Source organism: Phasianus colchicus, chromosome 3 (genome assembly GCF_987193195.1).
Source record: "Phasianus colchicus chromosome 3, bPhaCol1.hap1.1, whole genome shotgun sequence".
In the NCBI taxonomy this organism is placed as follows: Eukaryota; Metazoa; Chordata; class Aves; order Galliformes; family Phasianidae; genus Phasianus; species Phasianus colchicus.
The window spans coordinates 39,009,945-39,154,123 of NC_143438.1; the positions used below are offsets into that span (position 1 = coordinate 39,009,945).

At 36.1% G+C, this 144,179-nt stretch overlaps 1 protein-coding gene and 2 long non-coding RNA genes across 5 annotated transcripts; all 3 read left to right on the forward strand.

The window, feature by feature from the left end:
• Positions 1–4,600: 4,600 nt before the first annotated feature.
• On the forward strand, positions 4,601–5,993 carry LOC149918524 (uncharacterized). Of its 3 annotated transcripts, XR_016465544.1 has the most exons (4): positions 4,626–4,652; positions 4,791–4,969; positions 5,114–5,200; positions 5,891–5,993. It is a non-coding gene; the product is annotated as an uncharacterized LOC149918524 (long non-coding RNA). The 3 variants fall into 3 exon arrangements; XR_016465542.1 differs by having other exon boundaries at positions 4,601–4,969; XR_016465543.1 differs by having other exon boundaries at positions 4,601–4,870.
• An 84-nt stretch (positions 5,994–6,077) lies between these two features.
• On the forward strand, positions 6,078–10,620 carry CBLN2 (cerebellin 2 precursor). The gene is made up of 3 exons (XM_031589440.2): positions 6,078–6,431; positions 8,333–8,452; positions 8,727–10,620. Exons 1-3 carry the CDS (start codon positions 6,111–6,113, stop codon positions 8,922–8,924), a joined length of 639 nt encoding a protein of 212 aa, XP_031445300.1. The 5' UTR covers positions 6,078–6,110; the 3' UTR covers positions 8,925–10,620.
• An 18,310-nt stretch (positions 10,621–28,930) lies between these two features.
• On the forward strand, positions 28,931–83,437 carry LOC149918525 (uncharacterized). The gene is made up of 4 exons (XR_016465545.1): positions 28,931–28,981; positions 78,583–78,640; positions 81,153–81,232; positions 83,301–83,437. It is a non-coding gene; the product is annotated as an uncharacterized LOC149918525 (long non-coding RNA).
• The last annotated feature ends 60,742 nt before the right edge of the window (positions 83,438–144,179 follow it).

The window sequence follows — 144,179 nt, forward strand, 5'->3', positions numbered from 1 at the left end:
AAGCTGTACCTCTTTCAAGCAGAATCAAAAACTGAAGCAACAAAAAATGAGGTAAACAAATGTATAAACAAGAGTTAGAGATTTCCTTCCATTTCTTCTACAGCATTGCTTTTCAAATCTGATTTTGTATTCTGAGAGGCTAAGCTCAGAACTAAATGAAAGAATTAATATTGCAGTCTTCTGTCTATGCCATATATTCTTCCTTCAGTGGATTGTTTTCAGAAACGTCTTAGTCTTCTCTGCTAATACAATTTATCATGCAGTAGTAAAAACAGGCAATTTGCTATAGCCTTTTGCAAAAAAGAACAGGAAGACTCACTTTGGAATTGTGCTGAATGAACTAGAGAAGCCATTTGAAGGCTGTGGCATCTCTTTGCTATATTTCAAAGTCCAATTTTAAGATCCTCTATTCCAAAAATTCATATCTCAGCTTTAAAATTAGCATTGATGTGACACTGTATAGTCTCACCTGTGGCAAGCAGGTAAATACAAACACACACACACACAAAAACCAACGACAATAAAAACCCACAAATTTTTCATTATTCTCATATGGAACTAGCACATAGTATCTATAATTACCTAACATAGGCACACGGGCAGTGCTGAGTGTTACATATAAAATAAGTAAGAATTTATATTGGCCAAATATCAAAGACAAGTGGTCTTTTTTTTTTTTTTTTTTTTTTTTTTTTTTTTTTTTTACCAAAAAGAGAGGAAAATCTCCATCCTTGGAAGGCATGCTGAGTTTGAGTTGTCTTCAGTTCCTTCCTTGGAAGATGGGCTGTGTTGCTGTCTTATCAAGGTAAGAAAATGTTATTTTGGTAAGAAAATGTTATTTTGGAAAGAAAGAACTCAGATAATAGCAGAAATCTGTTCAGTTTCATTTGTAAATGTACTTAAGCATTGAATGCACCACCCATATAGGAGGCTGCATATACATTGTCTGAATGTTTCTGATTTGTCTATGCTTAGAAAAAAAACAAGCTCTCTGCAGCAATTTTTCTAATGATATGACTTCTGAATTTCTAAGCTCCCTCAAACAAACCTGACTGGCCTGAAAATTTGTTTGTCAAGGAGGCTGGTGATAGAGTCAGAACACCACATTAGGAAAAAAAAAAAAAATAGTATTACAGAATAGCTTTCATCTTAAAAACTATTTATCTCCTCTCCTTCTGGAGCTGAAATTCCATGAAATGAGAGATAAAATAGAGTACAGTGACATATTGCTAAGTGCTAGCCACCTCACTGCAGGGGCTATTTGTTGAATGTCTGGTACAGTATGTAAGGTAGCAGCATTACAAACTTGTCTTAGAAGAGTGCATTTTAATATCATAGCACAACCATGTGTAAGAACTCTGGTACCACCACAGAGTTATGTGGCATTTCATGTCTATTTCATCTCTATAGGGTGTACAAGACTGCATTTAACAATACTTTAATAAAAGAGTTGCAGCACAAAAAAAGTTGAAGAAAAGCTTTGATAATGTTTCAGTAAGTTTGCACATCTGAAGAAGTAGTAGTATTATCCAAGTAATTGTGAATGCTATAATACAAAGACAGAGAGAGAACCAATCTGATATTTAATAGTATCAAGTCTGAGCTCTATGATTAATTACATCTGCAATTAAAGTTTATTCCAATGCTTTATTCTTTTTTAATATGTCGCACTTCCATTAATTATTCAACAAACCACTGGAAATCAGCATTACATTATGGAGGAAAAGAAAGTTACATGTTCCAAAACAGACTGCTGTCTAGCATTTTTTTTTATATTTTTACAAGAAAAAAATGCAGAGGAATTACACATATTTCTCTCAGTGTGTAAGATGGTATGCATATATATCTGAAATTACAGTCTACATTATATTCTATATGAAGATGTGTGATGCAAAAGTTTCCCTCTGTAGTCCTGACCTTCTTCTGAGGAGAGTACCTCTGCAGATCAGAAATGACACCTCAGAAATACTCATGGTAAGTCTTCCTCTGCAGGAGAAAATATAGCCTTAGTTGATGTTTGAGGCCCTAAGGCTCAGGAGAAAAGAAGTCTAAGCTTCACTCTGTGAATGAACTCTAGTTTATTATGTATTTTTTTCTGGGTTGTGTATACTTGAAAATCTTGCACATGTTATCACCAGAAAGTTACATAATCTTTGCCATAGCTGGTAGTTGTAAAATAATCTGCCCTGGTGCCCTGATAGACAGACAAAGAATGAATTAATTTGGATGTACAAAATGTTACTTTAGTCGTATTAATTGTTGAATGTAACAGAGAACTGACTTACCTGGGGAATGGGATGATGGGAGTGTCACATCAATTGATTTAACCACAAACTGTTGTTAACACTTTTTCTACTTTTCAGTAGTATGCTTGTAAAGAAAAAAGAATTGCATTTATCAAATTCCATTTTTTAATGTCTTACGGTAGAATGTTTGAAGGATACATAATCCATGGAAACAACATTTGGTAAGCTAAAGGGCAGTCTGATTAATAAATGAGGACTCGGTCTTCTGTATCCTGGATCATCATAAAAATCATTTTTGTGTCCCTGCTGTAAACTTATTCTCATACTATGGGAAGACAAAAATGTGTTTCATATTAAAAGAACATCTTCTCTTTTTCTGTATTCTATTCATCTGCTTGCATATATAATGTATAGATAAAACATGCAAATATCTGTGAACTAATTTCAGAAACATTTAAGCATGTATTTTCTTTTGGGAAGAAGTGTCTCATTTTGCTAGGCATTAATGTAAATAATATATGGGAAACAGTTGGGAGCTACTGATCAAAATACCTTTCTGTTGATGACTTGATTTAGTAGATGAGACAAAAAGCTTTTCCCCTTGAAGCTTTTGGCTTAAATGAGTTCAAGGTGAATGTTAGCTTAAGGAATGTCCCAGTGAAGTGAGCATTTCCATTTCTTGTTGAATTCCCACACCACCAGGTATAACGTGTCCCTGGTATAAACATTTGAACTGCCAGCTTGAAAAACAGCACAAGCTTGATAATACAGTTCTTTCCCAACATAAGCAACTCTGAGCACAAGGAAGAGGACTATAAACACTTTGTCTATTTTCTTTCAAAGTTAAACCTTCTGAAGTCATTCCATAACTGAGCGAACTGCAACTAGTAATTGCAAATATATTTCCAGCCTGGCCATTCACAGAAGAAAGGAAAATATAAAAATAATTCTGGCAATCATGTCGCTCCATGAAGGTTGTGGATCGATCCCTTAAGGAGAGTATTTAATTAGAAATAATAAGTGGAGCTTTTTTTAAACTGACATTCTAAAGGTCATACACTTATAGATTTGTTTAGAAGTAAATATTCTGTTATCTTCCATTTGCATTCATACTGACAGTTCTTTTGGAAGTTAGCTGCCAAAAGAGAAAGGGGATTCATAAGTGTGGGATTCATCCTTCGTGTTAGAAGAAAGGCAAGATTTCATCTGTTTTCCTGTGGATGCATGGTAGATTTAAGAGCTTTCCAGCTGCCTTTAGTTTTCATTCTCATCTTTCTTAAGAGCAACAGAGAGAAGTGATGACGCGCCATCTCTCTTTCACCACTGGGCTCTGTAAGTCACATAAAACAATGAGCAAATCTTTGAGCTCTGCTTTGATCCCTCGTTTATACAGCAAAGTAATAATCAATGATAGCCTGATCTAAAGACTCCCCAGTGTACCAGAGCTATGTGAGATTGAGAATTGATATCTTCGGATGAATTTCCATGGTCCTTCTCACCGTCTTGCAGAATGGGTGCTGCCTCGCAGCCTGGTTCCTGCTTTGATTTTCTGATACTTATTAGTGCACTATGCATATCAGCTTTCTACTCTCATCCTCAAGCACAAGCAAGAAAAAAAAAAAAAAAGAAAAAAAAAAAAAAAAAGACCATCAAATGCAAGTATTTCAGGCTTACTATAAAATTCTCATTTAAAATAAGGAGCTATAGGTTAGGTATTCCCTGCACACTGCTTAGCCGCGATTTCAGGGCATGATTAATTTCTCAGTGCAAATCATCAGGCAGACACCCGCAGGGGTTCCTTACTGGTGGTTAAAGCAGAAGATTGAAACAGGAGTACTCATTCATAGACGAGATCGTAATTTTACTACAGAGCTACACCTGCAAATTTTTCTCCGGCTCGGGAACGTTACAGCCACCATTTGGATTTATGTGTGATTCGCTAGCACACTTTCAGATGCTGAAGTCTGCATATCAGGATCTCCAGGAAAACACCATATGCATCCAGAAAAACCATTTGTAAATGAGAAGAGTGCATAGAAATGCAATGCTTTTCTCTCAAAACTTCACCGCCAGCGCTTCGCCGTCCCCTCCCTCCCAGCAGCAGCTTCACGCTGAGACACACGAAACACTTGCAGCGGTGCTAACTGATAAACCTTGGCGTTCATAGGCACCATCACTCTGTAAGACCGGAGGGACAGAGGGCGGGGGTGGCCGCCCCAGCCCTTCGCTGGCGCCCGGCCCTCGGGGGTTTTCCCTCTCGCTCTCGGGTCGCGACCCGCTCCCGGCCCGCGCTGCGCCCGCCGCCGCCAGGTGGCGCCACACGCCCGCTTATGGCGCTGCTCCGAGGGCGGTGCGGGCGCAGGGCTGGGAGCGGGACCGCCCCAGGGCAGCGGTGCTGTCCTAATGGTGAGCTGAGCGCTGGGCTCTGTTCAGCGCAGGGGCGGGCGGGGAGCTCTGGCCTTCGAGGTACGGTGCTCCCGACAGCGTGTCCATTTTAGTGTTTTGTATTGTTGTTATCTGTATTAAACCCTGAATTCCAAGCAGCTTCCAGCTCGCGATGCTGCGCGGCTGTCCGTAGGCGCTTTACTCCCCGCCGGCACGTTCGTTCAGCCCGACGGGTGCAGGTATAGATACCGAGGGGTCTGTCCGACCTCTGGTTGCAGCCGGCGGCGAGAGGAGCCCCGCGGTGCTGCGGGGGGTGTCGGAGCCTGAATTCCAGCCGGGTGCGTGTGTGTGTGTGTGAGAAAGGAGGGGAGGAGGGAGAACGTCGGGTGGTGGTGGCGGCCGGAGGGGGGGGGGTCGGGGGGGATTATTGGCAATGGGCGGGAGAGAAAGAGGCGACTCCTGTTTCCTTTTCTTTCTGCCAGCGCAATCTCGGCTCATTTTCTCTAAGCAGTACCAGGTCCCGGACGAGCTCCTCCGCCAACCCTCCTCTCCCGCCATGGACCTCCCAGGTAAGAGGCCGCTCCCTTCCCCGCCGGTCGCTCCCTTTGCAAAACACCACTTTAAATATTAGGGACGCGGAGTGAGGCGAGCGGCAGAGATGCCCGGGGGGGGGGGGGGATCTGAGACCTCAGTGATTTCTCCGCTAAGCGGAGAAAACTGAGCGGCAACTTCCCGGGGAGGCGCCTGCTGAGGAGGTTTCGCCTCTTGAGGTGCGTTCTGTATGCCGAGGTTGGGAGCGGGGTGCCCGAACCTCCCGCCGCCTTCCCGAGAGTTTTGGAAGCCACCGGGGTCCGTGGTAACGGGGACAGCCCGGGATGGGGACGAAGGGTCGGGAAGTACATGGAGTGCCTGAGGGCAGGAGGAGGGCGGTGGCTCCCAAAGCGCGGCCGGGCAGCACTACGAGCCCTGCGGGATGGAGGGCAGAGAGGGAGCACTGGGAGCCCGAGGGGACATAGCGCAGTGTTGAGAGGTTCCTCCCGGTGTGCCCCGACGGGTGCGGCTCTGCCCCCGCCTCCAGGTAGATACGGACCTGCTGGGGGACGGGGAAAGGGAGAAGAGGCGGCGGCGCGGTCTCCCCGGGACCTGTTGTGCTTCTGCCGGCTGTAGGGCGGGGCGGGGGTACTGCCGGGCTGCACGGTGCGGGGCTGCGCGGTGCCCGGCTCCCGGCTGCCGCCTCACCGCCGCCCTTACCCCACCAGGCTGCGCGCCGCCCGCCCTCTGAGGAAGCTCCTTCACCCCGCGCGGAGGAGCAGGAGGAGGAGGAGAAGGGAGGAAGGCGCGGCCCCGCCGCCGCCCAGCCGCCGTCCCGCCGAGCGCTGGCCGCGGGGCGCCGCGGCGGCAGCAGTCGCGCAGCCCCCTCCGCCTCCCCGCGCCCGCCCGGCGGCGGAGAGCCCGAGAGGCGGCGGTCCGGCGCGGGGCATGGGGCGGCGGCGGCGGGGGGCGCTGCCCGAAGCGGCGGGCGGCTGCTGCTGCTGCCTGGCGGCGGCGCTGCCGCTGCTGCTGCTGCTGCTGCCCGCCGGGTGCCCGGTGCGGGCGCAGAACGACACGGAGCCCATCGTCCTGGAGGGGAAGTGCCTGGTGGTGTGCGACTCCAGCCCTTCGGCCGACGGCGCCATCACCTCCTCCCTGGGGATTTCCGTGCGCTCGGGCAGCGCCAAGGTGGCCTTCTCGGCCACCCGCAGCACCAACCACGAGCCCTCCGAGATGAGCAACCGCACCATGACCATCTACTTCGACCAGGTCAGCCGCCGCCTGCTCCGTCCTTGCTGCCCCCGCGCTGGCATCCCCTCGCCCCGCGCTTACGTCTTGCATATTCCCTCTCGCTCCCTCCCCGCCATCCGCTAATAACCACCCCACGGCTCAACTCCCCGGAAAGAGTTCGGGACGTCCTTTGGGGTGGCTGCGGGGCTTTCTGGGTTGGTGGCGGTCCCGTGGCTGACGGAGTACTCTAATGTGCCACCTGGTGCTTCGACACCCCCGAGGATCATCCACGGGCAGGCGGGACGAGAGCGCGTCCTTCGCGGGAGATGGCCATCTGCAGGGCGGAGGGAGGACGGAGATTTACGGGCGGGGAGTCGCCGCATCTGCCGGTGCCGAGCGCGTATGGCAGCGTTACGGTACCTCTGGGAGGAGGGCGGGCTGAAGGGGTTCCCCGCGCTACCGAGCCGTGTCCCTTCGGGCGGGGAGCGGGGCTGCCCCATACGGCGCACGCCAGATTCTTCATGCGGCATCCCGAGCTGCCGCCCTGTCCTGCCCTGCCCCGCCGTTCCACTTGGATTTTGCCATTAAATTCAGTTATTACATTTTTTTAAAAAAAACTTTTTTTTTAATTATTATTATTTCTCCTGTCTTCTGAAGCAGTGTTGTGGAGTCATCCAAAATGCACGCATGCACTGTTTTCCCTATTTTTTAACCTTTTTATCTGCTTGTCTTTCACCTGTGCACCTGTTTCTCCTTGATGAGTTCACAGCGTTATTTCTTGTGTGCAAAATTTCTAAAAGTCGGATCGGCAGAGAGGAAAAAAAGAGCTTTCTCTGTGTATTTAGCTCATTGTAGATACTTCACCCCGCAGTGCTTAGCTGGGGGTTTGAAAGCGTTCCTCCTTCTATTCTCGCAGTAACGGATTGATGTCCCCCCTCCCGCTGCTTGGAAACAATAGGGTTTGGCTCCTCGCGGGGCTATGCGGGGCTATTTTTTTTTTTTTTTTTTTAATTATTATTATTTTTCCTTTATATTTTTCTCCCTCAAAGCTGAGTGCAGCCATGCAGGAAACGGTGACGGCGGTGGGGCCGGGCGGGAGCGGAGTGAGACTGAGCTGCCGTCACGGGCTCACCCCACGGGAGTGTGGTTTTTTTTTTGTTTTTATTTATTTATTTATTTATTTATTCATTTATTTATTTTTTCTATTCCAACGTCTGCCTGAGGGCTCAGCTTTTTTTCTTTTCTTTTCTTTTCTTTTCTTTTTTTTTTTTAATTTTAATTTTTTGTTTTGTTTTTGGTTAAAAGTCATTGAAAAAAAGAAAAAAAAAAAAAAAGGAAATTCAGATTGCTGCTGAGGAAGACGAAAGGACTCACCCCAGTATCCAGGGTGATTGCAGAGGTGATGGAAAGGCGCAAGAGGCTGATGGATGTTCAGACAGATGTTCCCGTGCTGAGGGGCCTCTCTCCTCCTCTCCTCCTGAGCAATATCACAGTCTGATTTCTGTTGTATATGCTTTTAAATACGAGGGCAGGTCTGGTTTCCGAGCATAGGCTAAAAGATCTATATTTGCTTCGTGAACTGCTAAGTTCCAGTTGCATTCATTTCTCCTCGCCTCTCTGCCACCGCCACCTCCTGCCACCTTTGCCTCATTGGCAGCGTGGTGTGGATGTTTGCACTTCATCTTATGGGCTTTGGAGCTCATCACCGTGTAACTAAATCATTTATGAGCCGCATCGCTGTTTTAATGCCTCTGTAACTTGACTCCTTTCCCCTGCAGTGCACTTTTAATTGTGCCGCAAATGCCATTCCAAGTAGGCTTTGTATTGCTCATGGAGCTCACATCGTACTATCACTTGCACTTTGCTAAGACAAGGTCTGATTTCTTTCTCTCTTCTTTCTCTGTCTCTTTCCTTTTCTTTTTCCTTTGTTTACTTTCCAGGTATTAGTTAATATTGGCAACCATTTTGATCTTGCTTCCAGTATATTTGTAGCGCCAAGGAAAGGGATATATAGTTTCAGTTTCCACGTGGTCAAGGTCTATAACAGACAAACCATCCAGGTGGGTTGTGATCTAGCTGTCTTGCTGCTTTTTCAAATAGTCATCTCTACTTTCCCCCCACTTCCCACCCCCCATTTATAAACCCAGCAGATAAAAAATAAGGCAGTGGATTATTTTAGATAAAAGGTTCTGCATGCATGACAAAAATCGTGCATTGCCTTTGCTTAGCTCATCTCTATCTCTAACCTGTGCCAAAGTTTAATGAAGTGCACAGGGCAAGGAAGTCACTGAGGCTATTGACAAAACTCAGATTCTCTTTCTTTGCACTTTCTAGGTAAGTTTAATGCAAAACGGCTACCCAGTGATTTCAGCTTTTGCAGGGGATCAGGACGTCACCAGAGAAGCAGCCAGCAACGGGGTCTTGCTCCTCATGGAAAGAGAAGACAAAGTGCATCTCAAACTGGAAAGGGGTAACCTCATGGGAGGGTGGAAATATTCAACCTTTTCTGGCTTCTTAGTCTTTCCACTATAAAAGAAGGCCAAATAGGAGACAGATTGATGAGCTGGAGCAAGAATTCAGTTAACAACACCCTGAACTTGGCAGCACATGATAATATTTCCAGTCACCCCGTCAGACTGTCACAGTAGAAGAATGATGACCTTCTAAACTCCAACATTTGCTTTGAATATTGACAATTCCTCGGGAACCTGCGCCTCTAATTAGTTTTAGACGACAGTGATCTTTAGGAGAAATGAAATTATCGACCTGAGCAATTTGTACCTGTGATTGTAAAGTCAATTTCGGATTTTATTGTTGGGATCATTGACTTTCTTCTTTTTTATTATTTTTTTTTCCTCTTGTTCATTTTTTCCCCTCTTCTTTCTCTTCTCGTTCCAATGAGACAAATTACTCGGACCACGCAATTGCTTTGTCAAAGGCTCACTCCAGAGCCAGAAGAATGAAGTGTTGAGCCCAATGAGGTGTTCTTTCCATGCTTTATTTCTTTGTGTTGTATAGCCTTAAGGGAAAAAAAAAAGAAAAAAAAAGAAAAAAAAAAGAATGGCTTCAGTCTCAATCCTGTATTTTTCTGGGGGAGGGGTATTCTGGACATTACTGTGTCAAGAAGTGCTTTATCCAGTGAAGCAAAATTTGCACGATTGGAATCTTATTTGTTTTGTGTTGTTTGTGTTTTTCATCGACTTTTTTTTTCCTGATTTTTATTTGTATGCGCTAAAAATGTAAGCTAGTTTGATCAATAAGGCAAAACAAAGCACATATATATATATATATATGCCCTGTAGCTCTAAGTAAAAGCTAACCAGTGAACAATTGTTGTCTACACTTTCCAGCTGATCTTTATAGACCTATTAAAGAGAGAGGAAAAAAAGAGAGAGCTACATGATCCTTCAGTTACAATCTGGAAACTAGCAAAGGAACTGACATTTCTGAATGGCCCTGACATTTCTAGAAGCAACAGTGGAGACTCTGAATATCGTAACTGACCATACCCTAAAATATGTCCTTTCTTTGCATTACCAAACATGATTTGGGTGCTTTTAGCTGACATTTATTTCAAGTATTTTTTCACCAATGCCTGAGTACATATTGTGAAAGCTCGGAGAGATGGTGGAACAAACTCTTCCTCTTCCACATTAAATAAAACCACCTTCACTTGCCTGTCCATGGCAACTATCTGAGCATCTGCCACTAGCATCTTTGACAGCATGTGGGAGTGGGGCCTCAGAGGATCAGCGAACACATCAGAAATTGTGCAGGTGCCAAGTATTTATCAGTCACATGTGTTCTGACCAACACAAATGGCCTCTGAGTTGTGGGGTTGCAATGCAATCAGTACTAGAGGTGAGGAAAAGTTATTACTCCAGTTGACAAGAGAAAAAATACCAGGCCAGCATCAAATACATACTTTTGCTTCATTTTCATCAAATCTTATGTCTTCACTTTATGACAGTATGCTGAGGACATACTTGCATGAGGAGATCCAGGAGGGATGTTTATATTCTTTGATATAATTTTAACTTCATTTATTTAAATATTTCATCTTGTTATTAAGCTCACAAGAATTGATATGTATAAGAATTTATTTTTTATCAGATTTATTCTTCTGCCACAAACAAATATAATGCAAAGGCATTTGCAGCAAACTGGTGGTAGCTATGTTGTATTTCAAAATTATGGTGGACATGTCATTTTCATTGTAAATTTATCATTAAAGGGACAAAGTCAATTAAAATCATATATTCTTTAAAAAAATCTTATCTGTGTTGCTTATGATACCTCAAATGGCTAAAACCTAAGCCAATTTTATATTTAATATTTTTGTATGTTTTTTGTGATTGGTGTTTGCTTTGGCGTTTTGCTAAGCTGTTCGTTGAATGAATGAGTTTCAGGTTTTGTTTTTTACTGAGTTGTGTTTTCTAGTTTCTCCTTGTGCATTGGCATGATTGTAATGTTTATAGTTGCAAAATATAACAGGGCTATGTTTAAATACAAGAAATAAAACCTGAGTCAGCAACAACCTTTTTCTATTGAAACACAGAAATAATTATGAAAGCTGTTCATAGGTACTGTAAAACTATTTTTAAATCTAGGTTTTTGTGTTTAAAACTTAAACACCTTTCTGAAGGAAATATGCACTGATTTTGGTTCAGAATTCCATGTTTTCAGTTTCTGTTACATTCCCCATTCCCAGAGTGTTATTTTGAAATTATGCCTACCATAACCACTTTTATTTTTCCCATATAACTTGGTTTGTCTTCCTTGAGTGAGGCAATGTTGTTTTAGTTCTCACTCTCTCCTGAGCTAAACAATGCCAATTGCAAGGTTTTCTTTGGACACATTCTTAGAAGCCTCTGAGCCACTGAAATCGTGGCTGAACTTTCCTTTTGAATAGAAGAAAGGTCTCTAATATATCCTTTCCCTCTTTATTTATGTGTCTTTCATGCTAAGCTGTGAAGTTGGCACTATTGTATAAATAGTTGTATTAAATTGAAGTAGGGCAGTAAATTCTCACTGTACACTAACTACAAACACGGCCTTTTTGGGGGTGGTTTGTTTGTTTATTTGGAAATGTTTGTTCCCATTCCCCTTTTAACTTCTTTTGTACCTGAGTTTGAATAGGTGAACTTTGGTAGATATTTTGTTATATATTTAAGACATTGTGGAGTGCAACAAGAATTATGTGAAGCTGTTTAGAGGAACCTTCTGGCACATAAAGAATAGGCTGATCTGAAATAATTTATGAAAGTACATTGATTAGACATCATTTGGAGCTGGTTCAAAGTTCATGTCGAGGAGCATCATGACAGTTACTAAGTGTAAAACATAACACTGTGAAGCAGACCAGTGGCACAATAATAGTTTTGGTTCCTGTGAGAGTAATAACACAATATTCCTTCCAACAACTTTCAAACTTGCTCATAAATTGCTGTGTAAGTTATTCCTATGAGAACACTGTACATTTGATATCTTCCCTTCCAGGGACTAGCTGCATCCCTCTCACTTGTGTGTCTTCGGGAAGCGTTGTTTTATTGTTTCTTCAGTGGACACTTGGCAGTGTAGAAACCAAAACCTATTTTAGGAATGATACTCGTCATGCAGTTTGTTTCTTTCCTGTATATCTTCAAATTTTACATCTATAGCTTGAACACGATCTTGCAAAAAGCAGTATGCCCTTTTATACCCTCTGAGGCAAGGGGTGTGATGGATATATAGTGTCTCTCATTACTGGTCCACATCTTGCAAGCTGGATCTGTTTATGTTGGTGGGATGAGGAGAGAGATGGATGGTGAAACTAGGGAGATGTTTAGCTGCCACATTTTATTTGTTAGCTGTGACATTTTTAACTTTGAAGTAGAACATTTCGATTTCTTTGGACCTTATTTAACCTTATGTGTTAACAAGCACTCAAAAATCAGTTGTCAATACCATTCATGATTTTTGCAGGTAATAGCTTGTTAGATCAAAGTCCATTAAATTACGTGTAACAATAGAAAAAAAAATCACTTGTTTTTATTTATTATTGAAGGCATTTGGACTCCACATTCTCCTGTACAACTGTTCCAAGACCATGTTTATTTAGATGAGTCACACCCATTTCTAATCGTTAGATAATAATGATTCACTGTAAAATAACCAACTTTTTAATGGATCAGATACCTTTTTTGGCTTGTCTTCATCTGTAAGAGTATTCAAGACAAATATATGATTACTGCTCACCTTTTAACTCAATCATATTAACTGGTTATAAACTGAGAATTATTATGTGATACATCATGATTGTAGATATTGATTAGGTGGCTTGTCAAATGATAGGCAAAGCTTTTGATCAGATGCTTAGTAGTTGCAGCAAAATTGTGCCATAGTGAAATAGATATATTATCTTTTTAATGAAGAGGTTAACCCTACTTGGTTTATTTCTGTATAGTCATTTTCTCTGTTAGGAATCTTATGGAAAACATCAGTAGTATTGGGACTGAATGGTAGGGCTTTGACTTTGTTTTATTATCTACAGTTATTTTTACTTTTAAATAATCAGTGGTAATAAGTGCAAACCCATAGTTAACATGAAAAACACTTATCAGTTTAAATATATTTCAGTACCAGCCATAATCCCAGCAACGTAACTAAAGTCCTACAAATACATTGCAAACTTATGCTGCAAATCCATTTTCAAAACATCAATTTTTCTACTCTTATCTGGCATACTCACATAGCTGATCATTTCCTTGTTAGGCATTACCAGTAAAATCCAAAAATCACTAATTGCTTTTAACGCAGTCTGAGTGTAATCATGAACTTGCACTTCATATATCAAGTAATGCCTAGAATATTGCATTTCTTCCCAGGTAGTATATAATGAAGTACTTAGTTAATCCCATCAACTATACATCAGCAAAATCAAGATGTGTGATGTCTCTGAAGATCAAGTACCATATATAATGGCTTATAAAGAAAATGAGAATCTAATAATAAGTACCATGATGAATTCTGTATTTTTTTAAAAAATACAGGAATAAAGGTGGTTTAAATAAATAGTCAAAGACTCAATTAATATTAAGTTTTTAAATTAATGTTTTTCACTGGTACTGAGTGCTTTTCTGAAAGCAATGCCTCCTAGCTTTTTAAGTTGGCCCATCACATCAAAGGGGAATGTTGATGGCATGGCGGAAGAGGTTGAATCTTCACACCAATATTCCATTACATTTTGTTGCCATGTGACAGATGGCAGCAGAGGGGCAGTCTTACACAATGGCATCTGACATGGAAGAGCATATGAAGCAAAGGTGTGGAACTGAATCCCTCCATACAGAAAAAATGGCTTGCTGAGAGCTTATGGAGACCAAACAGTGGAAGTGAGTGCAGTGATATGGTGGATAGTGTGTTTCTGAGGTGGTGACAGAGATAGTGGTTCACCTCCTCTGGCACAGAATTTTACTAGTGCAGTATGCAGGCATCATAGCTAATGGTGGTAACTATGTTGAAAAAGAGTTTTTCGCTACTGAGAATTTGCTCTATCAAATAGTGTTATTGTGCTCTCTGTATCTGTTGAAGTTTCTATGGAAATAAATAGGAAACATTATTTAGGAGTGACCTCTGTATTTCCATTATAACAGCAAGCTCTTATTTTTACTATCAGAATCTAAAAAAGAATTTAAACTATTTTTGTAAGATCAAGAATCTTGTTCAGAGTATTGTTATAATGATTCAACAGATACAGAAGCTCATAAATTAGTAATTATTTATTAAGTAACATTCTCATTACACTTGACATTTCAATTAATTGAAACTTTTTTTGAAATGTTTTTGTATTTGTAAATATACACAAGCATATAAAAGTGTGTATATAAGTATATAAGTATATATAGGTATAAAACAAGCCTCTAGGTATGAATCTGTGGACAATTTTGAGTTTTTCTGATAAAGTTTAGCCTTCTTTTCTCTGGAGTATTACCTAAACATCCTAATTGCTATTTTATTGATTATCATTCTAAACCTAAAACTGTTTATCTTTGCTTGGATCCAAAAGTACACCAAATAATAGCAAGTAACATATAAGTGCTGAGTTACAGTTCAGGTAACATTAAGGTATAGTGAATCAGAGTAATTGTGGCATTCATTGCATCAGGTTCTGAACACTTCTGGTCTCAGTGACCCCCTAGGGCTGCGTATTGCTTTGCATGATCTGTTTCAAAACATCAGACAGATTCAGTCTGTTCTTACATTGATAGTAAACCCATAATAAGTATTCAAAGTGAAAATGTTTCTTATTTTTAGCTGTTTAGTAATATTAATTTTTATATGCTGCTGTAATTTTGTGTGTGTGAACAATTTCTGTATAAAGATACATTATATTGCCACATGGAATTAATCTCATTGAGTCCTGCGGTGACTTCAGTGGAGAGAGAATAAGGAGTTTTCCAACATTTTATCTGTTCATTAGGAGCAGTAACCTAGCACAGAGCTCCAGGCTTATTTTTACCAGAGAAAATATATACAAAATTATATAAGAAAGAATATTTTGAGTTTTCTTAAATTATTTATTATTACTAACAGCAGAATTTTCTTGGTTTGTTTCATAATAGTATGATTGGGAGTATTTTAGAATGGAATTTAAATGAATATAGCTAGACTCTGGCAGCTGGCTCCTCTAAACTAACTTTTTTGAAGTTGAATGTGCTTTCAATTGGACCTTATAATCTCCCTAGATGCAAGTGTTCCTGTAAAGGAACCATCACTCTTCCTAACTACTTCAGCTAAACAGGGAAATCATCATTTTGTTTCTTTTTTTTCCTTTCCGTTCTTTGGTTTCTTTTGCTTTCCTCTACTTTGTGGACTGTACTAAAACTATCCAGAAGTTAAGAGGTTGTGTTCACACTTGCCTAAGACACTTTCATTTCTTTTCTCCTGCTCTCTCTTACTCTTTACCTCATATCTGAAAGGGCTTTTAATGTTGATTTTTAAGAGTATTTTAAAAAAAAAAAAAAAAGCATTTTCATTCAACTCATTCATAACTATAATACATTGCTTATAAAAAAGGATGACAGCTTGAGTTGGCTGTTCACAAGTTGTGTGATCCCACAGCTCAGCACTCAGAATGCAATTAAGAGAACTCAGCCTAGTTAAGAATAGAAATCTATTTAAAAAAAAAAAAAAAATCAAACCAAAAACAGTGAAACTGATCTCAATATTAATCAGTGATTTCTAGTAAGGATTTTGATCCCTTTCAGTCTGTTTTCCCGGAAAGCATGATTTGCATAACTAAGTGACTTGGTAACCTCCTCCTAAATCCCTCTAAAATGTCCATGCATCTAGTGGTTGGTGACCCTGCCCGTGTCAGGATGATCATTCTGGTCCTTTTCAATCCAGGCCATTCTATGATTCTATGATTCTATGATTCTATGATTCTATGAATTTTCTTTTTTTTTCCCTCTCTAGAAAGTACACTCTTTTGTGTAGCTGTTAGGGCACTGGACAAGAATGAGAAACCAGATTTTTAAATTTCCAGTTATTTTTTATCATGGACACCTTGTGAGAAAGAAAAAATATGTGCGGGATTTGAAGGAAAAGGAAAGAAACTCTGCTAACACTGTGGAAAGTTTGCTAACTATTCTTTGTCCATATGCAAAAAGCTTATGGGCACACATACGGACATACATGTGCAAGCAAAGGCTATGAGACAAACTTTTTCATGTAAAATATTTTGATAGAGCTCTAACCTTAATACTATTGGCAAAATTACGTGAAAATTTATATGCAACTTTTAGATGGGACTAAGCATGCAGATGTGATTAGTGACCATACTAAACTGTTCATAAAGGGCAGTGATTCAATATAGACAGATATGTTACACAGTGTACACTAGTCATGCATGGAATGCTGGAATATGTAACAAACATATAAGCCACCCTGAAGCAAATTTTACAAATTATCTTTATAGAGCTATGTGAGCCAGAGATCATATGGCAGCTAGAACATTTCAGACCTCCGAGCATGTTATAAAATTTGAGATAAATGTTTTAGCGTTTTTCACTTCCCCTCAAAGAAGTAGTTTACCAACTGAAAACAAAAATGGAGCCTACATGCACTATATAACATTATTCCATTTTTACCAGGAGTAGAAAAAGCCTTGCATATTTGCCTCCATGATCACATCTAATATGTTTGCCTGTAGCATCCTTTTTACATGTGCACTGTTATTTTTTTTTCAGATCTTTTGTAGATGATATCTGAACTAAGCAGTTAACAGTAATTTTGCAAGTGTACTTTAACATGTTAAACCAATACGCAACAGGCTTTCCTTTCACACTCATGATTGTCAGATTTACTCTTAGTAAGGCATAAGGTGTCTATGTCATGCTTAGAAAAAACTAGGCTCAGAATATCTTTTGGATAGAGATTGTACTGCTGTGAAATTTACCCATGCTCAAGGCAGCCAGATGCAGGGAAGGACAACTTGGAACAACATTTAATTGGCATGGCAATGTTCAGGCTTATTAATTCTCAAGGGAGCTCTAGTACTGGACCTGAGATTGCAAATCGCCATATGCTTTCTTTCGAACAGTAAAAATAGTGAATTAATCTGGACTAAGTTCCCAGTCATATTTAATTGCTCAATGCCCAAATGGTCTGTTGAAAAAAACTCCATAGGCTCTTGATGACTTATGTTTTGATAATTCCCTGCTTCACTTACTCCCCAGTGTCACTGCTTTACTGAACAGAGAACCAAAACCAAGCACAATACTCCAAATGTGACCACAAGTGCCAAGTATAGAGGAATAAGCATTTCTTTCAATTTGCTTACTATACTTTTCTTGCTAGTACATCCTACTATGCAATTTGCCTTTTTTCCTTCACATTTGTACTGCTGACTGACAGATGTCAAACTTATTGCCCTAGCACCTCCATTATTTTTCTTCTGTGAAACTTGTTTCTATCCAGCCAATTTCAGACAATGCAGCTGTATGCACATAATTTATTTGAGGTGCAGGATTTCCAGCTTCCGTTTATCAAACTTCAGAAGTTTCTATCAGCCCAGTTCTCTAGTCTGTCAAAATACCGCTAAACAGCATTCCAGTTACTTATCACTTTATTTTCTAAATTTGGTATCCACAGACCTGCTGAGGGTGTATTTTGCCCTGTCATCAGTCTATACCTTTTTAGATTGATGATGGAGGTACAACTGAAGACCATGATGACAGCCAGTCCAATTCTTTTTGTTGTCTTTTATGTGCTTGTGAATGACTTCTGTGTGAGGAGACTGAGGTCAGCTGACTAGGCTGTAGTGTCCCAGATCCCTTTTCTTACTATTCTTGAATAGAGATGAGGTACTTTCTGTTCTCTTGTCACTAGAGATCACCTAGATTTTGAAAGATGACTTTGGTCAGCTCTGTCATTATCTTCAGACATACCTCATCTGTTTTCATGAACTGCTGTATATCCATTTTGCTCAACTGATTCTTAACTAATCTTTCCCTAACTAGGCTGTGCCTCACTTTCAGAGACACTGCCATTAGGAACAGAGACCTGGAAAGCTTACGAGTGTGCTTTAGTAGTAAAGACGTTGGCAAACAAAGCTTTGACTACTACAATCCCTTCCAGCTCTTCATCACAAAAACATCTACTCTTCCTGTGGATATATTTACAAAGGTCTTTCCTTTTGCCATTTACCTCCCCTGCCAATTTCAATTGCAGCAGAATTTTGGCTTTCCTAATTCCATAACCAATCAATATTTTCAATTGTCTTCCTGATCACAAGTCTTCCTTCAGTCATGTAAATAAGGATTCTCCTTGTTTTGCCTCTTTATTGGAAGGTCTGTAGCAGAAAGCCATCACAACAACATACTCATTAGCCTTCCTTTGATCCTGGCCTGCAAACTCTCAACTGGCTTGTGGATTATGGCAAAGCTCCATGAATGCAAGCTGCTCCTTCACATAGAGCACAACCTTTACTCCTTCTGTGCTCAACCTTGCTAAAGAGCATGTTGCCATCCATGGCAGTGCAGTCCTGTGAGCTGAGTGATGCAACTGAGATGGGCCTCCAGTCATGATGCTTTCTTAGGGATTACATGGGAGCCTTTTATACCATCTTGTCATGTAGACATTTGTCTCTTTTACCTCCTGTTGTTCCACTTCTCTCAGTTTTCCATCTTCATTCCTTGAAAAAGAATCCCCTCCTAAAACCGCTAGCTTAAAACCTCTTCCATTAGGTTTGCAAGTTTGTTTGCAAAACAAATAGTCAAAAAACCAGCGCTTTTACTCCATTTTTGTCAGATGGAGCCAACCACTGCTTTGGTCCTATGATCATAGATGACAAAGCCCTGCATAGGATATCAACCCCAAAGATGGGTATTAACACACAAGATACCTGGGCCCTCTCTTTTTGCTGTAAAGACTGAGGAGAAACCCTCATAGCCTCTCAAGTTCTTCAGCATCATCCTCCCTTGATTCACTGTTTTTCCCTGGCCATTGGTACTCATAACAGATGAGTAGCACAGGGTTGTAATTCAGAGGCTGTCTGAGCCTCTGCAATATACTACAAATTTTTGGATGCAACATGACCTGCTATCTGCTTAGAAATAAGTAATGGGTGAAGGAATACGATGTAGAGATGACACCCTTCTATTAATACTTTGAATCTCAGTGAAAGCAGAGGAAAATTTATTATTACACTCAGTGACATTTAGATGGGATCTCAATGCTAATCTGGCATTAGAAACAATGATTTACTTTCTTCATTCATATTTTTACCATCATGTGTTTTTCTAGAATCTTAAAGTCAGGCAAATACAAAGTAATACAAATTAGTGTATGCCAGGGGGGAAAAAAAAAAAAAAAAAAAAAAAAGCAAGAATTGAAATTAAATGACAAATTGAAGAATATGGAAGATGAGAGAACTGTATTAAATGAAAGCAAGAATTCTGTTTGGAAGGGGCTGCTATCAGGCTGAAAATGATCTAGTGAAATGACAAATAGGGAATAGGGGGAAAAGGAATTAGGTGTAAAACATGGGACATGTCTTGAAATACTAGAAAATAATCAGAGACTAGTATTTTTTCCAAGAGTGGAAAAGAGAGATTTACAGAGTTTGAGTCTTGGGGCAAAATTTGTAACAAAATGCAGGGAAAGAAAACACAGAGTGAGCAAAGGAACAAATAAATCAGGTTTCTGGGTCTGTAATGCATCTGATCAAACTGAAGTGAGAAATATGTATGGTGAAAGAGAGAGTAAAAGAAGCTGTGAAGTATGCAATACAAAAAAAAAAAAAAACATGGTAAAACAAAAGCATCAGAAAAATATTAACTACACTGTCTGACTTGACAGTGGAGGAACAAAGCAGAAGGGACATAGTTTTTACAGACGGCTTCTAACTTAGAAGGAAAAAATCAATTCACAAAAGTAGATGAAAGATATGATGTTTTATATCTGTCTCAAAAAGGACTGCACTAAGCACTTTTTTGTTTTTCTTTTCTCACAACTGTTTATTTCAGGGTGTTTTTTCCCCTCTTGCTTCCTTTTAACAACCTTTCCATGTATATTAGTTTCTCTCATTCTGTGTGAACGTATCATTGGTTCTACCAACTGTTGAAAATACAGGTAGCATGAGTAATTCCCTGCTGTCAGTGCTAGTGGGAAGTGAATCTTGTATTGCTCCTTAACAATGGACTTCTTTTCCTGGCCTATCAAAAGATACCATCAGACTCATTTCAGGCTAGCTAGCCTGCCTCTTCCTCCTTGCTTTCCTCTGGTGTGTTTTGTGTGCCCCTGGCAAGCACTGCTTTTCCAGATGGGTCACTGTTCTTTATTCCTTTTTGGCTGCATGAAGTGAACAGTCTGGCTAACTGCAATTCTTTTGGCCTGTCTGAAAACTACAGAAAAATAACTGATGTATCTTTTGAGCTAACGCTTTCACCTCAATTTTTAAAATCTGGTGTAGAATTAGTTGAAATATTTCAGATCTCAGTTTTGAGAGGAGTGTAATGGAAAAAATATATTTTAAATAGCCTTCTGAAGCTTATATTCTCATTTTGGTTGAAGTTTTTGTATTGTATCATCAAATAATTACTGAGAATTACACTTGCAAAGGAGAGATAGGTGCTATGTGCTGGCATAACCATCCCTGAGATTCTGACACTCTGCCGAAAGCCCAGGGCCATCAGCCCCAATCCCAGCAAGATCTCAGTAGAGCCAATCTACAGATACCCAAAGCTTTGTCCTGCCCAGCCATCAACCCAGCCCAGACAGGCCCATAGCAAGCCCATATCAAAACTTGGCTGTAGCCTTTCTCTGTTCCCAAGGGGGTGCCTTGTGCCTGGGCTACTCATGTCCCTGGCTGCTCTGTTCCTGGTGGGACAAGAGGATGAAGCCCAACTGCCAGGCCCTGCCTTAATACCCCAATAGGCATGAGTTGCACAGCACCCTGGAGTTATTAGCACCTATGGTGCCCTGACACATATACTGTTAAGGAAATGCTAAGGAAAAATGTCAATGTCTGCCCTTTGTGTAATGTTTGTTTCCACTCACACTAAAAAAGCAGGAAGACACTTTCCCACCTCTGGCATCAGAATTAGCCTACTGTACTTTTTTTCATTAGAAATTACGGCTTGCTTCCCTAAGAAGAAATTTTGGAAATACTTTGTACTGTTAAACCATGTATAGTGAACCATGTATAGTAGTATATATCATATCTATATACTATATACTGATATAGTATATCAGTAGATAAATGTAGTCGTCATACTGTGGCCTGTTCACAAACAGCGTGAGTAATTTTCTTCACACAAGAGCTGCTTCAGCAATGAACAAAGTGTATGCAGCAAGATATCTGGACATTATCTGTTCCATCCATTGTGGAACTGGCAGGTATCCCAGGGACTAGGCTGTGATAAAGGTTTTTGGACTTCAATAATTATTTAAATTTTCTTATCCAGGTGAAAGTATATTTTATCAGTGCAGTTTGCCCTGTATAGTTTATATGCATCTCTGTCCAGATTATAACAGTGATATATCATTCTTGGCCTTTTTTTTTTAAAAAAAATAACAATTAATTGATTAATATCTATTCTTACTAACTTGAAATGGTAGTTGATTCCATTTTCAGTAATAAAACGAGATGGGGTTTCTTTGTCTTCAATCAGAGTGATGCAGGCCTAGGTATAGTGAGTTTGTATTTGTCTATTCACTATTGCTGAAATGACACCATTCTTTTAATTGGATTTATATGCATATTTTAAAGATCATCCTGCCAGGCTGTATAGGATAGCTTGGTTTTATCTGGTTAGAAACTCCGTTTATCCAGTAATCCAGTTACTAAGATAATAAATCGTCTATGAGTTAAAAGTACATATTCCAGAAAAGCATATAATAATCTCTTCAGTAGATGGCAGTGCTGGGATTAAAACTGTTTTTTGACTAATATGCAAATTCCTGCCTGTTGGGACTTAGGTGTAAAAAGGTTTTCAGGGCATCCTCATCTTTAATTTGGGACTCTGGTTTGCTTGGAAGGCTAAAACTGTGGGGAAAGTTATTTATACTGGCTCAGAAAATGCAGAAAAGCAGATCAAACGCCACAAGGATGATCAATTTGCTCCAGAGAGCTGATGCATGTATGAACAAGCTAAAGCTATGGAAAACATGTAACCATACATCTCCAAAAATGATAGTTTCTCTTTTGCATGTGATACAATCCACTTCTGTCGTTCTCTGTAAAATACTGTTGTTATATGAGATGGCATAGGTTCTGAGTACATGGCTTCTGTCTGGAAGTGTTTTAATTTTACATTCATTAAACTTTGCCAGAATCACTGTGATAACTCTATGCTATGGAGAATTTCTCTCTACATAGCACCATAAGGGACTCCATTGCTGGGTTCTTGTGACATCAGAAACCCTTCAATTATAATGAAGAATGTTTTCCTACCAGTAGAAAATATAAAAACTAGGAAGTTATGATTCCTTATAATTTCTGAAATAGATCATTATTTGTTTTTACAAACAGGATCATTTCTCAGAAGGCAGTTCGACAGAATTCTCTTTAAAGGTCATTTATCTTGACGGCATGCATTAAATTGTTCACAGGAAACTACTCTGGAGTACAGAACAAAGAGCAATAATTTCCTTTATCATTAGGGCTCTGGGAGAGAATGAAAGTCTCTCTTGGATTAGAGTTGTCCTGTTCCTTGTGTGGACAACAAAGGATGGTTTATTGTAGCAATTAAAATGTGTGGTGACAGCATATCATTGTTTATCTATTCAGAAAGTAGGCTAGGGAGAAATCTCACAAGTACACATAACGCTGTGCTGAGTAATATATTCCAGATCACATACTTAAGGTAATAATACTAAATCTGTGAGTAGCTAGGAATTCTCGGTCATCTTGATGCTGTTGATACCTGAATTGACACAGTACCTCAGGGAGGCTACAGAGACATTGCCTGGATCTTCCTTCTCTTCACAAACAGCCTCAGAGAAGGAGATTTTTGTTATTTTCCACTAGTATTATTGTGCCTGTGGAAGATCTGCAAGTTAGATCCTATCTGATGGGGAAAACTGTTATATATTAAAATAAAACAAAAAGAAAAGCAAAAAGGAAAGCTACTATTTTTCTGCATTAAAAAGTAGAATTCACTTCTCCAAAATCTGCAAATGTCAGATAACTTGGAATCTCTTTTAACATAAAATTGAGTATATTTTATAATAAAAAATAATAATATTGACATTTATTTTTTTTCCTAGAAATTTTGTTTATTATGTAGCTACAAAAGCTGTAAGAAAAGAGTTTATTTGGAGTCTAAATATTTTCAAAGAAAAGGGAAATATGTTTAAACACAATGAGCTTTAGGAAAAAAAGCATATTTGGCAACAACAGAAATACTGATTCTGAAACGATGAACTTAAAGTGTCAGTGTGAATACAAGTTGTATTTTAGTGAGACTTGAAGATCTATGATTCCCCAGGATGCTCTAGACTCCTGGGTATACTACAAAGATGCCTTCCTGAGACGTCTCAGGAGTTCAGAGGCTAGAACCAATAATCCAGTTTATGAGAGGCTTTGCTAATGCTGTGGAGTCTGCTAACTCTGCAGGCCCATGGATTTAGCAGACTTCACAGAAAACACAGCAACTGTTTCTTGTGAAAATGAATCAGGGCGTTTCAGTCTGTGCAAAATAGTTGCATTGACTTGCAGTACTCAGAATCTGTCCTGCTTTGTTCCAGATGATATTGTTCTAACAGCAACTAAACTTCCCATTAACAATAGGAATGATTATTCTCTGTTCATAATTACTAAATGGAGATGCAGAAACTTTTCTAGAACAACAGAAATAGAAAGAGAGGAAAAAGTGTACCATTACCTCCATGCATCATGCACTAAAATAATGAGAAAAGGAGAATTTAATACCCACATTATGCTCACATTCTGCAAAGAACTGCAAAATGATGGAAGACAGAACAACTCTTGCAAAGTATATGCTAACTTTTTCTAAGAGAAGAGGTGTCAATTTGAACCTGAGAGACGTTAGGGTTCCCTAAAAAAAAAAATAGCCTTCTTAATCCTATTTCTAAAATGAAAAAGAAAATGTAGCTGAAATAGTTCCCATTGACTGGAATAAAATTTTTGGTCTTTTCAATGTTGAGAGTGATTTCAGATCTGCTTGTACATAGGTCAGTTGCCTACTGCTCCAGACTAAGATTCCATGAAAAAGTAAAACCTAATCCCTTTAAAACACTTTTGCTTTATCATGCAGTGAAGTGATAAGATTTGCCTTTTGACAAGAGTATGTCTCTCAACTCACAGATGACCTGAGATCTTTTGAGGCATGGATATCATTGTAGAGTTACAGCTTCTCTGCAGCATCCCTTAAACACCTCATCCAAATGGCATCTCCAATGCCTTGGAAGCCTAGAGTGATCCTATTTAAATCCCCCTTTAAAGGCCTCCTGAAGCCAAAGAGAATGAGATTGTGCAAGTTAATGTTGATCTTTTCAACATAAATTTAGCAGCAGAATAACCCTGTAAATTTTCGGGGGAGATGATGTTTATTAATTGTGATTCTATATACTGCTTTGTAGGTACATAATAGACATAGATGAAGACAGGATCCCAACCTGAAGAATTAACAGACAGAACAGAAATAAACAAACAAACAACAACAACAACAAAAAACAAGGCAAATGAGAGATACTTTGTCAGAACACATTTGTCAAGTAGATAATTTTGGCATTATTTTTGGTCTTCCTTGGAAATCTTTTAATATTCCCAACAGTAGTAGACAGTAATTACAGAATTCCATGGAAGCTTCAGCATTCTGGAGCTTTCAACAAAATATGTTTAAGAAACAGCAGTGCTTCCCTAAAATATATTATTTTTGTTTTCCCTATCTCCAATTCTAAAAACATCTATCCCATTTTGAGATAAAGGAGCTTTCTCAAGGCTGTACTGAACACACACACAGTGCACTGGGCTTATGTGGCAAGGTTTTGTAGGGGTGACCTTTGTAAGAAGAGCTCAGTACTGCCCCATGTCAGATCAGAGCTCCAGCTGCTCCAACAGGGACCCACTGCTACCAGAGCTGAGCCATGAATGATGCTAGGTGAGCTCTGGGAGACCAGACTTAAGGAAGGGAAAAGTCTCTCCGCGGCATTTGTGAGAGAAAGATGAAGCATTGTGGACTGACTGCCACCTCCATTCACCATCATTCTGAGCCACTTGGAGGGGAAGAAAGTAGAGAATTGAGTATGAAGATGAGTCTGGAAAAAAGAGGAATGAGGGAATGTGGTTTTCTTTCTTTTTTTTTTTTTTTTAAATTTTATTTTATTATTTCTTACCTTTCTACTCTATTATTAATTGACAATAGAATTAATCTCCTCTAAGCTGAGTACTTTTAGTCCATAATGGTACCCACTGAGTGATTTCCCAGTCCTTTAGTCAACCCACAAGATTTTTCATTAGATTTCTCCCCCTACCTTGGTGAGGAAGGGAAGAGAGACTGTAGCCTGATAAGCATCTGGCGGCCAGCCAAGGCCAACTCATCAACACGGAAAGAAATGTAGAAATAGGCTCTTGAACTGTTCTGAGAAGCACATAATAACTAAGCTACAGAGAAAAAAATATCTCTTTTCCTAAATACATAAGGAATTTATGCAGGTTATTTAGCAAATCTTGAAATATAGTTTTATTCCTTATCTTTTCTCTCCCCTAGAAGATGATTAAAGCACTGGTAAAAGAGAACCAAAGGAAAAAACCTTCAAATTAAGCATGGGCTTGAAGGAAATGAGAATAATTTCAAAAGGTATTTCTTCCTCTTTCAAGCTGCTCTGCCTTCTTTGGGCTTAACATTTTTTTAACTTCACTTTTTCCCCATCTTCCTATTAGCACAGTGTGCAAAAATAATGATGTAGGTTGTTGAATTAACAACCACCCCAGGTATCTGTGTCTGTTTCAGTCTGAGTTACTTTCCTAAATAACAATAGTGGAAAGTCTAAGGTCTTTCCTTCCTGAAGTTTGGTTTTATACATTCAAAAGGACAATGTTTTATTCCGTTAGAATGGTTTACTCTCAACTACTCTCAAGATACTCAGTTTTATAAATCAAATGCAAAAACCACTTTAACTAAAATTTGTGATACATCCCTGGCCTAAAGGAGCTGCATGATTTCAGGACCATAATTGTATCATCGAATGATATTACGCGCTGAACAGGTCAGGGGTGACTGGAGATAGAAGGGGAGCTGAAATCTCATCTGGAACTGTTTTACCCTTAGCCAGTCCCTGAAGTAAATCCATACAGGTGATGTGGATCTAGTAGCTCTGCAGCTGCTAAAGTCTGTTATCTGGCTAGTACAGTACAACTCAAGGACAGGAAAATAGGATGCTTAATCTTAATGTTTTCATTGCTGAAACATCTTAAGTGAATGAATTTTATCTCTCTGGAGTCATTCATTTTAAAGAATTATCTGCAGCCATTGTGAGAATACTAAGTGAAAGGGAAGAAAACACATAGATTCATTCTGTTTTGCAGGTGATAACATTAGATGGCACGAATTAACAGGTGGGTTTTCTAATCACAATTCAAGTAAAATTATATTTATATTTAACATGTAATAGGCTTCCTTAGTTTTTATTCAGCTAAATCTTTGTGTGCTTCAGATTCTGGTAGAGATAACCCACCCTGAGAGTTTTACAAATTAGACTGTGCCTTTAAAAGCTGAGTGGGGGCTGAGGGTGAAATCCTTACTGAGTCATGGCAGTAGATTGATGTGGTTTCAAAGGATTTTCACAGACCCTCTTTAAAGGTAAATTCAATGAGAGAATTTTTTTTCCTTTTTATATCTTGGAAGAAAACAGAGAAGTACAGGAAAAGGTTTATGGATCATATTTTGGCCAGAGAACAAATTTTACTTTGTTGTTTACTTTGTGTTTATGTGCATCTGGAAATCAACTGTATCTGAAATCATATCCCAGAATAGAGATGTGGTTTACTCTTTTCTAGGTGCTGGCAGCCAAAGTGTGGTCAAGCATGGTGGTCATAGGGAGATCCTAGACTGAAAAACTTGCAAGAAAACTGTGCAGCCTCATTGAAAATTTCAAAATGGAGGGCTGTCATAGTGAAAGGGGATGTCATGCTGTCTGATTGTTTGGCTTTAGTAGATTTTATACACTTAGTATCTTAAAGATGAGGTGTAATTCCTAAAATAGTTCAGAAAGATTCAAAGCATGCTGTAACACTTCTCAGAAAGTTTTGCTGTGTATTGACTTGTTATAGTTTTGCTGTGCTTTTGCAGGCTTTTTGGGTGAAACTAAAAAGGAGACATAAGATACAGACACTGCTTTTTTTTTTTTTTTTTTTGTCTCTTAGAAAGCCAAACACGAATCTAAACTCAAATGTGCATCACCTCTTTGTTAAGCCTCCATATAAAGGGAAAGGTAACTGTTAATATGCCAGTTTGAATTTGGGACTGATGCTTTCTTTCTTCCATGGCAGGATCCTGGTATATGTACATGTCAGCTATGAAATTTCCCAGATGTTTCATTAACAGCCATTTGCTTAATGGGAAAACTTAGGGATAGAAAGAAGATAGTTCATGTCTCTGTGAAACAAATGATAAGTCTCGAAGTTACTGAGCATCCATTGGCCAAAAGCAGGATTAATGTAATTTTTGATATGGCTTCTCATACATGCCATGCATGCCATTTTGCATAGTAATAATGCATTGTAATCTTTTTGTGAAACATTGTGAAAACACATTTATAGAGCAGATATTTGGGAACATGTATCATGTTCTATCTTTGTTACGTTTGATTATATTGTGGAGTCTGAGTGTACTGACATTTTCCTGCTTGCTGGCTGCACTAAATTGCAGTAAATCAAAATGTACTACAATCAAATAAAAAGGGTCATACAGAAAAAAAAAAAAAAAAGATATTGCCAGCAGTTGCAGTTTTTTCACTTGATCAATACACTATAGATAACAAAGTTCCCATATCTGAAAGATGTACAAAGGGCAGTCATGGATAAGCAAAAATCTTTGTTTTTTTTTCTTAATTGAAACACCAGCTTTTATTGTTTAATACAAATATGACAATATGCATTTGTAGCAGGAGACAGGAGCCTGTTCTGAGCTGCTTGGCCAGTAATTAGTTAATGCTCAACTCAGTTGTCTAGCTGCAGCTCTGAACAGTTAAAAAATAAAGCTGGAAAGAAGGCCCAATGAAAAAGTGAGACAAAATATTATAAGTTTGAATAAATGACTCCCTGAAAGCTGGAAGAGGGAAGAATGATAAGAAAAAGTTGAATGGAAGCTGCCTTAGAAAATTATTCCTAAAATGATATTATTCCGTGGCTTTTCCTATCAAATTATTTTATGGACTGCAATTAAGAGAAGATGAGGGTAAGAATTATGATTCTGTAATTATGGAAATTCTTCTTCTATTGATTAATTTATTATCTGGATAACTGAAGTCTCAGAAAAGTGACTTATACTGTGTACTGCTTAAATCATTTTTTTTTCAGAATACATTTCAATTGTTTTCAGAGTATTAGAAATGGTTTAAAAAATACAAATGGGCATATAATTTTATCTAGTTTTTGTTTTATTGTTTGTTTTTAAATAATAACATATTCTAATGTCTTGAAAATACCTGGAACAGTTTCTTATTTAGAACTGTTATTATATGCTAGTAATTCAAAGTTAGTTCTCTAAGTAATTTTCAGTTTCTTAGGGTATAGGCTTATCTTTGTGAATTATGACTTGATCTACCTATACTGCTTTTGAAATTATATCAATATTTATTTAGAAGAATCGTATTAAATATAAGGGTATGTATGTATAAGGAAACCATTATGTCATGTCCTGAACTGCTAACTGAGCACCCGATCAAGAGGGTGATAGACACAGAAAGCACAGGTGCAAGCAATTTATCTTTGCTTCCCACATGATCGGAAGGGGTGGACCCAGGGTCTGCCCCTCCCTGGGCTCATTTAAAGGCTAGCCTCTGAAAGGCAAACTTCTCCTAGATGAAGGCTGTTTTCTGAGGAGGAGTGTTCTGTAGCTAGAGACCCTATCACTTGTTGGGTGAGTGATCTTTTTTCTGCATGTGGTTATTTATGTTCCTAACAGTGTTTGGTATAGCAAGAAACTTATCAGAAACCATTTTGCTGCTTTGAAGGATTAGTAGCATGTTATCTAACAATATCTTCTGTAATGTCTGAGAAAGCTAGTGAAATCATGATAGAATAGAGCACAGATGGGAAAAAAAAAAAAATACAGATGTATGCACTTCTAACTAAAAATATTCAAGTAACTTAACACCAGAATCCAGGTAAACCTGATAATTCCTGAGTCTTCTATAGAAGAATGAGTCATAGGAAGATGGATCTTTAACTTCTTGTTTTATAAGGTGTTGTTAGAACATACATAACATGCTGCTGTACGATGTGCTTTATTCAACATCCACTGTTCATTTGAAGAAGAACTTAAGTGTGAATATTAAACTGAGCTATTACTGGCGTAGTTGAAGCAGAATACCTGCTATGAGAATGTTGTCCTTCCAGATGCAGTTAGAAACCTTTTCTGTGTGTACCTCCTGGAGTTACAAGGAGTGGCATTTCTGAAAATTTAGATGTGAGTCCTTCTCCAGGAAGACCGCTCCATATTCTGAATCTTTACTGTCTATCTGGATACCTCTCGGGGATGTATTTTGACTATTTGTATATTGTTTAATTCATGTGTGCCTCCTCGGGAAGACCTCTCTGCATTTATCTTGTTACTGAAATGTGAAATTCGAACCTCTTGTGCGCCTCTTGGGGAAGTGAGGAAGTGATACTTTGTGACTTAAACGTGTGTACCTCTCCAAGAGGTTTTATTTACTTTATTGAAACCTAGAAATTGTTGCTTTAGCTGCTTTGCATTTTGTGCTCCCCCCAAAGAAAGGGAGGAGTAGTTTGATCTTCTTTGTGCGCTCCCATCAACAAAAGGGAGGCATGATTGGAGCATTTGCCTTTGTTTAGGTGTGGTGTACCTCCCTGGGAGGAGTGGTAAGGAGTAACTGAACTTTTGAATACGTGTATCCCCTCCTCCCTTAGAGTAGATCTTTCATAAACGTAGATGTCTGTGCAAACTGGGCTGGCAAAAGGGTGTTCCACGAGATCTGCTGAATGGATTATTCACAATCAGTTTAGAGAAATTAGTTAAGAACAAAACCAGAACAAAAAAAAAAGGCCAGAACAAAACCACAAGAATCTTGAGAAAGCAAAACCCCAGGTCCTAGGGCCTCTCCCAAAGAACCTGAACGGCTATCCAAGCCTATAGAAAATTGATGTCTTTGCCCTTTCTGAGTGAGCGGGGTGGGTGGTGAAGGGTGGATACATTAGAAAGCTCACAACAAAGGGAAACAATCCTTGATTTAACACCTTCTGTCCCAAGGCTTCACCACTCTGGCCAATTATCGCTGTGAGTCACAATCCAGTCAATGGCTGATAAGCTAGGGAAAAACTCTCCCAGGCTAGCCTGTGTCTATTGATTCAGCTAACTTGAGGACACTTTCCCTAACCTTAATGGAATCCCTTAACAAATATCCTTGGAAGGCTAAAGACACCCCAGAAACGGAATATAAAATTAACACTTGCCTGGTTTTTCCCTCATTTTTAAATTGTACTGACAGAGCCCCAAAAAAGGGCAAGTTGATGTCTTGTTTTATTTTATAGAATGCTCCTGTGGACCTTGACTGAACACAAAAAGGACTCTAATGTTTGTGACAGAAATATTGAAAATTTGATCACACTAGAATGCTAAATATACCTCCTGATTAGATTTTGTATTTTGGTTGCAATAGTACTATGTTTTGTGGTGTTGTGGGTGGTAATATTGTACCTCTATTTGTTACATTTAACAATAACAAGTAAATTTATGGTTAAAGTCAAATGTATGATTGTCTCTTTTCACTTTCAACCTTGTATTCATTATGTAATATTTGTCACCACCCCTGAAGAGTCATGGGGTGGTGTCTGTGGCAAGTTGATATTATGTGCTGTTGCAACTCTTACGTTTGTTTCTTGTATGGTTCCATGTTTTATACGTGTTGTATCATCTATGTACTTTGTAGCCTCCTCTACTGATGGGGAAGTCAAGAGCATCAGGGCCAAGCCTGAAAAATCTTTTGTAATGATTGTATGAAACATTTGATTCCCTGCCCCCTTCCCTCCCTTATCTTTGTGCTTGCTATCTTTTTCTCACTATCATGGAAAATTTGTGTCCCATTTTAAAACCTCCTGGGCTTGCTACCTGAGTCCTGCTGCTTCCCCCCCAGATTGGCTCTGTGACTGCCTCCTGCTACCAGCTTGCTGCCCAAGGCCAGCCATGCTGCTGCTGCTCTTCCCCCCTGCTGCTTTTGCCTTGGACCCTCAAAACAGCATGCAATGGGACCGCTGCTGGATCCTGGTGGTGACTATCCCCACTTTAAGCAATTCTTGCTTCTTTCCTATCTTTTCTATTGCCTTCCTTCCCTTCCCTCTCACCCTAATTCATAATAGTTGCTGACCTTCCCTTCCACATCTCCCTGATTAGGATTTATAATAAATTGGTCAGACCAACATCTGAACAATTGTTTCTTAATCTCATGCCAAGTATGTTATATTAAAAGAACTTCCTATAAATTGGAGCGGGACTGCTATTTGTGGTTTTACCTAAACTGTAGGACTAATGACTGCCCTTCTCAATGGTGAAATTAGCTGTATTCTTTAGTTGAATTCCAGCTCCATGTAGAAGTAAAAATTAGGCCTGGATTACACCTTGTATCCCTGTGCTCTGGCTTCTCTGAGAAAGACAACTTGTCATACACTGGAGTTCAAGAAGTGTTGAACAATGCTCTTAAAAATATGGTTTTTTTTTTTTGAGTTTTTCTGTGTGGAACCCAGAGTTGGATTTGATGGTCTTTGTGAGCCCCTTACCTCAAATTAGAGAATAATAGCTGTAGAAGAAAATTCAGCTGGACATGATTATTTCATCTGTGTATTAGCAGGTATCAGGATTCAAGAGTATGCTGTTGGGGAAGAAAAATCTTCCAATAATTAGACCTTATTTGGCAATTTTTGATGTCATCCAGCATTCTTCTAGCATCATGATGCTCCACTGTTAGCTCTTGGGGGTCATTTATTTCCTCCCAGTGCTCCTTTTCTGTTATTATCCTGATTGCCGTGGAATGCAAGGACAATTGGAGAAATCTCTGCACACACAGAAAAGGAAGACAAAGGGGAACATCTTGATACTGTCTGTCATGTTTTAGTTATTTTGTTTTTTTCTTTTGCCTTGTTAAAGCTGACCAGCCTTACAACATGTCTTATCTACAATACTACATCACAATTATCCACAGTATCTAAGGAATACTGTGATATTGTGGCAAGCAAGCATTAACAAAATACTGTGTGATTACTTCTTCAAGACAAAACATATCAAACATAATATCTGTAACTGCCTGTAAGTATTACTTCTGTTTCCCCCAAACTTTTCTTTTATCCTCCTGGTGTGATCGATTTGATCTGATTACTATCTGTTATTGATAGTTCAGGCTGGCAGTGATGAGGTTGCTGACAGAAGCCTGAGGGCTGTAAAAAATGATTTGAGGGGATTGGGGAGGTTAGTTGACAATGCAGGCATACAAATAGTAATTGCAGGTATTCCTACAGTGGCAGGGAAAGACAATGCAATGACCAGGAAAACCCATCGCATAAGCACATGGCTGAGAGGCTGGTGCAAACACAAGAATTTTGGGTTCTTTGATCATGGGGTGATCCACTTGGCACCTGGCCTGAGGTCTGCAGATGGGTATCACCTGTCTCAAAAGGGGAAATGGATCCTTGCCCAGGAGCTGGTGGGACTTGTAGAGAGGTCTTTAAACTACATATGAAGGGGATAAAACCAGGCCTGCTAGAGATGTGCCTGGGGGAGCGATAATGAGGTTAAGGGTGAGGTGAGGGGCCCAGCTAAAATGTGTCTATACCAATGCATGCAGCATGGGCAACAAACAAGAAGAGTTGGAAGCCACTGTGTGGCAGGCAAACTATGATGGAAATGTGGTGGGACCACTCCCATGGCTGGAGTGCTGCAATGGATGGCTACAAACTCTTCATGAAGGATAGACAGGGAAGGAGGGGTGGTGGCGTGGCTCTCTATGTTAGAGTGCTTTGAAGTTACTGAACTTATGACTGGGGATGATAAGGTTGAATCCCTATGGGTTAAGATCTGGGGAAGAACTGACAAGGCAGACATCCTGGTGGGTGTCTGTTATAGGCTACCAAATCAGGATGAAGAGACAGATTAGATGTTCTATGAACAGCTGGCAGAAGCTGCACAATTGCTGGCCCTTGTCCTCATGGGGGGCTTCAACTTCCCCAGCATATGCTGGGAATACAACTTAGTGCAGAAGAAGCAGTCTAGGAGGTTTCTGGAATGTATGGAGGACAAATTCTTGATGCAGCTGTTAAGAGAACCTTCGAGAAGAGCTGCCCTGTTAGACCTGCTGTTTACAAACAGAGAAAGTCTAGTGGGAGATGTGGAGGTTGGGGGCTATTGTGTACAGAGTGACCACAAGATGGTAGAGTTGTTGATTCTTGGTGGAGTCAGGTGGGGGAACAGTAAAACTGCTTCCTTGGACTTCCGGAGGGCAGACTTTGAATTGTTCAGGAGACTAGTATGGGGAGTCCCCTGGTGCTTAGTCTTAGAGAATAAAGGGGTACAAGATGGCTGGTTGCTCTTCAGGAAGGAAGTCTCAAAGGTGCAGGAGCAGGCTCCCCCTGAGCTGCAAAATGAGCCGACGTGGAAGAAGACTAGCGTGGATGAATAGGGAGCTATTCTTGAGGCTCCAGGAGAAAAAGAGAATCTACCTCCTGGGAAGAAGGGGCGGAAAGAATACAAAGAAGTTGTTAAGATGTGTAGAGAGAAAATCAGAAAGGCAAAAGCCCTGCTTGAACTCAACCTGGCCGCTGGGGTAAAAGAGAACAAGAAACTCTTCTACAAGTATATCAACAGTAAGAGGAGGACCAGGGAGAATCTTCCATCTTTACTGGATGAGGCTGGGAATGTGACCACTGAGGATAAGGAAAAGGCGGAGGTTCTGAATACATTCTTTATGTCTGTCTTTAAGAGTCAGACCAGTTATCCTCAGGTTTCTCCACTCTCTGACCTGGCAGTCTTGGCTGGGGAGCAGACTAAGCCCCCACAATTCAGGAGGAAACAGAGACCTGCTACTCCAACAGGACTGCCACAAATCCATGGGACCGGATGAGATTCATCTGAGAGTGCTGAGGTAACTGGCAGAGGTGATAGCTGAGCTGCTTTCCATCATCTATCAGCACTCCTTGTTGATGGGTGAGGTCCCAGAAAACAGGAGGCTTGCCAATATGACTCCCATCTACAAGAAGGGCTGCAGGGGGGATCTGGGGAACTACAGGCCTGTTAGCTTGACCTCAGTGCCAGGGAAGATTATGGAGCGGATTGTCTTGAGGGAGATCAAGTGGCATGTGTGGGACAACCGGGGGATCAGGCCTAGCCAGCATGGGTTCATGAAGGGCTGGTCCTGCTTGATCAACCTGGTCTCCTTCTATGACCTAATGACCTGTCTAATGGATGAGGGAAAGGCTGTTGATGTAGTCTACCTAGACTTCAGTAAAGCCTTTGACACTGTCTCCCACAGCATTCTCCTGCAGAAGCTGGCAGTCCGTGGCTTGGACAGGTACACTCTTGTCTGGGTAAGGAACTGGCTAGAGGGCCAGGCCCAGAGAGTGGTGGTGAATGGAGTTAAATCCAGCTGGTGACCAGTTACGAGTGGAGTTCCCCAGGGGTCGGTGCTGGGGCCTGACCTGTTTAATATCTTTATTGATGTCTGGATGAGGCATTGAGTGCACCCTCAGTAAGTTTGCAGATGATACCAAGCTGGCTGAGAGTGTTGACCTACCTGGGGGTAGTGAGGCCCTTCAGAGGGCTCTGGATAGGCTGGATAGCTGGGCTGAAACCAATGGGATGAGATTCAACAAGACCAAATGCCGGGTCCTGCACTTCAGTCACAATAACCCCAGGCAATGCTACAGGCTTGGGGCAGAGTGGCTGGAAGACTGTGTAGAGGAAATGGACCTGAGGGTGTTGATTGATGCTAGACTGAACATGAACCAGCAGTGTGCCCAGGTGGCCAAGAAGGCCAATGGCATTCTGGCTTATATCAGAAATAGTGTGACCAGCAGGAACAGGGAAGTGTTTGTCCCCCTGTATTCAGCACTGGTGAGGCTGCACCTCGAGTACTGTGTCCAGTTTTGGGCCCCTCGCTGTAAGAAAGACATCGAGGCCGTGGAGCGGGTTCAGAGAAGGGCAACTAAGCTGGTGAAGGGTCTGGAGCACAGGTCTTATGAGGAGCGGCTGAGGGAGCTGGGATTGTTTAGTCTGGAGAAGAGGAGGCTCAGGGTAGACCTTATTGCTCTCTATATAACTACCTGAAGGGAGGTTGTGGTGAGCTGGGGTTCAGCCTCTTCTCTCGTGTGACTAGTGATAGGACTAGAGGGAATGACTTCAAGCTGCGCCAGGGAAGGTTCAGACTGGACGTTAGGAAATACTACTTCTCTGAAAGGGTGGTCGGGCACTGGAATGGGCTGCCCAGGGAGGTGGTGGAGTCACTGACCCTGGAGGTATTCAAGGAACATTTGGATGTTGTGTTGAGGAATGTGGTTTAGTGAGAACCATTGGTGATGGGTGAATGGTTGGACTGGATGATCCTATGTGTCTTTTCTAACCTTAGTGATACTATGATTCTATGATTTTCGCACAGGAATGGTGTAAAACAGGTTCACACTCTTCCTGGTGTAGATTAGTTGTTTGGCAACAAATAATTTGGCTTGGCTGAGGTTGTATATTGGCATTTTCTCTATTGCAATAACTACTGTATGCCACTGCAGAAGTTCAGAATGTGCTCTTGAGCTCAGTGTTGTCTAATTGTGATCTAGTAGAGTGCCTCTAGAGAAGCAGTGAAAGCAGAGGTGACTTATTTACTTAGAAGGGAACTGCCCTCTTCACGGATGTGGTGGATCATATGTATCAAGTTCCTTGGTGTAAGGATGCCTTATTCAAGCTTAGTGGAGACTGGGGGATAACGTCATTGTTGTCTATAACTTCCTTCTGAGTTGGAGTCCAGAGGGAGGTGCTGGGCTTTTTTTCGAAGAAAACATGATAAACCTCAAGGGAATGGGTAACAATTATATCAAGAAAAGTTCAGGTTGGACAATAGGGGAAAAAAGCTCTCTACTGAGAGGTTGATTAACCACTGCAACGGGTTCCATAGGGTCATGGCCCCAAACCATGTTTAAGAATCTTTTGGAAGATACTCCTAGAAATTTGGTTTAACTGTTAGTTTGTCCTGTGAGCAGTCAGTCATTGAATTCGAAGATCCTAGTGGGTCCCCTTCAGCTCAGGATTTTCTGTACTATGATCCTATTTGCAATTCAAAATGTTACGCCTTTTTATATGCTTTTAAACAATATTGTTGTAAAAACAATGCTGTTAATTACTCTGACCTTCCTTTGTTTTAGGAAGGGAAGAAATCTGAGAAGTGAAGCTTTGCGCATACTTTTGCATGTAATTCCTGGAAATTGCCTTCTTAAGTTCATAACTTTAAGAATTTCTTTTGTGTGCAGATTTGCTGCACGTTTTCTTCAGAGGTGGCACGACTTCCAATTGAAAGGTAGCCTCTATTTTGTTGTATGCCTTTTGCTTTTAATATGCTGAATCTAACTAAAACTCACTTTTCTCTGATGAAAGAGCTGCTTGGCTTTTGTAAACAGATTATCTTGGTATGTAAAATGTTTCTTAATAACAGGTGCAGTTGTTTCTATTGTAGTCCCTTTTTAGAGTTCCAGGAAGACTTGAGCTGGAACAGAGGAAATGAAGAATATTCATTTGTTCAGAAAGAATCTAGGTACTAAAAGCCAGTATGTGGTCACCTGTCCTGAGAGCACTTGCAAGTTTGATCTTTTATTCAAAGGCACTTATGCTTGTCTTCAGGAATAAGCATTAATGTGTCCCCTCTTGACATCTGGTTTCTCTCTATTTTTTTTATGTTAGAACTCTTTTCTGGAATGTATTCTGAAGAGTATTTTTCCCTTTTAGACTTCTGTTTGCTGTGTTCCCAGTCACTTTAGGTGACAAAAGACTGGCTAGAGGGATCAGTTCTCTGCATCCGTTTGTGACTGCTAACATGAGTAGGAAGGGGTTTATAAAGCAGCCTGGGTCTGTTAGTGGCTTACATAAACTACAATCAATATCTCTATTAAAATCAATATAAAGGTAGAGTAGAACTGTAAAATTCAAGTGAAATATTTATACACACATGCATATGCACACAATTTTAGAAGGGCTGATGTGTCCCAGACTACCATTTGTCTGTGTAACACCAAATGCAGGAACGCCCAATCTGGTTTTTACTCTTTGTGGTTCAACTTGGTAAATAAGATATTGTTTCAAACTGTATTCAAATGACTTAAAAGACCCTGGTAACGTAGGTCTAAAATAAAATGTGTGGAAAAAAAACCTGCATTTTTTCACTTCTAAGCATTACCAAATACCACACGTCTAATATTGGACTCTCAAGAAAAACACACTCTTGTTGGGTATAAAAACTATCTGTGCTTTAATGTAATACTCTACAGCGAATTCTACTTTTTTTTTTAAAAAGAACAAGTTGTGTAGTTTCAAGTAATGTATGTAATGTAAAGCTTCATGTTCTTGTTCTTTTTATTAGTGAGGCTTTTGGAAAGCTATACATGTTGTCATTTTAGACTAAGCAATAGCATGATAGATACCAGTTGTAATGCATTTAATGTCTCAGAGTCATAGTCTTGATATGTAATTGCTGCAAGAAGCATTTGGTAGACATTAGTCCACTAGAAATACAAAGCCGATGCAATTGGTAGCTCAAATGGTCAGAAAGAAGCAGGTGGCATAACAGTAGTGTGAATAGCTTTGTGTGGCACTTTCCACTGAGTAGTATTTAATATCCTATACTGCTGGAATAATATTAATGCTCATATATTTTGAAGGGAAATATGTTTTCCAGAGAAAAAATAAGTGTTCATTAAAAACTTTTTACATTTGTCTTAAAATTTTGTGAATTGCTTTGTATTGTAATTTATGGTTAAAAAAAAAAAAAAAAAAAAAAATTCAAAACCTAGCAGCAGTATTGGAATCAGAATGTGAAAGGCTTATAGCTTTGTTTGGCCCTGGGCACAAGTAATAAAATCCTAGCTTTAAGTACCATTGGGGTTTATGGAATGAAGACATCTGCATTATTGTATTAAAATATTCCTTAGGGTTATAAATATAACTGACAGAAGTGCATGACTTCCTTTATGAAAAATATGTTGATAACAATATAGTCTTTAAATACTGAAGAAACGGACTATTAAAATTTTATGCTTCCAGTTATAGACATCTGTTGAACATTTAGTTGGTATTATTGGTTTACTACTGGGTATATCTAAGAAGACTTTTAGTTCACAATTAAATTCAGAAATGCTGATGAAAAGAAGGTATTAACCTTCTGCTGATTAGTAATTAATTTTTTTAAGAGTTAATATCTAGATATGCAGTAAGATGTTTATGAATGCAAGATAATGAATTGCATCAGAAACCATTTCTTTTAATTTCTCCAGGAAGATCTGGGAGAATATTACATTTGCGCTTTTATCAGAAGCAATTTCCCTATTGTCTCTTTCAAAAAAAAGACAAAATGCTGAAGGTGTTCTAGTTCTGATTTTACCAATCTGACCAATCTATGTCAGTTTATGTGCTATCAGGTATTTGTTATAAGGATGGTTTCAGTGCACTGAATAACTGCAAATATTTCCCAAAATCCATGAGACTTATTCCAGATAGCTTGTTCCTGTTTAAAAAAAAATACATGCCGCCTTTTCCATTTGATGTCCTTGTCAAAAGTGCTTGGTATGGTTAACTTTACTCACTTTTCATTATTTAGATATACACATATAACCCTATTGCTTTATTGAGTGGATTGTTTTTCTTCTTGGCAGTATGTTTGGAAGAGGTGGAAGGAGTTGGTTGTCTGTACAGTGGGTTTTTCCCCCTCTATCTTCTGTGTTCATTAGAAGATGATGATCAGCTTGCACATGTTAATCTCGCATCCAGTATTAATCTGCTAATATTTCAAATGTGGAAGTAACTGGATAGTGGTTTTCTTCTAAGTTAGTAGAGAAATATTTTATTTTCTGGATTCAGTGGATAGTCAGTTTGAATTTCTTGTGATAACGCTTTGAAAGTCTTGGAAATAAAACTATTTATGCTATGTAGATATGTATATTAAACAGCATAGTGACTATAAAATGTTTTATTATCAGACTCAGCAGGATATTTAATAAAACACAAATACTCTAAAAATCTAGGTCAATCTAAAGACATTGGTTTTTTCAAAGATGACTTGCATATTTTCATTGTAATATGATATTTGAAAGGAACTTCTGTATACTTTATTATTCAGTTGATAAAGTTTGTTTTCAGAGCATCTACTTGATATTTCTGTGGGTCATGTTTGAACACTGTCAATTTTGCAGTCCTAGTCTTTGATTAACAATTAAAGAACATTAATTCTGTTTCCTGACTAAATGATTCCCACAGTAACCACAAAATATTTTTCTGTTCTTTGAACAACAGCAATGTACTGAACTTCTCCTGTCTGTTGTTATTCCAGTCAATCTATTTAGTGTCTTCTTTCCTGTTCTGAATTCCATCTGTCCTTGCTCTTTTTAGTGTATTCTTTCATATTTTTTGTCCCCTTTCCTTTTTATACTCTATATAGCTTTGCGACAGTGCAAAAACTGCAAAGATGAAAGGCACGGCACTGTCACAAAGCAGTGAGTGTCAATTGTTGTTTGCTGGTACCAAATCAGATTCCTCAGCCCAGAATAGAAATATATACTAGACTTGGCTACTGTAAACAGGAGGAGCAAGTAATAAATGACTTCAGAAGTTGAAATTAATACTTAATTATTTGAGAGAATGGCCTTTCCTTAAAATGATCTCAAACAAGTACCTTGTGCTTGAGTTGTTTCTACTCGTATCAAATCATGTCTTTGTTTTTAATGTCCAAGTGCTGTTGTACAGAACTTATTTCTAAAGAACTTAGTGAAAAAGCATAGGTATGCTACTTTTAATTTAGTGAGGTGTATTCATATTCTTATATATCAACAAAATATGTGGAGATATAAAAATAATTCCTGGGCTTGCTGAAGTTTCTTTCTGGAGGAAAACAAAAGTGAAGATGTTGCTCTCACCAGCAAGCAGGTTTCCCTCCCTCAAACCCCATCCCCTCTCTCCTCCATCCTATTTATGTTCTTGTTTATGTTGCAGGAATTGTTTTTGAGAGAGCTCAGAAAAGGCATGGCTATTTAGAATTTTTTAATAGTCATGATTAAATCTTGATGTAACTACAATTATTGGTTGGCAAGAAGTGAAAACTCTGAAAGAAAATTCATTTTCAGTAATGTTTAAAATGAATATATGAATAATATATTTTTTAATAAGGGAATTATTTAAAATTTTTTCCTTTGTGTATGAACAACTATATAATTTTAGAATGTCTGTGCGAAATTGGCAATGACCTGTGGCTATCTACCTAATGGTTATGCTACAGCTAAAAAGAAATCTGAAAATGTGCTAGTGAGCTCAAAACTGCAGTTGACCCAATCAACAGTATTTCCTCAAATGTGTGTACCTCTCATCTAAATTAAGTAATATTGTCATTATAGAAGAATGGATCTTAGTTCTCATTTCAGTTATTCATTAAGGTGTATATTACACCTCAGTAAGTGACTGTGTGATAAGCCAATTATCCAAAGATTTCTTTTGGTTGTGTTCTCCATATCTCAAAACAAGCTTAGAATATTAATGTTGGATGATGACTTGTGGGATTATAATAAGCTTGTGGGGCTAATAAACTTCTGTCTCTTAATAATGACCTGTAATTGAACAAATATTATTCAAGGTTGTCGGAACTTCTTTCAATCTTGAGAAAGGAGGATGGAATTGAGAAAGATCTAGAAAAAAGTAGAACTAGAAGAACTTGCCTGGCAGTAGTTGGTAAGGCATGGAGATTCTGCAATTGTTGACTGACGTTTTTCTGCCAACACACAGACACACAGATGTGCACTTTTAAGAATCATCATCCAAGGAGAATACAATAAAGTGCCAACCTGAATCTCTGATATTGAGAGTAGAAAGGGCAGTACAAGAGGAGTATAAAATACTTTAAGACACACTATTTAGTGACAACATTGACTCATGTTTCCTTCAAGCCTTTTCAAAAGTAAAGAATATCAAGCTGATTTATGCGCTAGCTCATGATAAATATTGAACTACATTCAAAAGATCAGATCTTATTCTGTTTTCATCCAATTACAAAATTAAAACCGAGTTCAAGTTGCTTTCTGCCACATTTATTAATATCCTAGAAAGGGGGAGGTTTTTTTTTTAGGAGTTCTGTTTTTTATTTCATTTGAGATAGTGATTAGATATAATTGTAATAGGTATTTACATAATAAAAGTACAGCAACATAAGTGTTAAGAATAATAAAGAAGCCTTCTAAACTCTAATCTGATGTTTGGCTTGAAGCTTGAGCAGGTTCTCCTAATTTCTAACGAAGCTGAAGTGTGTTTTTTTTTAATAAGACATATGCTATTTGCTAGAGTAGCATAAATAGTGTTGTTTTATTGTTTTTTTTTTTTTTAATGCTACGGAACTTAAAACTGTATTGATTTGAAATTGTTTATATATCCTGACAGACTTAAGAAAGAACAGTTGCCCTAAACCGCTTTTGGTTTGTCTTGTCAAATAAACACACACAACCTTCTTCCTGTAAGGTAATCAATGTTAGCCTAAGTATGCTCTGAGCTATTTTTCCTCTAACGTACTATCCAGCAGTTAGTGATTGATGCATTTTGCAGTTATTGCCTGTAATAACTAATGCTCTTTGATATATTTGCCACTTTGGGCTCAACTTGTAAAAAGACTATCAACAACACAAGATTCCTTTCTGAGTAATCAGAAGGAAAAGCTGAAAGCTTGCATATTTAATGGGGCAAGTTGAAGTGGAATTTATTGTTCACACAAGGTATTTATTTAAAGTGTTGATATGAGCAACATTACTAAAATTTCCCATTGGACTTAAGTAAATTTGTCTGAATCTTGGCTTTTACCTTGAGTATTTTGCATCCTCTTTCAATCTAAGGTCATTCTACTTTTTCTGTTTGGGATGTTTCTGTTTCTATGAAATAAAGTATCTCCCATGTTAATTGGAGTCCTCAGTCAAGATGGACTCCCTTTAAATATTCCTAATAAAATCCATAGTCGTGATCAAATTCTTTGGATATGTGACAAATATGGAGAAAACTCTCAAGGTAGGAAGTTGGGATCCAAAGATCATCTGAGTTTTGCTCCAGACTTGTTTACTGCATTTGGATGATCTTCACTACTGAGTCCTTATCTAACCTGCTTTCTTCCTTTCTTTCTGACATTTTGGTATGTTTTTGCCCACCCTTCAACTTTGTAAATAGAGCATTTAACTTCATTAAATTCTGAAGCCTTTCAGTTTAAATGAGGCATTCTGTGTGGTGGGTGCTTCATAACAAACCACCTTGTTTTTCAGAAAAGAAAAAGAATCCTTAAGTTTGCCTTGATGTAAATAAAAGCATGATTTGGACTCTTTTTTGCCTGACATGTTTTCTGTTGACATCTAAAGAAACAACTCAGAAATGTCATTTCTGTTTCTGTAGTTAATTAAAATGATGTTATTTCTCATTATGATTCTTTTTTTTTTTTTTTTGTAAAGAGAAAATCTTAATCTTAAAAGCATAGGATCTTACTCAGATTTAATTTGCCAGTTATTATTATTTGCTTAGGTTTTTTGCCAGTAACATGTGGTGTTCTATAGTAGTCCTGTACGATTACATGAAGTAAAACATACAATCAAAATAGTTTTGTTGGTGGCTAGTATATGCTTAATAAATGTCATTATTTCTTCCACAATTTTTCTGCCTTTGTCTTTTGTTTTCCCTTGATTGTTTTCAAATGATACTTCAGACAATAGAGTACTTAGCAGCAATCTTGCTATTGTTTCTGAATGAAGAAGTGTAATTATTTTCAATAGAGTTTATACTATCAAGCCTTATCCATGTGTGGTATATCTTTGAATGAGAATTCTCTCTGATGATTACTTTGAACTCTTGTTCATTTATTTGTCCCAAGAAAGGAATTACAGATTTGAGGGGAGGACAGCAAATTGCATTTTTTTTTGTCTGCGTGTGGGAAATACAATGTGTAGATGCTCAGAGATATATCGCAAACACTGTGTTTGCAGCTGTTTCAACATCGAAGCAGGAAGATTGTTTCATCAGATGGGCTTGGATGAGCAGATACATAGTTTAGACTTATTTTTTTGACTGAGATAAGACAGTACCTACTCATTTGACCTGTTTTGTCATGTGGATGTTGAGCAACAAAGGCAAATAAATACCATTCAGCTCCTGTAGATAGGTACATACATGCAGTGCTTACTTCAACAGAAGAACTTTCAGGGAAAGGGGGAGAGCATTTCTAATTATAAATTTCTGTTCAATAAAGGTTTCGTTACTTCAAAAAGTATTTCAAATATTATACATTCCCTCTCCATTTTCTGATGTGTATTATGTAGATGATATAAAATTGGGAAGAGTGAAGTGTAGACTGAATTGTTTAGGATCCTGTTCAGAGGTCTCTTGACAAGCTGGAGAGATGGGCAAAAAAAGCCTAAGTTTATCCAAGACAAAAATGATGATTGTGCACAGGACAGGCTGGTAGCTGAATGCCTGGAAAACAGTTCTACATCAAAGACTTGGAGGTTTTAGAGGACAATATATTGGCCAGGGATTCAGCAATGTGCCTTTGCAGCCAAGAGGCCACTATAATCCTGAGCTGCATTTGGAAGAGCATTGTGAGTAGGGTGTGGGAAACAATCCTTTCTGTCTATGTCTAGGGATGTGTCCCATTCTGGGGAAAGAGAGACATAGATTTGTTGCAATGGTTCCTGTAAGTGATCACAAAGCGATTGTGCTTGGAGCATCAGATGTATGAGGAGAGAAGGAGATCTGGAATAATTCAGGTTGAAGAGAATGCTTGTGGGAGGTATTGTATTTCTAAACACACAACTTGAGTGGGAGAAGGGGAAGAGGTGATGGAATTGAACTCTTCTTGGTAGCTCTTCTTTGAACCAAATTAATGTACTTCATTTAAATGATTATACAAATGAATGAAAGTTTGTTGTTTTTTTTTTGTACAATCAAAACTTGAGCTAATGGTCAAATCTTTGACATTTAAAAGCTTTCCAGTATTTATCTTGCTTATGTATTGAAATCAGGAGTCTTTGACTCTATGTCAAGAAGACATAAGACTAATTTATTCTTCAGATGTTTTTGTGTTTTTCTATTTCTCTCCAAATTTGCCAGGAACCTTGTTGATTTGTTGTGTTTACTATTAATAGCAAAGAAGAATATTTGCAATATATTTTTCTTAGCTTTTTCAATGTATCACTGACTCTTGATTCAGAATGAGGTTCCTCAGCCGTACTGGAGCTCATCTTTTAGATTCTCACTGGGTATTCGTCATAGGATTATCTAGATCTGAGTCTGTGATGGGGACAGCAGCCCCACTGACCCAAAAAGGGGAGGTGGGAGGGGTGTTGATGGCTTATGGGTGACTAATGGGCAGGGGACCTGTGGACCCACACCCCGGGAGAAGGGGAAAGGAAAAGGGGGAGGGGTAGGGAGCTGGGACTAAAAACAGAACAGCTGTAGCATTCTGAGGAGGAAAATTAATTTACTAAATATGATATTGGAATGTAAGATAACACAATATAATACAATATATAATTGGAACTGAGGCTTATAAATCAAATAAAATGAGAGTGTCTGAAACCAAAGGCCTTACTCTGAATTGAAGGTGAAATGAACTGCCAGGCAGCAGCGAAAAGAGTCCCATGAGTTTCCAGGAACTTTATCTTGCCCTCTGAATGAAAAGTCTTCTGGGGTATGCAGTTCTTCTCTTCTGAGAGCCAGGTATTCAGAAAATTGGCAGTCTGTGGAAGTGGGACATTAACTTTTTAACTACCAGTGCTTTATGTGATGTTATGATGTGGAATCTGATAACCAAAAATCATAAAACCTTGACAGTATTCTTACAATGTTCTTAACATTCTTCTTATTTAAGCAACCATCACTACCTCTTGAGATTTCCTCAGAGATTTAAATAGCATTCCATCATGTGTGATAAGAATCAGTTAAACTTTTAATCTGAGGAGTAAAAGAATTTCTTTAATTCACTTCAATTTCCTCTGACTTGTTGTTGAAGAAACAACATCCTTCTGGGAACATCAAACTTCCTCAATAATTCAGTTAAAAGTAGATTTTTTGTGCTTTTATTTAATAGTGGAAAGGAGAGCCAACACTTTATTCCTCCTTACAGAATATCATCCAATATCCAGTAAAATCAATAGAAAGACAGAGGAGTTTGCACTTCTCAGGTGGTAGATAAATTGTATTTAAACTATGTCAAGTTTGATATTTTTTTTCTCTCCCCTCTCCCTTCGTTGTTCCCAAACAAATCAAGTTAGATATAAGAGATGGGAGAGGTGGATTACTTGGGTTAAAAAAATAGGCTGAGCATCTCTGGCAGGATAGCTTCTGGTGAAATGACTTACTTATAGCATGTAATTTTCTTCTTTCTGTCATATATTGTGTATTGATGCTGTTTGTTTTGTAGGGCTTGTCCTCACACCAAAACCTTATCAATTTAGCTCAATCCCATTTTAATCTAGACAATTAAATGCACCTCATATGTGACTGGATCGTAGCTGTTAAGGACTTTGCTGTTGTTTGAATGAAAAATGACTGATTACATCTGTCTTCTTCCTATCTGAAGAAGGTAAAGAAGGTAAAATATATCTTCAGGGTACATCATAATACCTATATCTTCAGTTAGTTCATGGCTTTGCCATTGTTTTCATCTACTCCTTGTGTATGTTGAACTAAACTCTACCTAAACAGATTATATCTAAATGATCAATCATAGATGGATTCACACAAGTATTTTTGGAGGATTTTCTTGTTTATGTAAGGCCTTTGAGGAGATTACAGATCTTGCATAATTAGTTGTATTTCTACACGTAGAATTTGCATGAGTTTGTCTGATGCTTAAAAAAATATACCTTAATTTTTTATAAAGAAGTTAATCTATCACCCAACCTGAATGTCCTGGTTGTGAATCTGAAACATCCTTCCCACCCAAAAATTTGGTGTGGTTCTGTGAAGGAACTGTGGCTAGAGATCTGCTCATGCAAAATACTTTGAGATCTTGTGAACACAGCTGCTTGAAGATGTCTCAGCCAGCAAAACTGTCACATTAGTGAAGTATCCTGATAAATTCCCAGCACCAATTAGCATATGTTTGTTGATTGTCTTAGTGCTGTTTCCTGTGGATATTTTCTCTTAGCAAAGATCTGTTGCTATCACATTAATCCTACTGTTGTCCTTAATAACAGTTTTCACAGTACTAATCATAAAATGATCTTCCTCATAACTACTATTCTTCTGATGAGCCTAACATAATAATATATGTGTATATGAGATTATTGTGATTTTTATTACTGATGATTAGTCACTAAATTACCCAACAAATTAATAATACATTCCTTAAAAGACTGGCTGTGTATAATTATGTAATTTAGAAAATGCTTATAAAACAGTGCACTGTGTTTTCCTCCAGTATCATATCTGCATTGTTGGAATCAATTTTAATTGAGCCTTTGTTAATTTTCTATCTGCAATTTTGCCTCAAGAAATCAAATATCATGTTATTGATACAGTGGAAATATTTGTGTTGGATATCATAGAGAGACTGTGAGAAATACAGAATGGAGTCAAATGCTATATTCAGTTACATCAGAATAAACTGGGAGTTAATCTATTTTAATCAAGTCAGATGTAGACATTGGTTCATGATCTGGATACATTCATTAAGAGTGTTCTGATTTTTACAACCTGAATGAACAGCCTTATATGCAGTTCTATTTCTGCAAACTTTGAAGAATGTCTCACATGCTTCTACAAATATGAAATACTGGTTACACATTTTGTGTAATTTGTGATTTTTCTAGACTTAGATAAGAAGACTAAATTTAGATAGTAATGAGGACAATAAATGTTAAGCTGCAAGGAATTATATTTTTAAAAGCAAAATACATTTTCCTATGATCTATTGCTTGATTTTAAGTTGGCATGAAATAGGAGACATGTTCTCATTGGTAATTGATTTGTGAGGTTTACATGGGAAATGTAGTTATGATGATAGGTGGTATCCTTGAGATAATTTTTCAATTAATTAAACTAATTTTCTGTGACTGCCTTTCTCAGCTTTAAAGGAGAACTGTTCTCCTTATAAATGCTTGTACCAAATGCTGAACTAGGTGATGGGAAATCTTTTGAAGAATTGAAAGCTATTCTGCCAAGCACACTCATACTGTTGGCTTCCTGACATGTTCAAAGATGTAACAGTTAAAAAAGCATGACAGGAAGATATAGCTCTAGCCTCAAATATGTGCTGCTAATTCCATTTGTGTATGTAATAGTCTGCTATTGTATGATCTTAAATTTGAGCTTATTGACGTTCAAGATGAAAACATTTTCTCTAGTTTTAGAAATTCCCTTAATTTGTCATTGAGTTGTGACAAAAAGACATCTATGTGTCAGTCTAATAAAACCTAACGTGACCATGTGCCTTCAAGACATATGGCTCTTCGACAGTATTAACAAAACCTGGAAGGTAGCAAGTCCTCACTGAAGTTCTCAGTCTATTTTGGCACCAAAAGAAGAAATTTGAGCAATAAAGATCTCCAAACATCTCGGACAGGTGCTGCTTTCAGTAATAGATCTGTAACAATCTATTTGCTTTGGTGAGAACCTTTAGCAAAGCTGCTTAAGTGTGTGTAGATGCTGCATTCACTGTATGCTCACTGGTGTGGGCTACAGAACAATAAATGCTGAATGGAAGCAAACAACTTCTGTAATTGTGTACATATCCTTCTTGTGCATGTATTATTTGTATAGATCTCGCCACGGAAGACAACTTTTGAAATATTTAGATTGTACTGATGAGGAAGGGAGTACAGTACCTACCTCTGTAATGGCTTCAGCCTGGACAAATCTAGATTTAAGGTTTCATTTCCTTCCTCAAATGAAGGTCTATTGACCCTTTTCCTTTCCCTTCTCTTTCTTTTCCCTTAACCTCTCCCGTTTCTGTACTCCTCCTCTCTTGTGGGTATTGACAGTCTGCAAACAGCCCAACTTTAAGGTTAGTTTTCTGCTTGTCTAAGCATACGGTGTGTTGCACTTGACATTGTTGTTCTACTCCATACATTTTTATTGGACATGCTTGACATACAGTTCAGCCATATTTTTCCTGTAACACCTAGATAACTTCAGACTAACTGTTGGAAACTTTCAGACTAGCTGTGATTTTCCATAAATAGATAATTTTTGAGCAAGCCCCTCTCTCCTTGCAAATCTCCCAGCTGTGTGTAATTCATTCTTTTTTTTTTCTGACATTGAAAATTAATTTCCTTTGTTCCTGATGTGATTATGTGATGACTGAGGAGAATCACTGCAGTCATTTGAAAAAAAAAACAAAAAAAAAACCAAAAACTGAATGCATGTCTAGAAGACCAATCCACTCTCAGATCTCAAAAGAAAATATTTTATTCTTCCACAATAGAAAAGAATCACACTTGTAATTACTATTGTGGAACTGATTTGTATCACCAAGTTCTGGATGAAAGTAACAAAAACCCCTTTTCTGGAGGAAAGTGCCATTAGCTCATTTTAACACTGTGGTAAATACTATGAAAAGGGAAGGAAGAATAGTTTGGAATGTCTAGAACTGTTTAGAAGATATATCTTGTCAAAATCTTTTTGCAAAGCTACAGCATGCATCTAACCTTAATTAATCAGCTATATCGGGTTTAAGTGGTGAGATTTTGGTAACAGCAGAGGATTGCAGGGGTAGCCCATGAAGAATACAGAAGCTTCATGGTGTCAGATAGGAGCCATCTCCAGCTGGCTCCAGGAGGGACCTGCTGCTGGCCAGAACTGAGCTGATCAGTAACGCAGGTTGTGACTCCTGGAGAGCAAATTTAAGAGGGGGGGGGAGGAAAGGAAAACAGATAAATAGCTGCAGCCTGTGTAGAGGCATCCACAGTGGGGAAAGAGGTCTGGGGGAGCTGTGGGGATTCATGTGGAGCAATGCCTGAAGTGTGGGCTCTGTTTTACTGTATGATGTTGGAGCAGTTATTGGAGAGCTGCAGCCTGTGGGAAGCCCATGAAGGATCAGTTCAGGAAGTATAATCCCTGTGGGTGGAAACCCACCTGGAGAACAGAGTGTGATCGTGAAGGAGTGTCAGAGATAAAACATTATCGTCTGAGCACAGACCCCATTCCCTGTTCCTCTGTGCAGCTTAGGGGAAAGAAATAAAAAAGGATGGAGGAGCAGGAGGGTGTTTTCAGTTTGCTTTAAGCTTTGCTGCTCTATTCTATAAGTAATAAGTAATAGCTTTAATTTCCCTAATGCGATATCTATTTTGCCTATTATGTCAACTGGTAAGTGATCTTCCTGCTCTTATCTTAGCCCGTGTGCTTTTCTCATGTTTTCTCCCCTGTTGAGCAGGAGGAGTGAGAGTAGAATCATGGAGATTAGCCATCTATTTGTGTTAAAACACCATCTTAACCCATTACAAGCAACAGCTGGGGAGAGCTCTAATGATGTAGAATTTGTGTTTTTCCTTATATAACAACTATGTTCAGAGTTTCCATTTTAAGTCTCGTTGCTGCTTATTTTCAGTCTGTATAGTGTTTTCTTCCAGGGTTGGGTTCCCTGAGGAGCTTCAATAGCATCAACAATACTCCAATGCCACTATAAGCTGTGGGAGAGTTTGTCACCTCTTCTAGTAATCTGGGTAGGTTTTTATTTGCAGTTTGGACCACTTATCCACTGCACCTTATTAGAAAATCTTGTTGTCCTAGGTTTTGTCCTTTATCTATGCTGCTATGAGAAGACTGTGCCTCTACTTTCTATACAGCTCTCCTTTGAATAATCAAAGCTGCTCATGAGATCTCCTCTCAGTCTTCTGTTCTGCAGGATGGGCATACATAGTTCCTTCAGCCTGTCCTGAAGCACTGAACTTTATTTTGCTCACATTCATTGTGGTCTTTCACTGGCCTAAGTTTACTATGGTGTCCTATGGAGTCCACAGTTGAACATTGCACTTAGATATCATTTCACAAGTGCAAGTTGTGCTTTTCTTAACATAACAAGCGTGCAGTTGACCTTCTTTGATCAAGGGTGTGATGATGAAGAGGACTATCAGATCCTCTTTTGTCTAACTGGTCTTATTCCACAGTTTGCAGTGTGGCTTGAGATTACTCTATTCCAAATGCAGAATTTGTCATGTTCATTTGTGGGACCTTAGTATGTCCTGTTTATTTTTTGCAACACCCTGAAGAAAATGATCGTGCTCATTTCAGCAAAAATATGTGAATGTTACTGTTGCAGTTCTTACAGAAAGTTACAATCCATGAAGCTCTTTTCTGGTGACTTACTTGGGTTTTCTAATCTGTGATATAAAAGCCCATTAAAAAAACTTTTCAGGCTCACCAAGTTTTCCAGACTTAGAAATTAAAATTGTTTCATACAGCACATAATTTTCTCCTTTTTGACTATTTTCATGTATATTCAATCATCTGAGTCAATTTAATCTACTGAAGTTTGTGAAAACTACAGTTTCTTTCTCCTTGAACTAGTTTCAGTGCTTATCTAAATTAAGATATGCAAGAAAAATCTGGGCCAGTTCATTTGCTGAGGTTGGTTACTCTTGTGTTTAATATTCTCTAATGATCCACTAGTGTATTACTGAATGCACAGTGCTATCCAATAGATTATAGAGCAGATACATAAGCTGCATAACAAAAGGAAAGCAGTTGTTGGAGGGGGATGGCTATTAAGTAATATATTCATGAGTAGCTTCTCAATTTGGCTGTGTCTACAGATTATTTGGATCTCTTTAATTTGAGAATCTTGATGGACAAAAAATGTAACTGAAATGAAACTCTCCTAGAAATAATTGATGAAGTAATGTACTCTTAGGAATAAGAATTAGCTGTGTTTGATCTTCAGCTTCTAACAGATGTAAATGAACACAAATATCATAGTGTTTAAGAATGATTTTGGCAGGGTGTGCTGTGGTAACACTTTCTTATAATGCATTTAGAATTTTCAGTTCTGGCAGTTGCAGGTTCCAGTTATCTGGAAGATTAGCTTTTGACTCAACATCAAATGAACATGAATAAAGCTAGGTACTTATAAGTGACCAATCCATTATTCTGTAAATGCACACAACTCGCTCACTATCAAGTTCTACTTAAGGTCTGAAATTGTCTATTCAGCAGGACATTTAATATTAGAAGGCAAAACATGATTGTAGGTAATACATTCAAAGAACATTTTAGTAAACATTTTCATGTAACATAAGTAAGGCAAACAAACTCATGGATTCTTTTAGTCTTCATATTCAAGTGGCATAGGCACTGTTTTCACCAGCACATTGCATCACTGTTTTTTTTTCATCCAGGAGTAGTTGGGTAAGGCCAGCATACACCTTCAACTACGTGTGCTTATTTGTGTTTCTCAAAAATCAAACAAAAGGGAAAAAGCTCTCTTAGCTTTATCATTTAAAGTAAAATAAAAAAGTGGTTCTTTCTCTAAGGACACAGACAAAACTGATATATTTTTTTAAATTGTGACCAGGCCAGATATCTAAATTCCATTATTTAGGAGGTTAATTCTGTTTGCGTACTGATGCTGCAGAGCTGCTTGGATGAGCTGAAGAAGTAAAGTGTATAAATTCGCTTGGAAATCTGAGAGGTTGGTACTTCCTATAGTAGGAATCTCAAGGCAAGCAATGTTTAGAAAGATCAACAGATCTTTCAGTTCACTGAAAGAGAAAGCAGATTTTATAATAAACATCTACCATTTGGAACAAATGAGTCCTTATATTGTTCTAAAAATCAATGAAATAAAAATGTTGTAGCTCTATATAGCTGCAATAATTGCACTTTTTTGTTAGAGACTTGAAGCTACCTTCAAAACATTGGAGATTCAGAATGGCACAAACCTTTGTGATCTGTGTATCACCTTTTTAAATGAAAAAATGTCATCTACTGATAGTTTCATTAACTGAATTTGTTGTGTTTAGAGTAAGTATTAAAGTTTACTTTAGAGATCTTCAGATCTAGATTCTGGTATGATAGCCCTCTGTCTGTATATGGGATAAAACATTTTGAGAATTAGTTCATTTGAGCAAAATGGAGTCCTGACATACTTGAAAGGAAGATGTTCAATTTGATGGAAAAAGGAAGGAAAAGCAAAATTAGTGTTGAGGAGAGAAGGAATAATAGTTTATGGAATCCAGACTCTTCAAAACCTTTATTATATGCCAAATTTGAATTCACTGAGTAACTCTTCTGAGTTTACACATTATAGTGGTTTGGGATGGAAAGGACCTTAAAGATCACCCAGTTCCAGTGCTCCTGCCATGTGCGGGACTGCCACTCACTAAATCATATTGCCCAGGGCCTGGCCTTGAACACCTCCAGGGATGGAAAATTCCTAACTTTTCTTGGCAAACCATTTTAGTACTTCAGTTCTCTTTGAATAAGGAATTTGTTCCTACTGTATAATCTAAATCTCCCCTTTTAGTTTAAAACAGCTCCCCCTTGTCTTATCACTATTAGACTGCGTAAAAATTTGGTCTCCCTTTTGTTTATAACTTGCTTTAAGTACTGGAAGGCAGCAATGAGGACTCCAGGGAGCCTTCTTTTCTCCAGGTTGAACAATCACAGCTCCCTCAGCCTGTCTTCATTGGAGAGATGCTTCAGCCCTTTGATCCTTTATGGCCTCATCTGGGCACAAAGCTTTATGTCTTTCTTGTGCTGGGGGCTCCAGCCTAGATTCAGTACTCCACCTTGTAGTTTAAAAGGACAGAGCACAGGGGAACAGTCACCTCTCATGTCCTGCTGGCCATCTCACTTTTGATGCAGTTGGCCTTCTGGGCTGCAAGTGCACACTGCTGGTCCGTGTCTAGTTTTTTGTCCAACAGATTTCCCAAGTCCTTTTCAGCAGGGCTGATCTCAATGAGTTCTTCCCCCAGTCTGCACGTATCTGGGATTGCCCTGACCCAAGTGCATCACCTTGCACTTGGACTTATTGAACCTCATTACGTTCATGTGGGCCCACTTTTCAAGCTTGTCCAGGTCCCTCCAAATGGCATTGCTCCCTTGCATTGTACCAACTGCACCATTCATTTATATTATAATGGTTTAAATTTGCTGATCCTCTTTTTTTTTTTAATTGTTGCTTTTCTGGAGATTGAAAAGAAATTGTACCCTCTACCTTGTCCTGGAATAGTAAAAACTGAGATTTCTTTCCATCAGCCATTGTTAGCAATGGAGTTGTTTTGATCATTTCTCTATCACAGAAAGTGTGATAATGGATGTATTAACAATCTACCAAACATGATAGCATATCAGTGTTCCTTTTTTTTTCTCCCACCTTTCCAAATATCAAGACAATGGAGAATGGATTTTTTTACTGATAGTTTGGAGAACATGGGAGATAATCTAATTCATCCCTGCTATCTGAATATTTTAAATAGCCTATTAGTTTTAAATCACAGATATTCAGTGCAGGGTTTCATCCCTTGCTCCAGTCATCGTATTATAATTTAAAAAGCATAAAGGAGTTAAAGCATAAAGGAGCATAAATTAGTTAAAAATGGGAAGGTGTTTTTTTTTTTTTTTTTGGTCTGTGTTACTTTTGTTGTTGATTTCTTATTTTTCCTTTTCACAGAATTATAGGGGTTGGAAGGGACCTCCAGAGGTCATTGAGTCCAACCCCCCTGCCAAAGCAGGTCCCTACACCAGGTCGCACAAGTAGGTGTCCAGGCAGATTTTGAATATCTCCAGAGAAGGAGACTTCACAAGGGACTTCTTCCTTGACAAAGGGCTTATTTTCTTGCTGCAACTGGAAGGATGGAGTCCTGAACACCTTCCTCCTGTAATCCATTTTATGTATCTCTTTTAGCTACAGTTCTATTCAGTTCACTCTGAAGTGGAGCTAAATTGTAAAATAACTTTATATTGTGGGCACACATTCTTTAGTGTTTGCATAAGGATTGAACTACTAAAGCTAATTTCCAAGTATCCTTGCTTTGGTTTGTGTTGGGGAATGGCCTCCAAGTACAGAAACTACATTCCTTTTGTATGAAATCATCTGATGTATGTTTCAGAAATACACCTAATACACATCAGCCACTAAAGGGTATTTAGTCCATAGGCCCAGAATAGAGATATTTATGTATACAATGAAATCTATTTACTGTAGTCTTGAATTCCTCTGTGCCATTTTTTCTTTTTCTTTCTCTGCGGATCCACCTCCTCAGTGCACTAGGCTATTTGCATGTGTTGTTTGTGTAGATGAGTAAGTGCATAGAAATCTAGTGTGGAACAGGTTGCTTATGGCAAGAGGTGCTGAGCAACTAAGTCAAGAATAAGAAGGCATAGGCATAAGAACAGAGTGCTTGATGGCCTTAGGAAGTCTAGGGTTGGAAAAGCATTACAGCAGTTCTTACAACAGTAAGTGTGCACAATATTCTCAGCAGCTCAGATTGTGAATTAATTTTTGTGTCTCTTAGACAAGATGTAAAACTTCATCCTACATACGGAAATATAACAGAAATAACAAAATAGCTGTGGTTGAAAAAGACCTCTAAAGGTCATCTAGTCCAACCTCCTTGCTCAAGTAAGGGTGCCCAGCCCTATGTCGAGGAATGTTTTGAAAATGTCCAAGGGGAAGATTACACAGCCTCTATGGGCAAAGTATGTCAGTGCTCTGCCACACTCACAATAAACAAATGCTTCCTGCTGTTTAGGTGGAACATCGTGCGTTCCAGTTTGTTCCCATTATCTTGTTCTGTTCTCTATACCCGGTTCTGTTACCGGGTACCATTGAAGAGATTCTGGCACCACTGTTTTTTTCTCTTTATAGACATTGGTATGATATCCTGTCTCATGCTACTCTTCTCCAGACTGAACAGTCGGAATTCTCTCAGTCTCTCCTCATAGGAGAGGTGCTCCAGTACTTTAGTGACCCTATGTTGGACTCTTCCCAATATTTTCTTGTTTCCCTTTTACTGGAGGGGAAGAGTCAAAACTAGACACAGATATGGCCCCGGCAATTCTGACTTATGCCTAAGTCAGTCAGGAATATTCTTAACCTTCTCTGTGGCAAGGGTCCACTGCTGACTCCAGTTCATCTTAGTGTTCACTAGTATCTTTTCTGCATCCCAACAGGTCCTGCTGCTGTTTCTCCTCTTTGGCTTCAGTGCAGGACTTTGCCCTTCTCCTTGTAGAACTTCATGAGGTTCCTGTCAGCCTACCTTTATAATCAGTCAAGGTCCCTCTGGAAGACTACACAGCCGTCTAGTGAGCCAACCGCTCACTCCAGTTTTGTTTGATCTGAGCATTTACTGTGAGTGCACTTTAGTCCATCATACAGGTCATTAATCATTCAGTTAAATACAACTGATCCCAGTATAACGCTGTCATGATGAAGCTGAGAAACAGTCAGGTGCATTTAGTTTACTGAGACAAATCCTAATCCTCTTTTGAGACAAAAACATGAAATTATTTGTTTGGTTTCATAGAGAAAGTAAAAAGTAAAGCTAAAAAGTAAAGTAAAAAGAAGGCTAAACTGTCAGAAGATATTTGGATATGTTTCGCTGACTGTCTTATAGCATTGGAGAATCTTTTACAAATACTCCAAAGGATTTTTCTCATAAAATTGTGTGAGAAGCAGAAATCTTCACTCACCTTGATTTTTGACTGGGGAAAAGAGGTAAAATAATAAAACGAAGTAGTAGGTATGTTACTGTTTTTGCTGATGTTTATTACTTAAGTAACAGTCTAGAAAATATTTTCCCACCAGGCTGAATCAGGTGTCATGTTAATAGGCATATCACTGAGATGGATGGGAAAGTGGACTACATAAATAGTTGATCAGATTCAAGAAGCAACCCTGTTAGGTAATCTTTTATTTATATTGTACCAAATATGTACATAGAGCCTTTATCAAACACAATGTCCATACAGTCCCAGTCTCAAGTGACAGGCTGAATCTTAAGCATGAACAATATGGCTTTTTGGATTGCTGTTTGTTATCATCTTTATTTTGTTTTGCAAGAGCTTTAGTCAAAAAAAAAAAAAAAAAAAAAAAAAGCAAACCTGTTATAACTGAATATTAATCTTGGAAATGCTGATCATAGTGTGAAAGCATTAATTTTTCATCAGACTTTTTTGTTTTCTTTTCTACTGCTTTATGAAGACAACTGACTGAGACATTTTCACATAGCTTTCTGTGGAAATATTAATATCCATATATTAATTTGTATCCATATTGGTACCCATATATTTTCTAGATTAATATCCCTATATAAATATCCTTATGTTATCCTTATCAAGATTAATATTCATTTATTTATTAAAAGACTGGACAAGAACATGAGGTAAAGTTGAACACTTCACACTGAATGTTTCTCTTTTTTTAAAAAAAAGCAATGTATTTATTTAGCTAGCTGTCTTGTACTATGAATTGGGCAACACTGAAGACATACAATTCAAATTGCCTGCTATTTCTTGTTTCAATTAGAGCTGCTGATATAAGTACAGTGTAGCTGTTTAATGAAGACCTCTGGATCTAAGAATTCACAGAAATATAGTTACTGGAAGAGCTTTTGATTTGATTGCCCATAGTATACTGGAGAGAAGAATTTTGGATGTAAGTTAAAAAAAAAAAAAAGAAAAGAAAAGAAAGAAAGGAAATTCCAATTTCTTATTAATGTATGAGATGTGGCTGCTAGTAGGAGAAGTCACCTAAAGAGTGAAAGTCAACTAAACGTTGACAATGGCTTACAGAGATGAATTTTACATGTATAAAATAGAATATTTTGAATGACAGGGGTTGCATTCATATGTTTAGAGAACAAAGTTCAGGAAGACTGTATATTATCTGCTAATTTATCTTGCTAAATTAATGAAGATATAGATATTTTTAAATATCAGTGAGCAATTCTAATTTCTGTTCTCTTTAAATTGGTTATGGAAATAACTTCAGCATACAGCATAAATTTTTAGCCATCGTGTATCGTCTCATTTTCAAACACAACAAAAAGCATGTGCTTCTAGCCTCCCCATAGCAACAAAATTTAATCAAAACTTGATAAATTTTCATTGAATGCCATACTTCATCTCTAGATAAAGGATAACAGAACAAACTACATGTGACCATAGAGTCAATTATGTTTCTTAATTCATTTTTAGCAGGTAGTTGAAGCTCAACAAGGCAAAAGCAAAGGTTGTTGCAGGCTGGACTGAAGGGGGAACTGTCACCTATGTCTTGATAAGTGAAACAGTTATTATGGGTATAAACCTAGATGTCACTTAAAGCTAAATTAAAATTCAGCTTAAAAACGTGACTTTGTTTCTCTTAGTGATACATTTCAGTGTATTTCTTTACTTCTGTGTCTAAGATAATATTCCTCGACCCCTTCTCCCCACACACCTCCCCCCAAATGCACGTATCTCTACCTATAAAATGGATAAAATCAGCAATCGAAGGATTTCCTAAAATTGACGAAGTAGGAGACAGAAATGTTGAGAGAGAGATACAGCTAAAATACTTTAACTAAAGTTAGAGAATCACTTCCATGTTTCCCCTCCTCCGGTAAGAGAGAAACTGGTTCATGTTTTATAAGCTAAGTACCTTTGAAGTTGTAGTGCAGAAAGGTATGCATTTGACAAGGATAATATATGACAAAGCCAATATGACAAGGATAACATTCAAGACATACTAGCATCTAAGTGTGTGCTTCATTGTGGAAGGTCTTGGTCATTTTCAGTCTGCTGCTCAGGAGAAAAAAAAAAAAAAGTAATTTTTCCGCAGTCTCTAACAGGGATCTGACAGATAGATAAGGTGCTGATCACAGAGAGAAATAGAAAAGAGATAAAAGAGAATACAAAATACTAGAGAAGAGGGAGTAGAGGGGGGTCATATCAGAGGTCTCTCTTTGTAGAATGGGAATATTATGCAAAGAATAACTTTTATCATTACTGAATGCTCCCTGGATGATTGTAGTATGATTTCAGTATTTTCAAAAGCCCCCTTCTCAAGCACCCTTCCCCCAGCTAGATTGCACCTAATGTAGTCTTCATGGATAAACAACAAAAATTTGAATAACTCAGTGGATTAACTTTAAATCCATCATGGAATTTATCAGGATTTTATGTTCTCTCTGTTTTTTGTTGTTGTTGTTTTTAATCTCCCTTTAGAGAATGAATAGATGCTGACCATAATGATTAGGTAGACAAACCCACTGGAAAGGGCAGAGGGTTTGTGAGGGTTTGTAGTTCTAAAGCACTGTATTTTCTTTGTAAGGATTCTTATGGACTCTCCTGATTTGGAGGCTCTCAAGGAAACAGGCCAGGCTTCCTGAAACGTTTATGTTTCATGCTAGACCTTCTTTAAATGTGACTTCTCTAGTAGAGAAGACCTACTGGTTGTGCCAGGTAAACGCTGTCAGGACAAGAGACTAGTCAGAGAACGAGAAATCCCAGTACAATCAAACGACACCCTTTGTCCAGCCTGGCTACTTGGAGATTAACTTAGTAAGCAGCTCTGAATGTTATGCCCCCTATTTAATTCCTTGAAGACTGCAATAGAATAGAAATAGTACAGTAACACTGTTTGATAGAGCAAATTCTCAGCTACAAAACAGTATTTTTTTTCAGGATGGTCACCACCATTAGCTATGCATTATTGTGAACAATGAACAAGAGCCTGTATGTTGTGGCATGCAAGCCTCAGTCATCAAAATCTTTACCAGTGGAGGTGACCCACTGTTTCACAGTTGCTATGACAGCATTGTTTCTAGGAAAATGTTGCCTACTTAGTCCAGCTTTCAGTGTACTCATATCCACTGTTTGGTCTGCATAAAAGTTCAAGAACCTTTGATGAATGCCAGTGAGTGCCATTTTTCTATGTGAGGGAATCCACTTGAACCCATTTGCTTCATATACACTTCTGACACTCCATTGTGTTAGACTGCCCCTCTGCTGTCACCTGTTCCATAACGACAAAATATAACAGAGTATTGGTTGGAAGGTTCATTTTCTACTGCTATAACATCAACATCTACCTCTGACATAATGGGCCAACATAATAAAATAGGAGGCATTACTTTCAGAGCAACCCTTACATTTTCTTCTTATTATGATTTTCAGGAATGAGGTGTAGAACAATGGTCTAGTAATCTAGGAATGTTAAGGGTGCAAGAAAGGCAATCAAACTGGAAGACAAGTCCTGAAAAAGGTTTCATATTTTGTCCCTCTTTATGAATGACAGAGAAAACGAGATAGTTTGTAAATCAAGTGTCTTTCATTTACTGTAAGACTGTTTACAGACCCTTCTTTGTGCAGTTTATTCCTTATTAAGAAATACAGAATACTTTGTTTAGGTAGTAAATAATGTATCTTTTATTTCACATAGCTATCCATACAAGTCTTCTTTGAAGTACTACAATCTTTATTAGTATCATTAGAGTCCTAAAACAAATTTGCTTTTCATCTGTGAATATTGTTTAAACTATTTCATAGTTATTTCAAATGCAGTTTTCAGATCAGTCTTTTCCAACGCTACCTGTGTATACCTTTTTCTTTCTGAAAAGCTTTTCTTTCTTTGAAGAGAACAGTAAAATAATTTAAAACTTAAGAATCCTGTAAGACCTATTTCACTCATATATTGCTGCAAGAGTCAAGCCAAACAGCATCAGCCTATTCTGAATTCCAATAAAATCTTAATTTACATAACAGGAGTATTTCTCATGTGTACATCATAAGTAGATAAACACTTTTATTGCCTAAGTTTATGCATGCTATTTTTTCTTGTAATAAATCAATCACATTTTTCTTACCTAATTCAAGTTATTTCAAATGTTTCATTTTTCTATGCCACTGTAATTTCAGATTTTTAAAATGAATTCCCTTGGAATACTTATTTTCTATACTTCTAACCTTTTAATAAAATAAACATGCAGCTAGGTGTCTAACTCAGCTAGCAAATACTGCAGATAATTGCATTGTCCTTTGAATGTGGTGTAGCTTTATTAATTCTTTACCTGTAAAATCATTTTGAAGTATTCTTCTCCATCTAAGGATATTAAAATGCATCCAAGCCTTTTCTGGTATCTTTTGTAGATATTTTATAAACTGAAAATGGTCAGAAGCTTTTCCAGGAGATTGAAATGAGCAGCATTCAGAAATAGAGGAAATTAAAAACATTAAAATGCCCACCTTTTAGTATATTGTACAAGGTCTCTATGAAGGTTACACAACAGAACTCATAATTATGATTTCCAGCAAAGCTTTGTAGATAATATCTTCCTGTTAATTATTTTTAAGGTACTGCAGTCATAGGGAAGAAATACAACATGTCTCTTATTTTGCCCTAATGGAAGCAGTACAGGAGGGCAACTAGCCAGTTAGCTCCCCAGACTAGAGAGAGGTGTTTGTAATGAGAAGCCATGTTACAAGACTAATATGTCATAGAGATGTATTCCCTCTGCAGATGGCTTAAGACAAACGAAAAAAATAGTACTGTTCAGATTGGTAGTCATATTTTATGCCAGTAATGAATTGTTTTCTTTTTTTCCCCACTTTTTCTTTTTTTTTCCCCAACTGTTAGGGTCAAACATCTGTTTTATAGCCATTTATATAACAAGACCTTAGACAACGTAGTCTGAAAAATATCATCCCCGCTCAAGTATGTTTAGAAACTTACAAAAACATTTTTCAACTCAGTCTTCCCTTATCTATTATTTTATTCATGTCACTTGTTGTTTTTAAACCAAGGTTTTTACTGGTTGTAGGAGGGCTGCTCTGAAAATAATGCCTCCTATTTTATTATATTGCACTACAACGTCAGGGGCAGATGTTGGTTGTATGGCAGTAGAGGTTGAACCTTCCCACCAATATTCCATTATATTTTATGCCATGCAACAGATGGCAACAGAGGGGTAATGTGACAAAATGGCATCTGACTTGTAAGGGTGTATGGAGCAAAGTGCTGTAACTGAATTCCCTCATGTACAGAAAATGCCACATACAGACATTCACTGAAGCTTACTGAATGTTTATGGAGTCCAAACGGTGGATGAGAACACAGTAAGGCAGTGGGTGATATATTTCAGCAGTGACAACAGCAACAGTGAATCATCTCTGCAGGTGCAGGTTTTTACAAGTGCAGAATGCAGACTCTTGCTCATCGCTGGTGAAAATGCAGAGCTAATGGTGGTGACAATGTTGGAAAGTAGCATTATGTGGCTGAGAATCTGCTCTATCGCATAGTGTTATTGTGCTCTTGTATCTGTTGCAGGCATTACTTTCAGAGCAAACTAATATTATAAAGTTTAGCTGCAACAACACTTTTTTCCTTTCTAATTCTGCATAAGTATACTGCTACATTTTGAGTACTCTCCTCTAATTCTATCCAGAAATAAGAAGGAAAAATAGATTTTTCTTATAGAGATGAATCCGTTTACGTCTCTTAAAATTTCACTGTAAGCAAATTTGTTACAGGTAGAAAAGTAATTGCATACTGTCACATTATTTAAACCACTGATTTTTTTTTGTTTTTGTTGTTGCTACAATATAATGAGAATGACTGTATCAGAACACACAAGTGAATGGTTCTGATGCAGAAAACATCTAATTGTAAGCAAAAGGAGAAGCAAGCATCATTCCTTTTCTTCCCGCCCTTTATAATTGTTTCATTCAGTACCTATAATGTTGGGGGTGTGTGAGGAGGTTATGCATCCTTCACTTCTGTAGATAAAGGTGTATCCTTCTGACTCTAAAATTGTGCATTGCTGATCTCTGGGCATTTCTGGATGAGAGTTGAATGGTTCTTGACTCCATCCAAGCATGAGATGAAGAAGTAAATGAACAGATTAATGTTGTCTTAACCAAAAAAGATTAAATAAAGAAAGTTTTTAAAAAGATGCTAAATAATTATGCAGCCAATTGTAAAATTAGTGTAGCTTTTGACTGCTTCACTATAGATTTCATTGTCCTCTTTTTTATTTTCAATCTTATACTTTCTCATATTTTTCAAGAATGCTGAAAACAGTTCTTCCCTATAGGGTAGTCTTGCTTTATAGGCAGAGGTGATAACTTATTTTGCTAGAATACTTATTTCCCAGTCCCTGTTTTACGTGTGTAGGTTGGGTTAACTGCTATGTCTGGGAATATGTTGCTGTGTATTTAACACTTTTATAGCTTTGAATTTAATTCATTTTTGATGATGTGTGTGCATTTCTTCCTCATCCCAAATCTGCCCTATGTTATCCTATAACAAAAATTTATCTATTCCTTTATGGAAATATATCCTGAATCATCTCAGGGTTTTGACTGAGAAAATTATATGGAAAGCATCAACTCTGTATTCTTGACAAACTTATTTCAAACACTGAATTTCTAATTCTTGTAGAGTTTTCTGCCTGTGGTGAGGCATCTTTAAATTAAGACTGTGCAAGTGTTATTTATGGAATTTAAAGAAGTTGCCTCCTCATATATGCCTATAGATATGGACCCATATACCTGTTCTTGCTAAACTATTATTGAGCTAAAAATCATTACAGAAAAAATAGCCTGTATGGACCTACGTTTTGAATTTGATGAGAGCATTGTTGATATTCTGATTTGTTGAATAAAGCCATCCTGGTTTCATCTAGGAAAGAGCTGATTCCTGTCACAGTGTCTGGATGATGCTGTTTTTTTCTTTAGGAGAAAAACTGTGTTGATAAAAGACCAATGTCTCAGTTGCTGCGGAGCATTGCTGTATGGAGCCAAGGACGTTTCAGTTCCTCCTGTCCTACCAGTGAGGGGACTGGGGTCACAAGGAACTGGAAAGGAACACAACCAGGACAAAACCCAAACTGACCATACATGATATTGTTCAGCAACAAAAATGGACAGAAAGAAAACATAAGGGAGGAAAATTCAGAATTATGGCATGTGTTCCCAAATAACTGTTATTATGTTTGGTGGAACTCTGCTTTCCTGGAAATAACTGAATATCCGCTTGCTAATGGGAAGCAGTGAATGAATTCCTTATTTTGCTTTGATTGTGTAGGCAGCTTTTGCTTTATCAACTGTCTTTAACTTAAGCCATGAGTTTTCTCACTTTTGCCCTTCCAATTCTCTTCCCTCATCCAACTGCGGGGTGGGAGGAGTAAGTAAGCAGGTGCGTGGTGCTCAACTGCCTACTGTAATTAACCCACTGTGAGAGGAAAAAGGAAGAAATGTACAGCAAGTTATTGATGAATGAGAAATTACGTAGAATGGAAGTTGCTACTCTTACATCTATGCAATAATAATGTGAAATGCATCAAAAATTAGAAACAAACTAACTCCCTTGTGCCAGTTCTTCGAAGTAGTATATTTAAAAAAAGATGATGCAAATCACAGTGGTACATACTATGTGCAATTTTGTCACTTTAAACAAATGTGACAAAAGTGACAAGGAGATTCCCAAGTGCATCTATGATTGTGACTAAGGATTTGGTGAACTCTTCTTCTCAAATGTGTTTGTTAAGAGAAAACAGGATATTTGAAGGAATAAATAAAGATATGAATTGCCTCCACTCTTTATACCCTTGAAGTGTTCAGGCATAAAAGGTAAATCTATCAATTCAGTTAGGAGAGTGGCAGTCTTGTATACAAGTCTATAAACCAGCAGACCAGAGGAATGACATCCCTGGAGAAGTCTTTGTAGTTTTGCTTATTCCATCTTTCTCTGAGATACTGTTTCTTTTCCCATGTCTTGGATATGTCTCAGGAGTGAGTTGCAGGCAAAGGAAAAACAAAAATGATAATATTTCCCATAAGGTCTGCTTCTAGGTTTTCATCTTCCTGAGGCTTAAAAAAAATCACCCAGAAACTGAAAAACAAGAAAAAAAAAAATAGTAGTACCACAGCTGGTGTTTTGGAAGCAGGTTAATTCACAGTGCAATGAGTGTTGACCAGACTATTTGCTAATGCATTTATAATTCTGATAGGAAATAAATGCTTTTAGTAAAGAGATAAAAGCAGATTTTTAACACAGCAAAACATCCTGCTCTGTGACTAAGAGCTCAAAATGAAGAGGAAGTTGTTATAGTGGGAACAAAATTGTACTGTCCATTTTGAATAATAATATGTATTTTTTCTATTGACAGTAATGCTAGCATTAGTTTACTCTTTTAGTTTAAGTGCCATGACTTCATACAACAGTGTTACAGTAGCCTCTCTCTGTTATGTCATCTTGTTTCATGCAGACAATGATACTTTATCAAATGTTGCGGTTTTGTGCATATCTGCTCTTTAGGGACAAATACATTCAGGGTTTTATACAAGCTACTGTTTTATTGCTGCTTCTTCTGCTTCTTCAGAAAACTACTACTTCTTCTTTACTATTTTTTGCATCCACTGAGGAAAAAAACAAACAAAAAAAAAGTATCAACCAAATTTCAATTGTTTGATGCCAAACTTGCAATAGTGAGCTCATAATACAAAGGCAAAGCATGATACCAAAATTGTGGGGCTACAGACAGAACTCTGGTGGGAAATGTCCAAGTCTTAATCTGGTCAGGAATTCTAAATTATATATTAAAAACAAAAGAAAAGGAAAAAAGATAAGCAAGAAGCAAAAACTCCATAATGACGTAGGAATCATAATGTCTCTGACAGATTACTCCTGTCATCATCTCAACTCAACTTCTTAAGTATATATATGATCTTTCTATTGGCCCATTAAAATTTAGGAACATTTAAACACTTAAAGCAGACAAAACTATATCCTAAAATTCCAAAGAAGCTAGTGTCCATCTAAGATGATAGTCAGAGTTTTAAGTATGCATGGAGGCATGCTCTGCCTTCAGACATCTGAAGGGGAATAAATAACAGGACGTCACAAAGATGGAAAAATAAGCTTGATGAAGGTAATCAATGCTTTCTCAAAGAACAAACTGTAATTTCAGTAGTGGATTTTACAGAAATATATTACAGAGTCTTAAAAATTCGGAATAGTTGTCTGAAAATGAAATCTCCAACTCTTGCTAATTCAGTGCTGGATGAAAATAACTTTGTATCTGCTTTACAGACATTTGTTAGTAAAAAAAACTACCTCAGTCTCAAATATCTTAGGTGTGCACATTAACATGTGGATGCAACTTATATTGTGTTTGATGGATGATTTTTGTCTTTGGTCTTTTTTCCCAATTTTCTTTCCTTTTCATCTGTATGCGCACACACTCAAAATAGCTGAAGTGGAGCATTTGAACCTGTGACTGAGTGGCTTAACGTTCCTTCTCTTCGAGAACAGGAAGAGTATTTACTAGGATCAGTATTAAGCTTGTTCTTTTGTCTGCAGTGTTTGAGTCAGCTCAAGTGAAGAGCTGTGATATTACCTTGCCCTTAGAACAGATAATATGTTAATGTTAATTAGAGCTGTTGGGCTGTTTGATCAATTGAGGCAATGAAGTTATACTAAATATTGAGATCTAAGTTTATTGAATGTTCAGTGCAAATGTGCATTAAGAAAGAGGATGTAGTTTAACACTGACATGTTTGTCCTCAAAATCAATGTAATTGATCAGATTTTCTTGAGGAAAAAAAAATGCACGCATGCTTTAGGCATTTAGGTTATCTATGTGCAAAATTAAATGGTAATGACTGATAATTTAAACTATATTGTTTTATGGACTTTCCAGTGAAGTCCACAAAAACCATATATGAAGCCTGTCATTTCCAGTTCATTGGCAACAAACCTCTCTTAATTGCTCTAAATATTATCTATGTCAGTAAATGCTTCCTTTCCTTCAGCTGTGGCCTTCTTTCCCTTTTTTTATTTCCCCACAAACCTGCTTCCTGCAGTAAAGACTAGACATCAGGTTCTGCCATATTTCCTTTTATTGATATGAAACGGATTCTTGCTATTAAACTCCTGCATGAAAATATTGTAGCTGCTGGTGAAGAAATTGTATGAAAAGTGAGTGGAGAGTGTTATCATAGTTCTTTGTTTACAATTAACTATAATGTCTTGAATTTAAAAAAAGAACAAAAAAACCCACAAAAATTTGGAGATGCAATATTTAATGATAATGGATCTTTCAGTTCAACAAATTTTATACAAAATGACATTTTAAATAGGGGAAAAATTTCATTAATTCATCTCTCCCACCATCTCACAAATGATTTGGTCCAATGCTTTCTTCACAAATGTGTATTCTGTATGAGATGATTAGCATTAAAGATTTCAATTCTTGAAAAGTGTAGTGGATGGAATAGGACTAGAAGCATCCAGATAAAGTCCAAAAACCAAGAGGGGCCTTAAGGATGTGCAGTTTATTGGTGGAGGTTAGCAGTAGCATCTTTGCAGTGTTGTGATAGTTTGTTTGCTGATGGGGAGCAAATGTTTGGAGAACAGAGAACTGTCAGTGGCAGTCTGATGATTTACAAGAATAGAAACTTGCTTATATAGAAAAGCTCCTTGGTTGAGTATTTTCTTTCTTTTCTTTCCTTGAAACAAATTCCGTGTTTGAATTCCTTTGCTATTTACCCAAAACATTTAGAACCTCAGGGCTAAACAAATAAGATGCTGCTAGACTGCCCAACTTCTCAGATAAGATACATGAGGAAATACTTTGCTGGCATCAAAAAGGAAATATGTTTTCTATGGAATTAGTGTACACATAAATACATAGTAAATCAGAAAGGATGATTATTGCAATCTTCCTGTCCTTTATTATTCCTGAATAAGTCCACAGATTCTATAAAAGACAACTGACATTGCCTGCAAAAAAAGAAAGTGAGTAGTGAGTTTAAATCCATTCCCTGGAGACGTCACAAAAATGACAATTTAGCTCTGCTTTTTTTTTTGAAACATGGCTACAGAAAGAGAAGTAGTTAAATCAGTCTTATGACACTCAAGTGCATGGATGTTCTTCATAGTGTCTGAGCACTTGCACCTCCCACTGATATTAAAAGCAATTTAGCCTGAGTAGGAAATAAATGGAAACAGAGAGAAGAGACAAAGTGATCTAACTTTTCAACAGCAGTCAGAACAAAGAAGTCCCATGAGATCCAAACTTTAAGATATTTTTCCGTGTCACTAATAAGATGATTAAAAGGCATCTCTATACTCACTTGAGCTGAGACAGGGAAATCTGTGAATAAGATTTATACCCACTGGATTTTTTTGTTTGTGTTGTAGATAATGCCTCTACACAATTTCTTACAGATGGCTTCGGGATGCTCAGTAATCCTTTGCAACAAATTTATAGGCAAATTGTATTTGATTCAATAAGCAGTTTTTTCTACACTGAAGTGTGTATTGTTATATAAAGATATTGCATATAGTAATGTTGATAAAACTGCATAAAATTTCCATGGCTTCAGTTTTTTAATTTGGCCTGTCTCTCTTCATGATCAAGGCAGGTAGCTCTGAAGGCAGCAGACCCCTGGGAAGAGCAAAGTGGCCTTGGCCCTGCTGCCTGTTTTTGTTATGTCAGAGAACCAGGAAAAAACAAAAGACTTGATTCAGACAGACAGATGCTGCTGGGACTAGTGAAGGATTCAATTCCAGCATCACCACTCCTTTCCCTCATAATCCTGGTAGATCCCCTGGCAGTGGGACTAACTAACTCTCTGGAGACTTCCACATCTGGCTGCCTTTCTTCTTTCTTTTCAGGTCTCAAGATCTCCTTCGCTTCTACTCATTGTTTCCTTGTAGCAACAGCAGACCATTTCCTCAGATACAATTCAAATGTACATCTGTTGTAACAGGTCTTGAATGGGCAAAGCGGTGGACTCTACAATAATGCTGTCAGACCTGTCTACATTGAACAATCAGATCTGATGCTTTTTGACAGCTTTCCTCCTAATCAGTATGGTGGCTAGCCCCTGCTATGACAATCAGTTAAACAGTGGAAGGAGACTCAAGTACTTTCATTCCTTTCCTGGCTCTGGCACAGGTCTCTTCCACAGTTTTAGATGAGTTGATTACCTCTGCTGCACTTCAGTTCTCCTGATTGAATAGAGATTTCTACTTTCCAGCTATCCTTGGTTATTAAAAATGATAGGCAGATATACTCCTGGATATATGCAAAGTGTAATCATGTAGAAAAAAAAACCTAAGCACTAAAGAAAGTTTCTCATTAGATATCTCTGTTTAATTAGATAATGCATATGATATTGCAAAGATGATAGAACAATAGAGATGTAACACAATAAAGATGGACTTTGTATAATTCCATCAGCTACACTCCCAAAGCATGCACCCAGGATGTAGTTTAAATATCTATGTGCATCCTTACTAAGTGTGATATTGCTTACTGGATGACAGCTAAGTCTATTTCTATTAAAACACTACTGTGTGATATGAGTTATGCTTATTCTAGAAAGTGTGAAAATCATTTAATTACAGTCTTCTATATAGAAATCAGCTTCACTGATCCCAGCAGAGTAATAAATGGTAGTAATATTCAGACTAACAATAGCTTACACAGAACCTCTAATTGCATGAATTTAAATCATTTTACAAAAATAATTAGCTTTTTAAGCTGTTGAGAAGTACATCTTACAAGTCCTTTATTTGTATTCTATATAGGAAACAAATGAGGTTCTGAGGAATTTTTTTTTTTCCTTAAGTTCATGAAGCATTTGGTAATTCAGGACAGGACTCCTACAAAACCTGGATTCTACTCTTCCATTCTTAATTACTTCTGTTTCTATACAAGCTGAAAAACTACTACATACAGAAAATACCCAGAGAGGAAAAAAATATCCTGTTCTCCCTTCTTATCCCAATGATGAAAGGAAATCATACCCATGGACTGAATATGAAGTGAGATTTACAGAATTATTTACTCTGCAGTAGAGCAAAAATTAGTTTCCGTGGCAACCACTGCACCTCCTGAAATGCAGAACACCTAAATATAAACAAATAAAGCCAAAAAAACCCTTTTACATATAGTGTATTTCTTTCAATAAGTAAGAGTTTATATTGCATATATACATGCATTAAGTGATATTTAATGGCATTTTTCATAGCTAAATTCTGAAACATTCATATTTTTACAAAGGAATCAATATTTGGATCTGACATGTTGTCCCTGAGAGGATATTGTTGGACATCAGTGGCTTGAGAAACGTGCTGATATATAAGACATGCAGAGCTAACAGGCCATAGTAGCTGTCTCATTTATGTTTTATGATGTATACAGTTTACAGTTCTAACAAGGAGCAAAGATTTAAATGGAGAGTAATGTTTTTAGTACTGATCAAATCTTGATGATAATCTTGTTTTAAGTGGGAGATTGGTCTTAAACAGGGTCCAAAGGTCCATTGCTGTATGAATGAATTAGCACTATTTTTCATGTCTTATGTCTTGCAAAGGTCGTTTTTCCTTAAACTATGTAAAATTTGAAAGACTATGAAATATGCCAGGTATGTGACTAGATACGTGGTACTTGAGAAAGGGCTGATGGAAGAAGTGGAAACAATATGTTCCAGTAAAAATTCCTTTAGAAACAGGGAAGATTTTCTTTACTTCCACCTTATTACCCGGCTGAGTGAGAAGTACTTTCTGTCCTAAATAAAGCTTTCTAATAGCATGCATTCAAGTATCCATGATCTCACGATAGTCAGGGAGAAGGTTGTCAGGAGAGGAATTCGTAGGGTTTTGGAGATCTGTGATTTCAGCAAAGCCATGGGCCTACACCAGTATTAATTTCCCCTTACAGATTTCCCCTTACAGAAAATTTCAATGAGATTATTTTTCACCCTGATTCAGAATAGACTTGAATTTGATGTTGTCCATGGAATTGAATTAATGCCCCAATGGAGACTGAGTGCTCACACAGTTGTGCTACAAGTAACAGAAACCTTTGTAATAATCCACAACTATATAACATTTTCTCTGTTTTGAAGTACTGTGCAGAAGATGCACCTCAATTTTCTTCTTTTTTTTTTTTTGTTTTGTTTTAAGAATGCTCATTGAACTGCTGTTGAATATTTAATTGCTACATTTACATCCTTTAAATAATTCCATTCTATTTTATCATTTTATTTATCACTATCAAACTGTAAAAATATTTTTTTTATATGTTGCAAAACTGAGTAAAAGTGGTTCCATCATTCATCTGGGGGATTGATTTAGAAAGAAAACAGCTTTTTCAAATGTGAATGTGGTGTTTGATTTGAAGTAAGGAGTGAAGATAACAAGAAAAGGTCATAGAAAGCAGGAAAGAAGCACAGGAGGATATAATAGGCAAAATGCGACTAACTTTTTCCAACTGCACTGTCCTGAAAAGTAATTTATGTAATTTTCTGTGATTGAAAATTTCATGAGAATTATGTCTATTTTGTGTTCGTTCTCTCTTGAAGCATAAAGAAGGATTAATGTATTGCAATAGGCTTCAGTAGGAATGTGTGGTAATTTAACATGGTATTTAAGTGCTCTTTTAGTAGCTGTCATGTACTTCTAGTAATCTGCCATCTAAAAGTCTTTCTTAAAGTCAGTTGTTAGTTCCTTATACCTTAGACAGTACACAGAGATCTCTGAGGTTTACCTACTAATAAGTAGTGATGAGTGAAATAAAGATATTTCATTTTGCAGATTCCATTCTTTGTAGCAGGATTAAGAAAAACCTGGAAAGTGAATATTTAGCTGGAAAACTATAATATTTGCTGTTTGTCAGAACAAGACACTTAGGACAGTATTAAGCTGATCCTCAAAACTAGTTTACACTAACATTTTATAGCCAAGGAGAAGTGGACCCTACTAGAGTTGCAATCATAAACATGGTATCCAAAATTAAAGAATTCAATTGTTCTCTAGAATTGTCTGCTCCTAATCTGTATTCTAGAGTTTTGGGCTGATTTGCTCAGGTAGCGTGTACTGTATTCAGCTAAAGTTGTTAAGATAAATCCCATCCTCAATTTGAAAATCTGACTCAAAGTAAAACCTTTTGACATGAAAAAATTTATTGTACTGTGGAATAATCTGTTTGCTATGAACAAAACTGATTGAGTTCAAGTTGCTTTAATGGTAATCTATTTTAATATTTTTAGTATTTTAGCCACTGTTGTATCTTAATTTTGGAGAGATGAAGATATAGAAAACTGATGTTCATATTAAGGCGGAATTTACAGGATGCTCTGGGTCACATAAGGCCTTGTCAATGGAGGAAATCATCACAAGATAAAAAGTCCTTCATGTGAAATATCTGATATTATGAAAACATCAGGGCCTAAACAAAACACCTGCAAAAAAGTGAGGAAAAAAAATACGAAGTTTTAATGTTTTATTGAAGTGATATGAAACAAATAAAAGTTGTTCCATTTAACAAAAGGAGATTCTCAGATATGTATCAAATCAAACTAAAATTCCTTGTTTGACTTCTCAGTGATAAATGTGGGTTCTGGTGAAAAGTACTATTTCTTCCATGTATTCCCAAAACTAACAGTTTTACTAAGAAAATCATAAACAATCCACCAGAAATTTTGAACAGACTGAGGATCTGTGTTGGCTAACTGGTGACATAACAGCATTAAGTGAACCCACACACAAAACTACAAGAGGATTGAATAGGGAATAGAAATTGTTCTTGTGCATGTTCTACAGAGCTATGATGGGATTTATTCATAAAACTTCATGATGAAATTTTACTAATTTCTTCTTAAAAGCTCCATTATTGATGTCTATTACTATGCTGAAATTTTACTGTATTTTGATACTGAATTTCATGCCTATAACTTAAGGAAATAATGTATTGCAACAAAAGGTATGTCAGAATATACAAAAAACTCTGCTAGATATTCAGCTGTTAGCAGTTAATAGGCTGAACAAGTGTATCTGTAGATACCAATGCAAACACATAAAGATATTTTCATAGAAAGTTTGAGTTAATGTTGTTTCATGAAGTTTCTTTCCAACTTCTTTCTCTATAATCAAAGCTTTACCATAAAATAACTCCGATCATGCAGAGTAGGTGACTTCAGCTCCAGCCTTTGACTGAGTCTCCATTTGGATATGAGACTCAGGCTACATTAAAATAAATACAGGATGAAGTTGTGTATGGATATTGAAGGAGCTCAGAAACTGGAAATAAACTCTTCCATCTCTGAGTCACGTATATGTAGAACCTTTGAAAATGGGATTGTGGATCCTAGGTCACATTTGCCCCTTGATGACTTTTTTGGGGGTATAGCTAAGTTTCCTTTATATACATTAGATATATTATTAGATATTAACACTCTTAGATAATACATTATTAGACAACTATTTTATGTAACACTGTATGTTCTATTGAAAATTTCCATTGGATTTTGAGAATATCAATAACATTCATCAATATAGATAAAACTTTTTGTGGTGTCTATATCTCTTGAAGTAGCTTGAGTTTCTGATAAGCTATACATTTCCTTTAATGTCTGAAGATAGGTCAAGATAAGTTTAATGAAAAAGCATCAGCAGAACAGCGTCTAGGAAGATTCTGTTGGGATCTTTTTTATACCTCTCCCCTTGATGTTTAAAAGGAGTTATACTGCTGAGGTTATTTTGTCAGGTTTCTGTCAGACTACCTTTCCCACATTTTACAGCTCATTGCTGCACTCTGTGATAATCTTACTACACTGACTGGCTGCAGTTATTACCCTTTATATGAAGGATCTATGTTGAAAGCCAGTTATGAGTTTCTGTCCCAGTGGATTGTATGATGAAGTTGAAGCAGGCTGTCATCCAAAGCTGTATAATAGCCTCAGCTGGGAAATACAAAAGTGCCACGGATTATTGATAGAGTCATATCTGCAGTTCTGCTGATAAATTTGATGCCTCTTTTGCTAGGTTTCTGTTATTAAGAAATACCTCTGTTTGTATGTCTCCCATTCTCTCTCCCTGTGTGTTCCATTTTACTTGGTTTATAACTTGGCGTAGTATTATACTTTCCAGTGAAAAGTGATGTTATATTTAATAATCCTAATATTACAAGGCAAATGATGAACTTAACAAAGTGTTAATGATCTTCATTAGAAAAATACCCTAGAAGTATAAATTTAACAGTTTTAAAATTCTTTTATTCAATTTTTTTTTCTATTTCTTTCAAAGTACTTCACGAAACATCAAAATAAATGATTTTTCCTTATCTTTGATATCTGTACCACAAAGGAAAAAATAGAAAAGGGAATGTTATTTTACAAATTCTTACAAACTTTTAACTGACTTGCTGGTAAAACATTTCTTTCAGCTATTCATCTAAATTACACCCACATTAGCGTCAAAAATCTTCTGTCTTTGTCACCTCATAATATGGCATATTATACAGAAAATCTGCAAATACAATTCTGAAGATCTATACTGAATCAGCCACAAAAATAAAAATGAATAAATTGTTATTTTATACTCTTGTAAAAACACAACTTCTTGTGTTGTAGATCAAATTTTGTCTAGTTGAGATATAAAAGCTTTTTAATGGAAAAATGAGTTAAATTATGATGATAACAGAGATTCTTTTCTCTCCTCCTCATCTTGTATTCAATGAAAGTGAGACTCAGTGATATGGCTGAAGTATGTGTCTAAGCTGGAAATGTTATACTGTGGGCAGCAGTGAAAGTCAAGGAGATATGAAAGACCTCCTTGATCTTTCCAAATATACGAAATTAAGAGACAGCTAGTTATAAAACATTTTGTCTAATCATTTTCAGAGTAGTAAAGGGCCACTGCTGCTCTCTGCTGTGATGATTTTGTTAAACTTCTGTCTTGGGCAATAAAAGGATCCAGAGAACACCCACTGAAGATTCAGTTTTGTTTGCTCCACAGCATTCGGTTCTTCCTCCACCACAGAGGATCTGGCTGACATTGAAATTTATCATCCTCTTAAAGCATAGTAGGCTTATATTGTTCTCTTCAATTCTGACAGGAACTAGTAGAGATCTACCAGGATATCTTAAAACAAGGTTGAAATAATGACTTCTGAGCTGACCCTTTCACTAACTTCATTTTAAAATTCCAGAATAAATGAATAATAATTAGGAAAAAGGAAAGCTATCTACATGTTAGTGAAAACAGTGATCGAACAAGTTTGGTGAGATGAAATGCTAAGCAGTACTTTAATAAAGTGATATTTCACTAGCAACAATGTATTTCATAACAATCTTAAGCATATGAACATCTAAGTACCTGTCATTGGTAAATCAGTTTCTCAGTGTCATTTTAGTTTTTCGCAGTAGCTTTAAAACATAGTGTTCAGAATGTAAATACTGCAAATATTGTCCTTCACATGTTAAAAATAGGTATAGATACATAAGTTAGTCAGCTAATTTTAACAAAATGCTTGCTGAGAGGGATGGTACTTCATTATTCTGTGCTGCATGTAATTATGTTCTTCTGGTAAGTAAGAAAGCAGCAGAAAGGAGGTCTGTTGTCTCGGTTCAACCAGGCTGATAGGTGAGCTACAGGTGGGAGAGGGGAAATTTTTCCTTTCTTGAGAGCTTCTGGGAGATTTAAAAGGGAAAGCCTCCAGAGCATGTGGTGGAGAGGGAGTCGGAGTCATAACCAGCCTGAAAGCCTGGAGTCACATGTATCCTAGCCTAGACAGACTGCAAACCCTATATTCTAGACATCCCAAGTTATTGTGGAGTTTGCAGCAACAAAAGAAAATATTACAGTGCTTCTTTTATTTGGGTGAGCAAATCTAAAAGTAAGGTACCACCTTTCCACCAGTGAAGATAACAATTTCTATTCTGAGTTCTCCCTAAATTAACATAAATTAGAATGTAAGTCAGCAACTACTGTAATCAACTTCAACCTTAGAAAGATGTTTCGACTAGTCAAAACATTACCTTGGCAGGATTAAGGACCCATCATGTTAACAGTGTTGTGAAGATGCTTACATGACAGTGTGTGTGTGGAGATGTATTTCTTTCCATGATAAACATAAACATAAGAAAACTATCAAAAACTGCAAGTTTGTATGTCTAAATTATTCTTTTTTTCCTTACGCAATAAAAATATTAAAAAAAACCCATGGTTTTAGATTTTAGAATGAATGAAAATATTAAGTTGAAAGCATATTACTTGGAAGGGTAAGCCAGGATATTATTTATTACAGTATACATCAGTAATATATCTCAGGCTATTTGTGTGTATTGAACTTGTTGTCTAAATGCATATGTATATACACAGACACACATATACTAAGATTTGCTATGGAAGTTGAACATGCTTATTTTACCGGTATATGTTCTTTTATCATAACCTAGATAAGAGCTCTTGTGCCTATCACTGCAGTATTAAATAAAACACGAACTTTCATATAACCAAAGCCTGATCGTTCAGAACTCATGTGTAAACATTCCAAGAGAATTCAGGTTAGCATATAAAGAAGGACTACTGTAGAGGACTGGTTTTGATAAATAAGTCAGATTTTGTTTTTTAAACTGATACATTCTGTGTGACCTTAAGAGCAACAGTCTGCATGTTTATGTCCACAAAATAGTTGTAGATCTGTGCAGTGTATATAACATAGCATGTTTTCTATACACCTTCTAGGAGCTATGTTGCTGTTGCTGTCAGTAATATTAGCAGCTGACCTGCTCAAAAAACAACTGTAGAGTAGGAAAAACAGACTAGTGAAGAGAATATCTGAACCTATTTATTGAGCATTTAAATGCAATACCTTACAGGATGTAGACAAATAATCTCTTTAATGTAATTTTTTTCTTTCTCCTCTGTTATTTGAGAATTTGTCACCAAATTACTATGTCATTAACAACGTAGGTCTGTCCTTCTTCCTTTCTTTCTTCCGTCATTCCACCCTTCCTTCCTCTTTTCCATTCCTGCTCTCTTTTCTTTTTCTTTCTTCCTTTCTGTCTATTAATTTCCGTGTTTCTGAATTCAGAGTATTGTGTAAGTAAGAACTCTGGCAGATGGCAATCCTAATCATTTTTAATGTTAATTTAATGGATTAGTGAACTCTTCTTGGATTCACTACAGACCTCCTACATGCACTTGAGCTTGGAATTTGATTTCAGTAAAGGAAATTTAAAATTTGGTACAAAAATAAATGTTAAAAAGACAACTTGGTAAACATAATCTTAGTGAGTTTATGTAGTTATTCAGTGATGAAAATGCACATTAGCTTTTTGTAGACTTTGGGCTTCCAACCCAAGTATTCTGAGGAAGTGAGCACACACAAGCAATTTGATGTCCTTTTGGTCTGACACAGATTTCACGCAAAGAGTATGCTCTCCAAGGCACTTAAAATGAACATCCTCTAGGAATGTTTCTTGCTGATGAGACTCACTTGGATTTTTGTCAGTGACTAAAGTAAACAGAAACTTTTTTGTATATGTAATTTCATAAATGGAAAAAATGTACTTGAAAAATAGCTACATGCATATGATCTTTACACCGGGTAGACTGCTGCTAAAAAAAAACATACTCTTTTTTGAAAAAAATTATATCTATTATAATCTGACACCTATATGTGGGTTACATATTCTGAACTATTTTTTTTTGTTTTGTTTTGTTTATTCATTTGTTTATAAAGGCAAACTGAAATTGCAAAGATAAAGAAAATTGTTGTCTGAATGTAACAGTTGTGTTCTCAAATCTGAATGTTATCAATAATGAAATCCATTTCCAAATTTTATGATTTTAAATAATAAAAACTATTTGAAGGATAATTGAAGTATTTTTCAAAATAAGTTATTTTGAAAATTTGAATATATGCTTCTTTTAAGAATTTCTTTCCTAACTACAAGAAATATGGGGTATCATGCCCTACAGAGCAGGAGAGATTTATATTTTTTTCCCTATGTGCTATGTTGTTTTTAAAACTTATTTCATTTTCACAACTTTGTGAATAACAACTTTATTGTTATTGATTTTTTTTTGTTTGCTTACTTTCCAAAAGTGTCTAAAAATTTTCTCTACAAAGCAAGAAGGAAAAGGACTATTAAAAAAAAAAAAACAAAAAACAACCAAAAAAAAAAAACATAAAGTAAAAAATATGAATATTTCCTTTATTTCCTTTACTTCACCTACTGGTGGTGATCATATTATTGGAACTAGAAAATAATTTTAAAAAAAAAAGTACAAATGTAAGTGTACAGTTACATGAAACTGCAGGTTGATCTGCCATAAAATTAACAAAAAAAAAGGCAAAATAGAATACCTTCTTTTAGGACAATGTTCAGTTAGGTGAATAGATGCAATTAAAAGAAGTGATTGTGCAGCATGTCTTCCATTTTAATTTAAGCATTCACAGTGCTTGAAAATGCATTTGATGTACATTTTATTAAAGCTGATAAATACAGGCTTAATCATGTGTGTACTTGTGTGCACATGTAAAGAAGAAGAAATATATATAAAAATCAAATTTGTACAATCTCTTCTTGTAGCAAGAGAGTGCCATACCTTAGCTGCCTTCTTGAATCGATACAGTGGAGTTCCTTATTGATTCTCTTGATAAAATAATATGGTATTTTTAGTCCTCTCTCTCCTGTAATACAGTAGAGCATTAAGGAAGCAGTATAAGTACATTTACAGCCTTCTTAGTGCTGCCCACAGGGTGCTATAAATGCACAAACTGGATATAATTGAAGCACATATTAACTTACCTTCTGTTGTACAGGAAGAACATAAGCAGGCTGTTAATGGGCACTGTGTTGAAACTCTTAACTTGGGGGATGAGAATTAGCTTGCAGTAGTAATTTGGTAAGCACCTGGGAAAATTGCAAGCTTCATTTCCTGCAACGTGGAATATGATTAAAAACAGAATATATTATTATCAGGGGTGCCATTAAAAAATGTGTAGACAGCGTTCTATGATGTTAAAACGGAAATTGGAAGTTGTATTCAAATATGTTGTAGATGCTGCATGTTAATTATTGTCTACCACAGTGCACTGAAAGTGCAATTCAATTATTTGCTTTGTCAAGCAATATTTTGATTAACTTGAACTTTAATTTTGTACATCTGGTGTTTTTCACACTGTGATAAAAACAGTGTTGAGGTATGCTACTCTGCCAACTGTATCTTGAAATAACAGAAAGAACATATGCAAAGCAACAGTAAGCCATATTAGATACAGGAAAGACAGCCTTATTTTTTTCACACATTTTTTTTTCTATTTAAAAAGGAAAGAAAAGAAACAGTTATTAAGGGGAATACAGTAAAAACATGAACTTGAGTGCATATCCATAAATATGGAGCCTGCAATTATGTTTATCTCTTTGACTTACTCATGCACTGTCATTAATTGGTATGATCACATTAATATAATTACTGTATTGTACTGTATGTTTAACCCTTAAATTTTGATGCACAATTAAAAATACTTTTGCAGATCCTGGACAGTGGGAAACTGATACATTAATCTCTAGTCATGACAAGAAAACTTGATGGTAAGCTTTTTTTGTTGCCTGTTCTCAGTTACATAGAAAATGAGGACTTTAAATTCTATTATATAGACATTAATTCTATGAGAGACCAAGTAAGGAAGAATGAATTTCAAGATATTCTCTGACTGTCTTTTTTCTGCTTCTATTCTTAGTTCCAGTAGACACATGAGAGTGGGTTGTGGCTGGTTCCTTTGCAAGATCGCTGTGGGGCTGGCAGCCTTGTGAAGGAGCTACTGTGCAAGTGGGGACTCATGTTGGTGTTACAGATAATGTTGGCTTCCCCAAGGGAACTAGCAGCTGTAGAGCAGAATATACATTGCATTAATCTACCCAAAGACAGCCTTCTGCTGCAGAACGTGCTTCCTCAGAGCTAGAGCAAGATTTATAGCTGGCTCATCCTGTATTGCTTTTAAAATTTGTACTGCAGAAACTCCCCTCCCTGTAGGCCATACTCTGTCTCAAAAGGTTTGGTTAGGTCTCAGCATTTCTTTCCCATTGAATTACTGATTTTTATGTAGTATATTCGTAAAAAAATTATTTAATTGTCTGAAAGCTAGTGTCAGGTGGTATGGAAAGAGATCTTTGTTACCAACTAAAAAGCACTGAATTGCATAGAAGAGAACATTTATGGAAAGTGTGAAATTACTAAAATCTGAAACTGCGTAAATGAATGTTTTGCCATTTCTTGAAGTGTTTGCTCTGAGTGGTTTCACAACTGTTAATTCAAAATACTAACAAGAAATGTAAATCATATGAAAGCTTTATGAGTCAATGATTCTTGTCCTTCAAGAAGTTTTTTCTTCATTTTAACATGGCATGAAAAAGTGGTTACTTTACCTCAAGAGTATCTGCAAGGTATGAAAGTGGACTTAAATTATTCAACAAAATAATGTGTTTAAGAGATTGGGAGATGGTGTGAGAAAACCTTGATTCAATTCACATTGCTTAGCGTCTTTTGTGGCATCATGAACAAGTCATGTATTATCTTCCTGGCCTGTTTTATTTGCTACTGGACCATGATATGAGGGAGGACAAATAAGTTAAATAGTATCAGAGAGATGATATTGTAAAGAGCAGAATTGAGTTACAATTCTGGAACAGTTTTCCAGAGGAAAATACAAGATTGAAGATAAATAAAAGCCACATATTTTAGGATACAGGTCAAAAAGTAAACTTGTTTCTTTGTGAATATTAAAAGAAGATGCTCTAGGAGTCAAATATTTTAATTCTACTGGATATTTCAATTATATATATATGGAATGGATGAAAAAGATGGTATGGATTTAATTATAAAGAGGGTATCAGTGGGAATCTCAAGAAAATATGATGTTTCTGGTGCTCTTCATGTTCACTTTCTACATTAGAAATAAATTCAATATATACGAGACAAGGGTAAATACACTTCTCTTACAGAAGGGAAGTGTATTTACCCTTGTCTCGTATATATTGAACTTATTTAGAAATAATTGCAGATTTACCTAGTGAAAAATGAGAAAGTTGAATTTTTTTGTTCTTGTTTATGTGGTTGGTTAGTTCATTTTCCATGTAGTATTGCAGTGTCTAGAGGACACTATTTCCATCACTGTTGAGTTTTGAAAGGTGAGAATTTGTGTCCCTTGAATACATACAGATATTGGGAGACTTCATTATTACTCATAATAATTTTTTGCTTACTCATTTTTCTCCCTAAAAATAAAATTACTGGACAATACCAAGTTTTGCCTATCCAAGGCTCTCAAACTTTTTATGTCAAAGATGAAATAACTTCATGATCAATTATAGAATCATAGTGCTCGCACTCATCAAACTAATCAAAATTTCAGTGAAATACAGTTTTCTGCCAGTGATGTTTGGGTGAAAAGAGGGTATTGTTTGCAGGAAGGCTATTACTCAATAATTTTGTTGTGTGCATGTCTGCTTTTTCTTCATCCAATACTTATTGACATAGATCTTTCAGTTATGGCTCTCTGAACTTGTCTTTTACTTCAACTATTAGTAAAGGCATATGTGCACAACTGCCTCTGCGGTGGAGTTTCCTTTAATTTCTGAGCGTGTTTGAAATTGTCTAGGCTGAATGAGCATGAAATTGGTCAAATGTTTTTTATCACAATGTTTTGTAACAGTGAATGCTCTATTCTTTTAGGCTTGCTCAACAAAGTTTTTTATTTATTCTTTTTAAAGTTTTCTATTAATCTAAATTTTATTTGAAATTTTCACTACAAGGAATAATAGTGTTACTAGCAATATCATGTACTCATACTTCTGTGAAGAGGACTTACTTATTTCAAACATAGCTAGTAGTCTTTATTATTTTTTTGTGGAAAACATCTGTTTAACTTTATAGAAGTATCTTGAATATAGGTAAAACATTGCTTAACTGAATCCAACAAATTGTATGTGGATAAATTATAATAGTTAAAATATTTGATTTTGTCTGATTTTTTTTTTTTAATAAATAAAGACATTTTGTGGGTATGCTGATTGTGTTATCCTATACTATCCTTATTCGTTTCAGTAATTCTGAAATTTATCATAAATCATGTGATCACAAGGCTATTATAGAAGCTGAGGCTATCATCTGAATCTTCAATTAAGGTGGGTGCTATTCTGTTTCAGATGATTTAAAAGCTACTCATAAAATCAGAATAGTAGCCTCTTGTCACATCCTTAAATGTTAGCTCTTGTGATTTTTTTTTGTATATTGGTTCTTTGTATTTTTATAGGAAATAATATGACTGATAACCCTGTCTCTTGGAATAAAGTAGAGCCTTGAGGTTAAAGCTGTCTAGACTCTTTTTTTCAGTTTGCTTTCTGACCTTTTCTTGTATTACAGCAAGTGAACTAACATCTGACAAACCTTTAATTTTGGCAGGTTAGGCTACATGTTCTCTCAGAGAGAAATATAGACAAATGTCTTCAAACTTTAATTTCACTTGAACATTTCACTGTTCAACTGAACTTGACTATTTCTGTGCGTAGGAGTATTTTTCTTTTCTTTAAGTAAATATTTATCCATCATTTAAATTATTTTGTAGACTAGATTTTTGAGCTGGAAAGCAGATATTCTTAGATTTGAGCACAGGCAGTAAAAAGAAAAAAAATTGCTGATACTTTCTGATATCTGTCCTTTGAATAACTTGACCTATTTTCAGTACCTATTTTCATTTAATTTTTAACAGCAGTCTACAAATGATATATGATTTTATTTATCTTACATTTTAAAGTGTAAGAATAAGTGAACACCTCTTATATCATCATTAGTGACAGGAATATAACAATTATTCCAAGAATTTTTGTATGAAAATTCATAGACAGTGAAATGCTAGATAAATCTTTCATGTTTGAGAATCAATATAAGAATAATTTCATGTTTCATTTGGAAATTTCCCCAAGTGGAAATTGATTCTCTCATTCCATTTTTGTCTTAATGCAGCAAAACCCAACTATGATCACTTGGTGATTGGTGCCCATGATGCAGTTAAGAGATATCTTCTGTCTCTGGGCTGCCTCAGCAGACCAAATCCTGGGACTCCTTTCTCAGACTGGGAATGGCAATTAGCCTACCATTAGGTTGGCTTCTTGATCTTTGGAGGGTAAACTTGGAGAACAGTTGCATAAAAATTTTATGCTGTATGTGGCATGTGGCATACAACTTACTGGGGGACTTGCATTGAGGGTCTTTCTCTTATCGTCAAAATTCTTGTCTCTTCAGCAAATGTTTGAGAAGTCTGGGCTGAAAAAAGGAACTGAACGAATGATTTTATGTTCAGGAAGTGTGTTGTCATCTATTGCTTTTCTATAGACTCTCCTGAAGTTCTGCAGTGTTGTGAAAAACACACACACAGTCTTATTTTATACTGAATGTTATGAGATCTTAATTAACATCACAGAAATTTTATGTATGCAAATAGATACATTATGTGTGTAAACATACAGTTCTATGATGATATATAAGAAATTATGATGATAAGCACAATTCAAGGATTTTAATGTATTTCTCCATTTATTTTTCTTTAATTTGTGATATAAATTAAAAAATAAAGACTACCTATGGAATTCTGCTTCATGCAACAATATTTTTTTCTCACCCTGTTCCCTGTTAACATCACTGGTTTATGATCTAACATTTTTTTCCTCAGTTTATGAAAACAGAAGGAAGTTCTTTTCCTGCTGGATGGCTGGAAGATCAAATGTTTATTGAATTTCTGAGAAGGATACTTAGTTCATCATCAAAATACAATTTTTTTTTCTATAGATAAAATGTTTCATGTGGATTATTTTCAATAGAAGGCAGTCTTGGTTCAGTTTTCTCCACATGCATCCCTAGTTTATATAGTACTTATCTTGCTTTTCATTTTGCTTTGTTTTTCAATTTTTTTGGTTTCATGCAGGCCTTGCCTCATCCTGAACAAGCAACAAAATGTGGTTTAGAGAATGAAAATGTCTCATAATGTTTTGTGGTATATTCTGTAAGTATACAATATTTTCAGAGATAGGGGGTTCTCATGATAAATCAACCATGTATACACATCTCTTTTCGAAGAGTTTGACAACTCAGCTGGGATTTCATGGTTTTCTTTTTGGTATATTCTGTTGCTTGCTATCTGCTCTGAATACTCAATATTGGACTTTTTTTTTTTTTTTCTTTTTCTTTTTTTCACAGTTTTAACAGAATTTCTTCCTCATCATACTTTGACTATGAATGCTGCAGTGTCTGGAAGACTGAGGAAGAAAAGAATTGTCTAAAATAGGTGTTCATCAGGCAGACTATAAATATGGAGTTCTAACACTTTGACAGGATCTAATACTTTTGAGGTATCTTTCTCATTAAAGAAAATGATAAAACCTATGTTATAGTGAATTGTCTGCATATTTTATAACTCTTTATATAGATCTGAACAGAGCCAAGTAAACAATTAGTAAATTCTGAAATTTCCCACAAAGAGAGATAATAAAATATAAAATTATAAATACCATTTTATCTTTGCATTTTTAAGTAAGATCTAGGAGGTTTCATTTACTCCTTCATAAGGTTATATATACAAATATACAAATATACAAATATATTTGTATATATATACAAATATACAAATATTTGTAACATTTTGTTTCATGATTTTGATCCATATTTTAATGTAAGTAGAATTCAAGGGTACATTTTTTAGCCATCTTGATCTATGTGAAGAAACTTAGTAAGAAATTTTGGTGGTTAGCAGTTTGAGGGAACCTCAAAGAAAAGCCTACCTTTGCATTATCTCATTCAAGAAGGTTTGCATCAGAGGCAGGGAAAAATGAAACCAAGCATTATACATTTGCATGTATATATGTTTTTATTTTTATTTTGGTGATCTGGCTACCGGAACACAATGAAAACTAGATTATATTTGAGAAGACCTCTGGTATATATCTTATATCAGAAAATGAGTAACTCAGAAAACAATCTAGAAAATTGGCAAACACAATCAAAGGGGTGGCTCATAATGCAAGACATACTGTTTCATCTGAACAGTCTATTTGGCTGGTACAATAACTCGGCATTTTTTTCTGGTTTTGTACAATTCTATTGAGAATAACTGGGAGTAAAGTCAGTGCCAAGGCAACTTACATTGAGAAAATCCCAATTAATGACAATGTTTTTTCTCATAGGTGCATAGTGTACAAAGAAATATAATGAGGTGAATAACCTGAAAGCCAAAGACTTCTCTCATTCACTGTAGCAACACCTCTACTTTCAATGGAAAACATGCTTGGAAGAATGCTGGTTGCTGACACCATTATTGTTTGGGTATTTTTTAAATTGAGGTCTTGGAAAAAAAAAAATCTGGAGAAAAAACTGAAAAAGCCAGTCTGCAAATCAAAGGAGAGAGACTGGAAGAGTAAAGTTTATTTCACTGAACAGTAGCATTACAGGTTTTATCACTTTTTTACTTTTTCTCCTCACATGTAATGAAAAATTATTCTAATTATTATAACGATGAAGGGAATTGTGTGGAATTTCAACTGTTTTGTAAATTGTAATTTTTAGTTGAAGAAGAAATATAACTGGTTTACTATCAGGCCCATGAGATCCAGCAGAAATATTTTCATTGTTATATCGGGGAGAGCTTTTGAAGTTTAATTGAGTAAGCTGAGCAAAATGTGATTTTGAACACTGATTTCACACATCAAACCAGTGAACGCTATACAACACAGGAGTCTATTTAACTTTGCTACCATAAGACACTGAGCTACAGTAGGGAAATTTTGAATTTTCCTGAGTTCTAACTTTTTGAAATTTTTTGGATTTTTTAATTCAAATTTTTTTTAACTTTGTCAGTTCTCATTATGTTTCAGTGTTTTCTTTGTTCACATTCTTGATAATATTTCCTAAAGTTCATTGTGTTAAAGTGCTATAGGAGTCTATCCTCAACATTTACACAAATTTTATGTCTTTCCACAATAGAAAATTTTTGGAGAGCACTGGAGTTTTGTTAACCTTCAAGAAATTATGTTGTCATTGTGAAATGATGCATGTTAAACTAAAGTTTAAATGGAAACAGCAATGAAGTCAAACTAGATTATTTTCCAGATGGTGAGTTTAGGCTATTAGATCTAAATCCATATCATATTAACAATAAAACTTTTTGGATGTAATGTTGAGAAATAATCTCAATCCATTTCAAAGTTTCTTCGTATTTGCTATGTCTCCATTTTCCTAGTGTAAACATTCTTATAATTGGTGCATGGATGCAAACTCAGAGAAAAACAAAGCACTGCACTTGGGTTAGGTGAATTCAAGATATGTGTACAGACTGGGAGAAGAACAAATTGAGAGTAGTCCTGGGAAGAGGACTTGGAGATCTTGGTGGATGAAAAGCTGGACATGAGCCAACAGTGTGCTCTTGCAGCCTGGAAAGACAAAAGGCTGCATCAAAAGAGGGGTGTTCAGCAGAATAAGGCAAGTGATTGACCCCTTGTATTCTGCGCTTGTGAAGCACCATCTGGAGTACTGTGTCCAGGCCTGAGCACCCCAGCACAAGAAAAATGGGATCAGGTCCAAAGGAGGGTCATGAGGTTGTTCAGAGGGCTGGAACACCTCTCTTGTGAAGAAAAGTTGAGTGAGTTGGTCTTGTCCAATCTGGAGATGAGAAGGCTTGGAGGAGACCTCACTGCTGCCTTCCAGTACTTAAAGGCAGCTATAAGCAGGAAGGAGTCTGACTTTTTACATGGTCTGATAGCAATAGGAAATTTTTTACTCAGAGAGTGATTAAGCACAGGCTGCCCAGAGAAGATGTGGATGTCCCATCACTGGAGGCACTCAAGGCCAGGTTGGACGGGGCCCTGATCTGGCAGGTGGCAGACTTATTCAAGGCAGGGGTTGGAATTAGATGATCTTTAAAATTCACTTCCAACCCAAGCTATTCCGTGATTCTATGATTAAATTTCATTAAATTGAATCTGAACTCAATTCTATTGACTATTAATATGAGCTGGTAATGATATTAAATCAGTACAGCTATTGAAGAGCTTTAAGCACTGTCTTGATGTTAAACATTAATAAGATAGGAAGTGAGAACAAGAAAAGCCACATATCAGGATGGTTGATGTACTTGGCAATATTTTAGTAGTGGAGACTTTGAGATGGTGCAGGTGCAGCTGGCTCTGAAACTGACCCACAGCTGGCCAAAGTTATGGTCGTCAGTCAAGCTGGTGATATCTCCTTGGAAATGTATTTTAAACAGAGTAATAAGTGCTGTGCAGAATCTGTGAGAGATAGAAGAGAGAGAAATGCATCCTGTGATCAGCAAGGTCAGTGAAGAGGGAGGGGAAGGAGGTGCTCCAGGTGTTGGAGCAGACTGTGTAGAAGAGCATGATGCATCAGGTTCTCCCCCTGCAGCCCAAGGAGGACTCCTGCTGTAGCAGGTACTTGTGACTTGAAGGAGCCCATGGAGAGAGCATGCTGGTGCAAGTGGTCTGGCAGGAGCTGTAGCCCGTGGAGTGGAGTCCATGATGGAGCAGGATTTCTGTCAGAAACTCAGCTCAAAAGGGGCCCCAGATGGAACAGTACATTCCTGGAGGACTGAACTGTATGCATAGAACCCATGCTGAGTCAGTTTGGGAAGTGGAGTGACCCATGCTGAATCAGGGGAAAAGTATGAGGAAGAAGCAGCAGCAGAGAAGAGTTATGAGGTAATTGTAAATTTTTGCAGAGGGAGAAAGTAGAGGAGTCAGGGATGAGGAAGTGAAGATGAACCTGAGAAGAAGGAAAGAGTAGGAGAAAGTATTACAGCTCTTATCTTTGTTTCTTGCCATCATACCTTTGCTATTAATTGGCAAGAAATTATTTTTCCCCAAGACAAATTTGTTTTCCTTGTGGTGGTAATTGGTGAACAACTTCCCTGTCTTTATCTTGACCCACAAACATTATTTCTTCTTTTCTTCCCCTGTGTTGAGTAAGGTGAATGAGAGAGTGCCTGAGTGGCTGTCTGATATCTGCCTAATGTCAGGCTACCACAACCGGGGACATAGGAACTCAGCTACTTATGTCATCAGGCTTATTGTTTCATGCACGTTCTGCCTGTCTGGTTAACAGCAGCTTTCTGCACCATGTAGTCATTGGAAAAAGCCTTTTTGTTTGTTTGTTTGTTGGATATAATAATAAAGTTAATGAATAAAGTTAGTGAAACTGGGGGAAGATCTTGAGAGCAGCCCTGCGGAGAAGGACCTGGGGGTCCTGGTAGACGAAAAGCTGGACATGAGCTATTAGTGTGTGCTTGCAGCCCAGAGGGCCAACTGTGTTCTGGGTGCATTATAAAAAGGGTTGTCAGCAGGGAGGAGGAGGTGATTGTCCCCCTGTATTCGGCTTTTGTGAGGACCCATCTGGAGTACTGTGTCCAGACCTGGGGCCTCCAGTACAAGAAGGATGTAAAGCTCTTGCAGAGGATCCAGAGAAGGGCCGCTAAGATGACTGGGGGGCTGGAGCACCTCTCCTAATGAGAAAAGGTTGAAGGAACTGGGATTGATTAGCTTGGAGAATAGAAGGCTCCAGGGAGACTTCATTGTGGCCTTCCAGTACTTGAAAGGAGCATATAAACAGGAAGGAATGGATATTTATGAGAGTGAATAGTGATAGGAAAAGAGGGAATGGTTGAGATGGGGGAGGTTTAGGTTAGATATTAAGAGGAAGTTTTTCACACAGAGGGTGGTGACACACTGGAGCAGGTTGCCCAAGGAGGTTGTGGATGCCCCATCCAGGCATTCAAAGCCAAGCTGGATGTGGCTCTGGGCAGCCTGGTCTGGTGGTCGGTGACCCTGCACATAGCAAGGGGGTAAAAAATAGATGACCACTGGGGTCCTTTTCAACCCAACTTATTCTATGATTCTATGAATAAACAGATGAAACAATATAGTTCTGCCCATAATATTTCAGTTTTTAGGGATTTCATATTTAGCCATGCCAAAGAAATCCTGAAGGTTTTTGATGCATTCTGCCTTATAGACAAATTTGTTCACTGTCTTGACAAGTGGCTTTTTAAAGTAGAAAAGGCTTATAAAAGAGACATCCTCAAAGGCATGGAGAAATATATACCAAATCTGACCTTTAAACTTATATCCCAGTGAAAGTGGGTCAAATCAGCAATGAAACTGAAGGTAGAAGAAAACAAAAAATGTTGGGGAGATCTTTATTTTCTTTCTTAATTCTTGACAAAGTGGAAACAAGAAAATCAAATTAAGAATTATGACCAAAATTCCTCCTAAATTATTATCAACTGAGAGAAACATAGAATTATTTATACCCACATTTGCTCTTAGTACTTCTGATTTAGGAGTACAGTATATAGCTGAAAGAAGTGATAAAATGTGAGCACTTCTGAAAAACTATGGACAATAAAAGAAACTGAAACAAGATACATTTTAAATTAAAACAAACATTACATTATCTAAATTTGATGTTTCACCATTTATTCTCTGTTCACCACTTGTTAGGAATTGAATCCTTGTTCCTTAATAAATTTCCTATTGATTAGCAAATTATCACTTAAAATCAATGATTTTAAAATTTAAGTACAAATATCAGTCTTCAAACAGATAGTCTAACTTCAGTCCTCTAATGACAGCAAGTTAACAAACCTGCTTCTTGACTGTCTTCTAATAAGTAATGAGCTATGTTTTGAGTGTAGCCTGCATTATCACCCTTATTTATTTTTGCTTTTGTGGGTCTATCATTGATTTGAAGTTTATATTAAATATTTAACCAAGTGTCTGATTTTATATTTTCCTAAGCCGTTTGCTTATTTAAGCTTTTTATGTCTTTCTCTAGACCATTACATTTGTAGTTAATCAGCAGAAGTACTGAAAATATGAGAACTGTTTTTGCATAAAATTTTTAGTAATAATCCTATATAAAGGATAAAAAAAAGTATGAGCAGAAATGTTAATTTACTTATCAAATTCTCATTTTCTACAAGCTTGATTTTTAAGAAGAAAATAATATATCTTTTATTACAGCCCCTTTACTCTCTGTCCATACATTCCTATATAACACAACTGGCATCCTCTTAATCTTTTTGCTGTACATGGTAGGATGAGTATACACATTTATGGTTTGTGCCATGGCATCAAAATATGAAAGCTCTGGCTGTGGTGTGTTCACCGGTGGCAAACAAGCCAGTTATGTAGATCATCAAGCTATTACAAAGTATGACCCTTAAATTCCAGTTGACTTTGCAAAATGAAAATACAAAAGTAAGACTTCTTTTAGCTCTTTCATTAAAATGATCATGAAAATCAATCTCATCAGAGTTTTTATTCAGTTTAATAAAATCTCTTGGAGAAATGGTTTGGAAATTTCAGGTCTGAACTTTTGTTTGTAAAGCTTATCTTGGGCTGGGGGGTGAAGGGGGTGGGGTGGGAAATGTTAAATTTAAGAATGTAATTTACTGGAGATGTGTTATTTCCCTTTACTTCCCCTTCTGCTTATAGTCAATTTGTAGAGTTCACATAGTAACATCAATAATGAAAAATAAGAAAAAAAATATCCAATTTTGGAAACACAATACTCTAAATACATCACACTTATTTCCTTTCTACTGCATCTGTTTTCTTGCATTAGAAGATAATGTGCGCAGAGAGTAGCCATATTGGCACAACTTGTCTGTAATTACTCTGAAGCTACATAAATAGATCATAAGAGGCTTTTGAAGAAGCCATTATAATCCACTGGTTCAATGATCCGTGTTTGAGAAAATACTTTCTGACCTAACAGAATGTAAATCCTTTTTGTGCTGAACCACTTAAAGTCATTATTTAATCAGATAGTCTGATAGTTTCGGTGCATGATACTAATCTGTTAGCATCTAAAAATTAAATTCTGTGTCCTTTGGTCCCTCTTTTTATCCTCTCCTTGGCATCTTTCTGTTGTTTCAAACACGTCAAAAGCTTATTGTTACTATAAAGTTTATGGTTCTCCAGCTGACTCATTGGTTTGGTCAGTACTATCAATATCTTGTCCAAAAACCAAAGAGGGAAAACTACCTCCATATTTTCAATTGAAAATTAACAACTCACCAGCTAATTGTTGTGAAACTACAGTTATTATCTTCTTATCCATGCACCTTCAAAGGCATATTTTCAAAATATAGCTGAAAACTATTATTTATAAAGGAGTATGGGAAGAAGAGCAAGGATTTGTGAAGAATTTTGAAGAGATTTTTAGTGGTATATCTTCACCTTGGTATAAAATTCTAAAACAGAACTATGACGCATGTCACTGATATTTCTTTTAAACATCCTCAGTGATGCTGATTCAAAAAACATTTATATTCTATGCAGGGAATTCTTGCTCTGTTCTCAAGCAGCTTATTACGAGAAACACACATGATTTATCAGTGTTTGGAATCTGTCTTTATATAACCTTGTAGAGTTCCTGAACATACGAAGTTCTTAATAGAAAAAGTGAATTATTTCTGATCCAAATGCCACATGGAAATGAATTTCTCTAAGTATCTCATAGTTTTACTCACTGCTAGCACCCTGAAGTGTCAGGAAAGAAATGAAAGTGAGATTGTGGCTGCAGAGTAAATGTAAATGATGTGCATTGTACATTTGGCAGCTTGTTTCTTCTTACTCTAAATTGGTTCTACAGGAAGTTTATTACTGCATCTCTCAATGACCTGTCAAAAATTTCATAGCGTGAATCACAAGATGAATCAATTAATAGTATATAATGTATATTTTATGTATTTTTCATATATATTTTTTTATTTTAGTTTATTAAAAAGGAAAAGCTAAGTTATGACAACTAGAAAAAACCTGCTGCAGTATAGTAATTTAACAAGTATCCCTTCAGGAATACAGTAGTATTATAAATATGAACCCGTATGCAATGGCTGTACCCAAAAAAAGCTAAAGAATCTTGTTTTAGTTTGTAATATTATATTGATTTTTGCCAATGAGCTATTTGTTTATTTTTAAATGTGTATTCAAAAATTTAAATGGAAGAAGTAAATATGCAGATATCAGAGGGTTCTATCCATCTGAGTCCTTTTCAATTGATCATAGCATCATACAACAACCTGGGTTGAGAAGGACCACAATGATCATCTAGTTTCAATCCCCCTGCTGTGTGCACGGCTGCCAACCACTAGACCAGGCTGCCCAGAGCCCATTCAGCCTGGCCTTGAGTGCCTCCAGGCATGGGACATCCATAGCCCCTTTGGGCAACCAAGGAGATATGAAATGCTTGCTCATTTACCAGCTTCATTTTTATGCGGACAAAAACCAACGACCCCTGATTATCTGATAAATAATGGAGTCCTATACTAATATACAGTGTCAAGAAACATAATGAATCATTGCTTTATTTTGCATCATTGGATGCAGTGAGTATCACTTTAGGGAATTTCTTAACGCCCCAATATTTAAGAACATGGGAAATAGAAATGTATACAAACATGCAGAGAGAAAGTCAATCCAAAATATTTTAAATAATGCCTTGTTGATTTCCTGATCTACAGAAAATGAACAAAATGTATAGTTCAAGAAGTTGCAGGCATTCTTTTGATAATATCATTTTCATGTCAGGAAGTTATGTATCAGCTAAGATGATGTATTGCTCTAGACATAGGAAAATATTTTACAAGGTACTTAAAGCACTGGAAAGTACATGTCATTTTAATGACTTAAAGTAAAAATCCACTTTGAAGTTAAAAAGCTGTTTTAGAAATGGAGAATGAGCTGTTTATTAAATCTAATTTATCTGTATTACGCAAAATGCATAGTGACATTCTCAGTAGTGAGGAAAGCTATGCAAGGTGATTAGTGGTCCTGAGGAAAAACTGATATTTAGCCTTTTTTGAAGCATTAGTTGTTGGCATTGGTCATCAAGTTCGTGTTAGCAATAATTATCTCTTTGCTTAGATGTTAGATGTCACCATGAGGTATGAGAGGAACAAGAGTCTCTTTCAAAAGTTTGATAGAACCATTTTTCTTTTCTTTCTTCTCTTGCATTTATTTGGAATGAATGTTGCATTTAGATAATACCATTTACTATTAGTTTCAGAGCAGGCCAAAGTATCTGTAGCCACCAAGCTCTAATTCTGGCACCACAACCTATCTGAGAAGCAGTAAAGATATGTATGGATGTGGAGTGGATCAAACATGACAAATACTGAGCAGGGGTGAAGAATTATTAAAAAAAAGTATGTTAGTAAGAATAATGCTCGTGATGTTTGAATACTTGCAATAAATAATTATTAATTATCAAATATTACTGTTTGTTTTGGAGTTTAATCATTTGCAAAAGCCCTTTGTACCTAATAATATTATTTTGTACACATTTTATTGAAGATTTTCAAGTTTGTAAATAGGATTTCTAAGCCCTGTATTTGTAGACAATTTTCTTAGTGAAGAGATTGTGCATTCAAAAGAGCAATAATCAGTCAATAATTAGTCAGTCATGTAAATGGAAAAAGTGGGCTGAAAATTTGATATGAATTTGTTCAGTTAACTGAAATAGCATTTTTCTACTTGTGGCAGAAAAAAACTGACCTTAATGAATTGAGTAGAATGAAGCTGTTTTATCCCAGATGAGTTCAGAATTTAAGACACTTGGAGTATACACTGCTTAACAGATTGAAAATGTTTCATTTCTGCTTGTCACTGAATGCCATATCATATTAAAAATACTGGTTATGATGTGATTTAGCAGCTGTTGATTTCTCTCAAGAAAAATGAGATTAGGAAACATATTTAAAAATTCTTTGCCTCTAAAAAATAGAAAGCTAATTGAAAGATCCTAGAAAGACTAGAAAAAGAAATAACACAGTTCTGTGATTATATTAATGGTTTTAATAGTGAGGTTATTATTTTGCTATATATCAGCATGTTTAGTGTTTCAGATACTGTAGTAAAAATACATGCTTGCAGGCATAACTTGTAATAGAGAAAATGAACTGACAGTGGGATACTAAGTTAATGTAATCTGTTGTTTTGGTACTAAGAAGGTCTGGCAGCATTTGTGCTTGACAAGAATTCTCTGTTTTATGCAAATTTATGGTCATTGTTTTGTGATAAAGCTTCATTACTTGTGTGAAGCTCATTACAAATACTGACCACTGAGATGAATATCTGATTGCAGATTAATGTTAATATGGGACTGAACTGCAATTGGTAGAATGACTCCTTCTGACATTGTGAAGATGTAGGTGTAATTTGAGGTGTAGTATCTTTGAGTGCATTCCTGAGCAGTTCACCTCATTATCTTATTTATAATTCCTGGAGGTGTCAAAAAATGTTGCGCATTACCAAAGTGGCACAAAAAAGGTCTCTCCTTTTTTTTATTTTTTATTTTTTAATAGAAAAAGCAGACTGATTATTCAAATTGGATATTATAACACTTCATTTTAGACACTGATTATCTTTCCTCTCATTAAAAAGCTGTTGAAAAATAATTTATGATTCAGTTACTAACAGATGATAAAAAATTCATTTGAGGTAATGGCAAAATCAGATTATATTTTATTGCTCAATGTCTATTGATTTTGATATAGGGACAGTGGATTAATTATACCTCTCTTTTACCACCTCCATAACATGAAGAAATACCATTAGAGTGAGATGAATAACTTCATTCAGAGAAGAGTCTTTTCTATTTTAATTACATAAATACAGGTAATAAAAGAAACAGCCATGACTATTTTTCAACACATATAACTCACTTAGAAACTGCATCCAAACTGGCTTTGGAAAATCTCAGTTACCAGATGTTTAAAGGCTAAAGTAAAGTCTTACTCTACTATTGCTTCTTCATGTCCTCAGGAATTGCAACAGAAGCAGGAATTTACATTTTTTGTAAAGTCACCGATAGTTTGCTGTTCAGTGACTTTTCAGATGTAAATAAGATGATTTTGCTCTACAAGGTTTATTTTTTCTCCTTTCTTTCCTTTTTCATCTTCCCTCTTAACAAAGTAAAATACAAGGATCAAGTGAATGTAGGTGCTGATGGAAGAAGTCAGACTGACAGGCTTAGAAAATGAAGCCCTTAATTATCCCTAGAAAATGGACAGCACGGACAGCACCAGTGTAAATTACCTTCACTGAACTGTTTATTCCCAGAACTCAGTTGAGCACTTCTAGGGATTAGAAAACAATTTAATCTCAGAATCAAAGTGGCTCTGAGGTCTGCAGCTTCAGTGGTGAAACTGCTGAGAAGGAAGCCAATTAGCAGCAGCTGTGATGGCTTTATTTCCAAATCATAAACATGTCTGAGGTCACTCGTCTGAGGTCATCATCCCACACACTATCCAAAATTTGCTAGGGCAGATACAACCCTCATTCATGCACAGCTCTGTTACACTGGGCTGGTGATTTACAGGTAAAAGATGTACTTCCTGAAACAACACAATTTCCACAGTGTACTTTGAAGGGTGGATTTTTGAACCTTAATCAGGGTAGGAGCTGTTGTCACTTAGCTTGAGAAGTATTTGAGACTTCAAGGGATCTGAAAATGAGGTCAGGATTTACCAGGATGTTAAAATCTGAATTCTTACGGTGATATTAACTAGAGAATTACATTTGTAACATTTGGGCAGAGCTCCAAACTCTGTGTCTTGATTATCTCTTTATAATATTGTCTGTGTATTGGGAAACCTAGAAATTCATTAAACACAATAAACCCAAAACACCTTCCAAGCTATTGAGCTAGCAGCTAGCACACTGGCTTTTGTGTTAAACTGCATAAAGTAGAATTGGAAGGTACTACTTAGTGCTTTACAGGATTGCTTCCTTTAAATGTGTGTTCCTCTAGCTCAAGCTGCTAATTATGGCAGAGCAGGTGATAGTTCCCACCAGGAGTAGCTATGAGCTGGGTTGGAGCACTGGCACTGAGTAGGGACTGGAGGCAGCAGCAATGCTTGCATTCATGAATGAGCAATACATATATTTTTCCTCATTGGGTGCACTGTTTGTAGGCTGTGAGACTGCTTTCAGTTTCCAGATGTCTTATTAAGTGCATACAGAAAAAAGAGCCCTGAAGCAAGGGACCATGACTGAGTGGAAGTAACTTGGAAAATGAAAACTGGTATAACAATTTCATTGCTGCTCTTTTCACTACCAAAGGAAAAAGTGGAGTATACCATGACTATTATTTTTTTATTGTGGCTTTTTTTATTTTGTTGTTTATTTATGTATTCCTTTTTCTTAACCCTGTACTGCATAAGAACCCGTGAATTCCACAGAGAAATTATTTCAGCCTTTATGCTTGAAGTTTTCTTTCTATTTCTCTTTCTGTTACAAGTCATTAAAACTTGTATGTGGGTAGTAGAGTCATAGAGGTCATTTATGGGCTGGAGGGCCTAAATCAGCTTTCATACTCTTGACTGTATGCTGTTTGATATAACTCACCAAGGGTAAATGACAGAGAGGAAGAAGAGGAAGGAGAATGTAAGAAGACTTGGTTAGATTATCCACGTTACTATTCTTAAAACAACCAAGGTCAACTTACGAAGGCTAAACCACACAACAAAGTAGCAGAGAACAGATGGGAAAAACTGAACTGAAAATACAAGTAAACTGATGGATAAGCAGTGGAGATTAGAAAAGCAGACATGCTGATATTGTGTTCATCAAGATCTTGATTCTCTAACTAAAAATAATTTCTGGACAATCTGAAAGAGAAACAAAATAGAAAACCATTCTTTGGAGAAATGTCAAAAGCTTTTTTTTTTAAAGTCAGAACAACAACAGGTAAGAGGGATTCATTTTACTGCTTTTTAAGATATTTTGAAAATTCTGGGTGACATAAATTAAACTTAACTTGTAAAATTTCATCATTTACAATTGTTTTAACTTTGTTTCAACTGGAAAATGATAAGGATACATAGTTGTGTCATTTTATTTTTCTGTTTTATGCTATAGATCTTATTTTTATCTCTCTCCATCTGTCACTGATGCATTACTGAAAGAAGCTTTCATCAGGAGTACAGTGGCCTGAGAACACAGTTTTGAGGAAACACCAGTGGGAGTCTTGTGGAGAACATCTGAGGTTTTATTCATCAGTGTCAAAGCAAAGTGGATAGCAGCATACAGAAACCTGCCCGAAATACTGGTGATTTAGAGAATCTGACAGATCTTGATACAAAAGTTTCTTTTTTCTGCTTTTGTTTTTGTTTCTTTCATTTATTTATTTATTTGTTTGTTTGTTTGTTTTACTTTCTGCAACCAGGCAAACTTAGTTGTTTCTCCTCTGTCATTCTTAAGGGCTTTGGAATTGCTTATAGTTGTTTTCCATAATACATTTGATTTAACTGTCACTGTGCTTCAGTTGTTCTTATAAATACAAGTCAGCAAGAATTTGTATTTACACGAACTTTCTGAGAAACACTGACTTCAGTGCTAAGTTTTAGAAATGGATACTTCAGTGGAATTTGTCACAGGAAATATCTGAGCTATACTTGGGCAGTCAAATGAGGTCTGTCTCAGAAGGATTATACATGGAACATTTGTTATTGCTGTGTCACCTAGACTGCATTAAATGGGGCTCATGAAGCATATATAGGTATATATTGGAAAATATCCTGGAATATACACTGAAAAATAATTTTTCAGAGACAGTGATTAATTTACTCAGTAGACTGGAAGAAACTAACTGTAATGGCAGAAATCAAGCTAGCAGTAGTGTTCTTAAATACTATAGGAAGTGAAGCTTCTGTTTGCAAAATACTTTTTTTTTTTTTTTTTTTTTTAAATATATGACCATGTGATTTTAAAGGATTAAGTAAGTCTTGTCCTTCAATTTCTGTTAGAAAGAATGTGTCAACTGTTTTTAAATCAAATTCTCTTTTAAAAATCTTTCATGTATTTTAAGGGGAAACATAGAAGTTCATGATTTTTTTGAAAATTATGAAAAAGTAAGCAAAAGATTTCTTGCTCCACTAGGATTGTCATAAGAATGAAGGTTCAACATAGTTAAAAAGCCAAATAAATCAAGTTCAAAAACACATTGTAGGAGTTTAAATCTACTACATCTCCTCAGCAACCTCAAGAAAATCTCTGAATTATGTTAGATTCAAAAGTCAAAATAAGTTCAAATCCTGTCTTCCATTTCTCATATGTAGGTAATGATTTGCTCTTGCTTGAAAATAATGAGTATGTTTTTGAGATGTTGTTTTTGAGATGTTGTTTTCTTTTCTGAGTTTATTTAAAACTCTAAAACTTACCCATTATCAACACTTAAACAATTTTCTGTTGTTCACATGTAATTATTATGCTCTATGTGCTCAGAAATTCAGTATAAATGGGATGTAGCATTACTGTGAGTTTTCTTGGTTAAAGTAAATTTTGTATACAGAGAGAGAGAGAGAGAACTCTATATAAAAAGTATTTTAAATTAAACTGCATACATGTAAGAGTGATGTTTCATTACATCCATGAAATCTCAGAATTTATTTTCATTTTACATTGGAAGTGACCAGACTCTTCTCATTTTGAAGAAGTCTTCATTGGAATAAAACGAGATTGCACATCTGAAAAACTTTTGAATACCTGTAGAATTAATTTTCATTGTACGTTTCCTAATATAATGGTCTCAAAGTTTAAATTACTGTTGTGTCAAAGAAAGTCACCTGCAGCAGCCTGTACCATTAATTTCTCAATTCTAAGTAGATATTGTCAGTAGGTGAGATTTTTTTTTTGTTTCTTTATTTGTTTGTATGTGTGATTAAGTCCTCTCATTTTCTGACAGAAAAGTCCCCATGCATGTGGAAATGTAGAATGTTTGACCAGTGCTGAGCAGCAAAATTTTCTCTAGAGTGAATTTCCAGTAGTAGTGTCATGTGACATTGAAGTAATGACTGTCAAATTTTATTTCTCCTATTCTTACAACAGAAATTAACTCAAAAAAAAAAAAAAAAAAAAAAAAGGCGAAAAATAAAGAGAACTTGGGTAGTGATTTGTTAATGTCCTTTGAATTAGGGAATGCTTTCACTGAAAATGTTTTACTGATTAATCTGAGTTGTGAAATTTGAAGATTTCCTTTCAGGATGTGCAAAGTTAAGAAATGGTAACTTGGTGGTGAACTTTAACATGCTCCTCATACAACAAGGAAAAGTAGATGTTCATAATACTGTTGTTATGGGAGCAAAAAGTGAAAAAAGCTCATGTTTAGTTAAGAAAGTAGAAATATTTTAGAATGCGTAGAATGGAGGAAAGCAGTACAGTCTGGCAAGGTTGAATTTCCTTTCTTTTCAGCATAATATGTAACAGGATATAAGTTCTCAGGATGCTGCCTTTATATAGGCAGCCATTACTGTTGCTATAGTGATAGGATATATATTGCTTTGTGTGCTGCATTATTAGAAGAACGCATTTTGTACTAATATATAGTTGGATGAACATGTTTTCTGCTTGATGGTCTTCAAGAAGACAACTGGTTGAGGTTAAAGAGGTTTCAGAGTGTGAATGGATAATTAAGACAATTTGCCATCTGCCAAGCAAGAAAAAGAACAATCAAAATAGAATCATACACTCCAATGGAGGGGCACAGTTATAGCAGGCAGCAATTATACCTGTTGTCCCAGTGATTATTATTTCATTAGGCTCAAGACTGAAATGATACCTTTGCTGATGTAGAAAATTGTGGCTTCTAAGTACAGCAGTCTCACATGGACAGCTGCTGTCTATTTATCACACACAAGAGAAGGGATATTGCTTAGAAGAAAAATGCATTCTGTATTAGTTTTTCTTACAAAATCAGGTCTCTCTATCTTTAGAGAGTCTGTATGTCGATGTAAAGATATTCCTAGGTAATTTCAAACACAGGCATAACCAGTAACAGGTTTGGAATTGAGGTCAACTTGATTAGTATTCAAACCTGATCCATTTGTATTTTGACCCAAAACCAAGTATAATATCCAGAATATTAAATCATAGATCCCTTACGGAGCTGAGACATTTACATGAGATATGATCCAGAAAGACCATGCTGTGCATCACTAACAAAGGCAGATTTTATTGAATCACAATTTAAGTTTTAGACTTGGATACTCAGAGATTGGACAGTGCAGTCATGAACACTGTAATAAGAGTTTTACGCATTTGAGAGAAGGGTGGCTGTACAAATAATTGTTCTGTAGCCTCAGTGCACGACAGCCATTGGTGAAAATTAACAAAAAAAATGAGTAATCTCTACAGATGATAGATGTGTAACAACAGTCAATCAGCAGATATGCTTAGATGTTGGAAGAAGAATGTAACTGTGCTTGCTTTTGCACACTTTTTCAGATGGAGCAGGAGGGAAATGAACGCCATATCTGTGTATTAGTTCTTGTGCTGTGTTTAAACTGCAGCATGATATTTATGTTGTGAAAGTTATCATCTGTCTTGACATGCTGTAATATACTAGAACACGTGGAAGGCAATATCATTAATCTGTTATACCAAGCTGAAAATTTAAAAATAGAGATAAACATCTACCTTCACTTAATAAATGATTTTCAGTAAATAATTAAGCAGATTATCCACAAATTTACCATCTGTATGTCTCTAATGCAAAAATTAACGACTGAGGCTTTTGACCATCTGTTTTACAAATATTCTGGCAGGTGTAAGTACCCAAACCTAAAGAGAAATTATGGAAAACAAACTTCTAAGGCTGGTTGTCTTTTCATATACCTTAAGTAAAAGTTTACAAAAGATTGAACTCTATTTTTATATGTGTACAGACAATGTGAAAGTAATGTCTAAATATTTACCAAGATATCTAGTATAAAAAAATATTCAGTGCTATTTAAGACAGTACAGAAACTGTTAAAATTGCTACCTGCATTTAATACTTTGTTGTCATGGCTTTCAGAATCCATTATGAATCTTGGTTGATAGTTTTTGGTAAGGGGAATTTTAGGTTGTTATTAAGAAAGTGCCATGGACCATTTTCTATACTGTGGGAAACCAAAAATCCTTATCCTATATTAACCTTCTAGTATATAATTTCTTTGTTTGAAAGTGGAGTGTACATTTAAACTCTTTCTCAAGTACAGAAAGCTTTTATGTGTAAATTTGTAGTGTAGATGAGGGGCAATGTCCGTTATATCTTAAAAGATTCCTGTCAAAAAATTATGATTTTTTTGCAACATGCTTCAATGTCTAATGTTCAGGATTCATATGTTTCTATTATCTTTATGGGGAAAACAAAGTTGAAGGGAAGGAATAAAAACAATCTGTTGCCAAGAGGGAATGACCTGGGCTGAACAGCTGTTTGAGTCCACTGATTTTTCCTTCCTTATAGATGAATTCTATCAGCAAATTCTTTTTGTAAAACCATGTAATAGTTGATGCAGGCATCATTCAGAGAGTGCATTCACTGGGAACTCTGGATTGAAACTCTTTTTTTGGGTCCTGTAAGGTTACTTCACATCTCCAATACTATATCTGAATTAGGAACTGTTCTCTCACAGACATCAATTAGAAATGAAGAGTTATTCAAATTTTAAAATATTTTTAAAATTTTATTTATATTTTGAAAAAAATATTTTTCCATAGTCTTAGTTTACTTATTTTCCTTTTCACTCTTACACTGTATTTTCTTGTACTTTCTTATGTCCACTCTTACTGATTCCAATTAATGTGCAAATTTCTTACCACATATGAGTTTACTGTTGCCAGTCATTCAGGTGATTAGATCATTTATAACCAGCTGTTTATAGAGATGTGTATAACCTTTTTCTTTTTTTTTCAGATAGACAAAAGTAAAAATAACTATTTTTGGTAACAACTTAAAAAAAAAACAAGATATAGTCAATTTTGCCACACACATAGTCCTAGTCTGTTTTTCTCTGCTTTATTTAACTTTAGACTGTTCTTTTTCCATGTGACATTTGTCTCTGTTATTTCACACAAATAAAATACCACTGCTAATTAGTACAAATTCTCAGTTTCTTTCTTATTAATTTGTTTAACTTTTGTTTGAATGCTTATGAATAATTCTTAGAGTCTGCTTTAATAGTTTTGCAATGAAAGAAGCAAATCCCACTTCACCAGAATGTTTCAGGTATCATTCTCTCAGTTATGAAGGGAGTGTGTGGGGAATTTGTGGAGATGTTTGTAGGTGAAGACAGTCTCTTTCTCACTATTAGAAGTAGGTAAATTGTATAATCAGTGAATATTAAGATGTTATAATTATTAAATAAACAAGAGAATTAGGCAAAGCAGGTTATAGTAACAAAAAGAGAATAGATAAGACACTCATATCCTGAGCTCGCTTATGAGACACCAGCAGACTGGATCCTTTCCTAGTGGTAGTCAACTCTTAAATGGGTGTAGGAGAGATGGAGTCAGGTTCCACCCCTTCCAGCAGCACAGGTGAATTGCCTTCACCTGTGCTCTTGTGGCTGACTCATTGCTCGCCTCAGGTGATCAATCAGAGGTTCAGGCCCTTACTCAGCAGTTCCCATACATATGTAAATAGTCTTTTTTTTTTTTTTTTTTTAATTCATCACCAGGTGAATGTGATGACACTGAAAATCAGAGAAGTTGATCTTGCAAAAATGGACCAGGCGTAATGAGCTATCCTTAATAGGATGGGAAGAAAAAAATTTATCCTAAGATGTCTTCAAGGCAATACTTTTTCTGTGGTCTGATACCCTTCTTTTTGACTTTTACTTCTCTCAGCTTCCATATGTTTTATATCTATGCAATTTACAGTAGCTAGGACTTAATAATTTTCCGTGGAACCGTTAAGAACAGTGCGAACACAGAGAACCTTTTTTAGAAGTTCATCTGCTGTCATTAGCCACCAAAAAGCATAGATGTAAAACCTTTGTGAGAGTTGTTAAGTTCCATCTTATCCAGATAGCTCTTCATTTTGCTTTTTCTCATTCTTGCTTCCATCTCATCTGTATAACATTATTCCAATTTGGTTTGATAATTGGTTTATATCTACCTTGTACTGGTTTCCTGATATGGATTTGAGTTTTGCCAGTGTTCTTATCTGACCACCTTTGAGTAAGTCTGAAAAATCTGTATCCTCTAGATCCTGGCCTAGTGTGTGGCTGAGTTCTTTCTCATCTTAATCTTTCTCTGGTTTCTAGACTCGCAGGCACTTCACGCTAAGTTTCAGCTTCAATCTTGTGAAGTCCTGAGGACTGCTTTGTCTTCTGTTTAAAAGGTAGGTTTTATGTTATGGTTCTTCTTGCTTGGACTGTTTGACTGCAGAAAGTAGTCTGACTACACAAGGATTCTAAGTCACTTTGCCAAGGTCAATGAAATGGAAGGAGCAGATATCCATTAAAAGAAGTGAACATATAAGTACAATTCAAAGTTTCACTAAACAGCATTATTCATTACTGAGTTATGACCTCAGAATATTGCATTTCACGCTCCTTGTTGTTATTACTAGTGGATTTGATTCTTCTTCTTGCATGAGGTGGAATTCCTATTGAAAAATTGCTTATTCTGTTTATTTGACATCACATAATTTAAAAGCTCACAAACTTTCAATAGTTTAATCATTTAAAACATGTACAAAGTATCATGAATATTATTATCTTCACTTAACAGATAAGAAATTGAGACACATAAAACAACTTAGGAGTTTGTGAGAATATTAGGAAGAAAACTGACATCTCCTTAGACACAGTGAGAAGCTGTGACACAGCTGCCAGAGGTTTATTCCTCTTTCCAAATTAGATTAGTTGGAGTAATTGGAGTTTGTAGTCTTTAATGTTTCTAGATATTGATGATGTAGAAAAGCTTGCTGTGAGTGTACCTTTTTCTTCAGTCTTTTCGCTTACCAATTTTGCCTGAGATACAGTCATACTGGGTCAGATGTATTCTTATGAGAGAAAGATGGCAGTCTTCAGTACAGTGTTTTCATAGCTCTCTGTTTCTATAACTAAACCTTTATTTCTTACAACAATGATAAAGAGCTGATCAGTAGAGACAAATGAAAGGAAAATTCCCTAATCAGGATGAACTAAGTTTATGGCTTATGAGATGGGATACTAATAAAAAAAAAAAAAAAAGAAAAAGAAAAAAAAAAAGAGGGGGGTGGGAAATGGATAGTGCATGAATAAAGAAACAAAGCAATAGCAAGGCAGAGTTACTGGAGAAGTTGTCAAGATTCAAACTTTCTACCTTGAGGAAGAAATGTGGTATTTCCATGGGATGAATAAACATGTAAATTGTACTTCTTGACTATTAAGGTATATGAAGTTGTAATCAAAAGAAGTACTTTGCATGAAGCCTCAGTTTTTATGCAGCTCAGAAATTCTCCTGAAACTCATTTAACTTTTTTTTTCTCTTCATTTTAAAGCATCTTCTTTCTAATGTATACTATTCTGTGACTTTAGTCTAAATATCTTGGCATAATTCACTTTTGCCTTGGCTTATGCTTAGCTTAACGATATAACAGTTGACAGTTTGCCTTTCTGTGATTTATACCTGCGTTAAGGCTTTTTATTACACCATAGTGTGGGATTGGTGATAAAGACAGGCTAAAAGAGTTTCACATACCTTCCATATCTGGCAGTATATTGTATTTTCCATACTTTTCTGTTTTGTTTTGTTTTTGTTTTTGTTTTGTTGTTGTTGCCAAGGCCAAGGCTTCTTTATTTCTTTTTGTAAATCACAAAATGAAAATCTCCAGCATCAGCACTATCATTTCATTGTCTTTCAACTTATCAGCCTCTTCTCCCACTTTGAGTCATACTCTTACTATTAGCAAAAAAAAAAAAAAAAGGAAGCAAAATGCTTATTTTACCATAATCAATTTGCTCATTTTATTTTCCATTCTGTATGTGCATATGTAATTTCCTCTATAAATAAAAAAAAAAAAGGTTGTGTGAGACTAGAAAGCCTATACTATGTCAGAGTATACTATTTTTTTTGAATGGACTGCCGTGGTGAATAAAAACATTCATGGTGCCAGCATGGTGACATGTCAGTCTTAGCCTAGCACAAGTTTTGACGCATATGTGTGAGTAGGTCTGATCTGCTTTCAGGTTTGTGGAAGACTTCATAACCAGAAGTCTTTTCTCATGAAATTGATGTGATAAATGAGAAATTAAAAAATGGAGTTGATGTCCCTTCATTTTATTATAATCTGGAAGCCAACTACAGTTTTCACAAAGTTCTTGTATGCTTTTTCCCTTTCCTGCATGCCACCTTTGTTCTCCAGATATCCTGTTGTGAGACTGGGATCATGCATGGGATTTAAATTTGGCTAACTGGGCTATCCTGTACATTAAACTAAACTGTACAAAATCATATTTAAGCAGTATGACAGAACCATTGTTTAAACAGATGTGGTTGTGCCATTTTACACAGATTCAAATACAGTACACTGTGCCAGTCCATTCCACTGAGATTGAGCAATGACTACATTCCACTCTGTACAGTACATTCACGTTTCTTCATTTTATATTGCAAGGGACTTTCACTTTGTGGGCATAGTCAGTGTAAATCTATTAATTCCAATTCTTAATCTGGTCAGAGCCAATATATTTTGTAGACAGCCTGCATTAGAACTTAATTCTTGTAATTATTTAAAGTGGTATAACTCATTGCAGGCAGTGTGTGCAAGTCATGTAGTTAATCTGGTTACCGCTCTCAAAGCAGTCTGTACAAATCACACATCACAACAATTTCATTACATTGTCACTCTGCACTGCATATAGTTTGTCAAAATCTCAAGGTTATTTAACTCTTAGCTAATGATGGTAAAAACCTATGCCTTTTATGCTTGAACACAAGAAACCCAGTCTCAATGAGTTAGGAATTGTACTGATATTTTAATGAATATTAATTTTACAGCTACAAGGATCAAAAGTCAGTATATCTTTCCTTTCAATATCTAAAGGGAGGCTAAGAGAAAGAAAGTGACTGTTGTGCAGGGTTTATTGCAATACAAGAGGAAAAGAGAGGAGATTTAGTCTGAATGGAAATTTTTAAGAATATGGATGATGAGGCACTGGCACAGGATGCCCAGAAAGGTGGTGGGTGCCCTGTCCCTGGAAACATTGAAGATCAGACTGAACAGGGCTCTGAGCAACCTGATCTAGCTGTGGATGTCTCTGTGCGTTGCAGAGGAGTTGGTCTAGATGACATTTAAAGGTTTCTCCAAACTCAAATGATTAAAGGGTATTCCATAAATTAAAATTTATATGCAAGTGCAGTTTTTCTTATTTGGGTCAAGTAATAATGAAATTCATGTCTCTGAAGCCAGCTCTGGATACACAGTGCAGCACCTTGAAGGTAGATGAGCCCACTAAATAAAGCAGTTAAAGTAATAAAGCCCCACATTTCGGAATTAAGTCAGGCACTATGCTATATGGTGCAGCCATACAGCCTTAGGTTCCACAAGGAGCTTGCTTGCTCTAGCAATGGCATCCCACTCTCAAGCACCACTAGGTTTGCTGGGACTGTGTGCTGTGTAGCCCATCAGCTTTGAAACTGAAAAAGCCAAAGCTCCTGCTCAGTGGCTGCTTAGTTTCTCTGCACAGGAGACACTTTTATTGGTCTCTTTATTAAAAGCGTGTTTCTGTAATTTATGGGAATGATTGCATTTGCTGTAAAATAAACAGTATTGCATTTGTCCTCTACTTGCCCTAATCAAAGCAATTGTTATAGTTTTGTTCACTTTTTAAAAATTTCTAGGAAAAGTAAGCTTTCTTTACTGCATCTCTGGCTACAATGACTACTACAGGAGCAAGAAGAGTGTTGATTCCGTGTTGATTTTCCATGGTAAAAATTTAGACTAGTGAATATTACACAAAGGAGCCATGACCTGTATTTTTATGTGTGCTCCAAGGTATCATATTATACGATATATGTAGAAACATACATGTCATGACTGTCCCAAATAATCCAGCAGGTATCACAGAAGACTCATTAACTAGGCCTCATTCAACATCTCAGTGTTTTTTTATCACTACATTTTGTGGTTTGTTTTTTTCTTAAAAAGTGAAATTTTGTCAATCAGGAGTTGTATTTTTACTTTTGTGTGTGTGTGTGTGTGTGTGTGTTTGTAAAAGATACTGTATGCATAAGCTTGTGTTTAAAATGACAGTGGAAAAATCTGCAGTTTTTCCTTCTGTGCTGCTTCTTCTGACAGAGGCAAATCTGTCAAATCAGCATTGTGAGATTTCACAGTTGAACCACAGATTTTTCTTTAATTAATGCTTCTATTCTGTGTAAATAAGAAGCATTTTTAGAAGTATTTTTAAAAGAATGCCTTTACAGAAAGGCTGCTCTATGTCAATTCAGAAACAAGATCCTAGGAAAGTGATCTGAGTCCAGATGACAGGTATAGCTGTGTGAATGAGGTTGCCATTCTCTGTGCAGGTGTACAAGAGAGCCTTCCACAAAATGTTGAGAAGAATATGTTTCAAAAAAAGTATTGTGAAAGGAGAAGAAATATGAGAATAGGAAACCTATGACGGAAATTATAGACTTGAATTTGAAGGAAGGGTCACATTCAAAGCAATTCCAGAGTTGAGAAGGTACAAGGAAGTTTTGCCGAGACAATTGAAAGCACTGGAGGCTAGGAATAAACATGATTTTGTGAATTTGTAGGACACACCATGCAAAAAGAGAACCTCGAAAGCAAAAATAGGCAGAGCTGTTAGATTGGGCTAGCTAAGGGGTTTATATCACATGCAGATGTCTCTACCTCTTAATGGCTTCAAGTGATCCATGTGCATCTGGACAAAGGAGTTATAGCGCATGTGGAAACTCTGGGGATGTAAGAGCTTCTCCTCGAACTGAATGGTGGCTCTATGGGGACAGTGGTTGTCATTCTGTTTGGTAGGATTTTACCACACAAATGGCTGGTTAGTTTTACAGGAACCTAGGCAACTGTATTTCCTTATAAAGACAAAATGTTTCTTGAATGAGCAATATTGTTATTCTGAAGACTGCTTAACTTTCACTTTACATTATCCTGTATTAAATACCCCAAGATTCATACACTGAAGAGTGAATGATAAAGGTAAGCTTAGGATATGTAAAACAGGAAGAATTCTTGATCCTTTCATAATCATCTACTGTTGCAGAGGAACATATTTTTAGCTTTTTACAAAAAAATCACATACTGCCTGTTACTACTCTTCACAATGTTGTTTGAAAGAACTGAGAGTTTTACACTATTTGTACCTCAGATTCACCTGTATCATCTTTTCTGTAATAATTGTTTAGAGTTCTGTTCATGATCAAATCCTTTTTGTGCGTGTGACTTTCGGAATGATCCCTTTCTTTTCTGAAGGATGCATTATGGGAGAGCACAATTTCCTTACATAGTGGAACACTGCCTGAACAGACACCCATTCAGTGAATAGCATTTTTCATGAGATATTGCAATTTATATTTCTGTATGGCTTGAAACTCCAAACATAGATCAGAATAATGCTATTTTGACACTAGAGACACACACACACAAAAACAGATTTTTTTTCTCCCATAGAGCTTACAAATATAACATGAAAGGAAGCAGACAATATCAACAAGAGCAGTGGAAGGAGATGGTGAAACTATATTGATCAGCATGAGTGATCTGAGCACATCAAAAGCTATGTTAGCTTTTTCTTAGCTATTGTAGGAAAGCAGTCTACTAAGAGAGAATTTTAAAAATAAAGACAAGTCACTTTAGTGTATGTTTATAGAGAGCTGTCTGAAACCACAGGGGGTTTTATGACAAAGCATGCAGGGGTCTGGATTAAGTGATGAGTAGGACTAATATGATTATTTAGAGGAAGGAGAAGGAAAAAAGTATAAAGAGTGAGTAAAGTGAGGAAGTAGGTAGGGACATCCTGTATCCAGCAGAGTCTTTGTCCCCAAACTGGTATTACTTTAGTGGGGAAGGTAGGTGTCAACAGGCTTGAGCAGTATCTAAGAATTTACTTAGAAATTTATAAGAATGGAAAGTGCCATCTTCAAGATACATGAAAATTTGCAAGTATGGAAAGAGAACTTGGAGTTCGAGGGTAGAGTTGCAGGTTCACCAGATTGAGCAAATGCTGTCAAATGTTTAACAGTTGTAAAGTGAGTGTATAATGTTTTAAAATGTTTAATTTTATTTATTTTTTTTAAACTACTGTATATGAGCTAAAATTTGATTACATTAAAAGCTGTCTTCAATGCACTGGTACTTGCTGAGGCTCAAATTCCATAATGAGTGTACAAGTTTGGGGCTCTCAACACAGGAAAGACATGTAGCTTTTGGAGAAGATCCAGAGGAGGGCCACAAAGATAATCCAAGGGCTGGAAAACCTCTCCTATGGAGATAAGCTGAAGGAACTGGGCTTGTTCAGCCTAGAAAAGAGAAAGCTGGAGTGAAACCTAATTGTGGCCCTTCAGTATTTAAAGGGTGTTTATCAACTTTTTACATGGGTAGATAATGATAGGACAAGGGAGAATGGTTCTACACTAAAGGAACAAAGATTTAGGTTAGATGTCAAGGGGAAGCTTTTTACTGAGAGAGTGATGAGTTGTTGGAATGGGCTGCTCAGAGAGGTTGTAGATAGCCCATCCCTGGAGGTGTACAAAGCTAGGTTGGATGGGGCTCTGGGCAATCTGATCTAGCACTTGATCTAGTGGCTGGCAACCTTGTCTGATGATCACAGAATCACAGAATCACAGAATTGCCAGGGTTGGAAGGGACCTCAAGGATCATGAATCTCCAACCCCCCTGCCACGTGCAGGGATCCTTGAGGTCCCTTCCAATGCAAGCAATTCTATGATTCTAAGAAGAGTTAAAGACTTGATGGTGAAAGAGGAGAGATGCAAAGACATGCTTGCATTTTGAAAACAGGAAGAGGCATCAGACTGAAAAGCAAAGAATAATAATACTAAAGAAGTTGAAAGGTGTGAAGGAATTCAGAGATTTCTGGGGCAGGTGGATGGTTTGTAAAACAAACAAATAGAAAAACCTAACCAAGCAGGTAAAGAGATTGTGTGTTTGAAATAACTTAAAGAGGAGGAAAACATGAGAAGTGAAGGCGAACCAAGTCAAGAATAAATCAGGGATTTTCTTTCTTTCTGCCATCAACTAGTAGAAATTCTGAGAATGTGGTAGTAACAAGAAATTAAACTCAAAGCAAAGTTAATACAAATAAAATTTTATAAGTCAGAAGTCAAATTTAGTAGTTGTATTGGAGAAGTGTGCATATGTGAAGACAAGTCAGAAAGAGCAGGAAATATATTTGAAGTTCAGAATAAAAATATAATATCTGAAGGAATAAAATCATTTTTAAAAGTTTCATTGCATTGATTTTAGTTTTTAGTTTTCTTAAATTGAGTGCCATATAACTTAATCTGCTTTCCAAAAAAAGGCACTAAGACATTTTTTTCCTAAATATGTAAACATAATGGTTCCAGACTATTTTGTGATTCAAAAGAGAAATCCATTCTGTTTTTTTGAGCATTCTTCAAAAATTAATATCATATTTTTTGTTTGTTCTTCAGTGCATTTGATACTAAGAAACACACTTCCACTTTTCTTACCTGAAAAGTTATATCTGAATGATTTATTTATGTCTTCTCCATGTAAGATATGGTACCAAGTTAGAAATGCATACCTGCTGTTGTATGCTAATTATCAGCTGCGAAAGAAGTCTAGAAAACACCTGTTTTTTCAGAATCTTACCTCTGAAAATTCAGATATTATCAAAAAAAGAGCATTAAAAGTTTATAAAGATGACAGTTATGGCTGATATAGACCATATCTTTTTTGAACAGTGACACTGTGGAAAGTTAAACTAATGACTTTAATGTGGCCTCGAGAGCCATGTAGGTAAGATACACTGTATTCTGAGAACTACAATTTTCATTGTTTGCTTGTCAATCTTCCATGCTTAATCCACAAAATTTTTGAAATTTCTTTACACGGTGTTCATTAATTTACAGATATTTTTCAAGATTCATATTAAATTGTCATCTTATAAAAGACCTTATTGATAGTTGTACTTATATTACAAAATCTTAATCTGTAAAACAGTGTTAAAAATACATAAATGTTTCACTGAGTAGAAGGTGAAAAAATTAAACACAGCAATTTTTTTTCTCGAAAATAATAACTTTAAAAATCCATCAATCAATTTTCTGAGCTTTAATGTGAAAAATGAGGAAATTTATTTCTTTGGTATATTGGAGACTTTGTGAAATGGAAATATTTTTCCCAGTGTTGTTAGCAATCAAGAAGCACTAAAAAGAAAGTAGTTTACTTATCTCCTTTAAGAACAACCAGTATGAGAAGCCACAATTGACAAGTATTTTGATTAGGGATGTGGAAAACTGTAGTGGTAGAAGTGACTACTAAGCATTCTTGAAATACTGACATGAATTTATACTTGTTTGAAGGGAAGATGTAGATGTTTTGGTTTAAAGTAAATGTTCTGTTAAGTATTTCATGTACCATAACTCCAGCAATATTTTCACTAGAGTTCACTACAGACATTAAGATTGTTTCTGCCTATGTCAGTAAAAGCACCATTTCTCTATTAATCGTGTTTCTCTGAATGAAGTCCTAGAAAAGCACTGTTACATAATTCATATATGCATGCAAGTATATATTTTTTGTATGCACAATCTGTATTTACTAGTAGAAATGTATTTCTTTTTAAAAATGGTCTGTTTTTTTTCCAAATTTGCCTTCATTTTTGTATTCTATGCGTTAAGAAATCCAAATGCTTCAGAGGGTGATTATCAAAGCACATATGATGTTTTAACTTTAAATGTTTTAGCATTGCAATTTCTGAAATATACCTATAAAGCGAAAATGTAACAGCAGACAAAAATTAAAGTCACAATGAGAAATTTGACTTCAGAATGATTTTTAATTTTAATAATAATAATACAACTATACTTATGTTTGCGTCTCAATATCTTGCCTCTTCTGCTCTCCATCTCCAAAAGATACCTTCTCAAAAGACACAGCAGCTGTGGCTTTAAAACAGAAAGATCAGCGTAATATGAAATTCTCACATGATATCTACTTGAGAATGCCATACAACTTCATAAATCTTAGATTCAAACATTATAAATGTTGAGCTGTGTGACTGGTAAATTTTACAATGCACATTTCCAGCTCATGAATTCATAACAAGACATTTTCAACTTGCAAATCTTATTTAAGAACTGTGACCTTAATATATAAAGACTGCATGCACTGTAGTGACAGCAGAAAAATTAACCTGATTACCATGGAGTCTAGCCTTTTGCATTTGGCTCTAAAAGCCAAAAAGGCTTAATATTTATCATGGCTACCTGATAAAAATTGCATAATGATTTGAAAACAATGTTATTTGTATAAAGTTTATTGAGCACTTTGTGTTTAATGAAACTTGAATCAGGATATTTTTTTCTTTGGTTGATATGATGGTATGTTAGTTTTGCATATTCATTCAGAACATTTCATATTCAATTTGTTGCAACTAAAGATAGGTGACAATGACAGGAAACAAGATATTTCTGAAGAAACTCTGAGATAACTGCTAGTAGTAAAGAACTGAGATAAATATCAGTTTCAACAGACTTTGTACTTTCCATCTTAAGTAAGCAAATGTAGTATCTGAGTAAAACTGCTCCCTCAAAGTGGTTCATAAACAGAGTACATGTGCTATCAGTATGCATGGATCTCTATCTGGAAGAATCGAGTCATAAGTTCAAAATTTGGTCCTCATTTTTGCCAAAGGATTATTTTGTCCTTGCAAGACTTCCCTTTTTCATTAAAGTATAGCCAAAAATGGTCTGGAAGTACTTTAATCACTGGATCTAGGCCAGTGATGAATGTCTGTTCATTTTTTTTTCCTAACTGAGCATAATTTTTCCTGTTCTTCAATGTAAAATAATGAATCTGCATTGAAGAATTGTGGTAAGTAAATCTAAGAGGTACAATTCTTATAAGCAAACAAATACATAAATAGAGGGGGAGAATGAAGATGCATGTCTTCATATCTTTGTGTTCACAAAGATTGATATATTTAAGAGTGAATCACCACATCAAATCTCTGTTTGGTAATTTGTCCGAGAAACTTTTTAACTTTGGATTTTTGGATACAATAAAAGATAAGCAACCCAAACTTGGTAAATCAACCTGAATCAAAATGATAATAAAAATAGCTATAACCTGAACCTTTCCTAGTATATATGTATTTTTTAAAAATTGAATCTTGCTTCAATTTAGGGGAACAAACTCTAAAAAGAGAATGTATAACTTTTGTCTGTAGAGCAAATTGCTCCTAATTCTCTAACCTCTAACCATTTCGTTTGACAGGATTTCAGATGCATGATACTAATAAGCAAAATCTTGTGTCAGAACATATTTAGCAGATAATAAAATCACACTTTGATATGGATATAATTTATAAGAGAAATAATTTCAAAATCAAGATGTGTATGAAAAAACATGACCTTTCCATACCAGATTTTCAATTATAGTTTCTAGATAACTGTTACTATGGTTGGGTAATACTGAAAATTTTGAATTATCTCTTTCTTCTCTTGGACAAAAGAGATAAAATTATGGACTACGTACCAAAGTGAATTTCAATGCATTTTTAGATGGGTTGTTTACTGCTATAGATTTTCTTTGGCCAATATATTTCTCGGCAAAAATTGAAGCAATTGTGCTGTATTGTAATCCCCATCAGACCTCCCTCTGTCTTTCAGTAGAAATTGGTTTTAGACATGAAAATAATCTTTGAACAAAGAGAATTCTGCTGAGACAATTAAAAAAAAAGAGCTTGGGTCAAGAGTTCTGATTGTCTTTTTGTATTAATACAGTATTGCTTATTCTTGAATGAGTTTTTAAAAGAACCATTTCATGTTTATAGATCTGGATTCCAAACTTTGTTGCCATCTAACTCACTTAAAAGAATATCTGAGAAATAAACCTCTTAAAAGAATACATTTTCTCTAGGCTACCCTAAAATGTACTGAATAATTCATGGGAACCACTGAAATAAACACAATAAAGAATGAAGCAGTTAAACAAACACACTTCTCTGAATTCTGAGTTTATATATTTAACTATTTGTTCTATGCATGAGATTTGGTCAACAGTGCTTGGGGAAAAAGTACTAAGGCTTTAGTAGTAAAAGTACTAATATTAAAATGTCAGTTTAACATTTTGTAAACTAGTGAGGACAGAACTTTAAAAATTCAGTGAAAAGTGTGAAAATTATTGTGTTGATTGGAATCATTTTACGTTCATCACAGAGTGATTTCATCAGTCTTCCTCCTGGTCCAGTTTCTCAGAGTATTCTTATTGTATAGGGTTTCCTTTTCTGTAGGACTGATTAGCTGAGATAATGGTTGGGAAATGCAGGGAACAAATTATGTTTTAAGTATTTATGTATCAATAGTCACTGGTATAGCTGTGGCCTTCACTGACTTTTAGGAGCCTAACTGAACAGAGACCTACAAAAGACTAGTTAAAAAGAAAGCAAATTTTTCACTTTTTTTTTTTTTTTAATGTGAAACACATATATACACATATAACCTATATATACATATACATCCTTCCCTATGTCAGTTATAACAAAAGCATAGCAAAAACTTAAGTTTGTTAAGCAGTTTGCAGGAAAAAAAACTTGCAGCTAACTTAGAATCAAATTTGAATAAAAAGTCATTTAAAGCAAAAATAAATTTTTGATTATATTCTAGGGTAGTAATTACTGCAATGTAGTATTAATATATTATATATTTATTCGCCTAATTGAGAAAATATATGATTCCCTACAGCTGTTAAAGTGTTGAAGATTTCCAGTAGCATTTCAATATTTGCTGCATGTTTAAAAACAAAACAAAAAGCAACAAAAACAACAACAAAACAAGTAACAGAATTGTATGAGTTGGAAAGGATCTCTGGATCTCACTTAGTCCACCGCCCTGCTAATGCAGGGAGTCTAAGAAGACTCCACAAACTCTCTGGGTAGCCTGTTTCAGTGCTCTGTTGTCCTCACAGTAAAAAACTTCATGTGTTCCAATTTGTACATATTGTCAACTTGTCCTATCACTGCATACCACCAAAAATATCCTGGACTCATCCACTCGATATTGACCCTTTAGAAAGTTACAAGCATTGATAAGACATCCTCTCAGTCTTCTCCAGGCTGAACAGTCCCAAGTCTCTCAGCCTTTCCTCATAAAGGAGATGGTCTAGGCCCCTCATCATCTTTGTGGACCTCACTGGACTCTCTCTAGAAGCTCCCTGTCTTTCTTGAACTGAGGAGCTCAGAACTGGATGCAGTACCTTGGATGTGACCTCAGCAGGGCAGAATAGAGGGGGAGGATCACCTTCTTTGACCTGCCAGCCATGTTCTTTTTGATCTTAGAATGAATAGAGTTTGAGGGGACCTTTACAGTTATCTAGTTCCAACTTCCCTGTTATGGACAGGTTGCTCAATGCCCCATCATGCCTGGCCTTGAATGCTTCCAGGGTTGGGACATCCACAATCTCACTGGGCAACCTGTTCCAGTGTCTTATCACCCTCACAGTAAATAATTTCTTCCTAATATTTAGTTGAAATCTACTCTTTTCCAGTTTAAAGCCCTTTCCCTTCATCCAGTCGCTACATGCCCTTATAAAAAGTCCTTCCCCAGCTTTCCTGTAGGCCGCTTTCAGGTACTAGAAGCCTGCTATGAAGTCCCCCTGGATCCTTCTCCAGGCTGAAGAACCCCAGCTCTCTCAGCCTGTCCCTGTAGAGGAGGTGCTCCACACCTCTGATCATTTTTGTGGCTGTCCTCTGGACTTGCTCCAACAGCTTGATGTCCTTGTCTTGGGAGCCCCAGAACTGGATGCAGTATTCAAGGTGGAGTCTCACAAGAGCAGAGTAGATGAGCAGAATCACCTTCCTTGTCTTAGTGGTCACTCTTCTCTTGATGTAACCCAGGATTTGTTTGGTTTTCTGGGCTGCAAGTGTATGTTACCAACTCATGTTGAGTCTTTCGTCAATCAACAGCCCCAAATTCTTCTTCTCAGAGCTGCTCTCAAGCTGTTCTCTACCCTTTTTTGTGCTTGGGATTGCTCTGACCCAGGTGCAGGACCTTGCATTTGGCCTTGTTGAACTTCATGACGTTGAAGGTGTCCAGGTGCCTCTTGATGGCATCCCTTCCCTCTAGTATGTCAGCTGCACCAGTCAGATTATGTCATCTGCAAACTTGTTGAGTGTGCACTTGGACAGTGTGTCCACTGTCCATGTTGCCTACAAAGATGTTAAATAACACCATTCTCATCACTGATCCCTGAGGAACACTGCTTGTCACCAGTCTCTACTTGGGTATTGAACTGCTGACTGCAACTCTCTTAAGTGTGACCATCCAGCCAATTCCTTATCCAGCAAGTGGTCCATTCATCAAATCATTTTTCTCCAAGGATACCCCAGGATGCCTCTGGCCTTCTTGGCCACAAAGGCACACTGCTTGCTCAACTTGTTGTCCACCAGGACACTAAAGTCTTCTCCTTTCCATCAGGTCAGCCCCTAACCTGTACTGATACATGCAGTTATTCCTTCCTAGGGGTGGGACTTTGCACGAAAATAGAAACAAAATAACAATACGTGAAAATGCCCCTATGCATAATAACATTTTAGACATTTTTCAATCCTTCCATTTGAAAAGTGACTTGTTTCCAGTCTTCAGTATTTCAATATTTCACTATTTCAGTATTTCAGTGTTCAAGCTTGCTTGTTTACCAGCATCATTATGTTCAAAAACAAACAAAAAATAAAAAAAACAAAAATGTTTCTTCCTTCCAGCATTTAGAACTTACTACTGGAACAACAAATTAAGCAGAACATGATGTGTATTAATGCGCTAAACTTGCACAGAATGCATGATTTTCAAATTCAACTAGAAACAGAACACATGCTAATTTTAAAATTAAACATAATTTTCCTGCTTGAGATATACTGAATGCTATATATGCCAGAGATAACTGTTGGAAGCTCAGTACTCAGTGCAACTGGATTTTAACTCATAGCATTCTTGTTTTTTTCTTAGCCTACTATAAAATAAAATGTTGTTCAGAGGTGGAAGTACCTGAATAGGAATGGGTATACTAGAAGCACATTCCTCCTGTTACCACATGTACATTGTAGGAAAACATTCAGTGTGGCAGTATGCAAAGCTCGCAGATTCTTTCTTTTCAGTGTATAGCTTCTGATCTGTTTGCTGTGAAAAGAAAGCTTGAAGCCATACGTAACTGCAGTGATATAACTCACTTGACTCTGATAAACCTGGAAACAATTCCTCTCTCACAAGCTCTTACATTTGAAAACACTTAGATTTTACAGTGGTAAATACAGACAACTAATTAGTCTAACATAGATGTTGCCAGAATTGATCTTCATATAGGAAGATTAATGTGAGATAATGGTACTTGAAAGCATTTAGATAGGGGTTGGTGATCTAAATAAAAGATAAAGCAAAATGATAAGACCAAGTGTTTTTCAGATGATGTGGAAATAATTTAAGTGTTGCTATGATTTTCTGTGATAATCAAAATCTTCCACTAGCTGAAAATTGTTATATGGAGTACTGAAGAGAGAGGATCCATAATAATATTTTAATATACTGCTTCTGTATAATTTCTTTTTTCATTTCCATACTTTGTTGTAAGGGTTCATGCCATTAGTTTTATTGCTTGTTGGCTGAATGATAGCCTAACTGGAAATACTGTAGGAAAAAAAAAATCCAGAAATGGTGAAGTTTCCAAAGCACATTTAGCATACCTTTGAGTGTGACTGCTTGAGTTTCATGATTGTACCTTACTCAGAATAACCCAAATAAGTTAGGATTTGCTGCTTCTCTTCTTACTGGAATTTCTATATTGTGTTTGAGAAACGTAAATTTGGACTGGAAAAGACAATTTGACAATGAGTTTTATGCTTTGTGCCTGCAAATCAGCAGTAGAGAGGTAGACATAAGTTCATACAAAGAGCACCAATGCTACATACTTTTGTAATAATTGTTATTAAGAAGTATAATTTTCTTCTGTCAATTGACTTTACGTCTCAATCTCCCACTTACTGTGGTTTAGATTATTTGACTGAGTGTAAGTAAGTAGCTTACTGGCACTCTTTTTCGAGGCATGAAATTTTCTCTGGGAAGTACCATATCAAAGACTCCAATATAAATCCTGACCTAAGTGGAAACAAGATTTTTTTTAATGGTTTGACAACATCTATTTGATCATCTTTTTTAACATCCAAAGTTAAGAAACTACTATCCCCTTAGAAAAAGGGAAAATTTCAATATCGTATTATTTTTCTGCAGTTTCATTTCAAAAAAGCAAGAGACTAGGTTCCAAGGGACAATGTAGAGGTATTAAGTACTTTGTCAATAATTAGGTTTATTTGTTTGTTATTTTCTGCAGAAAGAGTACTTTGTCAATTATTTAGTTTATTTGCTTATTTAGCACAACAAAGACAAGCTTGAAGAAAGCTTGACAAGTTGTTTGCTTGGAAACACTATGGTACTAGACCAGAAACTGACATTTTCTTGTTTTCTGAGCTGAATTTGATTTCAGAGACTCTTCATTGATTTTGGTGGTTTTATCTTATAATGCTTGTTCCTACTTTGGGGATTTTGTTTTATTTTCTTGTGACCTGATTTGATTGCTTTAAAATGCTCCTTATTAAAGTAGAAATGCTGCTGGAAATGCAAGGAAGTCAGACCTTGGTTTAAAAAGTGTATTCATCCTTTCCCTCCTTTACTCTTTGAGGGAAGATTCATGGTGCATACTTTTTGAATACGATTAACCTGTAAACCAGCATTAGATCAGTGTTTTGTGAATTAAATTCTTTTCTTCTTTCCCTCTCTTTCAATTCTGCTCACATCTATACATTTGATGAGAGTTCAGATCAGAAACATTTTAATATTTCAGTTTTCATAAGGAAAATTTCAGGATATGATATTTATAAATATTAATTTCTCAAACAACTCAAAATTCATATGAAATATATATTATGCTACCCAAATGCTGATGTCTTTATGCAGTTATTTCATAAAAATAGTAGTAAAGGATCCTCAAAGAAACGAACAAGAGAGTTTAGTAGTGCAATATAGAGTTAGGAATAGAAGAGTTATTCAGGAACGGAAATAGTTTTGATTCTAGTAGCTATTATAACCTATAACTAAAAACTCTATTTCCTGTGTGGGAATGTGAGATAGGAAGTTATAGCAATTTATAGTACATCTGTAGCTATTACAGAAAAAGACCTTTCATTTCCGAACTATAAACATACTGTTGGCCAGATCAGCTATCAGAATAAGATTCACAGAGGAAAGTACATGTTAACAAAAAATCATTAATGTCAGCAGATAAATTAAAAGCCAGTATGGTATAACATTCTCCCCAGAGTCTTGTAGCAAATCCATGATGAGAACAAATCTTGAAACTGAACTGGGCTCATATAAAAGTATGCTGTTATTATCCAGAAACTCGGAAATTCTGAAATAGCCACAGGTTTCCTCATTTTATAGTCTCTGAACCTTCTAATGACTAGGTTTCTATCAGGTTTTCAAAGCAAATCTCATATAAATCAATATTTTGAAGAAAATCTGATAGCCATAAGTGATAATTGTTCTGTTAAATCTGCAAAACAGGTGCTGCAGCAACTATACGCAAAGGCCTACAAGGTATTTCTGTTTTCTATCTTTTTGTTTTATAGACCTGTATGTTGTTTAGTTGCCAACTCAATATATTAATACCTATTTGACAATAGACACAGAAAATGCTACTAGTATAGTTGCATTGGTATTATGACATAGGTCACATCAGTTACATAATCAAGTCCTTGAGATGCATTAGTGAATGCTATACTGATACATTTATTTCCTGGAAGATTTGGACTCTACTGTTTGATCTATCTGTATATGTGCGCGCGCGCGCACGCGCACACACACACACACACACACAAAATATATATATATATATATCATGTTTTGGGAACTCAAAAATTGGAGAATTCATACTTGGAACTACTGTTCCATCCTTGATTCAAACTAACAGGAGGTGTGTCTTCAGCTATAACTATGAACTACACCTGAAAAGAAACGTTTATATTTTGTGGGCGAGGGAGGGAGAGGGGAGGGCGAGAGAAGAGAAAAAAGCATTAACAAGAAAGTTGTTAAAGAACAACATTAATTGTAAGATCCTATAGAAATAGACAAGCAGTATTTAGAAGCATAGTTCTAAAGATGCAAACTGATAGTGGAGTTATAACTTTGAAAAGCACTGTATGGTAAAAGAATTATTTGTAGAGATAAATGTATTAATTTGGTCTAAAGATACCATTAATGTTAAGTATTTGACCTTTATGAGGACCTGCTTCAGCTTAATTCACTTGATCATTTTCCTAACAAAGGAGTTACTACCAAATGTCTGCAGGATCATACTGTAGGACAGTCCAATCTCAGAAGAAACAGTAAAACTGTTTTGTTTTTTGTTTGTTTGTTTTTGGTTAGGCTTCTAGGAGAAAGTATTTTATTTGGAATTAAATTTACATGCTTTTTGTCAGCATTAGGAAGGGTAAAGTTTTATGAAATATTTGTGAAAATTATGTCAGCTCTATTGACTTCAAATGAACATATGAATCTTTGCTGAGAGTATAAAAAATTGTTTGAGAGATCTTTGTCTGGCAGTGGATAAAGGGAGGCTTGTAAATAATCTTGTATGTGAATTCTTTACATTTTATTAATTTAAATAAAGAAAACAAATAACTGTTAATTACTATAAGCAGAGATTGTTTTATTCCAATATGTGTCTGACTACCTATTTTGCACGAGCATGTAGACAAAATTTTGTTGTTTCCATCTATAAAATTCTGCTTCCTCAAAGAGTTGAGAGTTGTGTTTATCTGCTTTCTTCACAATTATACTTTATTATTAAGATACTTCACTTTTAATAACTTATTCTCTGTTGTAATTTGATTATCTCTTGGATTACACTGGAGTTTTCCCGTGAGGTTTTATTTTTATTTAATATCTTTGTATAATTAAAGATGTCTATGTTGTATTACAGAACACCAGGCTTTAATGGAAGTAGCTGAAGCCTGAGATGTTGCTATTTAGGTTCTGACTTGGGATTTGGACTCTAGTGATATAGAAAGAACTGTGAAATTTGCGAGATGACAATCAAGGAAGAAATAAAAGATAACATTTTACTATTCCTTGTTTGTGCTTTATGTCTAGTGGGACATTGCTAAGTAACATGACTGCCCAGTCTTTTTGCAATGTTGGCATGTTTCTAGTTTAAAGTTTTGGGGTTTTTATTTACTTCAAAAAGTTTTAAAATTTGAATTCATTAAAAAAAAAAAAAAAAGTGCCAGCATGATTTGATTAGCTAGACATGTGGTTTCTTTGATTGGTGAATTTTTATTTTTTAAGGAAGAATATTGACATTTAAATTCATTGTCTTCAGAGGAGTTGAATAATGGAAATAAGACTACATTATGTTTATACTGTAGAAAATATTTCTAGGTGGAGACAGCATGTTTTTTTTTTGTGTATAAAAAGGACTATTTCTGGTTTTCCTTTCTCCAGCTTCTCTTCATAGCCTAATTGGTCTAATACTACTAGGAACAATGTTTTTATCTATGCCTAGCTTCAGTAAATGTAGTGGTATTTTGAAACATTCACGTTGTCTTATCCTAGTGATAAAATATGCATTCAGATATACTGTAAGATATAATCATAAGACACAAATCAAAAAAGAATATAAGACAATAATTTTAATAATTTGAGAATATAATTTTAAAGTTCTTGAAGGACAAAAGAGATTTAAATTTGCATCAGTTTTAATTTGCAGTTCCAATATGTTCAACTCATTAAATGTTTATTATCACATCAGAAATATACCCATATATATTTAGATATTTTATAAGCTAATATTCCTACTGTTAATGCTGTTTATTTACCAACAGGAAGGCATTTAATGGGAGTGCTATTTTTTGACATGAAATAAGGCACTAATTTATCTTTGTAAATTTGATAGACAACAACATATGCAGCAGCTATGGCTTATGCCCTCCAAATTAAAAATATATTTTTAAATATCCTGAGTAAGAATAAAATATTTTATAATGCTCTTTTCTGTAAATTTAAGATAAATTAGGTTTGTACTGGTTAATTACAAGAAATTTTCAGGAAACTTTCTGTTGAACAAGAGTACTGTGTAGAGTTTGATTGTTGTAGACGTCATTAACAGCATGTGTCTAAAGTCATGATTAAAATCTAATGAAGTGATAAAGATTGCAGTGTAATTATTTTTGTGATGATATTTAAAATAAAGAAATTTAAAATAGCTATGCAAAAGGTATTGTTAGAATTCTAGTATTAATCTAGTATTTGATTAATTGAATAATACTGAATTGGGGAAATAGGGAAATATTTTGGAAAGAAAATGATTATCTGATGTCATCAAAGTACCAAAGTCAGATGACTTTAAATTGCTGATGGTTTTGGTATATGTCTGTGTTTTTGTATCTATTTATTTATTTTATGGCATCAGTTTCCAGAAAGAGCGTGCTGAAATTGTGTCACGGATTGCTATTTTTAGGGATCTGTGTAAATTGAGGTGGCGATAATTTTTTTATACCTCGGGAAATTAACAATTAACAATTACTGTTTTTGTATGTATTCCTAATAGAGACTGGAGACTTGTATGGTATTAGAGCTCTTACAGTTAAAGTACACTACTGTGCCAGGATGAAACAAACAAACAAACAAAAAATGACAGCAACAACAACAAAAACACAGAACAAACAACCCCACTCCCAAACATAGATATGTACAAAAGAGATGTATTCCTTGAGTTAGATGAATTCAGCACTTTTCACAAAGACAAAATAAAACAAAGAAGTAAAGGTAGCCCCCTTAACCTGCACTGTTATTCAGAAAGACAGAAGTATTTATTTTTCTAGAATCTTTGTTACATCAGATCAAGTTTAAAAAATAAAAAAAAGAAAGATATATGATTGAGAATCACTGCCATGAAATCTAAACATTAATTACTTGGAATGTTAATCTTGTTTCACAATTCCACAGCTTTCAAAGTCATGTGAAAAACATCAAGTCCAAAACGAACATAGATTTCATTTGCATTCACATGATGACATCTAGGAGTCTAGGATTTCTTATCAATCTAGCAATATATTGAAGAAATATAGAAAACCTACAAATCTGCATAAATTTCCTAATGAAACCACAGATGTTTATATACCTTCAACTTTGATGTTGAAAATAATGTTTTTTAATATTTTTCCTCACAGATATATAACATTAATGCTGTTAGAGATGAGATAAAACAACTCTCAAGACCTAGATCTAGAAAGTCCCGCTGAGCTAATATATCTATGTTGAGGAAGAGTTTACAGAGTAAAAAGTTAAAAAAAGTGAAATTATAGTTTCTTCTATGAACATAGCTCAGTGAAATATGAAGTTTTCTTTAATGTGATTTTGTTGTTGTTGTTTTAAGAGATTGGAAAGACCATAGTGTTCTTTTTCAAATATTATGTGTTGCATCGTTTATGGCTTCTATTCCACAACTATACAAACATATATGCTAAAAGTAAACACACAGGAAATGATCAAAAGGAACAACCTGTTTTATTTAAAACATTTGAGCTATCTAGATACTCATACTTCTCATGTCTACAGACTGTTTTTGTACTGGCATATTTGTTTTTTAGGGTAGTGTCTTAATTTATCTCTCTATACTCATCTGAAAGGCCTCTTATATATACCTTGAGATATCTTTGTATAGTCATATTAATCACTGCTTCCCACAGAAATTAGTGGAGTATCTGTTTTTGTCTGTTTGATTAGTTTGTTTTTAAAGATGGTGAAGAATAAGATTTAACCATGTTAATATATTTCCAAGATAATGTTAATTCTTTTTTTGGTTTTGCATGGAAAGAACAGTTCTAAAATACAAAGCTTACATTATTTAAAATTTTGTTGTATTACTGTCCTTATTTTAGACATTTTTATTATTCTCACGCATGAATAAAAAAATCACCATTTTCTGATGTATTGAAATGTTTGAAATACATTTAACACATTATCTTGAGCTAAATATAAAGTAGGCTGAAGTACTTGACTAACAGCAGGGACAAGGGCTACACAAAGGTGTGTGACACCCGGTAAAGGATAAAAAAAGGCAGAATCTTTTTCTTAGATGCTTCTGAAGTCAGGGTGATGAGAAAAACTCCAACACCTCTAGCTGCAGAAATGTGACACCTACAAGTTCTTGAATGCTCGTGGAGGCTTGTCCTCTGCTTTCACTCTTTCCTTGCTATCTGCCACAGGTCCATCCTGGAAATGAGATGCATGATTTTCTGAGCCATTGCTCATCCTGAGTGCTCTTGCACAATATAAGTAACATTTGAGAAAGAAACAATGTGTGCTTGAAACAATTACTGAGTATAGAGTAAAAATATATGAATTAGAAAGGCAACTTTAACTGTAATGCTCGATTTTGAAATCTTGATATCATTCTGTTAGGACAATTTCTCTATAGTCACGCACAGAATTTTAACCAAGGAACTAAAACGTTAAAAATATGTAAGGTTAGGATCTGATTTTTCTGCTTAAATCAGTGTACTGAGGCAATCTCAGCTTGATCTGTATGATGAAGATATATGTCTGGAATGTTTACAGAGATGGATCCTCAAGTTTTAGGTAGAAAGGTGGGAAAAATTCCCACCTGAGCTAACAACCTTGACCTACCTTGTATTCTGTTATAAGTAAGGTTTTAGTAAGAGTTTTCTGTAAATTGCAGGGCAAAGGTCTCAGCAATGCAGCAGAAACATTTGATAATCTTTTTAAGTTGCATTCTGCCAAAACTGGTGTATGTATTAGTTATTGTTTGCAATGAATACAACACTCATCCTAAAATCTGTGCCACTGCTCTTCCTTTATCTGTATTTTGCATCAGATGGAGACCTATGGGTTCTTAAGAGGAGTTTCTGTTCTGAAAAGGAGTAAGTTATGCTGTCTACTAAGTTTTGTCCCACCTGAACCTGCAGATACCTCTATGTTATTACTCATTTATAATCTTTTCCCTGCTGTATGCTCTATTGACTTACATTATACTAATTAACATTTTATTCTCTTTTTCAGCAACTATACCTTAAAATATTGGAGCAGTGTTTAATGCTCAGGAGTATTTGAAACATTAATTCAGCATTAAAGAAAGTTCTTTTTTTTTTTTTTATATTGATATTTGAGTGAAGTGCAAAATCTGATTAATGAAAAGAAGAAAGTCCCTGGGCCAAAATTACCCATCTGAAGTCACAAGGAGAACTAATGACAGTTTCCATTCTCTACTATCTAGCTAGTAAAGTTCTTCAGGAAAAGACAAAATCTAGTTTGTGTTTCAGGAAACCTGTACGCTTGTCAGTTCTGAAGTTTACCCAAAGAATGACCATTGATTTAGAAATGGATTAAATTTCTTACAACAACAATTAATTTATGGCTAATTTTCTTGCACACTTGATTTTTATCTTCCTGTCCCCTTGAATGCTTCTCAGAACTTCCACTGGGGATTTCCAAAACCCGGTATCCTACTGAGGCACAGATATATTTATATCAGATTGTAGAGCCATAGAGAGAATAGAGACTATTTTAAAATAGTGACCTGGTGAGACCATGTCTGGATTCCTGTGTCCAGATCTGGACTCTGCAGTTCAGAAAAGACAGGGATCATCTAGAAGAAGTCCAGCAGAGGGCCTCAAAGATGATAAAGAGCCTGGATCATCTCCCATATGAGGAAGGGCTGAGTAACCTGGGTTTGTTCAGACAGGAGAAAATAAGACTGAGAGGAGATTTGATTAATATTTATAAATACCACAGGAGAGGTGGGAGGCAAATGGATGAGGCCAGGCTCTTCTTGGTGGTGTTTAGCAATTGGGCAAGGAGTAATGGCCTAAAACTTGAAAATAGAAAGTTCTGTACTAACATGTGAAAGAATTCATTTATGGTAAGGGTGATGGAGTTCTAGAACAGGTTGCCCAGAGAGGCTGAGGAGTCTCCTCCTATGGACCTATTCAAGACCTGTCTGGCCACCTACCTGTGTGACCTACTGTAGAGTCTTTAGCAAGGGAGTTGTACTTGATGATCTCTTGAGGTTCCTTCCCCCTGTGATTCTGAAAACCTATTTCTTCAGAGCTTGAATTCCCTCCTCAGACAAACTAATGTTATTATCATCCACATGGGGTCTATGGACAGAATTGTAAGATTTGTTATAGCCAGAAAGAGTGATATCCTCTTTTGCTGAAGAAATAGCTTTTCTGCTACTCTATTCCTCTCCCCAGAAATTGCTGTAAGACAGCTGCCTTTGCATCCTTGCCTGTTGAAAACAATTTTTTTTTTTTTTTTAATGGAGGATAGATCAGGGCCAAAGTGAATGAAAATCCTCAAACACCTCTGGAGACAAGAGTGTAGCAGTTTTGAAGACTTCATTTTTAGATCAGGTGCCTATATTTCACCTAAGTCAATGAATGTTACTATTTAATCTGTAAGACATTGCTAACCTTGCTAAGGAAATATGTGATAAAATCATTAAGCATTATGAAATGCTTAGAAGTAATGAAAAGCCATAAAGGTACACAAGATATTTGGATGAAGAAATGAAGCTTTGAATTTTCATTTTATTAATAGGAGTACTTCATATTTCCTCTTGAATTTTCAGCTTAGCGCTTAAATTAATCAGGGCCTGAATATCTCAATTAAAAAAAAAAAGGAATAATTGTCCCCAGTTCAGGACAGTAGTAATATTTTTATGTTTTGAAGACTGTATTAATTGCCCTAAATGGTAAATAACAATAATACATAAATTGCCTGTTTAAATATCTTTTCAAGGTAAATATATACATGCTTGATGTTTCAGAGGATTAAATAGTTTGAATAGTTTGAATCTTCTGGATTCAGTGAACTGAACTCCTGTGCTATAACACATATAACAGAATGGGCTAAATTACTTGTCAAGGACATAAGATTCCCTGCAGATGTAGGGACAAGTAAATGTGAGAAAGCTGTGAATTTGGAGTATTGTTAGGGCAAAGGTCTGATCTAAATAAGGATTTTATTTAAATCCACCCATTTTACTTCCTAGACAATTACCCACCCTTGCTGTCTTTTTTTTTTTTTTTTTTTTTTTTTAAATAAGTGTATCTTTTTGGAAGGAGAGCTGCAGTGCACCAGAGAAAATAACAGGAAGTATATAACTCCTCATATTCTGCAACATATACGAAAAAGAGGAAAAAAATCTTATCATAAGGAAGTTTGCAAAACACCGTGGGTGGAAATTAAATATAAAAAGAGTAATCCCCCAGCATTTTAAATATTTTATAAGAAATATAATTTGTATTCTGGTACATAAAGCTAGATCATCAGAGCAAAACTACACACCACATGAATGTTTATTAAAAAAATCATATCAGAAAACAGTATGATTATGCATAACAGGATGCAATATATACAGTTATCTCATTACCTAGGAAAAGCTTCCACTTTGTCAACTGTAGAAAAATCTTTCTTAGAATAAAACAACAAAAAGCTCTCACACCATCATCATTGTCACTATCATCAAGTCCTTTAATAATTTTAATTTTGCAAACTACTAAAAAACGGAGACGTTTCAAGGCATTCTAAGCAAAGCTCAATTTCACATAATTTTCTTTCTGCAAAATATTCCATTCATGAGACTTGGATCATAACAAATAACTTCCTGGAGCCTCTGTGCATTGCAATGTGTAGTAGACAGATCATTGAATGTCACTCCTCCTTCAAAGAGATTAAGTGTTTTTTCTACTTGCATATTTTTGCCATTTCTGTGATCAGAAAGATCACAGAGCTAAGTTCAAGCCAAAAAAAAAAAAAAAAAAAAAAAAAAAAAAAAAAGGCACCTCTTTCCTATGAATTGGTTTCCATTTCCTGTTTGTTCAGAAAAGATACTAAGCTCATACTTTACTCTGGCTGAAGGATTCAAACTGATTTAGAAGAGATTTGCTTTAAAGAAGGCAGACAGTGTCTATATTATGAGTTCTATATATATATATATTTTTTCCAGCTAGCTCCTATCCTGCACAGCACATACTCATCAATCATATTGGGAAGCTGACTTATATTCTCCACACTTCACCACTAACTGGATTACAGAGCTGAAAATCTTACTCAAAGTTTAAAATGTGATAAGAGTAATCAGATTGTTCTAGTCAAATTCTAACTGTGGTGAATAGATGGCACTAATTACCTTTTCTTATTATGCTACAAATGTAGTTTACTCCATCTTTATTCATGAAGTAGTATCATATAGCCCACCAAGGGGACTGCAGCAGTATGTAATATTGGCATATTTGTTTTCTTGTTCTTATTTTTCCTCTTCATCAGTATTCTGGAGGTGTGATTTTAGACTTCAATATATTGCTGTGCGGGACTTTCTTATGTCTTGGTGTAATTACTGCAGATTTCTGAAGTTGAACTTTCAGAAAAGAAATCCAGTAATAGAAATGAGTGATAGACAATGGGGGTGATATATTGCCTCTTTTTTCCTTAAACTACAATTTTGAAGATGCACAAATGTACATAAGCAAAAGTCATAGCATGGAAGCTGTTGATCTGAATTTGGTCTAAAAGATGAACTCATTGTGAAGTGATACTAAAAACTTAATAAGGTTAACTTTGCTTTACGTAGGTGTTATCAAACTAGTAACAGTAAGATTCCCTAGTTTACAGCTCATATTGGCTCAGATGCCATTTTGTGAAGAAATCCTCCTGACAGTTACTGTCTGTGTTTTAGAGCTGATGAGAAATTCTGACTATTTTGTTCTTTCTTTCTTGTGAACAATCTGAAAGAGCTTACAAATAGGAATGTCTTAAAAAATCATGGTCTTTGTGTGACCAAAGTATTTGTTAAAGAAACCTGACAAGGTGTGAGGCTTCTGTGCAGTTTCAGTACCAGCTTTGTTTCCAGAAATCTAATCTTTATGCAGCATTTAGAGTGCCTATTTTCTGAATGTACTATAGCAACAATTTTTCTAAAATATTCAGGGAGAGAATGGGAGAGGATGACAGATAGGATTGTGTCACCTCTGCTCTCCGCAGAAAAGAAGACAGAATTCCTGCTTATTGGTCCCTGAGCACACTGCTGCAGGATAATCCCATTGGTAGAAAGGTTATGAAAGATAACTTTGTGTAAAAGAGGTTTCTTCTAAGCATATTATCCTTATAATTTCGGTGGCACTGAGGCAGAATCAATGAATGATTTCAAGAATTTGCACTATCACCTCTATTCTCCCATGTTCTTACAGAAAGCAGTCAACTATACCAGGAAAATCATAAAGTTTGCGGGGGATTATTTCAAAGCTTGGTTTTCAGATAATAGGTGACAAATGACAACAGGATAATGATGTCTGATGTTTCTTCTTTTATTAAAAATGCAGTACAAACTACTGTACTCTGGTATTATATGCTTAAGTCCTGAAATTTCTATATTGGAGTCTTCCAGCCAGCTGCCATCAACCAATTTCAAGGGGACTTTTCCTCTTGTGTTTACATGACTGTCATTTATTCTTTCTGTACAATAAAAGTAAGGAATTCAGTCAGAAAACAGTCTTCTAAGATAACTAGTCTAAACATTCAAAAAGAAAAGCAAAAGCTTGACTTATCCTAATGTTTTGTGCCAATTTTGAGTAATATCATCCAAGCTCTTCTTGTTGTATTGGTAAACATTGTAAGGAAAAGGCATCCAATGCAAAAACATATGTTAAATCTATTCTTATCAGAACACCAATTAAGCATTTGTTAGAAATGGGCTTTGGGCTCAGTTATTACCATGACAATGACAAGGCACAGATCTTAACAAATTTCTCTGGAAAATTTTCTGAATGCTTGCTTGCTTACACAGGCAAAATTCCAGCCATTGGCAGGTTGCATTGTGCCTTTGTGGCTTTTAAAGGTCTGAGACTAATGACAATGGAGTAAAAATAAAAAACAAACAAAGAAATGAACAAATGAAAAGAACTTTCTTTCATCCAAGAGAGAACCTAGATGACAGTTTTAGGGCAAATCTGTGATGGAAAACACTTTCTTCAAACCTGAGGTCTCAGTTCCTCTGATGCTAACCTGAAGATAGCTGGGTCAGGTGGAGTTGGAATGACTGAGAATGAATTTTTCATTCACACAAGGAACTCTAACTAATGGATCTTGAGCTTATTTACTTCACAACAATAAAAAGTATTTTAAAGAAAAATATCTTACATTTCTTTACAAACTCAATGTAGGATCTTCTTTAGCCACCTATGAAATGCTAAACAATACATTTGAAATATATTTCCACAATGACTGAAAGAGGGATAATTCTATGCAGTTCTCCTTTTGTTTTTTAATGAGAATTCTCTTCCATGCAGTTTTCATGGAGTATATACTAGCTACATGACACAATATATAGGTTTCATCAGACTAACACAAAACAACACAGAACAAACACATTGATCATCATCTAAGGGTAAATCTAACAAGGAGCAAAACTAATGTAATATTAGAAATGATTGGAAAGAGGATTATGAGTCTGACAGTGATAAAAACTTTTCATTGAGGAAAGAAAAGACTGCAATTGACAAAATGAATGACTCTTTAAGTTGGCCTGGAATGGTAAAGATGGTGTTGTCATAGAAGTTACTATTGTGCATGCAGAGGTAGCTTTTAGTTGTTTAAATAACCTTTGCAATTTAGGCCTACATATAAAAAGAGTATGAAAATCTTCTTGAAACTGATATTGTTGCTAATGTCTAGGAAAATTTTAAAAAGGACAGAGAAGGAGCCATTGAAACTACAAATATCTTGCAGAGTGTTAGCCTCAGTTCTTCAAGGTATTGTCTGACTGTTAGAGTAAAATTGCTGTTTTTAAGACTGTGTAATCATTAAATACATGGATCTTTGGTTGAAAAAAACAAAACAAAACAAAAGTCCTCACGAATTTTGACATTACCAAAATATATTTGATTCTCTTGAGACTATGATTTAAGATCAAGTTAAGATTGCATATCCTTTTCTGTGGCTTGCCTCCATGGGAATATCAGCAAATCCAATCGATGTTGACTTCTATGCAACAATGATAGTCAACTGAATGTTTCATTACTGTTAAGACAAGAATGAATCTGTGTTAGGATTATACGTATTTATATAAAATATTTAAAATACATTGCAATAAAATCTTTTGTACAGTGGTGATGTATCATCACTTGTACTTGATATTATTAATCTTCACTTTAGAGAAATATCACTGAATCTAAAACCTTCTGGGGAATAACAAAACTAAATAACAACAATGCTTCCTAGATTCTAGTTATTTGTTCAGCTCTTATGTTAGAGAATATACCATAGTAAAAAAAAATAACAGCACCACCTAAGTGGTGAAAGAGTTCTGTAACTTTTTTCACATTTTCATAAGAATTTTAATATTACAGAATGTACTTCATTTAAAAAAAATAAAATATGCAGCAATAGTGAGGATGACAGGATGTTTATCTTTGTATTATGGTTTGAAAAAAAATGAAATATAGTTTGAAAGTCTTGAAATGCTTTCTACTCGTTTAAAGTCATATATATATACATATATATATTCTGAAAGCTGTCTGAAAAATCAGACATATCTGGTCTTGTATTTCTGACACAATGAATTTGTTGAAAGGAGCTGCAACTACAAGAAAGAATGGATGTTATTAGTGAGTCATGAATGAAAGTTCATCTAAAAGCACACCGAGACAGAAAAAATGGGCACGGTTGTCACTCAGTGGTAAACAGCAGTTTTAAAATATGATTTCCTGTTTTGTTTTTGCACAAACCTGATTACTAATGTCAGATTGAACTCCTTACTCTTAAAAAAGGGACTTTATAGAAAACCATGCAGATTGCTAGTTGAAAACTCGATAAAAACTAGATGGAAAATGTTTGTATGAAATTTTGTACAGATAAATTAAAGATTTATCTACAAATTGCTTAGCCCCATATTAGATTGTAGGCTAACATCCATTTTCAATCATACTTTTAGCAGTTCCTTAAAGCATGTAATATTCCTGCTGTCCATGCTTTTCTAAATGCATCAGGAAAAGCAGTATTTTTTCCTAGTGTGAACATGGGTGTAGAGGTTTGGCATATAGTTACCATCATGTCTGAGCTTAACATGTGTGAGAATCCTTCTTTGTTTTTTTGTCTCAAAGCTTGCTTCCTGAAGTATTTCTTGTGATAAGACTCTGATTGATTTGTTGAGGAGGCAAGTGATGGGTGCTACTGTGTGACAATTGACATCCCTTTGGGAACATTTGAAAGCCCCTTCCTCCAGAGTTGCTTACCTCTGGAACAGAGTGCTCAGGAGGGTTTACTGGCGGAAGATCTGGCCTGTGACTAAATAGCTCCAGCCTGGTATGGGAAAACTGGGGAATGATACCATCGTGTCCTGTGAAAAACAGGATGCAGATGGGCATCCCTGCTCCCTCTTAACTGCTGGCACGGCCCGGAAGGTGGGAACAAAGGAATTTCTGCTGAGATCCCAGAGCCAGAAGCTGCCACTCCAAGGAGAGCTGACTCAACCCCTTTGGATTTGAGCTGTCACTCCAAAGACAGCTGACTCGACTACTTTGAAAGCATTGAAAAGGAGCCATCATCGCCATGGTCACTGTCGTTGTCGTTGTTGTTGTCATCAACAGAACAACAATGCCCGATGATCCACCACTACTGAAGATCAAAGGCTGAACTATGCACCAAGCTGGATCCATGGTGGTGACTATGTCCCTCTTGCTTCTTATAAAGACCCCTTGTTTCTTCTTTCCTATCTTTTCTATCAGCCTCCTTCCCTTCCCCATTACCCTAATTCATAATAGTGTCCATCCTCCCCTTCCCCATCTCCCCAATTAAGATCTGTAAGAAACTGGTCGGACCAACATTTGAATCGTTGTTTCTTAATCTCACACCGGGGATATAGATAATAAAAGAACCTCCTCTCCCTCCTATAAATCGGAGCGAGACAACGTGAAAAATAATTTTATTGTAAATGGCTTCATAAATGATATATAGCATATGTACCATGTTTATTATAGTATGTGTTACTACTACATAAATTATTTTTTCAGATGCAGCTTACAATGAGTTAATTAGGTGTTCCACAGGAATTTGTGCTTTCCTAAAGCACCTCTGAAAAAATAAGACTTTGTTCAGGTGGTTGTCACTTAATTTGATTCAAGGAATGTGATCACCTTACCAGCACCAGACATTTCAAATGGAAATGTTTGAGCCTCCTATAACATTTTGAACTTTGAAATAGCATGAAACTGGAGCTGAAACATTAAAAAAATAAAAAATAAAATCAGAATATTGTAAAGAGAAGAAAGAGATCTGCATCTCTCTCTCAGGCAAGTTTCTCACCAGCTGAAAGCTGTCTTGTCTGTCACAGTGCTCTGCTGGGTACTATATTTGAACGCAGTTGTTTCAAAGGATCGGGAAGAGGTAAGCCTAGCTGTGCTGTCTGATAAATTATGTGCAAAACTTGTAAGAATCTGTAGTCTATAACGTTAGGAAAATGAAAACATATATTTTAACAGATGATATCATTAATTACAAGAATGTAGAAAAAAGTGTCAAATCATATGAGAATTTTCCCCAAAGCTTTAAATCTCTTCTCTTTGAGAGAAGCTGAATTTCAACAAAAAATGATGGTAAATATGTTTGTTTGAAAGGTGATACATTAAAATTTAAGACTAAACTCATCCATACGATATTCATATTTTCATGTAATTCGGTATCTACAAGGAAATTTTTTTAATGTCATTTGTGACAGTGAAAGGTACAATGTGCGTGTCAAAATTTGAATTTCACAGCTGACATGAACTTTGAGGAAGTCTGCATTCACAACTTCAATTCAGTTAGTTTCTTCCATTATTTAAACAACAACAACAAACCTTTATAAATAATTGTTGGATTTTGTATGTGTGTGTGTTGTTTTATTTTCTCTCTCTCTCTCTCTCTCTCTTTTTTTTTTTTTTTTCCCAATAATTTTTCCCCTCTCAGCTATGGCTGTCTTGCATTTTCTTGTGTCTCCTCTCTCCTATGTGAAGTATTCATCATCCTGCTTGAACTACTGGCCTAAAGGGCTGAGCTTTGTCCTGTATAACATGTTTGTATAAAGACCTTTTCAAACCAGAACTGAAATAAAATGATTTTGAGGGACATTGCTCCCTTAAAGAATATTTCTTCACAGTAGATAAATCTTTTATATGATTCCTCTAGGCAGAGCAAACCATGGTAGGGAGGTTCACTTCATGTGACCCTTTGGGACTTTGAGACTTTAAAAAGAAATGTTGTGACTTCACCAATGGCAACATTTCTTGGGTCTTTTTTTGATTTCTTTCCTGAGATAAATCAGAGAATGCAGTGAAGAGAATCCTTCAGTACTGAGGTAAGCCTTCAGGAAAACTTAGCATACTTTTCTTTATGTGACAATACTTGACAGACCTTGTTACCTACAAGGTGCCTTTTCTTTTGTGTCTTTTGTTCTGCTGCACAGTTGAACTGATATGTAGCAAAAATGTCTTAACAGTTATAATAAAAATGAGATCTCTGCTTTTTGGATGTTTGCAGGCACCCTTTGTTTTGCCCTTCTGCTCAGCTTACAAAGACCTCTCAACAAATTCCTTACCTTTATTGGTGATAGTAAAGTATTTGCTATCCACTGCTGCTTCTATTACTTTCAATGAAGTTAAAGATCACCATTTGATCTTTAGGTGCAATATGCAACATAATTTGTGTCCTCTTTTTATAACATTCACCACTCATTAAGTAGACGGCCTACAGGCTGAGATATGTAAATTAGCTAATTATCTGAGTGCTGACATAAAATTTAGTATTAACTCTTGTCCTCTTTGTGGAAGCTGTCAGACATTGCTAGCTCCAGACCTTTGGCATCGTCAGTTCTGTTATATTTCTGTGAGCACATACTGTATAGGTGCTATATGTTTTCTCTTTCATCTCCCTGTCAATCTTTTCATTGTTTCTCATCGGGATGTTTTGAAGCACTGCCGTTTATATTAGCAATTATTTATGGTGTTTTTAACGCCCTCTAGTGGTACTTCTAACGTTTTTTTACGGCAGTTCTCGATAGGACTATACAGAGACCTTGATATCAAGGTGAGTAAATATGGGACTTTCAGAGAATGCATATACTAAAAGCAGTCAGTGTCATCAGTGCCAGTCACTGTGCTGATTATAACAGAGCAGCTACAGCAGTCTAAGTTTGTGCCTAAAAGCATGCCTCTAAACTTCTCAACAAAAACTCACTGCCTCACCCCATATTCATACAGCTTCCCACCTTGTGTCTTTTCAGGCTGGTGTTTCAAGAAGAGTAAGTGCTTCAAATAATGCACATGTTCTCTTCAGACTACAGTGCTCAATCTACCTGTGTGAAGATCTTAGAGATTCCAGGAGTCCTCAATATATATATATTTGTTAGAACCTCATTATATATCATTAATTTTATGAATGTCACCCTAATACACTGGAAAACCAGGTTACATATCAGGAGCTCAGGGTTTCCACTTGGTTGCTTTAGCTAAAGATCAGTATTGAAGCTTAAACAGGGGCAAGAGAGGAGACCCTGGAGTGATTTAAATTATTTACCAGTGGATTAAAACATGAAAAGTATGGAAGGATGTGGAACTCAACAGCTGAAGTTGAAAAAAAAAAAAAAAGGTTACCAAAGTTATACATTTTAGGACATAATGAAACACAGTGGTAGCTGATGATAGCTGCTAGAAGAAATAGTAGGCTAAATATTTGAATAACTGTCAAAATGTCAGATTATGAAATCAGGTGTGAAATCTTTCTCTGACAATAAAATAATATTCTTATTTTACTCTAAAAGGTTTTTTTTTTCAGATCAAAAATTATTAATTAACTATAATTATGTTAATCAGTAAAATGGTTTTCATGTGTGAAAACACCTTTTTCACTAATAGTACTCACCTATTTTCACATTGTTCTGAAACAATATTAATAGCTTTAGTTTTTAGACTGTTACTATAACAGTACTTTCTAATTTGCAAATATTTGTCTAGTGTGTATTATTTTATTTAATGTCTGTATTGTCTACTATGCAACATTCTTACAGCTTCTCTATATAGAAATCTAATCAAGGACTGACAGCATAATTGCCAAGTATATGTATGATCTACATTTTACAGCTTTATTAGCTTTTTAATCTCACTAGTAAATTTCCACTGTGTTTTTCAGTAAATTTAACCTAGCCAACGTCATCCTTCCAGAAGATAATTACCATATGCTAGATAAAACACTATACACAGACTGTAAACAGCTAAATGCCACAATATGTACGGATGAGTAACACCAGGCCTTCACATAGCAAACGTAGGTAAAATAAGGGGTGTAGGAAATAAAGAATGTTGTTAAAGATAAAAAATTCAGAATAGCATAGAAAAGTAATACTTCATGTTCATACTTTCTGTACATTCAAAGTTTTCACAGAAATAAAGAAAAAAATGAAATATGAACTGAATATGATTGGTAATTTATTATTTGCTTACATCTGTGGATTAATGAAAAATGTAACCTAGAGACTGAATGAACCATCCTATGTATTGTAGATGTCCACTTTGCTCATGTAAAAAGTCATGTAAGTAAAAATTTAACATATATTGTGATTGAAGAATCATAGGTTTATTTGAGTTGGAAGGGGCCTTTAAGACCATTTAGTTCCAACCTCCCTCATATGGCTACAGACACCTCACACTGCCCAGGGCTCTATCCAATCTGGCTATGAACACCTCCAAGGATGGGGCATCTACAGCTTATCTGAGATACCAGTGCCTCACCACCCTCACAGTAAATAACTTCTTCCTAATAACTACTATAAATCTACCCTCTTTTTGCTAAGACCATTAAGCCTTGTCCCATCCTTACACTTCCTGAAAATTGTCCCTCCTCATCTTTCCTACTGTCCTCCTTTAAGTCATGAATAGCTGGAAGAAAGTGATTTATGAACTTTTATTCACCATTCAAAACATAAAGGCTTGAGAGCATCCTGATAAACTGTAACCCAGAAGTGTAGATTGTGCCTAATTAAACTGTGTAACTCATTGCTGCAGGATGTTTTGGATGCCAAAATATAAATCAGTTCAAGAAGCAATTAGCTGAATTAATGGAAGAAAGTCCCATTAAGGGCTATTAAATATAAAAATGTGGGTACAACCCTAACACCTCGTACTTCCACAGGGACTCTACATCATGAGATGTGTATTAGTATGATATTTTTTTCTCTCTACTCCTACGCAAAAATCCAGTCCTGATCAGTGTACGAAATTCTAGGCACTACAGACTTTTTCTGAGCTACCATTGATATTCTTGTCATAAACTCTTCCCAGTTATCCCTGAGAAGGATTCGGATCTGCAAATGCAAAAAAAAAACCCAAACAAAACAAACAAACAAACCCCGGTAAATGCAAAGCAGTCCCATCAGAAGACCAAAGGATTTCCCTTGAATGGAAAAAATGATGGGAATACTTGGTCAGTTGTGAGGGTGCACTCCTTGCCCTTCCTTTCCCCCAACCTGGTCATTATGCCCAAGGCCTAGTGCAAAAAGTGGAAAAGACCTTGTCCTTGGGACAGATAACAATCAACGTTTATGGAGACAGTTAGCAACCTCCATATTGTCTCAAACTGGGTGCTCAAAGAACTGGTAACAGACACCTGGGTCAATAGATCCAAACTTAAGTTGCACGACTTAGTCAATTATCTTACTCCATAAATGGAAAGCAGCCTAAGAAACTCCTTGAGAGTTCTTGCAAGCAGCTGGCTGTACATCAGAATCTCTCCTTGAGTAAGGACACCTCTTGAAATTACTCAACGCTAGTGCAAAGATTCACCCGGATGCGGTAATGCCTTGCTGACAGATCCTTGGTAAGTTGTTTATTGTTTTTAAGCTATACTAGCTTCAATAAGACTTGATCTTAAATTCATTATGCACCCCCCCCACACACATCCTCTGTGTGGCAAGTAGTCAAGGATATTTAGCCATTTAGATTTTTCTTAAGCTGCTGTCAACATTGTTCAAATTACCCTTTTACATCCATTTTATATCAGTAAATATCTTTCTGGCTTCCTCTTACAAGTGAAGTGTGCAGCGCTTTAGTCTCTACTTTTACTAAAAAAGTATGGGGCAAATATATGCTATCCTGATCTATGTCTATATCCTGTACAAAATATAAATATCACTAGTCTGAATCTTAAATTGAATTTCAGATTCTATAACATTCAATTAAAACGTGACATAAATTAAGTAAAATGAAATATACTAGTCATCATAACCATTTTTATAGTGTGTGTGTGTGTGTGTGTGTGTGTGTGTGTGTGAAGCCCTTCCTTTTCCTATGTTATCATATTTCCATTTAAAATAATTGTTTTAGGATAGCTTTCTTTTAATTAGGTGCTTTTAAGGGCTACAGTTAACACTGAGAATGTGAAGCTTTGGTGTAGTTTTCTCATTATGTTTTTTTTTTCCCTTTTCAACAATGTGTAGAAAGAAACTCTTTTCTTTCGGTCGTTTCTTTAATGACCTTTGTCACTCAGTCTTCAAACTGAGCTGAAGACATTCTGTGAGGGTTTCTGCCATTCTTGCACAGGAGTCTCTGATGTAAACACTAAGGAAAAGCTTTAATTGATATGCTTAAAATAATTAGAAAGCAACAGAGCTCAGCAGGGCTTTTTAGGACTAAAGGCTAACAAGGAACTAAATCCCCAGACAATGAAGTGATCATTAGGAAAACTCAGAGATAAAACATGACATTTTGGAGAGTTGGAATGTGTGATTCAAAGTATTCTGAAAAAAAAAAAGAAAAAGAGAAAGAAAAAGAAAAAGAAAAAAAAAAAGGAAAAATCTTGCAGAAATGGTGCTGTGGAAATGAAGCAGGATTTTTTTTGTCATTTTTGTCTCTGTGAGTATGTGTGTCTTCTTTTTAAAGTATAATATTTAAATATTGTTTATGGCTGTGACAGTCTTCATATAGTTATTGGAGATATTCTTGTAAACCTTTTATATGCAGTATTTAAAGAACAATATCTTGTTTTTCAAATATCTGACTCATTTATTTTTATAATTATTTTTATTTCTTATTTTTTAAAGTGCAGAGTTATACTTCTGTTTATTCAGTGTGCCTGAACAATAGTCATTTATTACACTGAAAACATATGAGCAGTGAGGAAAATATACTGACTCACTGGAATTGCTGATAACTCATTTAGGGTAAAAGTTGCCAGTGAGTTGCTCACCTTCCTGAGAAATATGGATAGTACTACAGTACTTCCAGTTTACGTCAAATATATTTTTCTCTCTTACTCCTTCCAAATTACAACTGATTGGGAAAATCCCTTGACAGTCAGTCCTGAAGAAAAAAGGGTCCAGAAAGGCTGGACATTGGTCAAGAAGGAAATCTGAAAGGTGCAGAAACAGGCTGTCCCCCTGAACTGTAAGATGAGCTGGAGGGAAAGAAGACTGGCATGCTGGAACGAGGAGCTTTTACTGAGACTCCAGGAAAAAAAAAAAAAGTTTATCATCTTTGAAATAAAGGTCAGGAAACTCAGGAAGAATGCAAGGATATTGCTAGGATATGTGAAGGGAAAATTAGAAAGGCAAAAGCTCGGCGGGAATTTAATCTGGCCATCATTGTTAAAAATAATAACAAAGGTATTTTCAAATATATTAACAGCAAAAGGAGGGCCAGAATCTCCTGCCTTTATTAGATGCAGCAGGGAATATTAAGACTGAGAATGAGGAAGAAGCTGATGTTTTCAGTGTCGTCTTTACTTCTGTCTTTAATAGTCAGACCAGTTATTCTCAGGATACACAGCCTCCTGATCTGGAAGACAGTGATGGGGAGAAGAATAAACCCCCCAAAATTCAAGAGGAAGCTGTTAGAGGCCTGATATTTCACTTGGATCATTACAAATATATGGTGCTGAGGGAGCTGATGGACAATGACTGCCAAGCAGCTTTCCACAGCAGCCTGCAGTGTGACAGTGTACTGGTGACAGGTGACAGGAGGAGGGGAAATGGCCTCAATTTGTGCCAGGGTTGGATATCAGGAAAAACTTCTTTACTAAAAGGGTTGTTAAGCATTGGAATAGGATCCCCAGGGGGACGGTTGCGTCACCATCCCTGGATGTGTTTAAAAACCATTTGGATGTGGTGCTCAGGGACATGATTTAGTGCAGGGTTGTTAGTTAGGATAGTATGGTTTGGTTGCAGTTGGACTTGAAAAAGACTTTAAGGTCTTTTTCAAACCTAAGCAATTCTATGATTCTATGATTCATTGTGGCCAAGAAGGCTAATGAAGTCCTGGCTTGTGTCAGAAACAGTGTAGTCAGGAAGATTAGGGAGGTGATTGTCCCTCTGTATTTGGCACTGTTGAGGCTGCAGTTTGAGTACTGTGTTCTGTTTTGGGCCCTATACTATAGGAAAGGCATTGTGGCCCTGGAACATGTCCAAAGAATGGTAGTGAAACTGGTGAGAGGACTGGAGCACAAGTCTTATGAGCAGTAACGGAAGGATCTTGGATTTTTTAGTCTGGAGAAGAGGAGGCTCAGGGGAGACCTTATTGATTTATACAACTACCTGAAAGGAGGTTATGGCGAGGAGAGGTTCGGCCTCTTCTCCCATATAACTAGCAGTAGGACTAGAGAGAATGACCTCTAGTTGTACCAGGGAAGATTCAGGTAGGATATTAGGAAAAACTTCTCTGAAACACACTGCCCAGGGAAGTGGTGGAGTCACCATTCCTGGATGTGTTCATGTAGATGTGGCACTGAGGGACATGGTTAGTAGGCATGGTGGTGATGGGTTGGTGGTTGGGCAAGATGCTGATGAAAGTCTTTTCCAACCTTTATAATTCTATGGAATAGGTTTCTGCTGCAGAATTTAGAATTTGTAACACTCAATTTGTAAAAGTGTTAATATAAATTTAAGGAATGGAATATGTGTGTTGAGCAGTGAATTCAACAATAGTAACTGTAGCAGTGTTTTTTTTTTTTCCTGCCTGAATCTATTAGCTTTCATTATTCTCTGATCTGGAAGAAGCAAAACAATTCTAGAGACAGTTTTTCTTTTTTGCCATTTTACTATTAATAGCACATAAATAGGATTATATTCAGTATCCTACTGTTATTAATTGAAGAGCATTGTATTGCCAGTGCAGTAAATCACTAATGACTCTCACTAAAGTCTTAAGATAGCAGTGATTACATATCCAAAAGTAAAAGATAAGCTTAACTGTCTGTGTATTTTTCTTACAGATAAAAGCACTGTACATACCCATGTTAAATGACATCAGGTGGACTACATACCATGACTCTACCAGTGAATTAATGTGGAAGACAATACTGTTAGTATGGCAGTTGAGATGGGTGAGATGTATTCTGACCTCCTGAACCAGAAACTGTGGAACCAGGGCAGAGGCAAAGCAGAGCACATAGGTAAGGCTATGAAGGCTGGCAAAACTGGAACAGAGAAAAAGGAATGGGTTGTTTGATTTCCACATAACAATACTTCCTTTACTGATTGTGGAGCTCAGATTTCTGGAACAAATAATGATGTATTTTCTCCAGTAAAGTTCTCCTTTGTTGAATGAAAGGTAATACAGGCATTTTCCTCTCTCATTTTTAATAGCAGAAGCAATGGTAGCCTTGACTAATCCATACTTCTAAGGACTTGTTTTCTGACTTTAAAAAGCTCTTTGAAAAGTTATAATTCAATAACTTTGTATTGTAAAAACTGGTAAAATAGAACTATTTGATTTTCACCAATATTAAATATATTATTGTGCTCATCTACAGCATAAGGAACAAAAGAAAGTATATTTTATAAGAACTTGAGTATCATCCAAATAACTTTATAATAAGTGTTTAAGATCATATTTTATAAACGATAAATGTTTTCTTTATTTTTTAATTTTCAATATTACTTATGTGGACCATTTATTCATAAAGACACATTAAGTTCTGGAAGATGAAAAGAGGAAAACTCAGGTCTTTGAAATATATATAAAATGAGAATTTGAGTAGAGTGTGTGTAAAGATGTGGGCAACTGTAGAAATACATAGATCTAGACCATATGAAGCTGCAATTAAAAATAAGCAGGGAAAACAAGCAAACAAACAAACAAACAACTTTTTGATAGCTTTCTCGGTTAACCTGGCAATAGTCTGATGAAACAAACTGATTTTAGATTTATTTATTTTATTTTATTTTTTAAAAATCAGGGCACAATTTCCATACATTGCTTAACAAACTCACCATCAAGAAATGGTTCTGATTTTTTTTTGCACTCAGGTCTGCTATCACGTAACTAACTTTTATGACAGGGTCCATTTGAGTTTTAACTTTATTAAAACAGACATTTTCAGTTCTGCTGTTTTGTCTTTATGAAGAATTCCTTGATATGCATGGGATGTGTCAGCACATTTCTGCATATAATGTCTTTTCAAATTGTAATCTTTTAAAATTGACACAATTTCCTTGTGAATTAAGCATAGTTCCATATGATCAGTCAGCACTGAAGTGCACCCTCCCTTCGTTCCAAGGCCGGGTTGGGCTGGGCTGCTTGTCAGGACAGAGCTGCTGCCATGATGAAGCAGCAATAGGAGACCCATACCACAGTGAGAGCTGAGCTGGGCCACAGACTGCAGATTGGATGTGCCTGAATTAAGAAATCATGGTGAACATAATCAAGAATGTCATATAACTACAAAGCTAGAGACAGTTATGCAAAGTGAACAAAGGAATCCTTCACTCTTCCATTCTCACAAGACTTCAGTGCAACAGTATATCCAGTCTTTGGCAGTACACTTTTAGAGAAATCCCCTTCAACTGGAGTTAGTCCAGAAAATAAACAGTGAAAACCATAAGCAGTTGAAGAAATGTCCTGTTAAGAAACAGTATCTTAGCAAAAAAGGGAAATGCAAGGTTCAGAGGCTAAGGGGGAAAGGTTTTCAGGTACTCCTGAGTGGTTTCTGCAAAAAGGAAATAATCTCTTCAGTTTTCCATGCCTACAATTTTACAGGAATAGTGAAGTTCTGAAATACAGTGATGGGAAGATTATCAAGCTTTCACTACTGGAACACATCCAGAATAGATTTATTTTTGCAGACCATGGATGCAGTCTTCTTCAAAACTGTATTACTGTAATGTATTATTTTAACTGCTGAATTTTACTGGATAATTAATTGTACCTATTCTAAATCCAGCTTCTGGGGTACAGTATCTTTGTGTTTGCAATCAAATGAAAAATACTGTCTGTAGAAGAGCCAAAAGCAGCAAAGGTTCCATAAGTATTGAAGGATATGGTCTCACCATAGTGTTTCTGGAGGTCCTTGAGCTGTTTAGAATGGAAAAATAAAAGGAAAATTAGTAAAATTAATATATAATAATTTACAGGCTATATCCACAGAAGCAGAAATAACTATTTCTCTGTGGCTGTATCCTCTGAGTTTCAGCATACTGTCTTATTTATCTCAGCTATCTGATAAAAGAGGAGATTATAAAACAGGAGATGCTATGAAATGGACTCAGAAAGAGAGCATGTTTTATATGTTTCATATTTTTTGGTTTATCTGCCTATTTCCCATACCTTAAATTTAACTCTTTATTCAGCACCTGATAAAAGTGTTGTAAGTGCTATTTCTTTTTATCGGGAGTTAATTATGTCCTTCTGTGTATAAACTCTTCTCATAAATATGTATGTTATCTTCTTAGCACCCTAATTTAGTTGAAAATAATAGCAGAAATCTGTTGGCATTGTTAATGAGTCATTTCCTTTTAAGAGAGGAGATGTTTGAAGTTGACTTAAATATAATAATTTGAACATTAAATGGTATGAACAATACTAAGTATAATATTTTAGAGTGTCCTAAAGAGGCTCCTGCTGTAATATTAATCACTTATGGTTTTTTTTTTGTTGTTTGTTTGTTTTCAATTAGCTTGTTTTTTTGTTGTTTTTTTGTTGTTTGTTTGGTTTTGTTTGTTTTTTTTTTTTTTGAAGTACTTTTCTTCCTTCTTTCTTTACAGTTTAGTGGGCCACAAAGTGATTTCTTGAATATATTCTGAAATCTCCATGAAAGAACATATTTTGCGATATCTTTGACTTGATAAAGATATGTTGTATTATCATCAATAACTAACAAATATATATTATTGCAGTTTTAAATTTCAGTTTGGAATTCTTGAGCTTAGATCAAGAAACCATTTTGGCAGGCAAAAATAAATAAAAATTTTCTTATTAAACCTTCATATGTCTCTAGTAGTCAAATTTGAAGCTGTTTCCTTTTCTACAGCTTAAGTGACCAAGTTATTAGGATTTCATTTCAGTCAAAAAATTTAAATTAAATAGGACGATTTTATGTCAGAATATGACAATGGTGTGATCCCTTAAAAGCTTATGATAAAAGAAAGAAGCCCTTTGAGACATTTAAGCAGAAATTAGAACCCAGATATACTTCAGAAATAAGGACATCAGTTGGGAAATATGCAAAAAAATTAGCATTATTCAGTATCCCTTCCTTTTTACTATCTAATTCAACCATGCAAAAGAATGTTTTCAAAATTAAAGAAAAAAATGGAAATACAGTTTTAGAGGACAGCTGTATATACATTTCACCTGACCCATCACAGTACATTACTTTAAACATGTCAACCTTTCTAAAATACTGTTACATCTGATTAGACATCTCCAGAGATGGGTAATCTGATATGTTATCATGCAGTGAAGTAGCTCATGTAAGGTCATGTAAGGTCATTTATTATACATGTAAGTATAATAAATATATCAAGGAATAGAAAAGAATCCTTTCTTTCTTCCTCTCTCATTTCTGTAAAAACAAAAAGGAAGGGGAAAGTACAAGAAAAAAGAAGTGTGAAGTCTAGGCATACCTTTTCATCAACTGTAGTCGATGATACCTATACCGTATGCTTGCTTTTAACAGTATAATCTAGCATTTTAGAGCCATGAAGACTATCAGA

What these genes read in the sequence shown, in the direction of transcription:
- CBLN2 (XM_031589440.2), top strand. Translation starts at nt 6,111, where the DNA reads ATGGGGCGGCGGCGGCGGGGGGCGCTGCCCGAAGCGGCGGGCGGCTGC. An exon ending in TGACCATCTACTTCGACCAG is followed by an intron (nt 6,432 to 8,332) that starts GTCAGCCGCCGC and finishes TTTACTTTCCAG; the next exon opens with GTATTAGTTAATATTGGCAA. An exon ending in ATAACAGACAAACCATCCAG is followed by an intron (nt 8,453 to 8,726) that starts GTGGGTTGTGAT and finishes TGCACTTTCTAG; the next exon opens with GTAAGTTTAATGCAAAACGG.